This window comes from Bos mutus, chromosome 15, assembly GCF_027580195.1.
Source record: "Bos mutus isolate GX-2022 chromosome 15, NWIPB_WYAK_1.1, whole genome shotgun sequence".
In the NCBI taxonomy this organism is placed as follows: Eukaryota; Metazoa; Chordata; class Mammalia; order Artiodactyla; family Bovidae; genus Bos; species Bos mutus.
The window spans coordinates 18,992,976-19,137,154 of NC_091631.1; the positions used below are offsets into that span (position 1 = coordinate 18,992,976).

General features: G+C 44.4%; 1 protein-coding gene and 1 long non-coding RNA gene across 9 annotated transcripts; one reads left to right on the forward strand and one right to left on the reverse strand.

Moving 5' to 3' along the window:
* Positions 1–14,211: 14,211 nt before the first annotated feature.
* Positions 14,212–70,346, reverse strand: LOC138990989 (uncharacterized). 3 transcript variants are annotated; one of them, XR_011467018.1, is made up of 5 exons: positions 69,930–70,346; positions 37,052–37,161; positions 22,381–23,151; positions 15,249–15,435; positions 14,212–15,086 (listed from the first exon to the last, which is right to left on the reverse strand). It is a non-coding gene; the product is annotated as an uncharacterized lncRNA (long non-coding RNA). The 3 variants fall into 3 exon arrangements; XR_011467017.1 differs by lacking the exons at positions 14,212–15,086; positions 15,249–15,435 and adding an exon at positions 35,981–36,056 and having other exon boundaries at positions 15,452–23,151; XR_011467016.1 differs by lacking the exons at positions 14,212–15,086; positions 15,249–15,435 and having other exon boundaries at positions 15,453–23,151.
* Positions 70,293–120,772, forward strand: WT1 (WT1 transcription factor). Of its 6 annotated transcripts, none has more exons than XM_070383598.1 (10): positions 70,293–71,074; positions 76,708–76,830; positions 77,241–77,343; positions 87,183–87,260; positions 88,299–88,349; positions 107,497–107,593; positions 110,093–110,243; positions 116,628–116,717; positions 117,308–117,391; positions 120,049–120,772. In XM_070383598.1, the coding sequence occupies exons 1-10, from the start codon at positions 70,630–70,632 to the stop codon at positions 120,168–120,170; spliced, it is 1,344 nt and encodes a 447-aa protein (XP_070239699.1). In that variant the 5' UTR covers positions 70,293–70,629; the 3' UTR covers positions 120,171–120,772. The 6 variants fall into 6 exon arrangements, with proteins under 6 accessions (XP_070239699.1, XP_070239698.1, XP_070239702.1 ...); XM_070383597.1 differs by having other exon boundaries at positions 70,294–71,074; positions 117,308–117,400; XM_070383602.1 differs by lacking the exon at positions 70,293–71,074 and adding an exon at positions 75,691–75,793 and having other exon boundaries at positions 117,308–117,400.
* The last annotated feature ends 23,407 nt before the right edge of the window (positions 120,773–144,179 follow it).

The following is a 144,179-nucleotide window of genomic DNA, read 5'->3' on the forward strand; positions in this document are numbered from 1 at the left end:
GCCTAGCCACTTCTCCGAGGAGCCTTGGTTCCTCTTTCTGGAGGATGATGTTTAGAGATCAAATTGCCAACATCTGCCGGATTGTGGAAAAAGCAAGAGAGTTCCAGAAAAACATCTATTTCTGCTTTATTGACTATGCCAAAGCCTTTGACTGTGTGGATCACAATAAACTGTGGGAAAGTCTGAAAGAGATGGGAATACCAGACCACCTGACCTGCCTCTTGAGAAACCTATATGCAGATCAGGAAGCAACAGTTAGAACTGGACATGGAACAACAGACTGGTTCCAACTAGGAAAAGGAGTACATCAAGGCTGTATATTGTCACCCTGCTTATTTAACTTGTATGCAGAGTACATCATGAGAAACGCTGGGCTGGAGGAAGCACAAGCTGGAATCAAGATTGCCGGGAGAAATATCAAGAACCTCAGATATGCAGATGATACCACCCTTATGGCAGAAAGTGAAGAAGAACTAAAGAGCCTCTTGATGAAAGTGAAGGAGGAGAGTGAAAAAGTTGGCATAAAGCTCAACATTCAGAAAACTAAGATCATGGCATCTGGTCCCATCACTTCATGGGAAATAGATGGGGAAACAGTGGAAACAGTGTCAGACTATTTTTTGGGGTTCCAAAATCACTGCAGATGGTGATTGCAGCCATGAAATTAAAAGATGCTTACTCCTTGGAAGGAAAATTATGACCAACCTAGATAGCATATTAAAAAGCAGAGACATTACTTTGTCAACAAAGGTCCATCATGTCAAGGCTATGGTTTTTCCAGTGGTCATGTATGGATGTGAGAGTTGGACTGTGAAGAAAGCTGAGTGCAGAATTGATGCTTTTGAACTGTGGTGTTGGAGAAGACTCTTGAGAGTCCCTTGGACTGCAAGGAGATCCAACCAGTCCATCCTAAAGAAGATCAGTCCTGGGTGTTCTTTGGGAGGACTGATGTTGAAGCTGAAACTCCAATTCTTTGGCCACCTGATGCGAAGAGTTGACTCATTGCAAAAGACTGATGCTGGGAGGAATTGAGGGCAGGAGGAGAAGGGGACGACGGAGGATGAGATGGCTGGATGGCATCACCGACTTGATGGACACAAGTTTGAGTGAACTCCGGGAGTTGGTGATGGACAGGGAGGCCTGGTGTGCTGCAATTCATGGGGTCACAGAGTCGGACACGACTGAGTGACTGAACTGAACTGAACTAAACTGATGTTTAGAAACCAAGATCTAGGCACTGGATGTGAATGTTGAGACTGGGTACCATCATTTCTAGGTCCTCTCACAGTTAACTAGGAAATTATGTAACTATAAACCATTCATATATACTCATCAGTACCATTTATACCCACCTATATTTCTGTACGTATCTTTCATCAGGTTTTGATTTGTATATATATACATATATGAAAAAAAGTAAATGTTAGTAGCTCAGTGGTGTCTGACTCTTTGTGACCCCATGGACTGTAGCCTGCTAGGCTCCTCTGTCCATGGAATTCTCCAGACAAGAATACTAGAGTGGGTAGCCATTCCCTTCTCCAGGAGATCTTTCCCACCTAGGGATCAAACCCCAGTCTCTTGCACTGCAGGGAGATTCTTTACCGACTGAGCCACCAACATTGATATAAAATTATCAGTTTATACTGATAGCTTGGATTTCAATTCAACACCACAGGGTTCATGTTAACCTTTTCCTTTTCTTTATTTGCAACGGCTTTCACTAACAGTGAGAAATCAGGCCATGATTATCTATAACCTATTTATTTATTTGTCTCAGTAAACTTTTAATAAGACATCTTTACTAAATAGAAGACAATATTTACAGGTAGTTCTCTTTGTCTTTGGCCTGACAATATTCAGTCAAGATACTGTTTTCCATGGTTACTTAACTCAGCTCTTTTCATCCTCCTTCCTATAGTGTAGTTACACAACTCATTTGTAGTATTTGCAATCTACTTTTCCCTCTATATCCTGGTTAGTTTTTGTTTTATTTTTTAGGGCATATAAAAAAAGATATCTGAAATATTACTATGGTTTTAAAAACACGGCTATAGGAAAAGGTAGACTCAGTGACGCTATTCATCTTTTAAAATTCCTTTCTTGGTACCGTATTGGCAGTTCAATCAACATTTGCTGAATAAAAGAATTAATTTATAACGTCAGTGCAAAATGTTGATGTTCTGAAAGCACAGTTATGATAGTATTTGAAACTAAAATGATGGTATTGGAAAAACATGGCTGGGAAAGAAAAATTTAGAAGGAAAAAATATTAACAGAATCAAGCTAAATCAGAGGGTAAAATGGCTTAAGAGTCTCACTTTGGCTTTTATGATTTAATTCTGTAGCTTTTCAATCAAACACTTCTAAGGAGTCATACACGAATTTGAGATGTGCCAAATTTGTTAAAGACGTCTCAAAAACTGAATAACAATCATATCAGAGTTTAAGTTAGCCAGAAAGCAGTTACCTGCAATGCCATTTTTTAATCCATGTATATATATAGATTAAATTTCTACAGAATCTCAGATGTCTTCTTTCTGTTTTCTGTGTCTCATTGTAGAATTTAAAAAACTTTCAAACAAAAGAACACATTTAATTATTTAACATTATGAATCTGCATGCTTCCTCTAAGTAAATGTCATAACAGGCCACAAATAATTTAAATTACCAAATAATTTAAATTTCATTATTCAAAAAGTGGGGGGTTGGAGGACTGGGCAAAAGTTTTATTTCTTTTTGTTATCAGCGTTTGTGGGACATTTTCTATTGTCATTTGTTTTTCTAGGTCATGTTCAAAGAAAGTCAACATAGGATTCTTCATAAAGTCTGTAAGTGTGTTTTCTTTTTTTAGAGTGGGGAGATGAGGAACTAGATATAACAAATTACAATACATACTGTAGAATAGGTTTTCTGAGGATAGTCGAATTAGATCCCTATCAGCTAGACTTTTCTTGAATATGTTCATCCTGGCTTAAAAGCATCAAGTGGCTTTGAAGTTGCAGCCATTCATATGTGTACTTTTTTGCAGGCAAATTCACCAAAACAGAACCATTTCCCCAGCTCCTCACTAATGCTCTTCCTGGGCCCTCATCCCTCCTCCTCCTGCCAAATTGAGCTCTCAGAAAGAATCTGCATCAGTTTACTCCAACTTCCACGCATTAAAGTCCACAGGGTAGGGAAAAGGAGAAGGAAACCAGCCCTGGGGGTGGGGGATAGGTGAGGGTATTTGTATATACCAGGCACTGTGCTGGGGTATATTTACTCATATCTTAAGCCTCATGTCAAAAATGAAAAAAGAATAGAGATTTCATCATCACGTTAAAAGAGTGTAAATGGGAAAGTAAAAAAAATATATATATATATTTTAATAGAGTCATCTCTTTTGTGAAAACTGATCTACTCAATCTATTGTCAAGGTTGGAAACAGCATCTTCTTTAACTTCTGCTTGACTCTTTCTTGTGTCCTGGCTGGTCTTGTCCCTGAATAATATTCAGACTCGGAACAGTGTTAGCTGAAGATTAGGTTGTTTTCACTGACAATCAGAGAAGATTCCATTCTCTGAGATAGTTCACTTCACAGATATTTACTGAGCTCCTGCTTCATGAAGCTCGTTTCCTTTGAAGGGGTACATGGGAGAAGATGCACATGGAGTAAACCATCAGCCCTATTTTCAGTTAGCTCACAGTCCAGTGGTAAACATACACAGAGCATGCTTGGGGAGTGTGCATGTGTGTCTACCAGAGTGGGTCTCCACGCTGTGCGATGTTTTCTTTCTAGTCTCCATCAGCTCCAGGAGTCTCACAAACCCCATGTTCCAATTTCCCTTTAACCTGCCATAAACATGGTCACTTTCTCTATCTCTCAGACAATAATAAATACAGTGGGCCAGTGATAAGTAACTATGTGAGGGCTGCCTCTTTCTAGCTACAGGAAGCTTCCTTATCCTTGTTAGTGCTGGGCAGGATTTAGGGGCTTAAGCTTGGTGTCAGAGCACCTTTTTCTCTCCCTAGATACATTACTTTTTTCTCAGCTCTTATCTTGATTCACTCAGCTGTGTCTCTTTATCTATGCTCTTGTCCCAACGCAGGGTGGATATAAGACGTGTTGGTCTCTTGTCCCTAAGAGTTGAGAGAGAGAACCTAAGTCAGTCATCCTAAGAGCAGTCTCATCCCTTTAGATGGTTTTTTCCTGCCAGGATTGCTGGGGATGAATTCAGAGGAAGGGAAGACGACCACCGTGAACGTCTCCTCTTCCCTTCTGTGTCTCTCTGAAGTCCTTGGTATGGGGCAGGATTTGGCTTGATGCTCATTTTCTCAGAAACTGCCTAGGACTTGATGAGAAAGGTGACTCCTAACTACTCTTGGACTTGCCCAGCCAGTTTCACTAAAATGCCAGCTGTTTCAACAGCTGAATGTCTCGGTCACACCCTGTTTGTTGTGATGTGTTTTTCTGAAGGGCCCTGCGCTCCTGGCTGATGAGTTTGAGGGCTGGATCAGGGTAACCACAGAGTGGGCAAAACTTGTCTGCACACTCGTTTCCTCATTCTCAGGTAGGACCATGTGTTGGTAGTTGCAGAGATCTCTGAGAGGGAGATAGTGTCTTTTGCTGCGAGCTTTTCTTTGCACATGTCTCCAAGTCTACAAAAAAGTTGAAGACAAAGGGAATATCTGAGGACAGGGCTATAGTGAAGTCGCTCAGTTGTGTCCGACTCTTTGCGACCCCATGGACTGTAGCCTACCAGGCTCCTCTGTCCATGGGATTTTCCAGGCAATAGTCCTGGAGTGGATGCCATTTCCTTCTCCAGGGGATCTTCCCAATTCAGGGATCAAACCCCGGTCTTCCACATTGTAGACAGATGCTTTACCATCTGAGCCACCAGGGAAGTCCAGAAATGACTTTCAAACTTGCTACTAGAGTGACTCTCAGAGATAGTCCATGGATTTCTCCGGGCCAGAATACTGGAGTGGGTAGCCTTTCCCTTCTCCAGGGCATCTTCCCAACCCAGGGATTGAACCCAGGTCTCCCGCATTGCAGGCAGATTCTTTACCAGCTGAGCCACAAGAGAAACTCGAGGACAGGGAAATGGACCATAAATAGCCACAAATACTCTGGTTTTACAGAGAAATAAAAGTTATGACTCTTTGATTTACTTCCCCCATCTCACAGGTTTTTGGAACTTAAAGCCTTGGACAGAAGAGGTTGAAACCTAAGAGGTAGTCACCAGGAAGACAAAGCTGATATTTCTATTTACTTTTTGAATGTTCTGCAGAACTTGTGGGTAAAGAACTCACAGAGCTGTCTAGAGTTTCTAGGTATTAGTCACTCAGTCATGTCCGACTTTTTGTGACCCCATGGATTGTGGCCTGCCAGGCTCCTCTGTCTGTGGAATTCTCCAGGCAAGAATATTGGAGTGGGTAGCCACGCCTTCTTCCAGGGGATCTTCCAGACCCAGGGATCCTGTGTTGCAGGCAGATTCTTTACCATTTGAGCCACCAGGGAGGTAAAGATGTCCAAAATATTTTGGACAGTATGGGAAAAGAAAGCAATATTGCAGATGTAATACTTAATCATCAAACTATATGATTGCATGTGTTTGTATAAACACTTCAAAAGTATTTTTATGATATTTACAAGTCATGGGAGGACATTCACAGAATAATTTCCACTTGTTACCTTAGGATGGGGGTAGCAAGGAGAGAGATAAGGGGGTGGAGGTAGGGAGATTATTAATTTTTCTCTTATACCCTTCACATCTGTTCAAATTGTTATAATAAGCTTTTATGTTTATATTTATAATTAGAAAATAAAGCATTCTATTATAAAAAGGAGCTGGAAGGTTTGCTTGTGCATCTGAGGCTGGCTGAAGTGGGGATTAAATGAGAGGCTTGCTAATCAGGTGGAAGAGTTTTGAGCCTCACTGAGCCCCTCGGACAGAGCAGGGGCTGCCCAATGGGCTGAGCTACCCCAGGGAGGAGGCCAAGGAGGCTGTGGGCAACAGGGCTGTGGGAGCCTGCACTTCCTCAGGCCTAACCTCCAGTACGTGTCATTGCAGACCCCCCGGGTGATCAATCAAGAGTCTGGTTAGACCTGGAACTGGAGGGAGCATCTTGAAACCAAAGTGAGCTGATAAGCAGGGAGCACTATGGCAGGGCCTAGAGTCCGGTATTGTTCTTAGTTATATATAGCCAACACTGAGCAGGCGTCAGGGGCCAGAGAGCATGCTGCTGCTGCTGCTAAGTCGCTTCAGTCGTGTCCGACTCTGTGCGACCCCATAGACGGCAACCCACCAAGCTCCACCGTCCCTGGGATTCTCCAGGCAAGAACACTGGAGTGGGTTGCCGAGAGCATGTTAGTGCTTGGCAAAGCTCTCCTTTCATCTGGGTTTCCCTGTAGGGTCAGACGGTAAAGAATCTGCCTGCAATGCAGAAGACCTGTGTTCGATCCCTGGGTCGGGAAGATGCCCTGGAGAAGGGAATGGCTACCCACTCCAGTATTCTTGCCTGGAGAATCTCATGGACAGAGGAGCCTGGTGGGCTACAGTCCATGGGGTTGCACAGTCAGAGACAAGGGAAGCGACTTAGCACACACGCACGAGCACATATAGCCTCCTACTTTTTCCAGCACTTTCTCACACCTGGTTAATCCTCTTTGGTCTGAAGTTTCCTAAAAAGCAGCAAGCATACTGCATTTCCTTCAGTCCTCCACAGGGTCTGATGTATCACAGCCCCTCACTAAATGTAGTTAGCTGTATTTATTTGTCGGACACATTACTGACAGGACTCAGACCCCAAAGAGGGTGTAATAGAAGCTCCCCAGGTCAAGTAGGGGAAACCAGAAGCAGATCAAGCCTTGGGGAGAGCCCTGGGAACACTACTTTGTGTGGAGAAAGAGTTCTAAATTCTTCAGCCCACTCTTTCCTCATATCATTCTCCTCTTCCTCTTCCTTTCCTTATAAAAACATCTGAGTTTGTGTCCCAGGATAAGAGAAAAATGCGGGTCCTACCCAATTTAGTTCTTCCTCTACTGATCTGATTAGAATAAACAAGAGCCTCCTAGGACTTGTAAAAAAAAATCCTTACTCAGATCTTGGATGAATTATTGCTGAGAGGTTTTAATTGGCTGTGGTTGGCTTCTGACCTCTTGTACAGATTGATTTATGAGGTGAATTTGCAATCAACTGTTGGAAAAATTGATAGCTTGGTAACAGACAGAAGTTGCTATTTGAATAGGGCTTGGAAAATATTTATGCCATCTCAGCCCCACCACAAACACCCACTTTCATATCTGAAGACAGCACTCCCTAGGAAACTGATGCCCTAAGCTAGCCTTATGTGTTCTGTTTATAAAATCAGATACATGTTGCTATTTTCAAATCTGTAGGGAGGGAAATATTCAGTTAATATGTAGGATTATCTGTTTTGCTTTTCCTATAATTGTTTTTAAGCCTCCTACACAATTTTACATATAAAAGTTTCTCTTTCAACACAAAGTGCTTGCTCTTCCCCCCGCCCCCCACTATTTTAGTGTATTTCATGTGGTTCTTTAGGAGACACGACTTCTTGTGAATCACTCTCTCAGGATTTGGACAGATTTGGACACAGTCCCTCAGACTGCAGGACGGCAAGTCCTCTTTCTTTGCATAGAGGAGGAAGTCAGATTTTGAGGGACTGTGTGAGGCAAAAGAGGCTGTGAGTCCATGCAAAGTGGTGCAATGACTCTGCATCAGTCTATGTGCCTGGCCCTAGATTCTTTTAGAAAGTGGGAGATCTGTGCTCAGGGATATTGCTCTCCAGTTCACATTTCTTCTAGGATGCAGGACACAGTTCAGATCCAACGAGCCATTCTTTGAAAATGGTTTAGAAATAAGTGAAGCATTTCCTTGCATGACTTCCTATAGCCTGTGTGCTACACTGATTCACATTGATTATCAGCCACCTGTTACCTTGTCCCTATCTTCTTTAGCCAATAAGTTTCTATGTTCCCAGCACTTTGCTAGATACAGAATCAGAGGCTAATGACTTACTGTTAACTTTGTTCATTTATTCATTCATTCAGCAAGTCTTTGAGTGCCTACCATGAATAACCTCTGAGCAGGCATCTGGTATACAGTGGTGAACAAAACAGAGGTGGCTCTTAACTTCGCGGGGCATAGCTTCTTTGGGAAGGCAGACATGGAACAAATAAAACACATAAACACACCGTGACAGATTATTACACATGCTAAAAAAGAAAAAGAGCAGGAGGCTGTGGGGAACAATAGCAGAAGATGCTGACTCTACACTTCATAGTCAAAGAAAGACTCCCCGAAGAGGTGACGTTTAAGCTGAGACCTGAAGAAAAAAGCCAGCCATGAGAAGAAGGGGAAAATCATTCCAAGCAGAAGGGACAGCCTGTGCAAAGGCCCTGCATCAGAGTAGGACTGAGCAGGTACAACCAAAGAACGAAAAAGGACCTGTATGCATGGAGCATAGTGAGAAATGCAGAAAGATGGATGATAGATGATCAGAGACCAGTCATTTAAGGGCTATACAGCCCAAAAGTTAAGAAGTCTGGACTTTGTTCCCTGAGCAATGGGAAGATGTATTCATCCTTACAGAACCTCACAAAGACACTACATTGAATTTCTGGCTAAAATAGCCTCTTGCCAGACTTAAGCCAAATTAAATGAGGTCATGTCTTTTCAGGGAGAAGGCAATGGCACCTCACTCCAGTGTTCTTGCCTGGAGAATCCCAGGGATGGGGGAGCCTGGTGGGCTGCCGTCTATGGGGTCGCACAGAGTCGGACACGACTGAAGCGACTTAGCAGCAGCAGCAGCATGTCTTTTCAGAAAGTTTACTGTATTTCTTTTGGTGTGTGTTCAATCCCTATTATATACCATATATATATGCTAAGGTGCTAAGTCACTTCAGTCGTGTCCGACTCTGTGCGACCCCATAGACAGCAGCCCACCAGGCTCCCCTGTCTCTGGGATTCTCCAGGCAAGAACACTGGAGTGGGTTGCCATTTCCTTCTCCAATGCATGAAAGTGAAAAGTGAAAGTGAAGTCACTCAGTAGTGTCTGACCCTCAGCGACCCCATGGCCTGCAGCCTTCCAGGCTCCTCCATCCTTGGGATTTTCCAGGCAAGAGTACTGGAGTGGGGTGCCATTGCCTTCTCCGCCATATATATATGTATATATACATATATATATATTGCACAATTTAGATAGTACTTGCTTGTGTTCACAATGTATCTTGATTTTTAATGACTTCATATTATTTTAATTGGGATGTGCCATAATGGATCTAGCCTGGTTCCTGTTAGACATTTGAATCAAATAACACAGTAACAATATTAATAATTTAATGATAAATACATTACATACAGAACATAAATACATACAACATACAGAACTTACACATTAATATTGGCCCACAGACACCTTATTACTTTCTTGGGGAAAATTCCTAGGAATGAAATTGTTGGGCCAAAAGAATATGTTTACTTTTATGATTGAATCAAAAGCACCAGACTGGAAAATACCAATTTACATGCTCATGAGAGAAACTTGAGAGTAGCCATTTCAACAGTTTTCAAATGGTATGTATTGGGCTGTAGAGAAAATGAGGAGTACTCATGTTCACTAGGGTTGGAATCCTGGGTCTCATAAGCTTCGTGTAGTACAGGTAGGTACACAAACCTTACACTGAAAGACACTTTCTTCATCAGTAAAACAGGGGAGATAATAGTATTTGCTTCATAGGACTGATGCAAAGTTTAAGAGAAATCAAGTCTGGAAAATGCTTAACAAAGTACCTACCCAGAGTAAGCATTTATTACTCTCTCCCCCTCCTTTCCTCCCTCCCTCTCTCTCTTTCTCTCTCACACATAGATACACACACACACAATCTTATGTTATGTTGTGAATTTGGATACTCTTTTAAGCAAATAGTAAAAAGAAAATTCCAGTCTTTGTTATCACATCTTTTAGGCATGAATAAAGGGTTTTTCTACTTTCTCTTGCAAACGAGAGTGTAATTTCCATATTCAAAGGTGAAATTTCTCCCACATGGATATTTCCTTTCTAAAGAGAAGACAAATCATCTTTGCCTACCACTGTGCTTAGAGACTCTGAGAAGGCAATGGCACCCCACTCCAGTACTCTTGCCTGGAAAATCCCACGGACGGAGGAGCCTGGTAGGCTGCAGTCCATGGGGTCTCGAAGAGTCGGACACGACTGAGCGACTTCACTTTCAGTTTTCACTTCCATGCATTGGAGAAGGAAATGGCAACCCACTCCAGTGGTCTTGCCTGGAGAATCCCAGGGACGGCGGAGCCTGGTGGGCTGCCGTCTGTGGGGTCGCACAGAGTCGGACACGACTGAAGCGACTTAGCAGCAGCAGCAGCAGTGCTTACAGACTATCTGTTTTGGGTTTGAACCTTTCACTATTTGCTCACGTTAAAAGGCAAAAAATGTGGCACAGAGTTAAGAGCCCCTAAAGACCTGGGTGGGAAGGCTAGTTCTTGTCACTTCCAGGCCCAAGCGTGGCCTTGGGCTGGTTGCTCACCCTCTCTGAGCCTCATTTCTTCCCACTGTAATATAGGTAATGCCACCTCTCAGTGTTATGAGGATTAAATCAGAGTAACACAAAGAAGGCCTCTTAATCTCTGCTGTGTAGGAGATCAATAAATGTTGAATCCAAATCTCATATTTAGCTTCCAAGCAACAAGTACTGAAGATGTTAGGGGAAACTTCCTACGTTCATGAGAAAAGACATCTGCCCCTGAGTCTAGCTCAGTCTTTTATTCCTACGATGATCAACTGCTTCTTCCCTTTCATAGGCTGACTTATAACCAAGATAAGAAAACACAAGTGATAAGGACACCGATGAATCTCCTGACACATCGCGGAGTTACTTGAATGGTTGGGTTGACCTGCCATCTTCCTCTTTTGTCAACCTAGAAAAACTCTGAAATGGCCAAGAGGTCCAAGGCAGCCAGTAGCCCAATGAACTGAAGAGTGGAAGGAATGCCTGAGTTCCTGGTGGTCCTGAAAGAGTGTCAACAAGCAAAGAACCACCGTTTCTCTAAAGTTTACTGTGGAAACCTCCATTCCAATTGGGAGTGATGGCCAGAATCAACTTGGGCACATACAGAGTTAATTTGAGGTGGCAGGCTAGCAAAAGGCCTATAAGAAAAAGCTTGGATCAGGACTTTAAAAATCATAATTCAAACCATGACTTTTTTGGAGATTTTTCTAATTAGGTTTTTCATTCTTGTAACTTCTAGAAAGCTCTCCTTTCACACCCATAAACAGGTAGAAATTCTCAAATTCCAAGTTCTTAAGCTATTGGCTAGCGCATGGGCTTTGAGACCAATTTATACCTGCAGCCCAGGTTGCTCTACCTTTTCTTGAAGTGTAACAACCATTTTGAACCTCTCTATCCATCTCTATTAGTGACAATTCCATTCTTTTACTTGCTGGAGCAGAAAACTTCAGGGTTCCTCTTGTCTCCTGGCTTTTTGTCTTATATTTTTTTCTTATATCCCTGCTCAGTCTGCTTGGAAATCCTATTTGCTATACCTTGAAAATATATCCAAGCCAATAAGACCCTTTTAAATGAATTATTATCATTGCTACCCCTTGGCTATAACCATCTCCTTCCTGATTATTACCATATTCCCATCACTGTTCGCCCTTGTTTCATCCTGATTATTTCAGTCTATTTTCAACACATCAGGAAGATGAACCTGTTTATCTGTCCACGACAGAAAATGTCAGAAACCTCCAGGGGACTTCCCCAGTGGTCCAGTGGTTGAGAATCTGTCATGTAATGCAGGGAGCTGGTTTTGAGGGACTGGTTGGAGGGCTAAGATCACACATGTCTTGGGGCAACTAAGCTTCAGTGCAGCAACTACTGAGCCCACCTACACCCTCTGGAGAGAACTTAGACTTAATTTAGGTGTGGATTCCCATCCTGGCTCTGCCAGTTCAGGCATGGGTGGCCTGCCCATGTTCCCTCCATAACATCTGTCTCCTCATCAGAAGATGAGGGCTGTAAAAAGCGTTAGCCCAGAAAAATTTAAAACATCTTTAAGAAGATGTCTAGCACAGTTTTCAGTGAACCGTAACTATTATTTTTCTTGTCCCTAACCTTCGAAATTTCTATCAAAAAGGACAATGACCTTTTGGAATACGTTCCCTTGTGAGCTTGTCTGGGACTTCCTGGACCATGAACCTGTTCCACTACATCATGTCAAATGAAGCTGGATTGTGAGATTTATATGAAGCTGGATTGTGAGACTTTTGTCCTCTTGGAACTATGGAATACACATTCTTAAATATATTCAGGACCAAGGATTCTAGGGAGAGGCTATGAGATCGAATGGAAGGGATAAAGTGAAGGCTTCTGATTATTTCCCAATTGTTACTTTTCATCTGGCCTTCCTTTGTTTGTGTCCTCCCTCCCTACTCCTCAAAATTTGAAGGCTTATGAAAATGAGCTGAGAGATCAAGGAAAATATTTGATAGACTTAGATATATCATGTAGTATTTATAGATTCTTTCAAGTCTTCAACATTTAAAACTTGAGTTTACTGTTATTAGTAAAACATCCCTGGTTGATTCCTGTTGGCTCACTATATATATATATATATTACAGTTAGAACATGAGACAAAACCTTATATTAAAATGCTGACTATTCATTCAGCCTTTCAGATGTGGGTTCTTAGATGCTGATTTACAACTGCTTGATTTGTAAGTTGACTTTTTACTAGCAAGTTCACAGATCATCTCTCACTGCTTTTTTTTATTTCATTAATTTACAATTATGAAGATGGAAAAATCAATAAAATACGGGTCTGTCTCTCAAGAAACTTTCATCTACCTACAATATGTTCTGCTGAATCATAATAATCTATTGTTACAGATTGTCTTGATTTTTGTGATGTATTTGAATACTGTCCTCATTTAAGAATACTGGGAAACTTTTTATCTACCAAAGGAGCATGTGTGTGTGTTTGTGTGTGTGTGTGTGTGTGTGTATTCACTGCCCTCAAATCATTTTTTCGTGTTCTAGACAACCTTTTAAAAAAGTCCCTAAGTCCAGCTTAAGGTTTGGGAAGACATGTCCACTTCGGTTTCCTATGATGTTTTGTATTGCAGTATTATAGGCTAGATTATTAAAAATTTCTTAGTTGTTTCCATAGTTTTGAAATGCAAAAGTCTTCTTATACCTTATGAATATTCTTTTATAAACTAATCCTTTTGTTCTTGGAAAATGTTTATAGTATAGATAAATAGACCCATAGGAAAACTTAAAGACTCTTAGTCTCTCACATAATGGAAAATATTTTATCCAGCTATGTTATTTATTATTTTATGAATTTTAATACTGTGTGCTTATTGATTTTAATAGCTTTTCTAGGTGATACACATAATTTGCAATGAATAAAAATTAGTTATTTTCTAAACTTTATTTCTCTTATTTATGTTTTATGTTTTGCTGCATTGTACAGAACAAGGTTTTGCAAGCTCAGCACTGTTGATACTTTAGGCTGGAGAGTTCCCTGTTGTGGGGGCTGTCCTGTGCATTGTACGATGTTTACCAGCATCCCTGGCCTCTACCCACTAGACCAACAGTTTCCCCAAAGTTGTGACAACCAAAATTGGCTCCAGACATTGTCAAATGTCCCCTGGGAAGCAAAGTTACCACCAGTGGAGACCCACCGGTCTAGAATATCCAAAACATTCTGTAAAGGTAGCAGTGATATGGGTATCCCTAGCTTGCTTCTGATTTTACAGAAAATAATGCTTCCATTATAATGTTTTTCCATTAAATATATGTTTAACATAGGTAGTCTTTGTGAAGTGAAGGAAATAAAAATTTACCCTTAAAATAAATAAAATGTAAATTTGCGATGAGTATTGATTGTTAATAATGTAGGATAAATTCTTTGCAATCAAAAAGAATTAGTACACTTCAGTAGACCCCTAAGGACCCTGTCAGCTCAGATGGTAAAGAATCTGCCTGCAGTGCAGGAAACCTGGGTTCAATCCCTGGTTCGGATAGATCCTCTGGAGAAGGGAATGACAGCTCACTCCAGTATTCTTGCCTGGAGAATTCCATGGACAGAGGAGACTGGTGGGCTATAGTCCATGGGACTGCAAAGAGTTGAACACAACTGAGCGACTTAACATTTTAGGACCAAGGCTGGGTGGGGAGTATGGGTGTGTGTGTGTGTGTGTGTGTGAGTGTGAAGGAGTTGGATAGGGAGTGTTTGTTGTGTAACTCTTGATTCTAGACACTTGATCACAAAAGCAGAGAAGAATCTGTGCTAAGAGAACACAGCCAAGGCTCTTGCACAGTGAAGGGAAGGAAACCAAATACTGGATTATTGCTATAATTGAGAAATAGCCCCCAGGTATTTTGAGTAAAGGAGTTCTTTAGCCACTCCATTCAAATGATAATTTATGGCTCTTTTTGTTTTTCTGAACTTATTTTATTAGGCTTCTGCTTTCAACATTTCAAATATAATAATGAAGCTGACAGTCCCTGTTATTCACTTCCAATGGCCTTGAGAAGTCTGCTTCTGTGACTAAGGTGATGATGGCAGACTTGGCGAGGAGCTGGAAGGTTCTAATCAAACCTTCAAAAATCGCCTAGAGTCGGGGCCGCAGACAGACCGCACAGGTGAGAGGAAGCATAAATTCTGCGCCTTTGCTGCTCAGACTCCACTTGGCCTGAAGGGCCTCCCTCTGTGGGGGGCTTGGAGGCCCCCTGGGCTGGCGGATTTATGTCAGCAAGCGCAGCGCAGTAGAAAGAGATTAAGAACACTTTCAAAGGGTACGGGAGTGGGCTGCTCCTCCGGCTGAGCGATCTGGGACACAGAGCTCAGTCTGTGAGGACCTGGGCGGATGCCAGCGAAGGGAGTAGGGCAGGCCTGAGGAATGGAAGGCCACTGGCCAATTGGGTGTTGTGATAATTATATCCTTGTTTCCTTGAAGGTACCAGTGTCCTTGATTTTCCAGCTTCAAAGAGCGCTGCCTCTGAAGTGGGGGGACGTTCACACCTGCTTTGCCGCAGTGATTTCTGCCTTCCTGGCTGCAGACTCAACAAGACAACAATAGTTCAACAATAGGACATTTTCAAGGCCATATTCATGCACTAGGCAAAGCTTCTTTCCCACCCTTTCCTCCTAAATGGAAAGGAAAAGGTTAGTGTACTCGCGAGAATTCAGCAATGAATACAACAGAATAGTTTTACCTTAAATTTAGATACTTTGGAGGTTGTTGTAGTTGTTTAGTTGCTATGTCGTGTCTGACTGTGACCCCATGGACTGTAGCCTGCCAGGTTCCTCTGTCCGTGGAATTCTCCAGGCAAGAATACTGGAGTGGGTTGCCATTTCCTTCTCCAGGGGATCTCCCCGACCCAAGGGCTGGACCCATGTCTCCTGCATTGCAAGCAGATTCTTTACCGTCTGAGCCACTAGGGAAGCTAGGCACTCTAAATCATTGCACGCACCTTCTTTATCCTCCCACCCTCTGATTCTCACCCCTCACAAAGGGACTATCACAGGACCAGAAGTCTAGCAATAACTGGAGGTCTCAGTATACAATATACCTGGAATGTTTTGGTCTTTTCTTTTTCTCTATCTCATTCATCTTCAGAGAAGCTGTGCAAACGATATTTAAGAAGTATCAGCATAGTTCTACCTTCTATATTTTTCTTAAAGCATTTAGATTTCCAAGAGACCTTTCAAGAGGAAAGTGATGTATTTATTTAGTTTTAATGGGACCCTGTTTGTCTACCAGGTGCAATGAACGGGATCTAGAAGTGGGATTTCCACTAAATATACATTTACTGCCTCCCACCTAATCTTTCCACCCATCATCTGAACCCTCCCATCATTCAATGTACAAATTTAAAACCATATTCTGATTAATAAATTCCCTTTGTTAAAGATGAGATGACTGGTTTCTGGCATATAAAACTTTCCCAAGAAGTAGACTGGATATTACACATAACTCCCTAAATCCTGAGCTCTAATGTTTCTCTGCTGTTGCCATCAGTTCTGGAAACCAAACCTTCCTTCTCCATACAAAGGCGGGTGCTAGTCAAAACCTGGAAAGAAGAATGAAGGAAATACAGTCTATTTTTGAAAGTACTTCTTGTTCTGACCCTTGAGAGTGATAAACAGTGGTCCTGTATACAAAGTATTCCCGCTTTTTAACTTTTGCTCTGAGATGGTGCAAATAAATGCTGTTAAGTTGATGAGTTTACAACTTGGTGTTATGTAAGTAATTAGTCTTTCTTCGTTGAAACATGCAGTCAGTCAGTCTGTCTCTCTTCCTCCCTTCTTCTGCCCTACCCTTCCTTTATCTCCATTGTATTAAGAGTGTTTCACTTCCAAGGATCAGAAGTAATGACTGCTGTGATACCTGGGGGCAGCAAAAGCTCTGTCCTTCAGTCTGCTCCTACCCGTCACTTGGGACCCTGGGATCCTGAGCTCTTGCCTGTGATTTAATAATGAGACCCAATGGGGCAGCCCAGGTGCTGTATCTCATACCCTTGCCGATTGCCAAGGGAACATTTAATCTGTTGGCTTTATTCAGTTATGCTAGTCTGGCAAACATACCTGGAGCTATAAATTATTTAGATGTTTAATTTATTTGGTGTAGAAGGAACTCTCTTATACCTTAGTTATCTAATAGCAGATGAAAAAACACTTTGTTTGCAAATCATAAAAGCTTTAACAGACTTGTGCCTTAAAGAGTAAAAGAGACTTTCCTGACCTGAGAAGTGTAACAGGGATCCAAAAAGCATTGTTAACACATTATCCTCTAAGATAAAAATTATGGTATAAATTCCTCTGGATTAGAAGTGAAATGTGAAACAAATGCCTTCCATCAGATGCTAACAGACAACCAGTCTGAAGTGAATTCGAGTGTGAACTGCCAAGAGGGATCAGGAGGGGCACAGCAGGGTCCTTTGTCACAGTGCCCATCTCCTCTGTGACAATGTATATTCATTATAAGGACCCAAGGGAGGGGGATATTTTAAATTGTTGGAAATATGATATAACCTAAACCCTATTAGTATACAAAATTACCATCTAACAGTGAAACATATCATTGCTTTATTTATTCTTTGACTTTGCACCTAGCACATTTCATTAAATTAGAAACTCAGTACATGTTTCATTAAAATAGAAACAGATAGCACAAAGATATTATTTTATAGAGCAACCATTGTCACATCAGATAGGTCCCCCACCCTGTTTTACCCATTCTCTTGATGAAAAATGACTGATCTGAAGCAAAAATAAATTATCTATAGCAACACAGAAATATAAACAATACAATAATAAATAATTACAATTAATAATACTAAATATAATAATAATAAACAATGGGAGTACAGAAATTCTTTGTAAAATTTTTCTTTTATTATTGCTTTGTTTTCAAGTTACATCTTGAATCAGGGAGTATTATTGGGCTTTTGTTTACCATCATCCAAATATTTAAACAATTTTCCTTTCTCAGTAGGAAGCAGCAGAGTTTTTAGATAAGAATGTGGTTTCTGCAGTAGCCTGAGTCTGAATTCTTCACTTTATTAGACGTGACATTGGAGAAATTATTTAACTTCTCTATGTCTCCATTGTCTAATCTGTAAATCAGGGACATTATCTTTCTCATAGAGTTCTTATGTAGTAAAGTACATAAAACAGCATCTCACCTTTAATAAATGCTAAATTGCTGCTATTAGTCACTCACTAACGTGCTTTGGATTCATTTCTTCGTATTCATATAATAAACAATTCTATGAGGTAGTTATTATTCCGTTTTACTGGAAAAGACATTTACTCCTGGACCCACAGTTAAGCACATCCAATTCACGTCTTTAAGTCCCTGTGGCGTTTCTGATTTCTGGAGCCGATTCTGAGACACAGATCTTGGTAACCGGAAGTATAAGGGGCGTGCTCGGGGGCGACATCTGTTGGCCGAGGGAGCAGATGCACGATTATGCAGCACCTGTGGCCGCAGCCAAGGCCACCCTACAGGAGCCCCAGCACAGGCCTGGCCCACCAGCGTTAAACCTCAGTGGGGCAAGAGGTTGGCTGTTTGGCGGAATCTGCCGTCCTTGGATGTAGGCTGCCCCGAACAGGGGTGTGGGTTTGGGCAGAGCAGCTCTCTTCAGCCAAGGGCTATCTCCAGAGAGGGTCTCAGTTGAAGGGGCGAGCAGCAGCCAACACTTGCAGCAGCTGGGGGCGTAAGCACTTGGGTCTTCAGGGCAGGGATCTGAGCAGGGGGTCAGGAGGGCCACACCTCTTCCGTCTTTGGAGGGTGCCCAAGGTCGTCTCATTGCCCATGGCGGTTCTTTTGCCCAGAATCTCTCAGACCCCGTTGGTGTTGGGGGAGTCTAGGAAGCATGTGGATGGACTGTCTTTGTGAACTCCACCAGGTGCTTGGTGACTTGAGATAGCACAGCTGCTGCCAACCAGCATCAGACCTGAGTAAACCACCCATAGGCCCTGGCTGCCCAAGTTCATAGTCTCCTTACAGCTGGCTATAGGACTGCTCATTTAAAAATGCTTAAGTAAAACAAATTTTAAAAAATCCAGTCTTCGAGCAAGCACTTTTTATGGTGTTTATGTCATGATCCATAGGCTAGAACTACAGAATTTTAAAACCGGAAGGGGCCGGAGAGATCCCATTCCTCCATTTGGGTTGGGTTGGCGGGGAGTGATTTAGTCAAGGTCACACAGCAAGTTAACTGTTACACACAATGGGATTGGGACCATGAGCATGAAAATTGATATTCTCAAGTAGAGGTTAGCTGTTTGCCAAAGAAATTATAAAAACAAATTCTTGGCTGAAAACTTGAAAGGATAGGTTTGGAATGTTATCTTAATGCACACTACAATCTTGAAGTTTCTTGTCATATCCTAGATAAAGCACTGTGTTTATATTTTACCCATTTCCATGCAAAATGGCTTCTAAAACTAAATGCCAAGAATTCTCACTGACACTGTGTGGTTCACGTTTCATTGATTGTATTTTGTTATTTTACTATTTTACAATTAAAACCATCCTGTACTCCTAGCGCTATAGTTTTTCTCTATGTAATTGATACAATACCATAAATACTATGTGGTATTGGCAATCTTTGAAGAATGAATTTTAAGTTTGAGAGTGGAGTCTTATCTTAAAATTACTTTCAGAAAACGTATCAGACACACAGAGCTGTCAGGTTTAAAACTGTACCACCAACTTTATGTTAACTTATTATCTCAATATTCTCTGGCACATGGATACACTTACAATCACAAAGATTAGTGCTTAGCCAAAAAAAAAAAATTTTTTTTTAAGTTTTCATTACCTCCTCAGTACACTACCTGGTTGGAGTTAGACGTTTAAAAATCCCATATGATTGTTCAGCTCTTCAGCAATGTTAACCCTTAAATTTTCAGCAGAAAACCTACTGAACAGTATTTGATGACTAGGAATAGTAAGAGTTTAGAGTTGAGGTTCAGAGTACAGACTGCCAATCCATACTGCCTGAGGTCAAAGCCTAGTTCTACCAGCTGTGTAACTTTGGGCAGGTTATTTAACCTCTATAAAGTGGGAATAATATTGTACTTGGTTTTTGGGTTTCTTGTAAGGATTATATGAGATAATACATGTAAAGGGCCTAGAATGGTGCCTATACACAACAGTGCTCAGTTGATGCTCTGTCATTTAGAATTGCTTTTTAAACTATAGAGGATTAAGCCTTTTACAAGGAAGGTTAAAGATGCAGATTTGAAGACTAGATACATCTAAGTGATCCTATTCAGTTTTTGATGCTTACAATGGAGCTCCTAGGTGAAACAGAATTATAAGCCTCCTTAAGATTCTAAAGATTTATTCCACAGCCTGATGTACATAATTTATGAAGCAGTAAATTCCCAGCTTTTAACTGTAAGACATTTGATTCTGGAAATCCAAAAACCATGTTCTAATAGTGAGCTCTAAAAATCATTCTCAATGTAACTCCTTGAAAGCAGTGACTGCCAACCTTGTTCACCAGTGCATGCCCAGCCTTTTACATACTGGCATTAGTACGAATTTAGTATGTGTAGAATGACTGACCAATTGACTATAAAAGGTAATGCCCTTTAATTCATAGAATTTTAGAGTTAGAGGGGGTCACCTGCTAATGGAGTCATAAATAAGGAATCTGAGGATAAATGACTTAGAACTAATTAAACAATTAGCTGTGTAGAAGCAGGATCCAAGATGTTGACTCCAAGCCTTGGACACTCAAGTAATTTCCTTCTGCAGATTTTTGCTAAATGTATTCCTAGAAACACCAGTCTCTTGGGATAGTCACGGAGTAAAGAGTGGAAGGAGTTGTACTGTGGGCAAAACTTTGGGGAAGTGTGGGGTTAAACTAATTAAATTGTGAATTTCAGCATTCTGGAGAAGGTTTGGCTATAAAACCCCTTAGAAATGAGGATCTTTTGGAATTGATGGTCCATGAAACACATGGGAGAAGACTGGCCAGTAGGTTTCAATAAATACTGATCATGCCCTGACTACATGCATCATGATAGAAACTATACAAAAAGTTACGGCGAGTTAGACTCCAAAGAGGTCCTGGGGCATTTCTGGGAGTGGAGCAGGGTCAGAGAAGTGGCAAGGGCAAGAGAGAATTATAAAAAGGCATGCATAATTTCAGTCTATGTCTGAATTTGGGAACAACCATGAGAAAGGCTCAAATAAAAATGCTACAGGGATTCAAAGTTGAGAGTGCCATGGAAGAAACAGCATTTGAGATGAATCTTGAAAGATGGATGTGAGTTTCTTCAGTAAACGTGTGCTAGTTTTTGTTTATCTGAAACGAACTTTATTTTACTCTCATTATGAAATGTGGCTTTTCTGGATGTGCAATGGATAGTTATTTCTCTTCAACACTTTGAATAATTATTCCACAGACTCCCTGCATCCACTATAACTCTTGATAAGCCTGACAGTCTAATTGTTAGTCCTTTGCAGTCCTTTTCTCTGCAGGTTGCTTTTAAGATTTTCTCAGTGTCTCTGGAGTTCCCCAGTTGCCTTATAACACATCTAAGGCATAAATTTCCTTTTTAATTTATCTTTCTAGGGATGTACTGTATTTCGAAAGCCTAGGTCTTTCTATTGGTTCTGAAAAATTCTCAGCTATCTTTGTTTCAGATATTATTATATTATCCAGCCTCTCTACTCTCTACTTTCAAACCTGCAATTAAAATTTTAATTATTAGGTTATTAAATTATTAGAACATCTCATTCTATCTTCCATATCTTTAAATTTCTCTTTTTTTTAAAATTTTTTTGCCAAACATCAAAATGAATCAAAATAAATTTCTCTTTATTTTCCATTCCTTTTTTCCTGTGCTACATTTTGAATGTTTTCTTCAAATATTCTTGAATTCACCAATTATCTCTTCAGATATTTAACATGTTCATTAAATGTTTACTTTCAACCATTTTATTTTGTCTCTTTTTTATTCTTTTCCAAATCATCTTTTGTTGTTTTCTTATCTTTGGTTTTCCACTTCTTATTTATTTAAATTTGTCAAATGTAGACATTCTATGTTAGTAAGTCAACAGAATGTAGTGGGAAGAGTGCAGACTCTAGAACCAACTGTCTGAATCCAGATTGTAGCTCTACCACTAAAGCTACCCAGGTGGTGCTAGTGGTAAAGAACCCACCTGCCAATGCAGGAGACATAAGAGACATGAGTTCAATCCCTGGGTCAGAAAGATCACCTGGAGCAGGGCATGGCAACCCACTTCAATATTCTTGCCTGCAGAATCCCATGGACAGATGGGTGGGCTACAGTCTATGGGGTTGCAAAGAGTTGGCCATGACTGAAGCGACTTAGCATACACACACCATTTAAGAAAAGTTGACCCGGAATAAATTACTTAGTCTCTCTGTGCCTCAGTGTTTTCCTTTATAAAATGGGGATAACAGTAGTACTTGCTTCATAGTGTTGTTATGGGAATTAAATAAGTTAAAATTGGGAAAAAAACTTTACAACAGAGCTAGCACTTAACTGAAGAAGTGAAGTGAAGTTGCTCAGTCGTGTCCGACTCTTACCAACCCTATGGACTGTAGCCTACCAGGCTCCTCCATCTATGGGATTTTCCAGGCAAGAACACTGGAGTGGGGTGCCGTTTCCTTCTCCAGGGATCTTCCCAACCCAGGGATCGAACCTGGGCCTCCCGCATTGTAGACAGACGCTTTTACCATCTGAGCCACCAGGGAAGCCAGCACTTAATAATTGCTCTAAACACGTTCATAAATGAAAATATACATCCAAATTTCTCGGGGTCTAAACTAGATGCTTGTTTTTCCAGTGACTCACTCTCTCTTGGGGGTCTGCCTCCTTCTGTGCTTGGTGATCTTGGATTCAAACTCATACCTGGTGACTCTTGGCTTTCCCACTGAGTATTTGATTCTGTTGGGAACAGAAGGAAAACACCAACCTGAGAACATACTTCACCCTTTTTGGAGGGTCCTGGCCTAAGGAGGAAGTGTCAGGCTCTTGGCTTCCCGTTCTTCTGATGCTTTCGGGTTCATGCTGTGCCGCAATGGTTCCAGCCCTTAGGATAACCCAGTATTCTTATTTTCTTAGCCCTCTTGGTTCCCAGTTCTGGTTTCAGCTCATATTTGAGGATAAGAGCTGTCCCTGAACAATGACTTTACTACTTACAAGCCCAACAGTCCATTTAAAAAGTGATCCAGGAAATTCCCTGGTGGTCCAATAATTAGCACAGCACTTTCACTGCCATGGCCTGAGTTCATTCTCTGGTTGGGAAACTGAGATCCTGCAAGCCATGTAGCAAAGAAAAACAACAACAAAGAAACAAACAAAAAATCCAGTTCTTTTGTACTTGGAAGGGCTTCTGAGTATCTAGTTATCTATACTGCCAGAAATTACCTCCTGCTTCGAATCAGTCAGCATAGGTTACCTTATGCTGCAGCAAAAAACAATCTCCGGTGGCTTAGAAAAACAAAGGTTTGTTTCTTTTTATGCTACACATCCATCCCAAGTTCAGTCCCGTCTCTGCTCCATGTGATCCGTACTCAGGGATTCAGACTGATGGGGCTTTGATTCTCTGGAAGAACATCAATCCTGTAATGGGAGCGAGAAAATACGGTGACTCATACTCTGGTTGTTATGGGCTTCCATCTGGAAGTGACCCACATCATTCACTTTTAATTAGTCAAGGCAAGTTCCCCCCGGCCACACCTAACTCCAAGGAGGTGCCTAGGAAGGAGAACTGGAAGTATCAGTGAACATCACTCACAATTACTACACGCTTTTTACACCTAATATTATAAACATCCTTATCATACGGGCTGCCCTGGTGGCTTAGCGGTAAAGAATCCATCTGCAATGCAGGAGACGTGGGTTCAATCCCTGGGTCAGGAAGATCCCTTGGAGAAGGAAATGGCAACCCACTCCAGTATTCTTGCCTGGAAAATCCTGTGGAAGAGAAGCCTGGTGGGCTACAGTCCATGGGGTAGCAAAGAGTCAGGACACAACTTAGCAACTGGCCAACAAGAGTTCTTATATGGATCTGCTAACTAATCTTTAAAAATATTATTATGAAGCTCTGCAACTAAAGAATGTAAAAATATTATAATGTGTGTGTGCTCAGTCACTCAGTCCTGTCCAATTCTTTGCAACCCCATGGATTGTAGCCCACCAGGCTTCTCTATCCATGGGATTTCCCAGGCAAGAATACTGAAGTGGGTTGCCATGCCCTCTTCCAGGGGATCTTCCAGACCCAGAGATCGAACCCACGTCTTCTGCATTGGCAGGCAGATTCTTTACCACTGACCCACCAGGGAAGCCCCAAACATAACATTTATTTTAAAGAGATGATGAAGGATGTTCTGGAGAGAGAGGGCAGAGGGAGGATGTCTTTGAGAACTGATGAGTCTGCAAGAAGAAATTCCCTGTCAGGAAAAAGTGCAGAATCATCTAGAGGGGATTCATCCTCTGCCTCCTGGCAGGGTCTGGAAGGTCAGCATCTGGTGGGGAGGGGCTGCACATGTTCCCAGGGAGGCTGGACCCCAGCTTCCCTGGAGTCCCTCCTGAGCCCCAGGGGAAGTACAGAAGTACCTGGTCGGCCTGGATCAGAGGGCAGGGATTTGACTTATCAGCAATTAGAGCAGGTCTTAGCATGTGGTTAGGTGTTCAATAAATATTTGTTAAGTAAATGAATGATGATGATAAGGTCAGGCCTTGGTGTTGCATAAAAACCTGGACTTCTGCATGAGCCTGTGGATTGCAGAGAGGGAGGTGGCTACCTTTCTCATAGACTAGGCAGGATGGGGACTTGGAGTTAGAATTAGGCTGATCTGGCTTCCCCAGTGGGTTAGCCCTAAAGAATCTGCCTGCAATGCAGGAGATGTAGGAGACGTGGGTTTGATCCCTGGGTTGGGAAGATCCCCTGGAGGAGGAAATAGCAACCTACTCCAGTATTCTTGCCTGAAAAATTCCACGGACAGCAGAGCCTGGAGGGCTACAGTCCATGGGGTTGCAGAGTTGGACACGACTGAAGGACTGAGCACAAGCATGAAGGAAAATAATAGCAACATCTTGCACACTTGTTAGGCATTTTTTAAAACTATTTCCCTGAATCCTTTGTAATGTGTTATGTAATATATCATATTTGTAAATGTAACTTATTTGCAAATAAACAATAGATATTTATTGACTACTGGATAAAGAATTTTCAGCACATTACTCATGAACAGGGTGAAGTGAAGTGAAGTGAAAGTTGTTCAGTCATGTCTGACTCTTTGTGACCCCATGGACTATACAGTCCATGGAATTCACCAGGCCAGAATACTGGAGTGGGTAGCCGTTCCCTTCTCCAGGGGATCTTCCCAACCTAGGAATTGAACCCAGGTCTCCCACATTGCAGGTGGATTCTTTACCAGTTGAGCCACCAGGGAAGCCCCACTCATGAACAGGGTAAGAGCTGTAATTCTCAAAGTGAAGGTACAAAGCTTCAGACATGCTTCCCAAGGGCAGCCTTGGGTGTGAGTCTAGTCTGTGGTAAACCAACAGGCGCCCCGCTGGTCTTACCCAGGCTTTGAGGCCACAGGTCGCAGTAGAGAGGGTTAGGGGATGAATATAGCAAACCTGGGTTCTACTCTTAGCCCTGCCACTACATTGTCTCAGGTAAATCCTTCCATCTCTTCTGTAAAACAAGTGTTGGGTTCAATGGTCCCTAAGACAAGTTTGAAGTTCAGCCTATATGCACTGGGTCTGGCCATTCCAATCATCCCCAACTGGCTCAGGTATCTACTATCCGCTGCTTAAATGTTTTGAATGTCATCCCTACTCTCAAGTCTTTGCCATGTGAGGACAAGTTTCTCTCAGGTTTGCAGCAGACAGAGGTAACCTGGCTTGTCAGAAACAGAAGAATCGCAGGAACCCATCCAAAACATTAGCTTATCCTGATTATAAATATTACTCCTGATGATTCCAGGAGCAATTGCTACGTGTCATATAAAACTGACTTCTTATCGCTGACTCTGTGCTTCAATTTTCCATTCTCTAACCTCCTCTAAATTTTTTCTTTCTCCCTTTACTATAAAGTAATATTTTCCTTGGCTTCAAAATATGTGACACCTTCCCCATAGTTGTGGAAATAATGGGAGGCTTGAGCCCAGAGCATCTGAGGTTCTCTCATGGAGCCTCACTGTTGCCCCTTGGGAGAAATCAAAACACGAAAAGAAGGCGCTGCTGTAGCCAGACAGCCAAAGAGTAGTTTGCATTCTTTCATCTCCCCGTATCTTTGCCAATATTGTTTCCTCTGCCTGAAAAGTCCTCTCTACACCCTTTCTTCGGGTAAGTTTCTATCCACTCTTCAATGTCCTCAGTCTATGGTTATTTTTTCCATAACATTTGCATACCTTGATATTACAGAACTTAGCACTCTGTAGTATAAGTACTATTTGTAAGTCAACTTCCCAACTTGGAGAATCTACACCGTCTGGAAAACCTGTGTTCATTTTTTCTTTTTATTTTTTTTTTAATTGGAGGATAATTACTTTACAAGTTTTGTTGCTTTCTGCCATACAACAATGTGAATCAGCCATAAATATATATTTGTGTGTGTGTGTGTGTGTCTGTGTATCTCCTCCCTCTTGCGCCTCCCCCACCACCCAACCCATCCCTCTCTTCTTCACAGAGCTCTGGGCTGGGCTCCCTATGTTATATAGCAGCCATCTATTTTTTAAAAATTTACTTATTGTACATATTTTGGGCTGTGCTGGGTCCTCATTGCTGCGTGGGCTTTTCTGTGGCTGTGGTGAGAGTTCCTCTCTGGTTGCAGTGCGTGGGCTTCTCACTGTGGTGGTTGCTCTTGTGGAGCACGGGCTATAGGGTATGCGAGCTTAAGCAGTTGCTGCATGTGGACTCGGTAGCTGTGGCTCCCAGGCTCTAGCACACAGGCTCAATAGTTGTAGTGCTCAGGCCTAGTGCTCAGCAGCAGGTGAGGTCTTCCTGGATCAGGGATGAAACCCGAGTCTCCTGCACTGGCAAGCAGATTCTTTCCCACTGAGCCCCCAGGGAAGCTCCTGCTCTCTGTTTCACACATGGCAATGCTACTCTCACAATTTGTCCCATCCTCTCCTTCCCCCTCTGTGTTCACAAACTCATTCTCTACATCTGCATCTTTATTCCTCCCCTGAAAATAGGTTCATTGGTACCATTTTTCTAGATTCCATATATGTGCATTAATATGCAATATTTCAGAGAAGACAATGGCACCCCACTCCAGTACTCTTGCCTGGAAAATCCCATGGACGGAGAAGCCTGGTGGGCTGAAGTCCATGGGGCTGCTAAGAGTCAGACGTGACTGAGCGACTTCACTTTCACTTTTCACTTTCATGCATTGGAGAAGGAAATGGCAACCCACTCCTGTGTTCTTGCCTGGAGAATCCCAGGGATGGGGAGCCTGGTGGGCTGCTGTCTATGGGGTTGCACAGAGTCGGACACGACTGAAGAGACTTAGCAGCAGCAGCATGCAATATTTACTTTTCTCTTTCTGACTTCATTCTGTATAACAGGCTCCAGGTTTATCCACCTCAGTTCAACTGGCTCACATTCATTCCTTTTTATGATTGAATAATATTCCGTTGTATACATGTATCATAACTTCTCTATCCATTCATCTGTTGATGGACATCTAGTTTGTTTTCATGTTCTGGCTATTGTAAAGAGTGCTGTAATGAACATCGGGATACATGTGAAAATCTGTGTTCTAATATCTAGCATGATACTCTCCCTTTTATTTCTTTACAGTAGACACAGTCTTATCACCTATGCTCCTTTGGTCAGCCAGTCCGGGTCATAACATTGCCAGAATACAAAAGCAATGGCAGAAAGGGAGCCCAGAACAGAATACGCAACATACACTGCAGGACCCGTGCAACTCAGCTCACCAGCTGGAAGCAGCCACAGTACTGTGTTACGAACGCTCAGAAAAGCTCCTTTGCTCTAGATCTCATTGGCTGACAGCAACTGATGACCCTCAAAAACTGGGACACCCACTGCAATTTTATTTTGGAAAATATCTCAGATATAAGTAGTGTTATAATGAATTGGTTTTGAAGGGGGTACCACTAAATATTAAAATTATTTCCTGGTATTTGATTCTCAGAGGTTCTATACCTGTCAACAGTAAATCTCCTTTATTTAAATTACCTTGACAGGCTTTTTGTTCCTGTGCCACCAGGCAGTCCTGTGCAAACAGTATGCCACCTGTATTAGTGTTCTCCAGAGAGGACCAAAAAGATGTCCATGTATACACAGAAAGAGATTGTAATGAATAGGCTTACATGATTATGAAGACTGGCAAGTCCAAAGTCTGCAGGGGTGGTAGGCCATATGCTGGAGACCCAGGGAAGAACTGCAGTTTGAGTCCAAAGGCAGTCTGGTAGCAGAATTCCATCTTCCTTGGGCAAGGTCAGTCTTTTCTCTATTGAGACCTTCAACTCAGTGGTACAGACCCATGTAATCTTTTTTGAGACCTACCCACGTTATAAAGGGTTAGCTGCTTTATTCAAAGATTTAAATATTAATCTCAGTTCAGTTCAGGTCAGTCACTCAGTCGTGTCAGACTCTTTGCGACCCCATGAATTGCAGCACGCCAGGCCTCCCTGTCCATCACCAACTCCCGGAGTTCACTCAGACTCAAGTCCATTGAGTCAGTGATGCCATCCAGCCATCTCATTCTCTGGCTTCCCCTTCTCCTCCTGCCCCCAATCCCTCCCAGCATCAGTCTTTTCCAATGAGTCAGCTCTTCGCATGAGGTGGCCAAAGTACTGGAGTTTCAGCTTTAGCATCATTCCTTCCAAAGAAATCCCAGGGCTGAGCTCCTTCACAATGGACTGGTTGGATCTCCTTGCAGTCCAAGGGACTCTCAAGAGTCTTCTCCAACACCACAGTTCAAAAGCATCAATTCTTTGGCGCTCAGCCTTCTTCACAGTCCAACTCTCACATCCATACATGACCACAGGAAAAACCATAGCCTTGACTAGACGGACCTTTGTTGGCAAACTAATGTCTCTGCTTTTGAATATGCTATCTAGGCTGGTCATAACTTTCCTTCCAAGGAGTAAGCATCTTTTAATTTCATGGCTGCAATCACTATCTGCAGTGATTTTGGAGCCCAGAAAAATAAAGTCTGACACTGTTTCCACTGTTTCCCCATCTATTTCCCATGAAGTGATGGGACCGGATGCCATGATCTTCATTTTCTGAATGTTGAGCTTTAAGCCAACTTTTTCACTCTCCACTTTCACTTTCACAAGACACAAGGGCGGTGTCATCTGCATATCTGAGGTTATTGATATTTCTCCCGGCAATCTTGATTCCAGCTTGTGTTTCTTCCAGTCCAGCGTTTCTCATGATGTACTCTGCATATAAATTAAATAAGCAGGATGACAATATACAACCTTGACGTACTCCTTTTCCTATTTGGAACCAGTCTGTTGTTCCATGTCCAGTTCTAACTGTTGCTTCCTGACCTGCATACAGATTTCTCAAGAGGCAGATCAGGTGGTCTGGTATTCCCATCTCTTTCAGAATTGTCCACAGTTGATTGTGATCCACACAGTCAAAGGCTTTGGCATAGTCAATAAAGCAGAAGTAGATGTTTTTCTGGAACTCTCTTGCTTTTTCCATGTCACAGAAACATCTAGAATGATGTTGACCAAATATCTAGGTACTGTGGCCTAACCAAGTTGACACAGAAAATTAACCATCACACCCCCTCACATTCAATCGTTAGCAATGTGCCTTGAGGACCACATTGCCTATGACTGAAGCCACATCCAGGCTTAACAGGAAAGCACACTCTTATAAACTAGTGATGTCTGCTCTGAGCACAGAAGGGAAGAGAGGCAGCCTGGGTCATATATTTCCTATTCCTACAACAGAAGTTTGGTTTGTATTTACTGAATGAGCAAGTGACAAATCTTGTCCATTTTGCCATTCAACCTCAGACAAGCCTCGATTCAAGATGTGTTTAAATTGAATTGTTTGACATCAATCAGGCAAGCTGACCAAATTCTCATGCTCCCTGTGTATATGCACAAGAATGCTCCCAGCAGCTTCATTATCAACATCTCCAAACTAGAAATAACCCAGAGAGTTCATCAATGGTACATGGCTAAATGAAAAATATTGTGCTATAATAAACACGAACTATAACTACATACAACCTGGATGACTCTTACAAACACGAGGTTGAGCAAAAGAACAAAAAGAACAAGGCATTAATTCCATTTATCAAGTTCCAACACATAAAATTAAACTCTGTTCTATGTAGATGCATACTTAGGTGCTAAATAATTGTTTTAAAAAACAAAGCTATGATTCCCATAAAATGTGTGATAGTGGTTATCTCTAGGAGCATGAGAGATGCTGTGAGGAGAGAATTCACAATATTACACTTCTTGATTTGGGCTTTAACTTTAAAACTACACGTTAAAATGCTTTTTTGTATGAGTGTTAAACATTCAAAAAGTTTAATTCTTCCCCCTAGGGTTCCCTTATGCCAATTCCTAAAAAAAAAAAAAAAAAAAGAAGAAGAAGAAGAAGAAGAAGAAACAGGCTGGTGTAGAATTAAAAGAAAACTCAGCTACAATTAGCGGCAGTTCAGGCCTATAGGGGGCGCTCTCATGCCCTCCAGGGATCCTCAATTACCTCAAACAGGAAGAGACTACCCTTATAGCTCTCCTACATCTCCCACAGGCAAGTGTTGCCTACTTCACTGTCCAACGGGAAGGAAAAAACCTCTCTCCCTGAAAGATTGTGCAGCCAATCCCAGACTGGAGCAGTCCAACCAATGAGAAGCTTCCATGCTTTGACTCCCAGCTTCCTCCCTCCCAAGTCTCCCCTTTCCCCTATAAAAGCTAGTTTCCCTTCTTTGTTCCCTGGGTTTGCCTACAGTCTTCCATAATTTAATACTCTGAGTTGCAATTCCTCTGGCTATTACCGAAAAAACTCACTTTTGCTGATAAAATAACTGGTGAAAAGTGAAAGTCGCTCAGTCATGTCCGACTCTTTGTGACCCACGGACTATACAGTCCTTGGAATTCTCCAGGCCAGGATACTGGAGTGGGTAGCCTTTCCCTTCTCCAGGGGATCTTTCCAACCCAGGGATTGAACCCAGGTCTTCCGCATTGCAGGAGGATTCTCTACCAGCTAAACCACCAGGGAAGCCCCAAATAACTGGTGCTATTATATTATTAAAGCTGACACAGGGAACCCCAAGAAGCTGACCCAATCCCTGTTTAGCCCCTGGCCAAAGAGACCAGTGCATTCACTCTCCAAACTACTTCCCCACTGGTGTCTACTATAGAGCTTTTTCTGTTTTGCTTCTTTCCCCAGAACAAATGTCTCCATTTTAGTAATGATTAGATTTACAATATAACAAATTCAACAGTTGAAAGTCCTAAAATTCATCCTCAGTGAAACTTGCAAAGCAGCTGCAAAAAAGATGAATGTCACTCATGGGATCAAAAGCCTAGAAGGATTTCGTGGAAAAGTTTAGCAATATGTGCATGCATGGCCTATTCTAAGCTGAAGGCTCTGTCAAAGGATAGTGGCCCCCTATCTCACCATGAGCTGAAAGTGCCTGGGATAACTGCCCTTTGGAAAGCTGCTGGTTCCTATGCAGAAATCTTGCTACGAAGGACAGGTTCTCATGATCCACCTTCTAGGATCCTAGGCTGAAAATTCAGAGTTGAGCTTCCAGAAAGTTAGAGAAAAGGCAAGGTGATTTTAAGGGCAGGTGCTTGAGGTTTACTTTCTTCATAGCTTTCAGTACTTAGAAACTTGCCGTTAAATATGCTTTCTTCCCTCTGGAAAACAGATTTCCCCTCTCTCTCACCTCTGCCTGGGGAATAACAAATTTCATATGGAAACCTGAAAACCCAAAGAGAAATATGCAATGCTTCAGACACCTCGTGTCGGACTGGCTGTCACAGACCCTGGTTTGGGTCAGGCTGTTTAAGCTTCTTTGGAACAAGCATTTATCTACTGCGGGGTCATTTTATAGATCCATTAAATCTACATTTTCTCTTGGGCTCCTTTCCTCAGCTCCCCTCAACCCTGCTCTAGTCACACACTCTAAAAACCCCCTTAAGCCCCAGAAATAAATCTCTATAAACTGCCAAGCGTTCAATCAGGCTTTTACTGTATCTCTTTGCAATTAGAATAAATTTACTGCTTGGAGAGATGGGGGGAAATATGCAAGGTACTCCTTGGATAAATACACCGCAGTGAGAAAAGTAGAGACTCTGTGAAAGTTATCTCGGTGAATTCAACAAGAATCAAGGTCACTGGAGCTGCTACATACCAGGGAATGTTAATTAATGGGCCTGCAGCTGGTGGTACCACTTGGCTGCTCTGCTCCAGCTGCTTGCTCCATATTTCTCTCGTTTGTAGGACCATTCTTGGATCAAATCCCATCTCTTTTTTTCCTCCAAGTACAAAAAGTACATAAGTCTATCCTGGAAGGATGCCAGCCTTTCAGAGAACTGAGTAAAGTGTTGTTTCTTGGCTATTTTTATCTCCTTTTTAAAGAGAGGTCATGCTATCACCTCTGGAGCTGGATTACTTGTAATCGGGCGTTCAAGCTGTGGTCTGAGGTCACCACTCTGGCACCATCCACGCGGAGGTGTCCTGAAGTCGGAGAGCAACGACCGGCACTTGTAACTTCCCCTCAAACAAAAGCGGAAAGCACCTGAAAAGATGCACCTATCTCCTTCACTGCACAGTCTGCATTTTAAGCCAGGCTGAAGGCAAGGTGAAAATACAACCCAAGGCACTCGATGTTTCTGGGATGAAGAGGGAGAGAGAAAGAAACAGGAGAAAAAGAAGAGAGTGACAGAAGAGGCAGAAAGTATTTCCAGGGTAGTTAATATCATTTGAATCTGCTGGGAAGCCTTAAATGAGACCAGGCATGTAAACCACTTAGCTGGACACAGGCAGCTATTGTTAATTAAAATAACAGTTCAGATTTGAGGTAGAACAGACGTGTTCAACACGAACTTGGGGCTGCACTGGCTTGGGACTGTATTTAGGCAGTGCGTTATTCTGGTTAAACCTGGACTTTGGAGTCAGAAAGATCTGGTTTGGAGTCCCTGCTCAACCATTTAAGCCTCTGCGTGTCACTTGAGTGCTTAGTTATTTCTTTAGACCTCAACTTTCTCATCTGTATAATGGGGCTAATAATAGTATCTGCCTCAAGGCTGCTGAGCAGATCTCATGAAATACAGCATGTGGGACCTTTGGCACAGTGCTTGGTACGTGTTAATCTCAATGAATACTCATTGTGGTAATTGGGGCGTTTATGACTGTTTTCATAGGTCAGAAAGGGAAGAATTACAAAAAGTGTTTCAGGAAAACAGTTTGCCTCTCCTGGCAGGTGAAGATGGCTTAAGAAGAGCAGTTTTTCCAAAGCAGTGAAAATGGTCCTGCTAGCCTCTATTGCAGCCCGGCTTGTTTTTCTTCTCATTTGGAAACTTTCTTTCCTTCAGTGTTACACAGTGAGGAGACTGGGCGTTCTTCCCACAATGACAGACATGCAAATCTCGCCCAGAAATAACAGGGAAAATGCCTGACTCTGCTTCTTGAAGGAATTCTCCAGGTAGCCATTAGCCATAAACTCCAGGCTCAGGGCCCTGGAGATGGCTGCGCCCACTCCCCCCAAGCCAGGCGGGCTGTCTTCAACTTGGGCCGGCTCCTTTATGAGAAAGACCAGCTTTACTGAGCTTTACTTTTTAAAGGGAGGAAAGAAAGAACATTCTAAAAAATTAGGAACTGTTCTCCATTACTACTTCCAAACTGTAAAATGATATTTGGGTCTTTTAAAAGACTTGGGAAATTTACTGAAATTAAGGAATATGGATTTAAAGGGAACCTTGGGGGATTAGATTTTTTTCTTCTCTTTGAAGCATTTGAAACAACTTTAATCTGCTTTCAGAGTGCTATGCAATTTGGCATGGCATTCTGGGAGAGTGTTGTTGCGTTCTTCCTGGAACTGATACTTTTGTGCCCCTTTTAAAACCCATTTAGAGAAATATTTAGAGTATAAAAAAACACTTGAATTTAAAGAACAAGACTATTCAAAGTAAAGGAATGGCTTCTAAGATGCTTCAAAGAAAATTTTAAATTTCTATTTTGGGCAAAAGAAAATCCGACAGAAACCTAGGTGGATATGCAGCCACGAAGATATAACTAATTCATATAGAATTTCCTGGTTGTTGGTCCTCTTATGTAATTATATAATAAATTATACGTACTTTACAAAATGCAGAACATTGTATACACACTCATGTAACAGCAGTGCTATAGAAGGCAAGTTTTATAATTTTTATTTTATTGACAAGGAAACTGGGGCTCAGGGAGTTCAAATTTTGCTTAAAGAAAATGTTGGGTTGGCCAGTAAGTTCATTCAGGTTTTTCATAAGTTATTACAGAATCCAAATGAATTTTTTGGCCAACCCAATATATTAATAGTATGCCGAGAACTTCAACTTGGGACTCTAGGTTTTAATCCCAATATTTTTTCCACCACCCTGCCATGTGGTCTAGGCAGCCCCAGTCAACTTTTGGATGGCTGTTTCCTGGTCTGTGAGATGAGAATAATCCCTCTTTAGCTTGCTTTCAGGGACTGGTGGATAGATTTTCCAGGGCCAAGTCCACCTATGATGTGACCAAGAAACAGTGAATGATACACCTGAACAAAATACAATTGGCCTTCGTTATCCATGGGGATTTGGTGCCAGGAGCCTCTGCAGAAGCCAAAATCGGCGGATGCTCAAGCCCCTTATATTAAACAGTGTAATAACTCAGGCAGAGTTATTGAGAGGTTTCCCATTCACGGACTTGAAGGGCAGACTGCTGAGCCCAGAGAAATATTGCTAGCACCCTGTTACCCCAGGAATGTTCCAGAGCTCTGCAGAAGATAGACTCTGAAGCTTTAAAATGACACTGGTTGCAAAGGACAAGCGCAGAATGGCTACAAATCTCGTAGGGGACCTGGAAGCTGTGAGTAATTGTGAATCGCTCATGATCCCAGGGGCTGGAGAACCCGCAGAAGGGGCAAATAGGAAAGTGAGGGCACAGACTTGTCCGTCTGGGGCCTTAATTCCCTGAAGCCATAAAAGAGATAAGTGTATTATCAAAAGGAGTGGAAACTCAACAGCTATGCGATCCTAGAAGAATGTACGGTTTTAAAATGTCTAGGAAAATAAGACATTTCTATTTATTCAGTTATTGCAAAAGTATATCTATTGTCAACATAATTGATAAGAGAAGTGTAGCATGAGAAAGTGACATTTCTCCTTTCATCTGCTCCTCCCCTAACTCACCCACTAAACATCACCAGCTCCCAGTCACGTACTCTGGGTCTCCTATAGTTTTTCCATTTAATACTGTGTTTCTGTGTGTATTCAGGCGCATGTTATACAGATTCACATATGTGTTTTCAAGCCCAGTCTCATGGCACCTAGTTTTGCAACTTGCCTTTTTCTAACTTTACAATGTATCATAGATACTTGCTCCAACAGACCTCTCATTCCCTCCCCCCAGCTTTACTGAGATACACTTGACAAATCAGAGTGGTATGTATCTGAGGGGCTCAATATGATGATTTGGTGTTTATATATACATTGTGAAATGGTTACCATAACTGAGCTAGTTAACATGTCCATTACCTTACATAGTTAGCATATTTTTCTATGTGGTGGAAAGCTCTATTCTCTCAGCAAACTTCAAGAACACAATACAGTAACTAGAGTCACCATGCTGTCCGTTAGATCTCCAGGACTTATGCATCATGCAGGACTGAATCTTTGTGCATTTTGATGACTATCTCCCCATTTCCTTCAAACTCCAACCTTAGGCAACCACCACTTTAAAATTTCTGCTTTTATGAGTTCAGCTTTTTTAGAGGCCTCCCTCTATTCTTTTTAAAGCCTGGAGAGGGTTCTATCATATGGCTATTCCATAGTTTACTTAACCCCCTTTCCATGGATGGAGATATAGGTAACTGCTGTGCTTTTTTTCCCGTTAACTATTACAAATAATGCTTCAGCATATAACAATGAGGGGTTCCCCGGTGGCTCAGGGGTAAAGAAACCTCCTGCAATGCAGGAGCCGCAGGAGCCATGGGTTTGATCGCTGGGTCAGGAAGATCCCCTGGAGGAGGGCATGGCAACTTATTCCAATATTCCTGCCTGGAGAATCCCATGGACAGAGGAGCCTGGCAAACTATAGTCCATAAGGTCACAAAGAGTCGGACACAACTGAAACAACTTAGCATGCACACATAAAATGATGGTTTATTAACATAAAAGAAAACAATCTAGGGATAAATGGGCTAGGGCAAATTTGGGAAGATAGTTCATAACAAAACTCTTACTGTTTGAGCCCAGTGTGGGAAATCAGAGGTGAGCAGAACCTTCTCAGTTTAGCTCTTCATCGTGTCACAGTGACAGCTGGCATGGAAGAACGAACCCAGGGGGAAAAAAAGAAGTTAAAGAAAGGAAAAAATAAAGCATGGCAAGATTTTGAGAGATCAGGTGAATTGAATTAAGGATCATTATCAAGTGTACAGAAACTGTACAGAGAAACTATCTATAAAGCTCAGATTGGTGGCATTGTAAGATGGAAAATGATGGCAAGGCGGGAAAATGTTTGAGCATATAGTCTCCATGACAATCCCTCCCCACCCCACCAGGATAGGGGCTGTGTCTAGTCCTTCATAGCCTTGATACTGGGCATAATTCCTGACAAGTAAAAAGTGTTAATAAGTGCTTTAAAAGCAAGGAATACTTCTCTCCAGAGAGCAAAGCCTTTTGGACATAAGCCAGCAGAACCTATCTGAACATAGATAAATCTTGATTTGTGATGTAAAAATTAACTTGAAAATATAAAAATATTATCTTGAGTTGAATTGCAGTAAGTTAAAAAATAGTTTCACTAAAAAGTCTCTGTTTGTAATTTACCTGACATATGTTTCTCTGCTTACTGTTCTTTGTGTTTTAATTCATTGCCTGCTCAAAAATATATTCAGTTGTAACTGAAGAATAAATTTAAAAAATTTTAAATTGACCCCATCTTCTTGAACCCATCATTAAGTTGTTTTGTGTCTAATTGCCACTTCTGTCAGTTGGCTGATTTCTGCTTCTTGGCTTCAGCATCCATGCTCCTAAATGAAGTAAAAAGAATCAAGTGCCCCATGGCACATCTTCAGCCTTGTTAACCAGGAATTCAAGAGAAAAGTTTAAGACATAATCCTGTGTGTGATGGTCCTATTGATTAGGTAACTATGTTCCAGTCAACAGGAGATCAGATAACTTGACTTGGGTGTGTGTGTACATTCCCGAAGATATTTTTATGAGAAAAGGATAAGTGAAAGATAAGCAAACTGATGTGAGGGATTTACTTTTAAAGGAGAGAGAGAGAGAAGAGTCAGCTTGATCATCCTCACCTTCTGCATCAGAGTCAGCAATTTACCAAAAATACACCAACGGGAAGATTGCCAACCCCTGTTCTTCATCAGTTGACTTCTCCAGAGTGGAAATCCATACTCATTATGACCTTAACATACCAGGGGAAGAAAGATGGAATTAAATTCAGTAGAATGGCTGGTATTACATTTCAAAGCTCCATATATTCATTCATTCCATAAATATGAGCAAAACCACTGGATAATCAGAAAGACCATTCTTTCGTCATCCTGAATCAGCAGGATTGTTCTGCAGTGTCTTTTAATGAGTTCAGTACCCCCTCAACCCCGCACCCCCCAAAACTCGCTGAATCCTCTTTCTCCATTTGAACCGAAGTCCTGGTTCATGATGAGACATGCTTCAGAGTGCTCTTGTCTCACTGGCAGGGCAGGCAGGGCGGAGCTCAGGAAGAAGATGTGAGGAGCCGAGGAACTGCAGAAATTCTTAAGTCACCTTGGCAAAGCAGACGTGCTTTACCCTCTAATGGCTGACACAGCAGCAGCAACGACTACTATGAGACTCGACTCAACACAACTTGACTACAAGAGCATTTCAGGTGGTGCTTATATAGGTTATGAGACGGCACAGTGCTATACAAATGATCTCAGCTCTTACACAATCATTGTTTGCAAAACGTGGGCCAAGAGTGAGAGGCCGTGGGGGTGAGAGAGCCTGACTACTGCTGTCTTGGCTAATTTGCTCTTTCCCTACAGCTCTGAGTTGGCTTATGGAGTGAATTATCTGCAGTGTGGTGACCCAGTGGCCTTGTAAAAGAGAGAAGGAGTGATCAGGAAGTCATCCTTTAAATTGTCATTTTGGCAGGGTGGCTCAGAGGGTAGAGAACTAGGCTGGGGTCAGAAGTCTTGGGTTCCAGGCCCTTATAGCGCTGTGTGACTCTGGGCTTCAGTTTCTTCATCATAAAATGAAGAGTTCAAAGAGGTGACTGGGATATGGAGTTTAGTGCCTTCTATTAGTGTATTGTTGTTTTCCAGTCGCTAAGTCATGTCTGACTCTCCAAACCCAGGGACTGTAGCCCAGCAGGCTCCTCTGTCTGTGGAATTTTCCAGGCAAGAATACTGGAGTGGGTTGCCATTTCCTTCTCCAGGGGAATCTTCCCAATCCATATCTCCAATCAAATCCGTATCTCTTGTATCTCCTGCATTGGCAGGCAGATTCTTTACCACTGTACCACCTATAGGATAAAGGATGCTGATAAAATCATATCCAGGTAAGTTTCCAAATCCTAAAGACTTATGAGTCTTTATAGAAATGAAAACAAAACTCTAGAGATTCTAAGGGGACTTTTCAAGGACACCAGCCCTGGGGTGGGTTTTTCACCCCAAATCAGGTGTTCTTTGTACTCAGGGATCCTGGTGAGAGAGCTCCTTCCTAAACTAGATCAGCTGTAAGCCCTGTTCTTCCTGAAGGCCAAGATAACCTGGAGTTTGCATCAAGATATACATCTGGCATAGGGTGCTATGCCAGCAGTTCCATTTCCAGTGTTCTGCCCAGAAAGGGCTCTACTGGTATCCCCCTGAGCTCTATGAGACCCACCCAGGGCACTTAAGCTGGGCTCCATCTTCCCTCAGCTCCCATCTCAAAAGGAAACCTGAGTCTCTCAAAGAGAAGTCTTTCATAGGACTGTTGATTGGGGTTGAAACTGAACTCCCTGGCCCTGACTGAAGACATCATTTGTCTCATAATTGTGACCCATTTGGAGGAGTTAAGAAAGCCTCAGCTCTTGGACTCTTTACTTCTATAACCACGGTCAGGCAGGTGATGTCTCTTGTTATCTTTTGGTAATTTTAGGTACCTGAGTTGTTCTAGAAGAAGAGAATCATAAAGATGAGTTTTCTGAATTGTTTCTCTAATCTGATTAGATTGAAAGGCACTAAGGACTGTATTTTCTGTAATAAAGGGGATACTGACAGTCCATGGTATGTTGCGGCAACAGAGATATACAAAATAAGATCACTGAATACTCCGAAACAAATACTTGTAAAAGGCAAGTTTCTTCAAAGGAAATCCATTGCTGGCTCTTACATAAAAGAGTTGTCCTCTCCTACCCTCAGCCCTTTCCCGATAAGACAAAGACTTAATGCTGCCCTGAAGAATTTGACTTTGGAAATGGCCGGTTTCACTTTGCTGAAAGCCCTGGGGCTGGGAGCAGCAGCCTGGAGGCAGCCTGTCTTGTGTTACTTGGCCAGGAGAAATCTCTTGAGACAACATGAAATTATGTCTCTTTGGGTCATTTACTTTTCTCCTAAGAGTCAGTAAAATAATAACACCAGCATAACAATAGTGATCACTCACATGGCCCTTGCTATGTGCCAAGCACATAGCTCTTAGCCACAGACAGATTCATGTTTTTAATTTTTACAACAACCTTATGAGGTAGGTATTATTATTAACCCCATTATACAGTTGGGGAAATGGAGGCAAAGTCAAATAGCTACCAAGGAGGTATGTAGGATTTGAACCCAGGAAGTCTGGCTCCAGAAGGCAGGCTCTTAGCACACTTGGGTGATGAACAGGTTTGGACTGAATCCTGGCCCCAGGGATAGGGTCTTGGACTAGACCCTGAAACTTCCAGCCTCTGCCTCTAAATTTTAACATAGGAATGGTAACAGCTCCTGCCTGATAGAAATGCTGTGAGATTGAAACGGGTTGATAAATGTAAAGGCTTTGGTCCAGGGCCTGCCACATCGTAAGGGCTCAATAAATGGGCTTCCCATCCTCTGAGATGCTAATGTGCAGTTGTTGCAAATAATATTTTCTCCCAGTTTGGAGCCTGTCTTTTCATCTTCTTAACAATATCTTTTACAGAGCAAAAGCTTTTAATTTTAGCAAAGTATAATTTATAGATTTCTTTCCTTTTATCAACTGTGCCTTTGGTGTCATATCTAAGAACCCTTTATCAAGTCCTAGGTCCTGCAGATTTTCTCTTAAAATTTTTATAGTTGTGAATGACTTTTTGAAAGGGCATTTTTTTTCAAAAAAAAAAAAGAAAGACCTGCCTATTGTAGACCATTTGGAATATAAGGAAAAACTCAATGAGGAAAGCTAAAACCACCAGTCAAACCAACATACAGAAATACATTTGGTATTAGATTTAAGGTCTTTCAACTTTAATAAAAATGTCACGTCTTTTATAATGGGGAAACAGAATCCTCCAACAGTAAACTGCATTATTGAGTACCAACCGGAGTGCGGATGGTAGGTGCTTCTCTTAACGCCAAGATCAGCTGGGGGAGTTGCCATTCAGAAAACACTAAGAACTACTGACCCAAACAGTGAAACTCATGTTTATGAACTGCAGCTGTTAGTCACAGGCTGTAATTGCCCCACCAGATAAAGAAGCTATTTAAGAGAGCAAGTTGCTATAGCTGAAAAGAAACAGAAAATAATCTTTTTGGAAATCACAGGATTGTAACTAAGGGGAATGTCAGGTTTGAGTGTGGAATGGATCTTTGTGTATTTGCTGACTTGGAGACGGACAGGCTGATCTGGCATGAAGACAGTCCAGCCCTGGCTGCTGTTCTGTTTTGCTGGAGAGTAATAGATTGAGGAAGGCTTCCCTGGTGGCTCAGCGGTCAAGAATTCGCCTGCCTGTGCAGGTGATGCGGGTTCGAGCCCTGGGTCGGCAAGATGCTCTGGCAAAAGAAATGGCTACCCACTCTGGTATTCTTACCTGGGAGATCCCATGGACAGAGGAGCCTGGCAGGCTACAGTCCATGGGGTCGCAGGAGACATGACTGAGCAGACACACACACATACACACAGTTGGCTGAGGATCCCTTTTCCAAGTCCAAGTATGTGGGGGCTTCCACAGCTAGAATCCCTCCAGCCTACCCACGTCTGATTCTGATACCCGGAATTCTGCCTCTTGTCCCACCCCCATCACCTGTCTGACTTGTCAAGTCAGCTGGTAACACCTGTGATCAGAGCACTGGCCTTTATCAGTGCACTCTCGCCCCCTGCCCCTCCCATCCCACCTCTGCACAGAATACCTGAGGTGGTCTTAAAATAAACCATTAGACATTTCACCAGACATCCCTCCCTACCTTCATTGCCAAACTTCTGAAAAGCTGATACATTTCGAAAGGGCATTTTGAGTGAAAGAAGTGAGATTTGCTATTTAAATTGCTTAGTGAAGTTAAGGAATAATTTTGAAGTTTAGATTTTCATGTATCAAGTTTGCACCCAGTGGAACATATACCTGCAAAGAAAATTCTGTTTCTTGATTACCAAGTAAGTATCAAGTTGGATGAATTTTGAGGAATCAAGTATAATCCTAGGATGGTGGCTGATACAAAAAATTTCATGAAAACTCAGATTAAAAGTTAATTATGTGCTGAAAATTGAAATCTAAATGCTCATCCAAATATATATAATTATAAATTATTATATATCCATTCAGAAGCTTGAGATTTATTGCCATAGAAAGGTGCCTACATATACCAAGTTTTAAAAAATTGGTTATAAATGAACAAGTAGAATCGGATCCTATTTTTTAAGAGGCATTGGGAAAGACATACGGTTGTCTCCCTTTATCCAAGGCGGTTACAGTTTAGGACTCCCAGTTGGATACCTGAAACTGTGGATAGTACTGGATCCCAGATATACTTTTTTTTTCTGTACATACAAACCAGTGGTAAAGTTTAATTTATAAATATATAAGGTACAGTAATACATTAAGGACAATAATAATAAAATACAATAATTATAACAATGCATCCATGCTAAGTCACTTCAATCGTGTCCAACTCTTTGCAACACTATGGACTATAACCCGCCAGGTTCCTCTGTCCATGAGATTCTCCAGGCAGGAATACTGGAGTGGATTGCCGTGCCGTCCTTCAGGGGATCTTCCCAACCCAGGGATCCAGCCCTTGATACATCTCCTGCATTGGCAGGAGGGTTCTTTACCACTAGAGCCATCTGGGAAGCCCCAATTATAAGAACACACTGTAAAAAAAAAAAAATACGTGAATGGTCTCTCTCTCTCAAAATATCCTAGTGTACAAATTTAATGCTTTTTCCATCTTAACTCAGCACTCTCACTCACTATGGCCCTAAGTTTTTCAGTTAGAGGTGCAACAGCAAAACTAACATAAATTTCTTTTTCCTTCGTCACAATTCCATGGATAGAAAACTTGTTCTTACCATTGATCTGAGCAACTTCAGCATGGTAAAGATTTTTTTCCATTACTTATTAAATCTAGAACTTTCACCTTTTCACTTTGAAGGAAGCACTTTATCACTTTACTCTGGCATGTCCAAATTGCCAGCATCACTACACTAATGAGCTTTGAGGTCATTATTAACTAGTAGGGGTTCCTTGAACACAAGCAGTGATGCCTGACTGTTGGACTGATAACCAAGATGCCTACTATGTGACTAAAGAGCAAGATTTCATGGACAAAGAGATAATTCACATCCAGGGCATGTCCGAGCTCTGGGCCCAGTTTTATCAGGCTACACAGAGTTTAAGACTTATAAATTGTTTATTTCTGGAATTTCCCACTAATATTTTTGGTATGTGGTTGACTATGAGTAACATAAATTGTGGGAAGTGAAATCTTGACTAAGCAGGGACTTCTGTATACCAAGAGAATATTAGTAGTAATCTCTAGGTCATTCAGTTATGACAAATTTTATTTTTTATTTTTTCCTGAGTTTTCCCAAACTAATTGCATTGCGCTTATACTGCCTTAATAATCAGAAAACAAGAAAGAAAACTAATTCCCAGCAATGGTCATAAGGTGGCGTGTTAAACAGAACTGTATCTGTAGTGTACAATTTTAATAGTTTTGTAAGTTATAAAAAACTCATAGTTAAAAATATTCAAAAGGGAGAATAAGATGAAAAATAAGACTCTTCTCCTTGCAAATCCTCAGACCCCACCCCCCACATGTAACTACTGTCAGCAAAAAAATATATATATATAAAAGAGAAATTGAATAGACAGAGCAGATCTGAAATATGGATGCTAATGGGAAGAGGCCCCAGACAATCTTGAAGAGAAGCGAATAAAACTCACCAGCCGCCAACTAGCCCACTCTCAGGACATTCCTTCATGATCATATGCCACGTCACATAAAGGAAATCACCCTCTTTACACTTTGAACACATGGGTTCCTATAGACACTGACACCTAGCCAAGCATGCAAATTAGCATGGATTCTAAATTCCAAATGAATCAAATCAAGTTTGAATGTTGTAGCACATTGGGTAGAGAGTCACAGAAGCAGCAGACCCTGCCCGGGGTGTGGGGAAGGCTCTTCCTTCTCTCCCACACCCACCACCCACCCCATCCCCCGCCTTGCCCAAATATGCTTATTTACTAGCTTAATATTTGACACTTTCTCATCCCTGTGTGTGTGTGTGTGTGTGTGTGTGCTCAGTCGTGTCCCACTCTTTGCCACTCCATGGCCTATAGCTGACCAGGGTATTCTGTCCATGGGATTATCCCGGCAAGAATACTGAAAAGTGAAAGTGAAGTCACTCAGTCGTGTCCAACTCTTTTCGACCCCATGGACTGTAGCCTACCATGCTCCTCCATCCATGGGATTTTCCAGGCAAGAGTACTGGAGTGGGATCTTCCCAACCCAGGGATCGAACCTGGATCTCCTGCATTACAGATAGACGCTTTACTGTGGGTTGCCATTTCCTCCTCCAGAACATCTTTAGATGCAGGGACCAAACTCAAGTCTCTTGCACTGGCAGGCAGATTTTTTACCACTGAGCCACCTGGGAAGTCCCACTCTCATTCCCCATGCTTTAGCTTAAATGTCAGTTACCCAGAGAAGAGACAAATGGACTTGGCTAAATTGGTGTCACTCCCCCATACCCTTTATCCTCTCACCATTCCTGATAGTATCCTTGGGAACACCTATCACCATTTGTACTTTGTGACTTTATGTATTTATGCCGGACCCCTATCTCTCCCCTCTCCCCAGGTTGTAAACTTCACAAAAGCAGGGACCCTGTGTGTGTGTTTATGTGTGTTTAACAGCTGACTTTGTTTAGTCAGCTTTCAGTCTATAATAGGCATTTAATAAAACAATGTCAAAAAGATGGAAAATTTTTACAAGTCCATTTTCGAGCTGATATTCTAATTTTATAAATGTTTTAGATAATGGCTGACCCTTAAATGCTAGGTCCATTCATTTCTTCCTTCAGTCAAGCAACAGATTTCTGTTAAGAGCCTGGTATTTGCCAGGCCTTGTGCTAGGTGTTGGAGATAGAGGTGCCCAGCAAGGAAGACAAATCAAAACAGGCAAATACGTCCTAGGGAGACATGAGCTGTAATACAGGTTTTAGGGAAGCACTGAGTTAGCAATTTCCTGAGCTTTATGAGAACCACAGCTGATTTTTTTCTTCACTCACGTCACCCTGTGGCATCCATTTAAACTCAACAACTTCATATCCAAAACGTTGATTGGGGTTATCTGTGTATCTGTAAGTTTGTATAGAAAAGATGATAATCAATTTTTTTTAACAGAGACTAAATAGCGTAAGAGAGTGACACCATAGCAGACAAGTGAGAAACCAGATGAATAGTTAAATGACCTCTGCAAAGTAAGGCTCTATAAAATGCATTCTCTCTCTTTCCTCCATCCTTTCCTCGCTCCCTCCTACTTCCTCTCTCACACACAGTTCAGACACAAGACATGGAGAAGCAAATGTTTTCTGACTCGATGACTTCAGCGGATTAACGCTCCTTTGAAAGTGATATTGCTACAGCCATAACGTGTTTATGTGTAACACAGACATCTTTATGTATAATGCAGACGTGTCTGCGCGGGGAACATTAACATCCTGGCCTTGTCATTTAGTGAGGTAGGAAGTTCAGCCTAGAACTCGAGATCCCCAAAGCCTTGGGAAATCTTGATACGGGAGGAGGCAGCGGGAGAGAAGAAGGGAGATTATTTTAAGGGTTATTTCTCTTTTTTTTCTAACCCTCCTGGGCTTAACTCCTACTCTCAAGAAACAATCCTTTGCCAGCACAGCTGGGATGGTTGTCAGGCAGAGGTATCCTGGCTGAGGATAGCAGTCATCCAGAAAGAGAGTCAATTAGAAGATGCTGGTAAATCACAGAGACACTGAAGTGAAAGTTCCATTTTCTAAGAACTTGATGGCAAAATATTTATTTGAGACCTTGACACTCCATCCCCAAAGAAACAAATTAAGAGTATGTTCTCAAGAATGTTCTTTACATATCAAAATATATCCTGGAAATTATCTTTTTACTTTAATACTTTAAAACTATCTTTCTTTGTAAATCATGAAAGTTACCCAGGCTTACTATAGCAAAATCAAACAATTCAAAAGTATATCAAGTAAAAAGTTAAAGTCTAGCCCTCTCCTCTCTCCCAGTACCCAAAGCAGCCCTGTCCCACAGAAATGTAATGTGAGCCACACGTGCAATTTAAAATTCTGTAGCAGTCACAATGAAAAAGTGAAAAGGAACAGGTGAAATTAGTTTTATATATTTTATTTAACCTAATTATCCAAATATTATTGCTTCAACATGTAATCAGCAATATCAAATTATTCATGAGCTAAAAATGATTGAGATATTTTCCGTTATTTTTTGTACCAAGTTTTCTTGGTACAAATCTGGTATATGTTTTATACTTATGACTCAATTTGGATACTAAATTTTCATTGAAAAACGACCTAGGATTGAGGTGTCTTAAAATATACAGCTGAAAAAGATTCACGTATCCAAGTTGTTGCAAACACTACAAAGTTTTCCAATAACTGAAGTACCAGATTTTAAGTTAAATCTGAATTAAAATAAAATAAAACTTAAAAATGCGATCCCTCTATTTCACTAGCCACATTTCAAGTACGCAGTAGCCATATGTGTTTGTAACTACCATATTGTAGCACATAGTCCTGCGGGAAACGCTGTGAGTTTGGTGTGGAACCTTCTTCACTTTGTCTCCATTCACATATACATAAATGTATAATTTAACACACATATGTATGTTACACATATCTGTATTTAATTTCAGAAAATTGTGCTATATATTTTATTCAATCTATTTTTTCAATTAAAGTTGTATTTTGGATATTTTTCCTTTTCATTACATGAGGATCTGTATTTTTTAAATAATGCTTGTGTAGTAGGTTTACTGAATCACTTCCCTATAAAGGGCACATAAGTTGTTTCTGATGTTTTTTTACATTTATAAATATCTGTGCTTGCCTATTATGCTACTATTTCCACAGGATACATCCCAAGAATTGACTCTTCTGAGCCAAAGGGTATATACATCAAAAAATCTGAACGCTAAAGCCAAATTATCCTCCCAAATGGTTACGCCAAATTTTATCCTACATTTTTGACTGTCATTTCTTGTCAGCACCTGTAAATACTTGAAATGCCAGAATCATAAAACATGAAAAAGATCTTAGGGATCATCTATTCCAGTCCCTTTATTTTATGTACCAAGACGATCAAGCCAAAGCTATGGGAAGAGGCCATGTAGCTTATTTGTGGCCAGGCTGGGACCTGAGAAGCTCCCGGGCTCTTGCCTTCTGTCCTGGTCCCAGGGAGCACGGAGAAGCTGGGCAGCACCTTTCCAGGCATCCTCAGGAAGGTCATCTTTCTCCGGCTCCCCGTGCTGTATCATCATCAAACCCACGCTGGCCAGCTCAGCAGGCTTTTCAGTGGAGCGTTGCATTGCGCCTCAGTAAACAAGGAGCAGGAGTCAAAGGAGCCTTTCCTTGACATTTGTATCCAAAATTGAATTCAGTCTGCTCAAATGCTCGCTACAATTTCAAGTGTGCCTTTCCTGCCTCCCTTCTGCTAAGCACAGCCAAGTCATGGACTCAGGCAGAAGGAAAGAAAGTGATGGGTGGGGGTGGGGCATGTTTTGTTTCATGCAGAAATAAACTCCACTGGTCAGCAGTTCCTGGCTGGCCAGCTCAGAAACGCTGTCTTTAATAGGAATCACTTTGGGAGGCCAAGGCAGAAGGGTGTGAAGGTCTTTTGCAGGGGAAGGTGTTTCCCTCTAGCCACCCTTAAGCTGGTGGGGCCCTTGAGATGCCTGAGGCATCTTACATGTCAGTAAGATGGGCTTCTCCCGGGGAATCCTACCCTACAGTTCCCTACAACTTTACAGAGCCCATGAACACAGGTGCTGGCCCACAGAATCCTTGCAGAGTAGGCGCCATGCTCGAATGTGCATTGGTGGCAAAGGGCTGGAAAGGATTTCTATTGACTCCAGCTCCAGGATACCTCCCTCTTCCTCATCATTCAGCCCCCAGCCCCATCCCACACCCTGCTCAGCCACCAGGCCCCCTCTCTCCTCTGTCTGTTGCCTACACCCTCAGCTCAACTTCATTACAGACATTAAAAATAAAAAACCCATTTGCTTATGCTAACTCATTTATTTAAAAATCAACTCAGACATCTTAATTCTATTTAATTTTTCTTTCTTTCCTGTCTTATACCCCCACTTCCTACCCAAATATGATGCTTTCTTGACATATGGACACCAAAGAGCCAAAATCCAGATTGAATGCTCCTACTTTTATTATATATGGGCCAAGTAGTTCATACTCCTGCTAAACTTGGAGATGCCTTTTGGTCCTAGTTTTTCTTTTTCTGATGTTTCTTTATTGGAAGAAAGGAAAGAGGCATCACAGTAGGAAAAGATGGAGGGTGGGGAGAGCAGAAAGCAAAATAAGGATTTATTTCATGCTGTTTTAGCAGGCCATTGTAAGGCTTCTAACTTTGTCATGCTTGGCACATCCTTAGCCCCTAAATGCAGTTCATCAACTGACCTTGCTGCTACAATATCTTGACCTCTGCAATATCTCCAAGTCTACACAGTTCTCTTCCTTTTGACCATCTTCACTCTAATTCAGTCTTCCCTCAGTTAGCTCCTATGATATTGTACCCACCCTGGGCTGTTAAGTGTTATGTCTCACACTGTAGGCAGAATGACTGCAAAGGACTTTTAAGCCTCATGTTAACCCCTGTAGGGAATAACGATAACAATCACGAGCAGCATTGTTAAAATTTGTTGAACACTTACTTTGTGTCAGGCACAATTTTTAAAAAATTTTTATTGGGGTATAGTTGGTTCACGATGTTGTGTTTCAGGCATACAGCAAATGAATCTATTTATACACACACACACACACTCTATTTTAGATTCTTTTCCCATATAGGTCATTACAGAATATAGAGTAGAGTTCTCTGCTATCCAGAAGTTCCTTTGTTGCTTGCTAAGTCACTTCAGTCGTGTCTGACTCTGTGCGACCCCATAGACGGCAGCCCACCAGGCTCCCCGGTCCCTGGGATTCTCCAGGCAAGAACACTGGAGTGGGTTGCCATTTCCTTCTCCAATGCATGAAAGTGAAAAGTGAAAGTGAAGTCGCTCAGTCATGTCTGACTCTTAGCAAACCCATGGACTGCAGCCTAATGGGCTCCTCCATCCATGGGATTTTCCAAGCAAGCGTACTGGAGTGGGGTGCCATTGCCTTCTCCGCCAGAAGTTCCTTATTAGTTATCTATTTCAGGTACTTTTTTTTAATGCTTAAATATCTGAGTCATTTAATCTTCATAACCTTAGAGGTAAATATGATTATTCTCACTTTAGAGATGAAGAAATTGAAGCACAGAGATGTATGTAATTTGCCCAAGGACAAAACAGTTAAGTGGTGGAACTAGTTTAGGAATCCAATCTGAAAGAATTATCAAGAAATACCCAAAAAAGAGATGCAGATGTATAGAACAGTCTTTTGGGCTCTGTGGGAGAAGGCAAGGGAGGGATGATTTGAGAGAATGGCATTGAAACATGTATATTATCATATGTGAAACAGATCGCCAGTCCAGGTTTGATGCATGAGACAGGGTGCTCAGGGCTGGTGAACTGGGATGACCTAGAGGGAGGGGATGAGGAGAGAGGTGGGAGGCGGGTTCAGGATGGGGAACACATGTGCACCCATGGCTGATTCATGTCAATGTATGGCAAAACAGTTACAATATTGTAAAATAATTAGCCTCTAATTAAAATAAATAAATTAAAAAATATACATATTTCCCCCCCAAAAAAAGAAATACCCAGTGATTAATATTTACGTACGTGACAATGACAGAAGGGTCACAGGCAGGTGTAAATTTTTATACAGACCCCACAGGATGGCAAGTGAGTTGCATCTCACTGATTGATTGGGAGGAACTGCCTGGGCCGCTGGGTTGAGAAAGATCACAAGGCTACATCTGGACCCAGTGGGAAACTATGAGGGATTAGAGATGTCTGTCCTGGGCCAAGTCATGGCTGGAGTGGGGAGTGCGTTTGTTTCTTTGTGCAAGAAATTACCACAAATTAGTGCCCTAAAACAACACACATTTATTATCTAATAGTCACAGCCATCAGAAATCCCAAGTGTGTTTCCTTAGGCTAAACTCAAGGCATGAGCTGGGCTGTACTCCTTCTGGGGGTTCTTCCCTAGTTGAGAATCTGTTCCTTGCCTTTTTCAGCTTCCAGAGGCTGCCTACATTTCCAGGTTTGTGGTCCAAATCCAAGAACTGCATCACTCTCAGTCTGCTTCTATCCTTACTTCTCTGTGACTCTGCCCTTCTCGTCTGCCTCTGTCGCTTAAAATTTTTTTTTTATTAGTTTATTTGGCTGCGTGAAGTCTTGGTTCCAACACATCAGGATCTTCATTCTTCCTTGTGGCATAGAGGATCTAGTTCCCTGACCTGGGATCAAACACAGGCCCCCTGAATTGAGAGCATGGATTCTTAGCCACTGGACCATTAGGGAAGTCCCCCTCTTTCACTTTTAAAAGGACCCTTGTGATTACATAGGGCTGATCTGGATGATCTGAGATAATCTCCTCATATCAAGATCTTTAATTTCATCATTCTACAAGTCTCTTTTGTCATGTAGGGTAATAGTCAAAGGTGCCAGGCATTAAGCAGTGGCCTTCTTTGGGATGCCATTATCCTGCCTGCAATGGGGAATGATGGCATCTTGTGGTGTGAGTGCTCCCCTGAAACCAGACTCTAGCAGTGTGGGCACAGGAACTTCAGTCTTCTTTGCTTTTATATCTTTCACTTCTATCACAAATATGCAAATCTTTGATGAATGAATGAATGAGCTGATTAAAAAAAATACATAGAATAATAGAGTATCTGTCTTAAGAGTGTGAGGAAATTCTGTTGTTAACATGGAAATTTGGAGGGAACCTTTAAAAAACTTGTATGGGGTCCCACACTTTGGGCAATGCCAAAATTTATGGTGGTAAACTGAGGTTAATATGAAGCAGAGCTCAGTGCTGAATGAATTTCTGGATTTACCAGTTGTCTTAATTAGTTGGGCTTGTTGTTGTTCAGTCACTAAATCATGTCCGACTCTTTGAGACCCCATGGACTGCAGCACACCATGCGTCCCTGTCCTTTACTACCTCCCAGAGTTTGCTCAAACTCACATCCATTGAGTCAATGATACCATCCAACCATCTCATCCTCTGCTTCCCCCTTCTTCTTTTGCCTTCAGTCTTTCCCAGCACCAGAGTCTTTTCCAACGAGTCAGCTCTACGCGTTAGGTGGCCAAAGTATTAGAGCTTCAACTTCAGCATCAGTCCTTCCAAAGAATACTCAGGGCTGATTTCCTTTAGGACTGACTGGTTTGACCTCCTTGCAGTCCAAGGGACTCGCAAGAGTCTTTTCCAGTTTGGGCTGCTATAACAAGTTACCATAGATTGTGGCTTATAAACAACAGAAACACATGGCTCACAGTGGTGGAGGCTGGAAGACGGAGATCAGGGTCCGGTTCTGGTGAGAGCCTTCTTCCAGAATGCTGACTTCTCATCATGTCCTCACATAATGAAAAGACAGCAAGCCAGCTCTCTGGCCTCTCGCTAATCACATCTGTGTGGGCTCTGCCCTCATGACCTACTTACCTCCCAAAGGGTCCACCTCCGAATACCATCACGTTGGGGATTAGGATTTCAACAAAGGAAATTTGGGAGTAGGGGTGGGAACACAAACATTAAGTCCAGAGTGCGAGTCTTTTCTTGACATCGCTATCTTTTAACTGCACCAGGGGACAGAGGTCTGATAAGAACACAAGTGTGCTGCATCCGTTTACTCCTACAGAAGACAGTGGGAAGGAGGGGTGAGTTGCTAGCCTTGCAACAGCTTCATTCTTCCACGAGGAGAATACCTGTCCTTTCCCAGCAGTAGCAGCTGGGATTAGAACAATACCAGCCTGAGTCCCAGATAAAGTCAGGTCTTTCAGGAGCTCTCACTCTGCTCAGGATATAGTTCTAGATTCTCAGCAAAGGTGCCCTGTGCTCTAAGCCTTGCCCTCTTCTCCAGTCTTGCCTCTTATCCCACTCCCCCTACCAGAAATCCAGCCTCCAAGTCCAACTCCTTCTGCCTCAAGGCCTTTTGATATGCCATTCCCCAATTCTTGAATACTCTTGTTACCTCCTTGTGTCCAATTAATTCCTACATATTCTTAGGCTCAGCCTAAAATTATATCCTGGAAGAAACTTTCTTTAACCCATAAATCTAAATCAGCACCCCTTCCCCACTCAGGTCATAAAACATGGGGTAGTGTCAGGAACTTGGGGCCTGGACTTAACTGCTGTGACCTACTATCCTAGGCCCATCTCTCATTAGCTTGGGCAGGACATGCAGACCTCCATACCTCTGAGAGCTTCTACTGCAGAGTATCACCATGAGGATTAAATGAGATAATTCATGCAGAAGGTTTGGAAGACTGTACTATGAGTATAAGCTATTGTCTTCCTTTATAGCAGTTATCCAAATTGTAATTATAAAATTGCTTGTGTTATTATTTGTTTTATATCTGTTTTCCAACATGTAGCAGGTTCTGCAATGGCAAGGTAGTGTCTCTCTTGTCCTCCACTGTACTGGCGGTACCCAGCATGCTGCCTTCCATGCTGAAGGCTCTCAGTAGGTATTTCCTGGATGGATGGGTGCATGGCTGGATGAATGGGTGGATGGGTAGATGGATGGATAGATGGGCGGAAGAACATATTACCTAGTCCTGGAGTAGGTCCCATGAAAAAGTATCACTCCGTCAGAAAATAATCAATATAATTAAAGAGCAGATTCTAGGCTGATTAGTAGCTTAAAGTTAGATGCAACACTCACCGTCTCTCCCTTTCTGGGGCCTGTTCTCACCCAGGGCCTTGTGATGCCCATTGCTGGGCAGATTTATGAAACATCTCAACCGACGCTTACATTCCATATGTCACCATTTACACATTCCTGCTGGGGTCAAGGTGGGGAATGGCATGCGTGCTAATAGCTGCATTTCTCACGTGAACTTTCTCATAAACCCTCTTCTCAGCTCATTTTACTGGTACATTATAATATGCTTTTATAAACAAGTTTTCAAAGTCATGAATGAATGCTTCCTAATTTCCATTTTTTTTGAGGACTACAAATCTTGCAAGGACATCTAGAGGTTTCTTAGCTTCACCCTTCCACAGGCCAGAATTCCATCCGAACCATTCTAGAGGCTCTCTAAGGAAATAGGACAACATTTTCCAGTGATTCTAAGCTCTCGCCAGATCCTCCTTCCTTAAGTCTCAAGGATATTACATCTATATGTGTTAATTGTGCACTTCTTACTCTCATTCTGTTTGAAGTCCTAGAAAAAGTGCTCTTTTGCCAGAAAATAGCCAACAAAATCGCCAGATCCAAATAGCCACCACTGAGCTTGTTGGTCAAGTCGGTGGAAACCTCCCCCGGAATGTTTGCTTCTTGGCAAGGAGGCCAACCAACATCAGTCTTCCTGTGCCTTCATTTTCTTTCGGACCTGAATGGTCAGCCAAGCCCTATCTTTGTTCCACTTGTCAAAACACCATTGTTCTTTCTCCTCCCTGTGGCAGTTTCATTTCTATTGTTAAAAAAAAATCAGAAGTCAGAGCAGCCTTGGGTTGACAGACACAGGTCTTGTTGACTGTGCAGTCTGATTTGTGGCCGAGAGCCAGTCTCATCTTTGGTGCTCAACTGACCGTGGAAATCGTCTCATGCTAACCAACTCTGGCTCCATCAGGAGACTACAACCCACAGAAGAATTTCCATCACCAATTGTTCTATGCTAGGGGGTCACGATTTATCAGGCGGTGCTTTCTACAACAGGGCAATCTCTTCTTCCAGCTATAATATCCTCATGTAAAACAATAAGATCCTTAAGAATAAAACAGATCATTTTTCTAAGAGAAATGCCTGATAAATCTGCATTTTGGAGAGTAGGTGGCCTCAGGTTATTACTGAAGAAACGCACACAGTTCAGTGCTAGCTTCAGCCTTTTTTATTCAACAGCAGTTCTCATGTGAGGCTAGGGCGACTGAGGCCTTTTTAGATGTTGAATAGAAACACTATGATTTTGGATGCTCCCACTACTATGAATTTTTTCTCCTCTTCTCTGAACATTATTTGCCCAGAATATGTATTTTAAAACAGAATTTATAATTCAGTACCTATGTTAGATTGGGTTTTAGATGCTACTTAAGGGGAAAGGGATTTCTATGAAAAAGGGTAAGACAGTTCTTCTGTCTTTATAAATTCTCTTTAAATTGTCATTCTAAAATAATTGTTGGGACAATTTATTTAATAGATAGATTCTTTTAAACAAAGATTATTGGGAATTGAACCGGGAAGCTTGGGGGGTTTCTGAAGAGAAGATCCTACCATCCACCAGAGAGAAAAAGCATATTTCATACATGGGCTCAAGAATCAGATGACTTTGGATTCCCCAAAGACAACTTCTAGAAGCTAAAAAGCAAAGAGCAAGGCCTTCAAAATCCCAAGGGAAAATGATTTCCAACCTATCATTATTTACCTAGCCAAATATCAGTCAAGAAAAAGCTAGATTAAAATTATTTGCAGACATTCAAGCCCCGTCCAAGTCCATCTCCACCTTTCTTCCCCCTACCCTGGGCCCCTGGAGGCTAACCTGAATTGACTGCATCCACGGGTGGAAAATTCTTCAAGAGATGGGAATACCAGACCACCTGACCTGCCTCTTGAGAAACCTATATGCAGGTCAGGAAGCAACAGTTAGAACTGGACGTGAAACAACAGACTGATTCCAAATAGGAAAAGGAGTACGTCAAGGCTGTATATTGTCACCCTGCTTATTTAACTTCTATGCAGAGTACATCATGAGAAATGCTGGGCTGGAAGAAACACAAGCTGGAATCAAGATTGCCAGGAGAAATATCAATAACCTCAGATATGCAGATGACACCACCCTTATGGCAGAAAGTGAAGAGGAACTAAAAAACCTCTTGATGAAAGTGAAAGAGGAGAGTGAAAAAGTTGGCTTAAAGCTCAACATTCAGAAAATGAAGATCATGGCATTTGGTTCCATCACTTCATGGGAAATAGATGGGGAAACAGTGGAAACAGTGGCAGACTTTATTCTTTTGAGCTCCAAAATCACCGCAGATGGTGATTGCAGCCATGAAATTCAAAGACGCTCACTCCTCGGAAGGAAAGTTATGACCAACCTAGATAGCATGTTAAAAAGCAGAGACATTAGTTTGCCAACAAAGGTCCGTCTAGTCAAAGCTATGGTTTTTCCAGTGGTCATGTATGGATGTGAGAGTTGGACTGTGAAGAAAGCTGAGCACAGAAGAATTGATGCTTTTGAATTGTGGTGTTGGAGAAGACTCCTGAGAGTTGCTTGGACTGCAAGGAGATCCAACCAGTCCATTCTAAAGGAGATCAGTCCTGGGTGTTCTTTGGAAGGAATGATGCTAAAGCTGAAACTCCAGTACTTTGGCCACCTCATGGGAAGAGTTGACTCATTGGAAAAGACTCTGATGCTGGGAGGGATTGGGGGCAGGAGGAGAAGGGGACGACAGAGGATGAGATGGCTGGATGGCATCACCGACTTGATGGACGTGAGTTTGAGTGAACTCCGGGAGTTGGTGATGGATAGGGAGGCATGGCATGCTGAGATTCATGGGGTCGCAAAGAGTCGGACACAACTGAGCGACTGAACTGAATTGAACGGGCTCTCTTACCTTCCATTTCTCATAGGATTTGGTCAATCGAAAGTCCTCGCAGAGCTTGGAGGGAGAAAGATGAGATCAGGTTTTTTGTCCCCGGCTCCTTCCCGGCCAAGTCAGCTCAGGTTGGCTTCCTTACCCAAGGCCAGGGTTCATGAAAGGTGGGCCTCTCCACTCTTTCCAACAACTTCAGTTTCTCTGGGTTCGAGGAACCACTCTCTTTGCTTGCCCCCGTCCTCAGCCCCAGGGATGGGAACAGGATCCCTGCAGTGACTACGGCTGGGATGTTTCCCTGCCCCTGTTGGTTTGCCTTTAACCCTGCCCATACCTTCTTAAATAGACTCTTCATTAGACATTCCTCAATTACCCCATGGGAGTGTGCCCTGTTTCCTGAAGGACCCCAACCTACGCAGTTGCCTGGATGACAGTAGATGGTTTCCCTCACTGCTTGAAGGCAGTATATTTGCAATGAAAGGCTTCAGCATCATGTCAACCTGGATATGTATTCCAGCTCTGCCATCCTGTACCTGTGGGACTTTGGACAAGTGACAAGCTCTCCATGCCTCATAGATAAAATGGGGATGTTTATGTGACTTTCCTCCCAGTTTCTATAAGGATCGAATGAAACAACCTAGGAAAAAATGTATTGCAGTGCCAGTCATTTAATGAGGACTTCCCAGGTGGCACTAGGGTAAGGAGCCCACCTGCCAATACAGGAGACATAAGAGAAGTGGGTTTGACCCCTGGGATGGGAAGATTGCCCAGAGGAGGGCATGGCACCCCACTCCAGGATGCTTGCCTGGAGAATCCTATGGACAGAGGAGCCTGGCGGGCTACAGCCCATGGGGTCGCAGAGTCAGAGACAACTGAAGCGACTTAGCATGCATGCAGGCACAGTAAAAGTAGTTATTATTAATTATTAGCCATGTGCCATGTCTAGCCTGCCAAAGGTTGCCCATACTTCTAAGGGCCAAGTGACCCAAAGGGCAGAGATACCACCCTCATAAGCCTCAAAACCTCCCTTGTGAATCCTGAAGGGATGCCAAAGGAAATGGAACCACACAGGGACCGACATACCCAACCCTGAAGTGTGGTTTGGGTTGAGAGGGCTGCTCTTGCTTTTGGTGGGAGGTGGACTCTTTGACGGGCAGGGTGGGGCATCCTCTGGCACCTGGCTCCAAGTTCTGCCCACTGTTCCCAGGTCATGACCACAGTGTTCTTTGCCAGAGGTAAAGGGGAAACTGAAATCACGATGTATTTCTCAGCAGAGTTGTGATCTCGAATACCTGGATGAGGGTTCTGGTTGTCTTCCTTTTGAGGGCTTGACTCCCTGCCTGGGATACTTAACCCCTCTCTTCTACCAACGTATGATAACCTCCAGAAAGTCAGTTTTGATGCAGTTCTGTCTTTTAGTGTAATTGCAAGTTCCCAATTTGCCCCTGTGAAGTCATCTTCTTTTTTTAAATTTGTAATATTCCTTTAGTTCAAGACTTGAGGATTGTTTGTGTGAAGGGGAGTGTGGAACGGAGATGAGGTATAAACAGAAGTTGCTTTTTCAGGGGAGGTAAAAATGAGAAAGCCCAGGTCTGTAAATGTCAGAAACGTGCATACGTTTGTGTGCCTGTGTGTAAGCATGCTCGTGTGAATAGCTAAATGTACGTATGAGCTTCTGGGTTTCTATAGGTGCATTTTCTTCTTCCTGTGATCACCAGAAATAGCCTAGCTCTGAGATCTTTTGAGAGTCTTCTTGCTAAAAACTTAGGTAGATTCTTCAGTATAGCTGCCGCCTGCCTTATTTAGACAGTATTGGTGTGCGCCCACATTTCGCCTCTGCTCCCCAACCATCCTGGCATATGAAAAGTCAAGTCTGGAGACAGGGAGAGAAACAAAGAGGAAGACAGGAGTGATTCAGGAGAGAAAAAAAATCAACTTGAGACTCCTTGAAATAGCACATTTCTTGAAATAGCACATCCCTCACAGTACACTGACACTAATTCACGTATGTAACAAAAAGAATTAATTTCAGGGACACAGCCATTGTATGAAGCAGGGTATGCCAGAGTCTGACATAAACAGGAAGTGGGTGGGTCAGACTTTAGTTGACACTGTGTGGTGGAAACAGATTCTGTGGCAAAAATATTTATTTTTACGTTGGCCCATGGATCTTGTCATGATTGGTTAGGACATGAAGTCTGATTCTGCGGATAAACTCTGTGCCAAGCGCTGGTGCTGAAGTGGATCCCTGAGGTTTAACCACTTTACTTCCTTCCAGTATTCAGAAGTTAGACTGTACAGAACGATGACCGTTGCCCTGGTTATACAGCCTTCTGGACGGGCAACCGTGGACAACCCAAACTTCCTGGTGTCTATTTCCTCATCTTGGGCATGGTGATAATAACTGCTAATTAAAATGGGTGTTATGAGAAAATACAGAGAAGCATGAGAGAGCCTACGCACTTCATAAATGATGGCAGATAATAACTATTATACAAAGGAGAGGAGGAGGAGGGAAGGAGGAGGGATGGAGAGGGGAAGGAGGTGGAGAACTAATTAAATAAAAAAATCACCCAGAGGGCCATCTGGGGAGCATAAGAGTCATTTTATAGTACCCTTTAAAGAAATCATGTTCCACATTCTCTTAAATAAGCTTGCTAATTTCCCTGATGGAGCTATTTCTTTGTTTCTAAGCTTCAGCATTTTATTCTGTTGTAATTATACAATATTTCAGGTCTGACATCAAAAAGTGCATCATCTGTTTTTATCTTTCTCAGCCTCATCCACATCCTTAGTGACGGTTGCCAGGTATCCTGGGGTCACCCAAAGTACTTTTATTCCAGAGACCTTGCAAAGTAAGCCAATGCAGCAATTTAGAAAACTCTTGCTTGTGGACAAAAATACATTAAAACAACCAAGGGAGTGATTACTCTTCGGGATAATTATTTTTAATGCCTTACTAAACACGTTTGCAATGCTTTTCAGGTCCTTTGGGATTCAAATTAGAAGAAAATCTTTTTTGTTTGTTTGTTTTATTTTGTTGTGTATCTTGGAACTTGATCTTCGATCAACGGTAAATGTCTGTGATGTTTGCATATTGTGTAACAATCAACCCTCCCACCGCCGCTCCTTGCTTCCAAATGCTATCAGGATTTCATCAGCTTTGAATAGGCAACAATATCAAAATACACGGTGGAGAGACTTAATGGTTTCTTTGTGGCTTCCTGGTTATCTTCCTTTGACTATGCTACCAAATGCAACTCTGAAAGAGGCTTGTTGTGCTTTGGCATTTGATCAGCCACTCACTTCAATTCAGTTCCAAACCAGAAGAGCTCCCCCTTGGGGTATCTTTGTTTCTAAACCTGTATGAGGCATCATTGACTACTTTTAAGTGAAAAGATGCTGTCAGCATATTAGGTATCTTGTCAAGTCCTCCTTAAAGTACAATGATGCTTTCCTAATTTTAATAATATTGTGGTTTGCTAATTATGTCACAGGCCACTAGAGGCCCTCTCTCTAAAACCCAACAAAGTGCCCTTTAGTCTCCCTGATCACCATACTGAGGAGTTTAACAGAATTCTTGGACTTGATCTAAGTGAGACCTGTTACAAGGAGACTTCTTATAGTACAAATTCCACATCCTGCCTCCACTGTGATTGAGTCCTACAGCATAGCCAGTGAGCAAGTTGAGAGCAAGAACTGTGTCTTGCCAGTTCAGTTGCTGGGCCCATAACAGGCACACAGTAAGTGTGGATGAGCGGATAATAAATAATACGTGTTAATCGCTCACTTGGGGCCAACTCCTTGTGACCCTATGGACTGTAGCCTGCCAGTCCCCTCTGTCCATGGAATTTTCCAGGCAAGCATACTGGAGTGGATTGTCATTTCCTACTGTGAGGGATCTTCCTGACCCAGGGATTGAACCCATGTCTCTTGGGTCTCCTGCACTGGCAGACAGATTATTTACCACCGCAACACCTGGGAAGCCCTGGATGAGTGAATGCTATTATACAAAGATGGTTCTCATCCACCACCAGCTTGGCCTTGGGGACAGCTCTACCACTACTTAGCTGTGTAATCTTGGGTTAATTATGTAATGTCTTATCTGAAAAATAAGGGGTAGGGCTAGAAGCTTTTTAAAGTTCCTTGCAGCTGGAACCTGCTGCAAACTGCTGCTTTACCACAGAGAGAATTTATCTTCCATATCCTGTATGCAATGAGTGGTACCTGGTAAGGCACCATATTGAGTTAGGAAAAGGACATGGTGAAAAACTTCTTAGTAGGTGATATTTAGATTCCTCTTGCCCCAAATGATTACTTAAAGCACGTGCAACATGAAAAAGTCCAGCTGTCTCAAATATTCTCATCTTTTGAAAACGGTTCTGTTAATAGACTCCACAAGGTAACTGAAGTCTCTACGGAGTTCTCCATGCACGTAACCTATCTGAGAGGAGCAGGTGAATTTTTTTTTTCTTTTTTAAATCCAGCCTCAAACAGAGATGATCAAGGAGCAGTTATGGCATTAATAGATCCACTTTAGATCTATCTGTGATAGACATAATTAGAACTGTGTTTAGCAAATACAACTGCCTTGAGGAGATGGGGCTAAATTGACCTAACAGATGTTCATGCTTCTCCAATAATAATAATGATACACTGTGTTTATTTGGACGACGATGAAACTGTTCCTGCTGACTTCAAGGTCCCAGTGCAAAATCCTGGATTCAGACCCTGTGGATTTATCACACCCACCGGAGGACGCTGGCTCTCTAAACCTCTGAATGGATTATCCTCTTCCATAGAGTGGGCTCATCCTTTCCAAAAGATAACACCTTGTTTCTCTGGCCTGAATTTCCCTTGACTTCTTTCAAAATACAATTTGTGAAAACAATGTGTGAGAACACATGACAATGGGAAGTACTCAGTGGGAATACTGCAATAAACATGTCAGGTGTATAAACTAGCTGATACTATTTATTTGGTCCTTAAGAAGAAAGTACTGGGATAGGATAAACTGCAATCATTTTTCAACATCTTAGATTTCTCCAATAACGCATATATGTTGGCAGACCTTAGCAGATCATGTTAATTTATTTGCAAGTCACCAAAGGAAAGAATAAAATATATGACTTCAGGCAAATGAATGGACTGGAAAACCAAATTTGGGGAACATCTATATTTTCTTACGCCAGAAATAAACATGTCGACACGGTAAGGAGGGTTTTGTCCCACTCCTGGCTGAACTTTTGAGGGCTGAGATGGCTAATATCGAGGGGCCCAGCTTTGTGGTCTTTTCTCACAAATTGTTCCACGATTTAAGAAAAGGACAATCTGCAGCGTGACACAGCAAACGAGGTCAGAATAATATTTCTTAATGGCGATTCCTGCAGTGTTCTATTAATTACAGCAGCGGTTCAGAATTCTCTGTGCCTTGATGGGTTGTATTTTTAATAAACAGGCACCCATTTTAAAAAATTTAATGTGATATAAAACTGAGTTCCAAGGAATCTCTAATATGTAAATGATGAAAAACGATGTGGGGGAGAAGCAGCAGACATGTGTCTATCTATATATACACCATACACCCGTGTCCAAAAGATGATCTTCGTGAACATAAAAGTTTATGCTGCCTCTGATTTGTGTGGCTTTTAAAATGCACTCGCAATATTTAGGGATCTTGGAGAATAACATTAGAATAGAAACTCTTTGCCCTAAATTTGCATGTACTCTCTGGCTTTCTCTTACTTGCTCCACATGGATTCTCTCTCTTTTCTAGCCAAATCAGTGTACCCACAGTTCCCTTTGTAGATGGCATCTCTACAACTTGGCTCAACTCACAACATTCTTACCTGCCTATTTCTATTGCCACCATTTCCTGAATCTGGGGACAGGGATCCTCCAGCTCCTCTGGGGTAGGGTGGGGTGGGGTACTCTAGTTCAAGGCCCGCTCCTCTACGAAGAATTTTCCTTTCTATCCCAGCTAGAAATAACGATCTCTTCTACTGATAATATTCTAGGGCAGGATTTCTCAACCTCAGCACTTACTATTTCAGGCTAAATAATTTTTTGTCGCGGGGGGAATGCTCTGTGCATTTAAGAATGTTCACTAGCATCCCTGGCAGCTACCCACTAGATGCCAGTGGCATCCACCTTCCTACTCCCACAGAGTTGTAACAATCACAGATGTCTCTAGACACTGCCAACTGTCCTTTCCCCTCACCCCAACCCCCGGCGGCGGGGGGCAAATTACCTCAGTTAATCACTGCCCTACAGTTCTTCCCAAATCAGATCACTGATTCTGGAGAACAATGATCAGGTCCTTAGCAGTACTTTGGTTCATGTTCTAAGTTATGTGATGATTAATGAATAAAAGATGTTTTTAAAAATTATCAGTGGGAGTTTCTAAAAATTAACACTAGGTTAATTTGAATCAAGTTAGATATCAGAAAATTTTAATAGGAGTATATATTATTGCCTTGTCCCTCTTAAAAAAAGCTTTATAGAACTATAATTTTAATACCACACTATTGAGTTGAAATGAGAAGCCACAAGTTAGAGACTGTCTCTGCAACTTTAGAAACATTATTGTTGAAATTGTTAACCATTGCTGATGACTCTTACAGAAAATTCAGTGATATAAGTTCCTCTTAAATAATAAGCTCCTTTTGTTGCTAGAAAAGTTGGTCTCTTCTGAAAAACTGGGTTTCTTCCTTCTATTGCATTAAGAGAGATATGTAACTAGTTTTATTTTCCCTTTTTGAGTTGGCTGTCAGGAAGCTCAGAGCTAAGATTTATGTTCAATTACAGTAGCTATTCTCATTCTTTCATTTCTAACATCAATCCAGTCTTTCCTTCTCACTAGCTCCACTTAACTCCTATCTTTCACCTTTGCTCTGACAGCTTTCTTAAGTCCATCTTTATTATAAAATAAAATTTTAAGCAAGTGGAGTCCTTATCACTTACCATCAAAACCAGGATGCTTTTGGAAGTAAAGGGAAAATAATAACTAAGCTGGGACAACAGCTTAAACTGAAGCTGCCCTGGGCAAAATCAAAATGTGATGTCACTCTAGAAACACATAATAAATAGATAACAGCAATTACTCCATTCCCAGATTGGGGATAATTAAAGATAAACATGTGCCCTAAATAGAAAGTCAAAGCTATGTGCTTCTTTCTTATTTATCATGTGTCAATCTGTTGATTAGAGTTTAACATTTATTATCCCTTGGGAAATGTTGTAATTAGCCTCTATATTAGTAGAGGGAAAAAAATTTAGGCATTCTTAATCTATTTAATGTCTACAAAAGGGAAGAGGGGGATCCTTCAGATCTGGAACAGTGATCACAATAGAAGTTTCATCTGTTCGTGACTTATGGAGACTTGGAATTAAATGCACTATTGACCAGTATCAGATTTCTAATGACTCTATCTTGTTTTTCCTAAGCAACTTCTCATAAACTTTTATAATATCTTGAGCAGCCCAGCTAATACTATGTTCAAGCCTGTTTATAGAACTATTAATAAATGCTGTGTGGTAACTCCAGGAAGACAGTCAAACTGCTTTTTCTCTCCACTGGCTGAAAACAGTTTCCTGCTTATTTTGAAAAAGCATGGGATGATCAACATCTTTGATATATGTTAGATATTCTGCAAAGATCCCAGTGGAACCAAATAAAATTCTAATTTTTACCCTAAAGAGCTCATAGTCAAAAAGGAAACACTGTCAATGCCTTGACTGCAAAGTCTTTCACAAATGAAAGAGTGAGATATCTATGCAGCCCCAGGTAGTTTAAAAGAAGATAGGAATTTGTTTCTGTGTGAATGCTCATAGAGAAGACGAAAGTCACCCAAAGTCTACAGAAAACAAGTAGCAGAGGAGGACTTAAGCCCCAGCCATCTTATCCGTAAGCCAGATTCTTTATACTAGTTTGTGCTTCCAGAGGAAGAAGCTACTGCTGTGAAAGCATAAGGCTCACCTCTGAGCCTGTGAAAATGACCAGAGAAGGGTAACAATAACAGTACCAGCAGCATCCGCATAGCACACACTCTCTGCCAAGTATTGTGTACACGTATCTCATTGAGTTCTCACAACAAACACAAGAGAAAGGCTCACTTTACAAATGAAGAAAAACATGAGAGCAAATGATGGGCCCCAGTGCTTCCAAGAGTATTCCTTTCCCTGTTAGTTCTCATGTTACAGATCACCCTGATAGTTCTGTGCATTGCCTAGCACTTCACGGTTTTCAGATCACTCTGCATACTTTATTTCATTGTTTTCACCATCCTCCTTTTCCAGATAAGGGTACTGAAAAATCAAGAGCCTAAGTTATTTCTCCAAGGCCATGGTCATTGGCAGAGACAGGATTTGAGTCCAGGTTTTCTTGTAGCTAGCCTGGGATTCTTTATTCTGGACCTGGCTACATACCTGAAATGTGACTACAAGAAGGCAATCCTAAACTTTTCAAGCTGACTTTAGCCTTAAGCCTTCTGTACTGAAAGGAGAGAAGTTGATTTTGAAGGAAAGTTACATATTTCTCGTTTCAGGGCCCAGGTGTAGGGCACAATGATTTCAATTTACTTTAAGGTGGCAACATCCTTGCTTGAGATCAGACTCTTAAGCAAAGGGCTTCCCTTCCTGGCCTTCTCCCTGATCCAACAAGACCAAAAATTGCTACCTTTTCTTAACTCACACCAATACCAGCTCTAAGTCTAGAACTCATTAGTTCTTCATAGTTAGAAGCAAAAGGCAAAGCAAAAGAAAACCAGACTGTATGTTAATATAGATAACAGCCACCATTTATGGAGTGCTTCCTATGGGCTAAAAAGTTTACACGCCTTATCTCATCTGGTTCTCACAACTTGAATAGGTATTGTTATTTTTACCTTTGAAAAGGAGAAAGTCAAGTTTTTCAGAGTTTCAGTACCTTTCAGTCCCTCAGCTAGCGCTGACAATTTTAATGCAGCTCCACCTAAACAGCTACCTGACTGATTCCGCAAAGTCCAGCCGCCTGGTAGGCAGAAACTTATCTAGACCAAGTATTCCAAATCCTTCAGAATCTCCCTGTGTCTTGGCAATAGGGTGGGATACTTACTAAGCACATTAAAATACGGCAGTGTGGGTAGAGGGCAGAATGAAGGGAGAGTGATTTGGTGCTGCCATCCCCAGGCCTCCTCGTTCCTCATAGCAGTTATCACGATATGAAAGCACGTGACTTGCAGCTTGGCTGTCATTCCTACTGGAATGTAAGATCCATGGGAGCAAGGCAGACCTTGTCCCCACATTGCTTTAGTCTCAGTCCCTGCTACAATGCCTGTCATATAAGATGTGCCAATGAATAGCTGCTGTGTGGTGAAAAAATGAATAGAAATGAAAGGATAAGGATGCCCCTGCTGGAGATAAAGGGGAGATTATTCCTTTTTTCTGGTTGACTCCATGATTTTAAAAAAAAGCTTCAGAGTAATCATTCTGAAAACAAAACAACAACAAAATGCCCTGCTTTGCCAAGATTTACAGAGAGCCTTGGTTATGGGTTTTTCAAGCCACTGCTCCTTAAACATTTTATCGATTTTTGTCTTGGGTATACCTCTGCTAGGAATTCTGGCAATTCCCTTCCCTCGCTCCCCCACACCTCTTCTCCCAGTCGACCTCTAGTGAACACACATCCTTCTCCTGCTGACCAGCTGCATATCCGGGTTTGCAGACGAAGGCCCAGGTGGCTCTGCACTAATGGCTCATCCGTTATCTGTATGAAGAGCCAGTGCCTTTCTGAGCAGTTTTTTTTTTTTTTTTTGAAGCTAAACATTCTATAGAAAGCAACGTCTTTTGTTCTTTATCTCTTCTTTCCTTACTCCTGTGCTTCTGATCAAATATATCCTTAAAAAGAAAAAACGTCTTTTCTGAATATTCCAAATGCAAACTGTTCAGATTTTTCCTTCCTGTCACACATCTTGAGCACCACAGTGCTAACAGGCTTCTCTAAAGAATATTCCCTTCGTGCCCTGCCATGGCCCCCATATTCCTTGCTTAACATTTGGATATTTTTACAACGTATTCAGTTTGAAAGATAATACTGATACCTTGTTTTATATGAACATTTATACACCAGGACCCTGGCGAGGGACTGAGTTCATTGGGATATTTTATGGCTTAATTCATCTGAATGATTTATATCTCGTTTTGTCTAAGTATTTGTGCTAATAAATTTAACAGATTCCCCCTTACTGCCTGATCCTTCGTTTTCTTCAGGGGGTCAAAGTGAGAGGAAAATAAAGCAGCGTGTTACTAAAGAAAGAAGGAAGAAATTGGCACAACTGATTTAGAACACAAATAAAATTACAACACAAATAACATCTCTGATTACAGTTAAGGTGGGGCAACTAAAAAAAGAATCCTAGATTCAGATAGATTTCCGTAATTAAGCTATTTCTCAAAGGCAGAATCACAAAAGTGACAGAATATTTAGCAAGCTAATTTACTGAGGAAAGTTTTGTTCCTATATAATTAAATCCAACATTGAGGGAAAACTGACAACTATTAAATCGAGTGCAGCCTGGAGATGGAAAGGGGATAAGATAAAATCCAATCTATAAAATATATTCCATTATCTTTTATAGGTTAAAAGAAATTCTTGGAAAGAATCTTCTAAGATGAGAAGATTTTAAGATTGTGTGAGGATTTTTTTTTTTTTACAGGTGCAGAGTAAGTTTGGGTTTTTTTTTTTTTTTTCCTCTTGGTCTTTTTTCTTTTCCCCATTTTTTTTTTTTTTTTTCTCCTGTTGTTTGCAAAGTTGAATCTGGGGTCAGGAGTTCTAATTGTAACCTCAGACTGGAATTCCAGATGGTGCGCTCAGGACTAGAAGCAACTCTCAGCTCATCAATTTCATAGGCCTGCGTATCTGCTCTGGCCACGGCCCGGCCTCCATCCCCACTGTGGCATTAATGCAGAACAAATTGAGACATATCCTCTATATAATTAGTTCCAGAATTTAAAAAGATTTACGGTATAATAATAGAGGCAGCGCTGCGGAATCCTCTCATTGGGGACCCTCTCGCGGTGGCATCAGAACAGACGGGTAACCCTGACCGCTTTAGACACTGCGAGCCGGGGGTGGAGGAAAGGGGAGTTTGCTCTGCGTACCCGGTAGCGCGCACCGGTCCTGGGACCCCAAACCAACTGAGTCTGAACTGGAGATGGTGGATTGGCCAAAAAGTCCAGTTAATTTTCAAATGAACGGAGGAAGCCGGGGGGTAGACAATAACAAAAGCCCTTCTCTTTTTTCTTTTTTTCAATTTAGATAAATGAATCTGGGATTTCCACCGCCGGCGCGGGGATGGAAACCAGCCTAAGCGCCTGCCGCGGCCTGGGGTAGGCAGACTGCTAAGAGCTGGAGTCGGCGGGGAGGAGAGGAGCAGCGGTCAGACGCGTGGAGCTCTGGCACTGGCCTCTGCGCGAGGCGCTAAAATCGAGCGCTGGTTCCTCCCGCGCAGCCCACCACTCATTTTTGCTGTTTGCTGCCCCGGGCGAGGGCAGGCGGCCCCAGCCCTTGACAGATCGCAGCGACTCGGTGTGTTTATTCAGTTGTCGGCGGCCGCGGGGGTGACGCCCGGAGCGCGGCTCCGGAGTACGGTCTGGTCCCTGGGGCCGCGGCTGCAGGGCCAGGCTGGGCGCTTGGTCAGATCCAGTTGACAGCGCCGGGGTCAGAGTGGGGGTGGGGGTAGGGATGGGAGTTAGAAGACCTCCCTGCCCCTCCCACTCAGCCTCGATTTTAAAATCTTGGAATAATTAAACCCCTTCCAGGCCAGGATGAACTTTACCAATGACACCAAAGCCACGTAGGTTTCCAGCATCTCCTTTCCTTTACTCCCCATTCCATTAGCTCTAAAGAGGCAGAGGGTGGTGGGTTAAGTTCTGAGAGGAACCTGGGTTCCAGCTCGGTTTTGCCACTAATTTGTTCAATGTCCTTGGACAATAATAACAAGAAACTGTAATGTTCATCGAGGACGTAGGCCAACACTGTTTTCTGTCTACTCCTGAAGACCCCTTGACGGTGGGTACTGATAACTCATTATTCCATGTGACCACTAAGGAAACTGAGGCTCCCAGCGGCTACAGACCGCGTCTATAATCCTCAAGCTGCTGGTTACCTGGTGGGGAGCTGCGATCCCTTTCTCTGTTCACCAATCCCTTGCTCTGCACGCCACTGCACGCCACAGCTGCCTCTCCTCCCTCTGCCTGGGCCTCAGTTTCCTTTTCTGTAGAACAGGAGTTGAATTTCTAGCTCTGCCAATCGGTGGTTCAGACCACATCCTCTGCCAGAGGTCTCCTCGCTATCTGGGGTTGGGAAGGTGTGTGAGAGAAAGAAGTGGCCAGGTCTCCGCAGCCCTCAGATCGCTGGGACCTTGGGCGGGTCTCGAGCTGCTGGAGATGCCGCCGATTGCCCTGCCTGCTGGGGAGGGCAGAGGCTGGACCTTCTTTCCCACTAGACTGCTTGCCCAGCTCAGGGCACAGAGGCTAGCCCAGCGGGCGCGTCCGCCTGGGGAACCGCCGAGCGCCCGCTGAGAACGTTGTCTAGCGGAGGGAGAAGTGGAGAGCGTAGGGCACCGGCTGAGCGCAATAGTTTGCGGGTTTCCCAGAGTTGGCTCTGGGGCGCCTGGGCTCAGGGCACGGACGCGGGCGAGGCCGAGGGACCTTCGAAGACCTCATCTCGGGGGAGGCTGCGGCTTCGGATGCACAGCACTTATTTCTCTGCGCTGTGGGTTGCAGGGGACTCCTCCCACCGCTTCGGACTACAAAGTCGGGGCGAGGGGGTACCCCAGAGTCGAAATGGGGATCGCATCACTGCTTTTCCCTCCCTCAAGAATTTTCAGGCAACAAGTAGAGTCCTAAATTTCCTAGCCCCCCTCCCCTTCCTTTCACCACACCCCCAGGCAAAAACTTTTTTTTTCCCCCTTAGAGAGTTAAGCGCCCTTGCTCTCTCTAGGATTCAAAACCACAAAAGGTCACAATCAAGCCACCTTTCTCCAAATACCCCCAACAAACTGCAAAGAAGGATAAAAAAGAAATAATCTCAAGCTTTCCCGTTTAGAAGTGGAAATCCCTGGCTTTTCATAAATGGCTCGCTTTCCCTCACAGCACTAGAGCGAGTCCTCCTGAAGAAAAAACGACTTCGAAGTATAAGAAAGAGCGAAGGGTGTGAGACAGAGGTTTGGGGCGTCCTAGGGGGCAACTTGGCCTGAGAAGTCTTATCGCGAGGGGCCTTTCTCCATCAAAAAGACAGAAAGCCCATGTCCTCTGCCCAGCGCTGGAGCCCCGCTCAGGTTTACAGATGCGGCGTGCGGGAGAGGAGTGGGCGGCCCACAACGAGTGTGGACGAGAAGGAGCTGGCCTCGAGAGCCTTTTCACTTCTTTAAAAAGAAAAGAAAAAGCTTCTGAGCGCAAACTTCGAAAAGTCAGGCACCAAAGTCGCGCAGAAAGGTGTCTATCACTGCGAACGTGGTCCGGCCATCAAATGGGTAGCGCCTGTTCCCGACCTTTGCCCTCAAGGTTTCCTGCGCCTCCAGGACAAGCGACCTCCAGAGGAAGGACCTGTACTTAGCGTGTAGGTGCCACACACGCTGCGGGTCCGCACCCAGAACTCCTGGCTTTTACTTAGTGCGAATTAATTACAACCAAAGCTCCTTGTGAGTAAATCAAGGCTTTAAAAACGCCCAGGTTCTTTATAAAACTGCAACCACCTTGATTGTTGCAGAGAGCTTGGCTGAAAATGTTCGGGCCCCATCCGCGGCCAGTCTCACGTCAGAGGCCAAGCGGCACCCGGCTGCTTCGCGCCCGGCGCTCCTGGCAGTCCCAGGCTGCGCCGTCGCCGCTGCCTCCTGGGCGTTTCCACGCGCCCCTGAAGCGCACTCCAATCCAGGTTCCCGGCGCTTCTAGCCTAGGGTCTCTTTTCCGATAGAAGCCGGCTATTTTAGAAAAACCAACAAAACTAAACAAAACCTCAAACACCTGTTCTGGGGCGCGGGACTCCCAAAGAATGACTAGGTAGAGCCAGGAACCTGATTTGGCTGCGCCAGGCTCTGGGAGCTCCCAACGGTAAGAACCCTGCCTTGGGCCGCTTGAGGTTCTCCGTCCCCTTAACCTGGCTTGTGCCTCTTGGGCAGTCACCGCGCATCCAGAGTGGTACTCCCGACTGGAATGAGCGGAGGCAGAGCTCAGCAGGAGCCGCTCCGGGAGCCAATCTCACCTCCAAGGACTTGTATCCAAACCTTCCTCACCCCCTACCCTCCACATTCGGCGCCAGGATTCTCCAACCGGAATCTGGGCATTTCCCTAAGGGTTTTCTTTCCTCCCAAACTAGCCGCCATTCTGTTTTCCCGGCGTCACCGTCGAAGAGTTAGATACTCCTCACTAGAAAGGGAGACGAAGTGTCGTTGGCACCGATTTCAGGTACGTGGAAACCGCCCTTCTCTGGGCGCAAACCTCACCATGTCACCAGTCAATGGAATTACGCTCCGTTTATTAAATTGATGCAACCTCCAGGTCACCCACCTACGCCTGAGTCTGGCCTCTGGAATCCACAAAAAGCCACCCCACTCCCCAGTGACTCTGAGATTATGACCACCAGTCCAGTCTGACGGCTCTAGAAGCAAGAGCCGGACTCGCGGGCGCAAAGCAAGGAATTCTCCTTTTTGAAGTCCAGGAAAAGTTCTCTGCAGCTATTCCCAAGTTCCGCCCTCGTGGAGCCCCCTGCCCCTCCCTCCAACCCGCCCTCCCCGATTAACAACCCCATCCCCACCCTCACCACACAGGGATGCAGGGGGGACATTCCCTGCTCACCTGGAGCGGCTCGCCAGTGCCCCGAGGCGCCCACACTCGCGAAGGCCGAGAAGGGGAGGTGGGGGGGAGGCCTGTGTCCCACAGGCCAGCGAAGAGCGCGTGGCGGGTAGGAGAGGAGGGTGTCTCTGAGAGGGACGCTCCCTCTGGCCCGCCCCCCACCCGCACTGCGAGGACGCCCCCAAGGAGTCGCGCGCCCTGCCTGGATCCGCTAGGGCTGCGGTGTGAATGGAGCCGCCGAGACTCCTGACTCCTCCTCCTCCCCCGCCGCCGGCCCCTCTTATTTGAGCTTTGAGAAGCTGGGGGCAGCCAGGCAGCTGGGGTAAGGAGTTCAAGGCAGCGCCCACACTCGGGGGCTCTCGCAACTCGACCGCCTATCCGCTCCCCCCTTCCCTCCCTCCCTCCCACTCATTCACTCACCCACCCACCCAGAGCCCGGACGGCAGCCCAGGAGCCGGGGCCCCGCCGCCTCCTCGCCGCGATCCTGGACTTCCTCCTGCGGCAAGAGCCGGCGTCCACGTGTGCCCCGGAGCCGGCGTCTTCGCACACGCTCCGGCCCGGGCCTGGGTGCCTTCAGCAGCCCCAGCTGCCGGGGATCCGGGGTCCGGAAGGCATCTGGGCCAAGTTAGGCGAGGCGGAGTCGAGCGCCGAGCGTCTGCAAAGCCGGAGGGCCCGCGGAACGTCCGGGGTTGAGTCACAGCAGATGGGCTCCGACGTGCGGGACCTGAACGCGCTGCTGCCGGCCGTACCCTCGCTGGGCGGCGGCGGCGGTTGCGCCCTGCCCGTGAGCGGCGCGGCGCAGTGGGCGCCAGTGCTGGACTTTGCGCCCCCGGGCGCCTCGGCTTACGGGTCCTTGGGCGGCCCTGCGCCGCCGCCGGCTCCGCCGCCACCCCCACCGCCGCCGCCGCCTCACTCCTTCATCAAACAGGAGCCGAGCTGGGGAGGCGCGGAGCCGCACGAGGAGCAGTGCTTGAGCGCCTTCACCGTCCACTTCTCTGGCCAGTTTACCGGCACGGCTGGAGCCTGTCGCTACGGGCCCTTCGGTCCTCCTCCGCCCAGCCAGGCGTCGTCCGGCCAGGCCAGGATGTTCCCCAACGCGCCCTACCTGCCCAGCTGCCTCGAGAGCCAGCCCGCTATTCGCAACCAGGGTAAGCGGGCTGGGGAGCGCCCCCTACACGCGGGGCGGTGGCGGCTGGGCTAGGGGTAGGACAGGGGAGTGCCCTGTCCTACCCCTTCCCTGACCACAGCTCTTACCCGGTCACCTCCCCAAGGACTGTGAGGGTAGAGGAAGCCGCAGCTGGGGGAGACAGGAGGCCCGGGGAGAGGAGGAAGTCCACGGCGTGGGTTCCCGACATCCTCCAGGGCGGGGAACCTGACCCTTCGCTTGAGCCGGGAGGTCATCTGGGGGCCCTTGGACCCCAGGAAATTCTCAGATCCCCGTGGGGATGGGAAGCGGGAACCTGTTCAATGCCTGGCTCTACCTCGGGAAGAAGTTTTGTCGCCTAAGGCACCACCAAACTGTCGGCAAGCATTTGCGTTTTAAGACCCTGGATTCGGAGTGGGACCAGCGCGTGGTGAGCAGCCCTTGCTGCGTCTGCCCGCCAAAAATGCCAGGAGCCCCTCTGGCCCTAATGGAGGCACCATAAGTACCTTGGAGCCCTAGGATGAGTAAATGAATGAGCTGGGGACAAAATAGTGGCTTTCCTAGATCCATGTCCCTGTTTGCGTTTGGCTCCAGTGTATAGTAGTGTAGAAGTGGATAGCTCCTGGGTGCCAGGTCAGGTGCGGCCACGCGAGCTCCAGGGCTGGAGGAGAACCCCGTTTATCCGATTCCAAACCCTCCGCGACGGGATCCTACCACAGGCGATGAAATGAGGCCAGAGCGCCGGCTTCCTTCCAGCCCGCCTCAGGCGCCTCCTAGTCGTTGAACCCGGGTTGTAGCTGGAGAAAGGTTTTTGCGAGACTTGAAAGTTAAAACAAAGAAAGAGAGGTTTATGTTCCGTTTTCAGTCCTCATACAGCAAGGGACACAGCCGTAGGTTTCTCATCTTGAGCCGTCGCCGGCTTTTTCTCAGGGACCAAAGTAGAATCAATTACGCCGAACTTCTGCATTTTATTTTGTTTGTTAGACATATGCGCTGTTGTCAACCTAAACCAATTCTGGTTGATTCGATGTTTTAGAAAATGCTTTAAAAACGCAGGAGCGGATGCTTTTCCTAGAGCAAAAATTCGCTCGGGCCTAGGACTAGTCTGTTTCTGGAATGCTTCGGTTGGCAGCAGAAGAGTGCGTTCTGTTTGCAAGAGGTGCTGGGGCGCCCAAGGAGCGCGGAAGAAGGGCGATGTTCTTCTCGTCTTCCCTCGCAAGTTCTAAACGCGTATCTTCTTTCGCGCGACCCTATTCACACCCAGCCGAGAGCACCTGGCCCGCCAGAAGCCCTGGCGAAACCGAAACCACCCTCCTCTCTTCGTTCGGGGAATCTGGGATCCATGTCCTCAAACCTCAAACCCACCCATGAGGTCCCTCCACTCTAAGTCTTTCGTAAAGGAAAACTAGTGTTTGGAACTCATGGAGTATTGGAACAGTTCAGTGAGGATTGCAGTCTCTTGTTCTCTGATCGTACCACCTCTAATTAGCACGTTGGTGTAACCTTTGGTAAATCTCCAGATCTCAGTTTCTCTATCTTATAAGATGCCCAACCTGATGTCTGACTCTGGTTTGAAGTTCTATGCCACATAAGTCCGACCCCGCCCCCCGCCCCCGCAACCGGGATTCTAAACACAGAAGGCAGCAGCCGCTTAAACTTGGCTGGACCTAAAAGGGCAAGACTGGCAGGCAGGTGTATGAGATGAGTGAGTCTCTGGTTGTGAGCTATTTGAAGACACCTTAGAAACCATTTAAGTACCCCGTGTGCAAAATACCATTATCATTTTGAGTCCATCTAGGTTCTGTAGGGTTTTTGGAACCAGGACTCTTTGGCTTTGGTTGGGTCCTTGTGTCCAAGCTTCTACAGGGTCATCTGATGCCCAGAATTCCATCAACTCAAGTCTCAGGGTTGAGACTGTGGGCTTCCTAGCCAGCCAGCACTACACGTAAGGGGAATAAAATCTCAATTCCTCTCTAGAGGATAGGCCTGAGATGTCAAAGAGAAGGGGCTTGGGAGCTGGGGACAACGACTAATAGGTAAAGGAGCCTCCCCCGCCCCAACATCCTGGGAAATTGCTCAGTAGAGAGGCCACAGACCCAGGCCACAGCCTGTAAGCTGGTTCCTGTCTTTAGGCTTGGGTTTTCTCCTGTGATAAAAACATAAAGGGTCATGCTCGCCCAGTCTCTGTAAGTCACTTGGCAGCTGGGAGTTGGGGTGGAATGTCAGAAGCCACTCATGGCTCAGCCCTGGCGTTGTCAACAAGATTGGGCCCTGAGATTTCAGATTTATTCTCTTGATTTCTGGGCTTCCTGCAGCTCCCCTAGAAATGCAGAGTCTTGGCAGGAGGCGTGAGTTGGGGAAAGCAAGGGCAAGAGTTCCTTCCCCACAGCCCATCAGCTGGCCAAGGCCAGTTCCAGGGGAGAGGAGTCAAGATTCTGGATCCCAGTCTCTAGGCAGGGCAACCTTTAATGGCTCAGGGGAGTAGACAATTGCTGGCACTCTTGCATATCCCCCCACTCCAAGGTATCATACCTCAGTTGGGGTTTTTTCGAGTTTCTTAAATATAATACCTGGTATTCTAATCTTGCTTATAAATACTCATTCAGGAAACATTTATTGAGCACTTATTCTGTGCCAGGCACTGGAGACTGAATGTTAAGAGAGAATGTCTTAGCCTTTGCAAGAAGCTCACAGCCTGACACTGGAGGCAATCTAGACTCTAAGAGATAAGGTGTCCGGGAGATCTCTCTCTGGCAGAACCTGGACTCAAACCCAGACCATTCTAGGTTATTTCAACCTCCGTTTCTGGGGATCTTGGCCCCCCTGTTGAGATGGATTTCCTCTTCCCTCCTGGACGGGCACCGAACCCACTGTAGTCTGTGTGTGACCCTTGGGGAATTTGTCAGGAGGGTGAGGACTTGCATTCCCAAACTTAAGTGCGAAGTTTGGGAAGGGAAGAGGAAGACTGCCTGAGAGTCTTGGGAAGGGAAGAGGAAGACTGCCTGAGAGTCTTGAGCGATTTCCCCAGCCCCTCTGGCGCGCAGAACCCTGTCCCTGGAGGATACCTGGTTATTACTGGGCCACCTAGTGTCACACGGGGACACCAGCACAGCCCTAGGGCCAAGGGCGCCCCCCTCGGGTCGCTTTGGAGAGGGTATTTCGTTGCTAGATAGCCTTCCCCATACGCTGCCGCTGCCACAGCTGCGGAGTCATCATTTTCAGCCCTTGGGGACCACCTTCCTGATTGAGCCTGCTGTGCCCTCCACCCGTCAGCTCCCGCGGGGGCCTGGCCCAGCCAGGCTGTTCCCGGACTCCTCCGCTGCGGCGGGCGGGGGAGAGAAGCGCAGAGCCTGTGTCGCTGCTCCACGCGGTCAAGGTTGCGCTGCTTTGCCGGGCCGAGAGGAACCGTGGGAAAGGCGCTACCTTGGCCGCTCGAGCCTCTCCCTCTAAGGCCTGTAACAATACAAGGAATCTTTGAATAAGCTGTCCCCTTTGGCCGGCAGCTGTCTCTCCTCCGGCCCCTGGCCCCCGGCCCCCGCCTCCGGGCTCTCCGCGCTTGTCTCAGTGCAAGGCCCCGGGACCACGCGCTCTAATCAGTCCCGCATCCGATAAGCTTCTAATTTAAAGGGCCCTCTCCCCTCCTCTATGAGGGCGCTTTTACCGATGTGCACCCCCTCTCCGGAGGGGGGGGGGCTTGGGAGCCTCGCGGGGCGCGGAGTCGAGGCGATCCATGCAGGAGCGGCCTCCCAAAACCCCTTGCCCCTCGCCACGCACCGATGGTGGCGGGGGGCCGCCTCCGGGGACAGCACGGTGCTCCGGCCACCGGCTAAGGAATGGAGAAGGGTTCATCTAGAGACAACTTCTTTGTCGCTCCTGTTTCTCCTCTTTATTTAAAAAACAGTTCTTTCAAAATTCGGCCTTCCCCCTGTAAAACTGGGCGCTCCGAGCCAAATTTCCCTTGTCAGCTGATTGGTAGGCCTCAAACAGCGCGGCCTCCGTTCCCAAAAGGAAGTGCCTGGAAGCGCCAGCGTGCTCACCCACTCCTGACAGCTAGCGGGCCGGGGGTTATCTTTGCCCACTTAGCAGGCCAGAAATAGAGGCCTCTGGGGTCATGCAAATTGCTAAAGCTGGTGGCTTCTTAAGTTGTCAACCTGTGGCGCCAATTGGTGCGAGAGACTTGTACAATTCGTTTAATAAGACCTGCTCCAACCTTCCCTCCGACTCTTTAACACATCACATTCCCCGAAGTGGACTGTAGAAGCTTGTTTATGGTTTTTTTTTTTTTTTTTTTTGCGGGGTGGTAGGGGGGCGTTTAAAAGACGTGGGTATTACCTTTCACTGTTCAATCTAAGTCTTCAGGGACGTTTGTTGTAGAGCCCTGATTATGCCTGGGCCAAGAGTTGGAGAATGGGGGTTGTTTGACTCACCCCACTCCCAAGAATTGAGGAGGGGGCTGGTTGGAGGCTCAGCCCAGTGCAGGAGGCGGGGCCCAGCGAGGGCGGGGTGGGGGGACTAGGTTCAGCCCAGTGGCCCTGCAGGGAGCCGATGTGAGCTTCTGGACTAATATGATTCCTCACTTGGCCAGGACCTCAGTTCAGAGACTACGGAGCCTGCGCACAGGAAAGGACCCCACCATTGGGTTCAGGACTCAGAACTGATCCTGATCTTAGCTGGACGATGCTTTTCCCCCAGAGGCAGCTACAGTTTTGCAGAAGCCAGTGGGGTAAATGTTTCAAGTACTTTGGTGACAGTAATCACAGGAGACTACGTTTTTTTCAACCACCAACACGTGTTCTCCCCGCCCCCGCCCCCCCCCCCCACCTTCGGAAAGCTGGGGAAGAATGCCGCGACATTGCCTTCGGTTTCTCGGCAGGGAAACTGAGGCATTGGACCCCGTGCGTACCATGTAGGGAAAGGGAGGTACACTGTCAGACACACTCTGAAACAAACAGGTTTCCCGGCCTGGGACGCGAGGAAGTCGGCCCCTGCAATGATGGTCACAGTCCGATCCTCAGGGCGCGAGCTGGGTCCGAGGAAGGCGCAGGGTCGAGGCCCGCAGGCCCAACTTGAAAGGCCACTTCTTTTTTGCCCCTCACCAGCTTTCCCGAGGGCTTTGGGTGTCAGTGGTGTCGGGTCGCGCAGCCTCAGACAGATAACATTACTCAGTAATTACTCTCCCCCATTTAAAGCCCAGGCCGTTTAACTGGCCCCGAGTAATTAATGAAAGTTGGTGCGCGGGCCTCTGATTTACGGCTCCGAGTCAGCGCCGGGTCAGCCGAGCAGATCCATTTTGGTCGCCCGCCGCTGCCCCTGCGGGAGAACCGAGCTGTTTTGTTTTGGGGGGAGAACGACTTTCTCCGCCGAGCGGCTGAAAGTTTTCATACTGGCGAGGTTCGGTGCAGAAGCCGCGGACGTCGTGAAAGACAAGGGCGTAAATAAATTGGGAAACTCTGGGGAGGTCTGGATTTTACTCGGGAAAGGGCGGGGAGCACGTCCCGAGGTCACAGTGGGCCTGGCTTCCCTGGGGCTGATTGACTCGGGATCCGAATGCGGGGCTGGGTGCTCCTCGCCCGGTTTCTGGTTCACAGGGTCCCTGACTCCCCGCTGACGCTGTTTCTCTCTCGGCCTTGTCCGCAGGATACAGTACGGTGACCTTCGACGGGACGCCCAGCTACGGTCACACGCCCTCGCACCACGCGGCGCAGTTCCCCAACCACTCCTTCAAGCACGAGGACCCCATGGGCCAGCAGGGCTCTCTGGGTAAGCCGGGGTGGGGGTGGGGGTGGGGGCCTTCTCCCCTTCTTCCATGCCACCCCTGCCTCCCCAGGACTTTCCAACTCACAGCAAATTGGGGAAGGGAGAAGAGGACAGCTAGAATAGCCTAATCTCAAAAGAAAAGATTGTTTTCTCCCACTCCCTAGTATGTTAGCCCCATTCCGCCGACACTGCGAATGTCCAGAGGGTCTTTTTCCGTGTTCTGTGCGGTGACTGCTTAAAAAAGAAGGTAAAGGGAGAAGCTTAGCTGGTTGTGATCTGGACACCCGTCTCTCGGCACGGCCCCGGCATCCAGGCCCCCGTGCGCCCTGCACAGCCTGGGGGCCCAGCCCCCGCCCGCGGCCCCGCACCCCCAGCCCTCCGCGCGCTCACCCGGCTCTCCTGGCTCTCTGCAGGGGAGCAGCAGTACTCCGTGCCGCCCCCAGTCTACGGCTGCCACACGCCCACCGACAGCTGCACAGGCAGCCAGGCCCTGCTGCTGAGGACGCCCTACAGCAGGTAGGAAGGCGCTCCGCACCGGGTCTGGGTCCCCGCGACCCCGGAGGGGGCGCTCGAGCTGGAGGGCGGTGTCCGCCGCCGGGCGGCCCCGCCTGCGAGTCCTGGAGGCCACGGGCGCCTCGAACCCACTGGGCTTCCTGAAGCAAATTAAAGCCCATCTCTTGGTTCCTATCTGAAAGACGTAGGTTTCCCGGTCTCCTGGTGGTCTTTGAATATCAATGAGGGCGGTTACCGTTTGGAGCTGAAGAGCAGAACTTTGAGGATTTTATTTTTATTTTTTGGTAAGGGCTCTTTGCTAGGAGGACTTCAGCCTCCTCGGGATCAAGGATTAAACACGGGGTCCACTCCCACCCAGTCAGCCAGTTTGTCTCCCTTTTCTAGCCCCCTCCTCGCGCGCTGGACACACTCGCCAGCCTTCTCTGGGACCATTTCCAGGGCGCGTACACTCGGGCCACCACCTTCTCCCCACCCCAGTCCCCCAGAGTCTCGGGTGCGGCAGCGCCCTGGGGGCGTCTTCCCCAGAGCCCCGCTGCCCCAGACTGGATGCGGGATTGCAGGCGGGCGGCTGCGGTGCCTCCGGGGAGACAGCTCCAGTCCGCGCCCGCCCTTCTTCCTGATCCCGGGAGGCGGAAAACCAGCTTCTTCTCCCTCCAAGCTCTTTTCCTGCCCCTCGTGCCTCCTCTGCTTTTGCTCCACCCTCCACCTTCTCTTCCCCCAAATTTATTCTTCAACTTTGGGTGAACTTGGCCGGCATCCCGCGTCGCCGATAGGGTTGCCTAGTAACTACACCCGCCGGAGCCGGGAGGGAAGTGGCCGCTAGCGGCCTTTTGAGGCCGGGGATTGGGCGCGCATTACCTCATTTTCCACCCCTACCCCCGACCCGGTGCTGCGGGGATCCTGATACCGACTGCCCCAGACTCATCTCCATCTTCCCTCCCCTCCTTTGGAAGACCCGGGGCTGACGTCAAGGGAAGGAGGTAGTGAGGTAATGAAGGAAGGAAAAGCGCCTGCCCTGGGAGATTGGTGGAAGGAATGGCCGCGCCTGGGGGCCCTCCAGTCCCACAGGTGGAGGAGGGGAAGGGGTCTTCGTTTCCGAGCTCGCAGCGGCTCATCCCAAACCCAACGCCCCGGAGTATTTAGGAAACCGAGCCTAGAACACTGGTCTGATTCTCCCATTCTGGGGAAGGACTGGGTCCAGCCCACCTACTTCTCTAGGCCTAGAGTACACAGACTTCGGAAACCTTTCCTTTTGACTGGGGAAATCCGGCATATCTAATCTGATCTTGGATTCAAGATCACGTTTTGTTATTTATTTTTTTCTTTTTTTACGCCCGACCTCCACTAGATTTTTTTTTTTTTTAAGAGGGAGAGGGCAGAAAAAAAAAAAAAAAAGCATGCAGTTTGCCCAGGTTCAGGAAGATTTCCTGGAGAAGGGCATGGCAACCCACTCCACTATTCTTGCCTGGAGAATCCCATGGACCTAGGAGTCTTGTGGGTTACAGTTCATCGGGTAGCAAAGAGTCAGGACACGACTGAGCTACTAACACTTGCCCAGGTAGAGATTGAATGATCACACCTTCTCACCCTCCTGTCTCCCTCCCTAGCTGGCAGAACCCAGTTCTGTTCTTGGTACAGCAGGCTCAGGGATCTGCTCCTGGCAGACATCTCTGCACTTGCCCTTGGTGGTTCAGCTCACTGGAATGGGTACAGAATCTGAAATCTCTGTTGTAAAGCACCTCCCCAAGCAAAACTGAGATGGTAGGATCATTGCCATCTTTTTTAAGGAGCTGCTTCTGCCTGTTTCCAGATTGGCATTGCTCTTATTCTAGCCTTGGGGTGGGATGGGCTTTGGAATGGTTCCTGGTGGGATGACTTTGGCCCAGTCCTTCCTCCTTGGCTCCTGGTTGATGCCTCACCCCACGCAGAGAGGAAGACCTTGATGCTGGAATGGGTGCTGTTTAAATGGGCTGGGATACCTCCTTGGAGGTTGGGGACTGGGGGGCTTTGGAGTCTGATTCAGTAGTGACACAGCTACACACGTTTCTTACTCCCCCCTCTTTCAAGCCTAAGTCCACCCTGTGGGTCTTTAAGAAGGGGCTGAACAGCCTAGAAAGGAGTCAGGGATAAAGTGATCACAACCTCTGGCTTAACAGCAGTTCTCCAAACTGAGTCCCTGTGGTGGATTTTGACTTGCGTCTGAATTTGTGGTTGCTATGAAAGTAGGAAAAGTCACTCGGATTGCATTTTATACATAAAAATTTCACATTTTCGAATCCATCTTCTAACTGGCTGCTGTATAAAGCACTTTTGTCAGGTTCATCTTTCAGAGTTATTTGCTTATTCCTTTCTTCTTTCTACATAATTGGAACTTTTTTGCTCACTTTTGTATGAATGTCATCAAAATACCATTTTCTCTTGTTATAGAAAAATTTCTAAGTAGTAACATCTCCTGAAAAAAAAATTTGTGACCCCTGTAGGAAAACTTTGCTCCCTTGAAGTTGTGCTGCCTGAGTCTTTGAGGCTCCCTTGAAGTTGGTGCTGCCTGAGTCTTTGAAGCTCCATCCACCCTAAATTCACAACGTTTCTAATCACCTTTCAAAATCAGATACTTCTCCTGCATTAATGATGGATGTACAGGTGTAGGGATGTTTTAGAATATGTGCATCCACATTACTGCTGTTGTGTCATTTCCTTCTTTCCTACTTCTAAAAAAGTTTGAAAGGTTATTTAAATGCTTTTGTGAACACAGTTTTTGAAAAACATAGGAAATACAACTAAACTTTAATCACTTAGATATTCAGTGGTTCTTCTACTGGTCCCTGGCTCTGTTCCCTTTTCTGTCTAAAATTGGGACCTCCTAGGAAAGGCTTGCTTGTATTTTTTGAATTTGTATTTTGTTTGCCTTGTTGCACTTGCTAAGGCAGCCTGCCAGGACTCTGTCCTGCCCTTCCAAAGCTCCTTCTGTCTCCCCAGTCTTGGATTTAGCCTGGGGTTAGTGTATTTGGTATATACACTGACATTAAATAAGCACCACACAATGTGAATTTGCTATGAGAAAATTCTCAAAATTCTCTATTTGGAGAGAACTGTAAAGTGACTCCTCTCTTTCAGGTAACAGATCTGAGGATGTACAGCTATATACAGATGTGATGAGTAGTGTATAAAAAATGACCCCAGTCTACTTATGGAAAGTGTTAAGAGATCATTTTCTCCATCCTTCTCTGCCCCCCTCATCCCTCATATTGAGGGTGGGCAGAGCTTATTCTGAAGGTCACTAAGGATTCTGGAGCCAGATTTCAGCCCTTCTGGAGCCCAAAGATCATGCAAGCCCCGATTACATAATCGCTAGGCTTTATTGCATATTTTATGCTGTGGCATACTGTGCTACAGCTTCATTCAACTGACTCATTTAATTCTTCTGATTACCTTTGAGGTCGATACTCCCATCCCCACTCTGCTAAAGAAGAGATAGGTTCAGAGACTCAAAGTAACTTGCCCAAGTTACCTAGCAGTGAGAATCAGAACTAGGATTTGATTCTCAGTCTCTCTTGTCTTTAAAGCCCACAGGGATTCCAGGTCACTCACTGTCCTCCACCTGAAACATTCCCCTTGTATAGCACCTTTGCTAATAATTGATAAAAGCAAATGCTTATATAAGCTTACTACCTCCCAAAACCATTCTAAGCACTTAATCTTACATTTAATCTGTAATTAAATGTAAGACTTACATTTAATCTGAAACTTTTTGAGAGTTTCAGTAGGTTATCACCCCCATTTTGCAGGGGGGTAAACTGAGGCCTTTGGAGGTGAATTTGCTTGGTGAGACGCAGTATGGGACAGAACAGGTGTGAGGCTCTGCATCCATCCTCTCTCCTGGCACCCGCCTGCCTGTCCTGATGCTTAAGGGCGCTTTCCTTTCCAAAGGTGCTGTCTGCCCTAGGTCTTGCTCGAGGAAGGTCTTTATTCCTCACATCTGTGAAAGAAACCCCATTATCCTTTGGTTTTACCCATAGTTTTCAATCAGAATCGCTCTGTGGATCAGAGGCAGTATTTTCATCAGTCAGTATTGTAAGAGCTAACTTGAGCTTTCACTCCAAAAAGTCTTTAACTTACCAAGCCTCCGTCTTTCAAACTCCCGACTCCTCCAGCTTTGCCTTTACCAGTAGTGAGAACTACTGAAGTTCAGTGCAGGCGCCTAAAGAAACACGCTGAAAGGGCAGAGACCTTTCTCTTCATCCATCCAGACCCAGGGGGAGCAACAGCTTCCAGGGCCACCCTGATTTGTGCTTGCCCAGAACAAGGTCTCAGGGAAGGTGGGACCTTCATGCTCCTATGAGGGGAAGAAGTAGTGAAGTCCAACTGCACTAAGCACAGTTTTCTCCTGATGTTGACCTATAACAGGCAGCTAGCAGGGCTTTCCCTACTCACTTCCCTTGAATCCTCTTCCACAAGTCCCCTCTCTCCTGCTGCTTGCTGAGCCCCTTAAAGCCAGCAGTCCTTGACCATGCCCATTTCATGGGTTGATTCTCACAGCTACTTTGAAAAGGAGTTCTGGGCCTGAAAAATATTCCCACACGCACTAATCTTTTTAGACATTATAGTTTCCTTTTCATTTTGTTCTTTTACTAGGTTTGTGTATACATTTTTAGTAACTGTGCTACCAATTTAAACGAGAATGCTTATTTCCTTTGGCCCCTTGTCAGGTAAAACTTCAAATGCAGAAGCAGTAGTTGCTGATTTGAATACTTTTGATTGAATGGTGACGATTCACCAGTGATGAAGTTGACAGTGGAGTCTATTACCATACAGATTGTCTTTCATGTGAGAGAAGCTTCTAGCAGCTTATAGAGCTTCTGGGGAATCCAGTCAGTGGGAAGTACATGATCTGCCATTTAGGTTGGCCTTCAATGTAGAATTAAATCAGAGAAGAGCGCTCACCTGAAGAAATAAAATCATAATTAATAATGTCTCTTTTTACATGTACGTCTAAAAATACTTGATATGCTGTACAAGCTTCACTTAAGACAATACTTGTTTCCCATATAGGTAGACATGAAGGCAGAAAGTCTGAAGTGGTTTCCAGGGTGGTGGGCAGTGTTATCAAAGAAAGGTTTGACTTGAACTTGTCTCCAGGGAGCGGGAAAAACCTAGTTTCAAATATTCCTGCAACTTTTGTGCTGATCAAGTGTTTATGAATAGAAGTTAAAGTCCCGGTGGGTTTTTCTTTGGTTCACTGGTGAGCTAGAGAGAAATGACAATACCAAGAGATTGACTGTAAAATGATTATTCACCATAGCCTGCTGGGCAGAAATTATTGAACAGGCCGCCTCCATGGCGCCTCGGAGGGAAGAACGCAGGAAAAGGTCTGCGTGGAAATTTGGCTGCAGCCTCTGTGCATGGGCCTTGGTTATCAGGTAGAAGTTTGGGGCAAAGCTATTACAGAAAACTCTGGGAACATGAATTCTGAGCACAGATGCCACTTACATGTGCCTTTTTCTCATTGGGAATTTTTTTTTTCACCCCGGGAAACACTTTTCTTCCACCAAGATGCTGGTTTGCCAGCTGATAACCATCTGGCAGGGGGCTTCCTTGGTGGCTCAGTGGTAAAGAACCCGCCTACAGTGCAGGAGACGTGAGTTTGATCCCTGGATCAGGAAGATCCCCTGGAAAAGGAAATGACAACCCACTGCAGTACTCTTGCCTGGGAAATCCCATGGACAGAGGAATCTGGTGGGCTACAGCCCGAGGGGTCACAAAGAGTCAGACACGACTCAGTGACTAAACAACAACCGCCGTCTGGCAGAGGCAACTCCGGTCGTAATCAGTCTTCGGCAGCCCTATTCCAGTGGCAAAAAGAATGTTTCTACCTCATTCTTCTGAATATACTTAAACACACTTAAAGATGAAAATGTACTTGAATTACACATGCATTTGAAGAGTGAGGGAGTTCTGGTCCAGATAATAGCAGAGAGCTTTTCTCTTCCTTTCTCTTTGTGCAGAGGTCGAGAACTCAGTAATCCTGGAGTCCAGGCCAAAACAAACTCTATATGATCTACTACTGATTTCCTTTTAAGTTCCCCTTTTTGCTAGGACTGACTTCCTTTTATTTTACTCCAACTTGCATTAATCCCAGTTATAGAAGTTTCTTTCCTCTTTCCCTTGCTTTCAACTTCAAACATTTCTTACATAGGAAACCAGTAACTTTTTTTTTTTTAATTTCAAGATCTACTTGAAAGAAAATATAAAAGACACCATGACCATATATTTTGGAATATATTTTGGCAGCCGGCAATTTCAGCGTTCCTTTCCGAGCAGACAGAGTTAGATGGGGAGCTGAAATGCCTACGTGACCACTGTGGTCGCTGTGAGCCAAACCACCTGCTTATCTGATCTCCTCTGGGAACGAGGTGGTCGACACCTCCAGTGGTTATTTAGTAATTAGATGCTTTGTTTGCCAGGGGTCATATATTCCTTAACTGGTGCTGCCTCTTTCTGTGGGTTTTCATGATGAGAGCTGGGTGTTGACCGATCGCCTGAAGAGATCAGAGCTTGGGCCTGGTATTTTTAGCTCAGATTCACATTTTGTCCTCTCCCAGCAGCAGCTATTGTCATTACTGTCATTGACTTCCAGTTGGAAGATGGTGCCAACCAAGCTGACTGACTGAGCCACTGAGGAGCCCCAGCCAGCAGAAGGCAGGATGTGGTTAAAATTGTGCTCTGATTCTATGGCCAGCCTCAGGAAATCTATTTGTTTTTTTTTTTTTTTTGGTTTTGGCTTGGGAATTTTCTGAAAGCCCTTCTCCTTGGGCCCTTTCTACCTTCTGTCCTCTTAAGAGGATTTGCAGGCTGAACTGTCAGGACTACTGAAATCCAGCAGTGGGGGTCCTCCTGGGACCTTGGCACACTATCCTCTTTCACCTCCAGACTCCTGTCTGCACTATTATCATATTGTTTCTACTGTTGTTTAAATAGCAGTGAGAGAACAAGGCTCAGAGCTCAAATAATGCCAAGAAGCCATTAAAGGGGCAGGGCAGAGTAGAGGTGGGGGCATCAGGCAGGTCAGCACTAGGCAAGTCTCTGAGCCTCTGTCCTCCTCTGATAAATGACGACCATAAGGCAGTCACAGTTATGCCTGCCTCACAGAGTTGTTGTGATGAATATCGGTGATGTGTGAGTGGACTGTACAAAATCTGATGGATTAGAAAAAGTGAAATATGTTATCTGTGTAGTCTTGAAAGAGTTATTGTCAGAGCTTCACAACATCCCTGTAAAGTTAGACTGATTGAGATTAAAATTCCCATTTAACAGATGAGAAAACTGAGGTGCAGAGACTTGAACTGATTTGCTCAAGGTCCTAAAACCTTCAGAGGAACCCTGTTCAATAGAAACATAATGCAAGTCATCTACTTAATTTGAAGTTTACCAGTAGCCACATTTAAAAAATTAGAAACAGAAAATTTAAAAATATTCTATTTAACCCCAAAAGCCCAACTCTTATTTCAGCCTGTGGCACTCTCCATATTTCAGGTTCTAAACAGCCAGAAGATACATATATGAGGCATAGATTCTGTATTTAAGAAGGTTTGCTTTCTGGGGGCCAAGAAAATGTACTTAAAAACTTATTTTCTCTTTAGGAATCTGTTGGACTTATTTTTTAAGTCTGTGAGAAAATTCCAGAATCATAAAGTTAGATATTTGGGACTCATTGACCCATATGTGTAAACTCCTGTCACCCATCTTGCTTCTCAGACCTCTTGAAAATTACAGTGTTGTTAGTCTTATGCAAGGATGAAATAATTTCAGAAAGATCCCAATCCCAGTAGGACCTAGGAAAATTGTCATCTGGGGCTGAGTGATTTTAGTTGGTGAACAATTTTTAAAAAATCAGTGACAAAAACAGAGAGCTGCCTGGGGAATACAATACCGGTTGGCTGAGATTAATGGCAAGATTAATAAATGGATTGCTTGATGAAAAGGCACAGGAGAACAAAAACCAGTAGAGATTGTGGAGGAGGCCGCTTATTAATGAACTGTCAGCCCAAAGAAAGTTCAAGAAACTCCTGTGTTAAATGCAGCAGGCTGGCACTTCTAATAAAAATTGGGGTCCTTCAGGAATTAATTACACTGGCCTTACAGCAAGAATTCGTGGAATTGCGAAATGTAGTGGCACAGACCAGCACCGGCCGCTGCTGCGAACAGAGAAGCTGCTAGAGAAACTAATCTTTTTTTTTTTTTTTTTCATTGATATGTAGTATATTGTAGTAGCATAATAGCCAGTTGGACATGGGGATGAATGATGGGGTCCAGATAGGCACTGACTAATGAAATTGCACATACTTGGAGTTTGAAGTCACTTCACATTTCATATGTAAAATTCCCTCCTGGAATCTGACTTCCTCCTTATTCTGTGTGCCCGCCACTAAGGAGTTCCAAATAATTTTCAGAGTCATTCTATGAGAGGCAGATGGACTCTACCGTGATTTATCAAGCGATGTTGAGAGAGAGCACAGGGTTCATTTATTCCAAGGGATACATGCTGTTACTTCCCTCACCCCTCCACAGGTTCCCTGTTTGGCTGGCCTGACAAAACCTTCTCTTAATTAAACTTGGTGTTGCCTCTGCCCGCTGGATGAAGCAGCCCAAAGGAATGCGGTGACAAGGTGGAGATTGTCCAGAATTTGCGATCTGGTATCACACACATTAGATACTGAAAGTTTCTTACCTTCTTTCCCTTCTGCCATGAAGGTGGAATGGAAATGGTCTGTAATGTGTTTAGACCAAAGGTTCCCAGACAAAACCATTCATCTCTTGGGCCTCAAATTTCATAATTAACCATTTTACTTCAGGACTAAATGTATCCCTAATAGAACTTGGCTATGTAGGAGATTTCTGGTGATCGGTTGGTATGTTAATTTTCTAGGAAGGAGATAAATATGAAATTAATGAATTAGTAAAAATAAAAGCATGTAATAAAGATGTTGAGTTATACCATGCAGGATACTTTTGAGAAGAGTGTTATTTTAGGAAATAAATACGCTTTTCTATAATGCATTTAGAGAAGTGTTTTAAGACGTATGCAATAAACATGGTTTTAAAAGTTGTATGTGAAAAAAAGAGAATAAGTTTTGGTTGGTTTATATGGTGATACAGTTTTCCTTTGGGATCTTAATGTAAATGATCAGCCATTGTTTTCCCTTATATAATAAAGGTCTGGGTTGGGGCCTTTGAAAAAAAACTCCGTTTGACTTATACCATGACCATAAAATTTATAGAGAATGATTCCTTGAGTTGTATCTAGAGTTTATCATCCTCTTCCTTCTGCTTGTCACATCCTTGAGTATTAGACCATCCATCACCCATCACTCTTTGACTTTTCAGGCCCTCATAATCCACATGATACTTATCCTTTTGATTAAAACAAGTTAATGGCCTTTTCACGAATAATTAATCTGCTGTCTTTCTACTTTCAGCTCCAGGCTTTTAACTTTAATGTTGAGCTATCCAGCCTGTGTTGCCTTTCAAAGTTTCACTCCCTTTAGCCTCTTCCCTTCAGAGGTTTAATACCTCTTTAGAAACTTCAGTGTTTGCTCTACTAAGGTTTTTTAAAGGCTTCCAAATTGTTCTCACATCCTTTCTTGCTGTGTGTGAAGTGAATGACATGGAGATCAGTGGGATGAAATGAAAATCATTTTAGACTCATGTATTCTGCCCATTCTGGAAAATATGGAGGCTTTCACTGTAAAGAAAAGTTAAAAGTCTATTGCTTTTTGGAAAAAAAAATTGCACATATATATATGTTGTATACTATGAATTTCTAACTCTGGACGTTTTTCTGACAGTGACAATTTATACCAGATGACCTCCCAACTTGAATGCATGACCTGGAATCAGATGAACTTAGGAGCCACATTGAAGGGGTAAGTTCTCTACTCTGTTTCCCTTCAACAGTAACTTACACCTGTTTGAACCATTTTCAAGGTCCTTATTCCATGGGAAGACAGCACAGTTGTAGAATAGGCGTGGCTCTCTACAGAATTAGGATGCTTGCCTCCTTCTCCCAGTTGGTCAGTTTTGTTCAGTATTAAATTTTTAGGAATATGGTTAGGGGATGTTTTTGTCTAGAATGTGTGGGTTGAGAATACTGGGAAAACTCCATATGGCCTTTCCTTATTGAATGTTTTAGAGTTCCTCAAAGTTGTGTCCATTCAACCTTGTTTAATATTTATGTTTGGCTTGTGATATCACCGAGGTTAATCATTACATCATCTTCCCGAGAAATGCTTTGAGTTTACAAAGTCCAAGATCTAAGCTTGTATCTGAAGGTGATTTGGACCATCCAAAGTCAGATGTGGTCACACCTTGTTGCCTCAGGAGGCTTTTATCACATTTGATACACAACCAGAATACAGAGAACACAGCAGTCAAACATAGGTAGCGGCAATGCTTTGCACCTGGAAATGAAAAAATCAAGGTGGGACTTAACAGTGAAAGAAGTCACTTTCAGTTTTGAATCTGAGTGGATAGGCCGTCAGATACGACAGTCACGAAGCCCCTGTTGTGTAACAGGTACTCATCTGGGTCCCCTCATCCTGTCTTCCCAATGGCATTATCATGCCTCCTAGGCACTGTTATCCTGTTTTTCAAAGAAGTTCATCAAGCTCAGAGATTTAAGTAATTTCCCAAGCTCACATCATACCATGTGTGCGATAGAGCTGAGATTCCAAGTCCACTTCTGATTCCAAAGCAAAGGCTCTTTCCAGTCTCCCTGTGGGGCCTTCTACTCCCCACCCCCACCATCAGCCCGGGTGGGATCAGGGTCACAGTTCAGCACTCTTGACTAGACAGCTGGCACCTCGTCTCCGTGTATTTAGTGGCTTCTCATTGGATTGTGGGATCTGGGCTTGCTAGAGCCATGCATGCTCCAGTCCCCATTCCCACCTCTTCTTCTTTTCTAGAGTTGCTGCTGGGAGCTCCAGCTCAGTGAAATGGACAGAAGGGCAGAGCAAGTGAGTGGACAATGCGATGCTGGCAAAGCAAACCATGTAGGCCTTGTTGACTGGCAGCTGGGGTGATGTAGGAGTTAGGACTGACGGCGGGAAATCAGGGCAGCCGCTGGTGCACAGGGATGGGAAGAAGTGATCCATTTTTTTCCCCTCTCTCTCTCTCTGCCTCTTATTTACTGTAGATATGTATGTGGGTAAAAATGGAGGTGGTGACATTTCTCATCAGCATACCCCTGGAAAACAACTTAAGAAATGATGCCTTAGGAACCCTGCTCATTTCCTGGCAAATGTTTCAAAAAAAATATTTAATTTGTGGTATTACACATATTCTTGTTACATCGGTCAAATCTTTCAGCCATACTTAACTTGCCTTTTCTCTATTTACCTTTAAATCTCTCAGGGAGAACTTAATTTTTACCCCAAATCTATGGTCAGACTTTTCTGCAAAGACTTTTTAGAATTCCTAAACATCTGTGTTTTCCAGAGCCTTACAGCCTGCACCCTGGGACATTTTTGTAACTGTTTCTTTTGATTTTGTTTTCTCTGCTTAAACACCAGAACCAGCCTCCCTCTTCTGGCCCTTCTTTCTTTTGTTGGTTCTGTGCTGTTTTTTGGATCATCCTTTGGTGATCAGCAAAGTTGTTTTTCATCTTCTAAAACTATTAAAGCCTTCTTTCCACACTCCAATTTTTCAACTATTTTAACCAAATCTCCACTTCCTTTCTCTAGACCTGAAGTATAAAAGTCTGCTGTTTATTGGGAATTTTTCTCTCCCCACTTCCATCCAAGGGTTGATGACAATTTCAGCATTGTATCTTTCCACCTACTTGCAACTTATGTTATCTTTCCTGGTCCCAGCCTTTCTTTCTGAATCCCTTACTTTTCTTCTCCTCCTCTCAGAATTCAGTAACTCTCCCCAAACTACATGCCAAGAATAGATAGAACATGATTGCGAAGTGAGGAGTATGTTTCAGTTTTTTTAATTTCTTCATGATGGAATATAGGCTTGGTTTGTTTACTTAATTACAAGAATTATGTATAAGGAATCTTGGCATATATTTTAATCTGGGTCTTTCCATTGGTGAGATAATCTTGGTATCTTTTAAAATCTTCAGGCACATGGTATTAGTCACTTGCTAGAGAGTCAGAAGCTATAAGGATGAAGTTCAAAGTGAGAATAAATTTGTTCAATCCTGTATAAGAAACAAAAACTAGAAGAGTTTTCATTGATCTGGTGTTTACATTTTGGAAAAGGATTCTTGAAATCAAGTGACTCCAATAGATAGTCTTATAAGAGTACTGTAACTCTTTGGAGAACAAAAAGTTTCAATTGTCTAGTTTATCTTCTCTCACATTGGGTTTTTGATCTCTTTGGCACATACTGTAAGTCAGCTAAATGTTTGCTTCTGTGTGGGAATTGAATATTTATCTAAAGATGGGTGTGAACCTTATTGGGCCAGATGTGAAGGGCTTTATGTACTTCTCTTTTGTTTTCACGACAATCCTGTAGTCACACACATCTTTCAGATGAGGGCTTGAGAGGTTACGCTACCTAACCAAGTTCACTTAGCGAGTGAGTGTCAGAGCCATGTTGGAACCCACTTCTGTCTGACTGCAGGATCTGGGCTCTAGCTTAAGAGTTTCTTAAACTTTTTAGACTGTGACCACAGTTTAAAATACCTTTACACTGAGACTGAATGTACACAACACACACATACACACACATTTTCACAAAACAATACTACATGCTTTACTTACTGATGTTTTCTACTTTATTGCACATCATCTTAAAAAATGCTGGTTGTGATTTTACAACTCACTAATGTATCATGACCCACAATTTGCCTCTCTTTTAGCTCTGAAAATAGCAACTCCTTAGCTCTTTCCTTCAAGCCCATGAACAGCTGAGAACTGGATACAATCGAAACTAATATCCCAGTAGAAAGTGGTTTTCCCCAGGGGGTACATAATCTGAGTAGGTGTCTTTATTCTCTGTACCAAATTTGTTTCCCTTTGTCATGGTATGAAAAGGCTGTTCATGGAAAATTTGGGAAAAGATACTCTGCAAAGAAAGACAAAGAGAACTAACTGTATTTTTGCATTAATCCATAACTAGTGTCTGGACACTATCTGAAATCAGTGGTGTGAAAAGTCAAGGTGACAGCGTAGATCTGTAACAGGGAAACTGGACGTCTGAGTCATGTTTTTGGGGGAAAAAGATATAATTTCTAAATCGCTCATAAAAAAGAAGCATTATCACATTTTTATTAAAAGATTGTGTACCTGAGACTAATACCCACTAAATATTTGTTCACATCTTCTTTCTTTGAAAATCATACTTTTTTAAAAAGAATAAGCTTGTTTCCTTGTGTCCTAAGCAAGTCCACAGAGACATCTTTCATCAGATGTTGGGAAGCAGTGTTATACTGGGTGGGGATAGAATTTTAGGGATAGCAAGGGCAAGATAAAAAGAAAACATGAAACATGGGCGAGGAGGGGCTTCCCGATCGCTCAGCCAGTAAAAAATCTGCCTGCAGTGTGGGAGACACAGGAGATGTGAGTTGGAGCCCTGGGTTGGGAAGATTCCCCTGGAGGAGGAAATAGCAACCACTCCAGTATTCTTGCCTGAAAAATCCTATGGACAGAGGAGCCTGGCATGCTACAGTTGATGAGGTCGCAAAGAATCGGACACAACTGAACAACTAAGCACCCACACAAGGGGGAGGAAAGAATCTTGCCACTGATTTACTCCTCTCTCTCCTTCTCCCTTTACTCACGTTCATCTCTGCACGCCCGTAAGGATCAGAGCTGCTTTCATGACGTCAAGTGGGAGAATGTTGTATTTCAGTTTAAGTCAAAGAGAAGATACCTTATGAAGCTACTTTGCTCACTCTGACCGCTTTCCTTACCTACAAACAATGAGATTAAATTTTCTAAGTGGGTCATTGGGAGAAAAAATTGCAGGGAACTCTTTCTCAGCGCTAGTCCACTTTTCTGAACAATTCTGTGTGTGGCACCTTGCAATGTTGTCTGCTTTGTATTTCTTTCGAAGCATTTTTTGTGCGTTCATAATGCCTGCTGATTTCCTAACTCTGCTCCCAAGCCCAGCTCCTCTGTCAGCCTCTGTTTTGTCTCTTCTGAAGAAAATATCCTGCAAAATGGAGAAACACATCAACCTTGACCGTGGTCCAAGTTGTTAAAACAAGGAAGAAGTTATTCTCTGGGGACTTGGGTAGGGGGAGTGGGAAATTGAAGACAATAGCAATGTGAAAGGAGTGCTGAGCAAAATGAATGTCCCCTTGGCTGGTCCAAGAAGTTCAGACTGTTGGGAACACACAGTATTTGACCTGTGGATGCTTGAAAGGAAAAATGAAAGATCTCAGGATGAGTGATGTATGGTGAAAACAAAGCTGCGTGTTTGGGTAGGGCCAAGGCTGTCGAATCTGGAGAAAATCCCCACTAGACATGGTCTCATCCCTGAGAACCTGTGCCAGAAGAGATAGCTGTCTCCTCTGGCTGGGAGTTCCAACACATAGCCCAGCACCTTCCCTCTCCAGCCCGTGAACAGAAGGTATCCGTCCAAGAGATTTACTTCTTGAAAATGGATAGCTTGCTTTTCAGGGGCTCCTGGAGCTTGTGATGCAAACACAAAGGTGGAGAGAAGCGGCTCTAGGAATATCAGCATTCCTGAGGGCACTCCTCCACCTCCACTCCCAGGATAAAGCTGTTAATTTCTTCTTTTATATGGTTACACTTATGCATTTCAACTGTGCTGGACTTGGCTAGAGTCCGTTAGCTGGACTTCCCAGAACAAAGCAGGGGACTCTCTTGGGTTTGCAGGATAGAGATGAGGACTGATTTAGTCCCGTCTCTCCTGTTCCTTTCAGCGTGGACTGGTGCAGTGGTTTCTTTGTCTTCACTTCACTTCCCTGCTGCTTCTTTCCCTCCTCTAGCTTTTCATCTTTTCCCCCTTTTCTCTTGGGGCATATATTCCATTCATGTATAAATTTATAGAACAGAAAATCCAATTTTATAGGAAAGGAGATTAACACTTCCTGCAGCAGCCCCGATGAAACTACTGTTAATATCATGTCGCATACCCTTCAGACCTTTTCCCATTTGTGTCCTTTTCTTTTTTATAACAAATGATTGGCTTCGACTTAGATCTGATTCAGCAAAGGTAGTTCTGTAGGCCATTGCTGAGTTCTGTGTTTTGACCTTCATGAGAGCGCTTTTGAAAATATTCTCAACCTCTTAAAAATACTTGGCTTTAAAAAGCATTTGGGGCTTTATAGACTTAGCGCCTCCATACTGTGTTTCTAACTATTCTGTTTTAAAGCAGGGAATGAGTTTTATCTTGTAAACAGAAGGATAAATAACAGATCTGTTCAGGTCAGGAGAAGAAAGAAACTGAGCAGGAATCATACAAAAGGAAGGTGGTGATGAAGGGGGTCCAGCTGGGAATGAGGAGCATGGTGGACTCGGTGCAGGAAGGGGTTAATGAGGGTCCCAGTCTGTTGATAAAGGTGTGTGTTGGAGTTTCACAAGGTATATAAGGTGAATGGAGGATCTCTTTCATGACCTCAAGGAGTCTTTTGGACCTCTCATGTCTATGGTTCCATCATGGGCCTTTTTGAGACCCTCTGCTTTACCGTTTATTATTCTCCCTGTCATCAACCCCCATCCCCCATTATAATCTCTAACTAGAAAAACATCAGTATAGAAGCTGCACTCATGAAATGTCATCCAAATAAATACACCTCTGGAATGAGGGGCTGCTGCCTATGTTAGTAGGGTTTTTTCCTATTGAAAGTGAACACGTTCATTTATTCTAGTTTTATTTCTAACTCTTCACTTTAAAAGCAAAGCTACAGATGTAGTGTTCTTAAGGCTAAGATAGTAACTTTATCAAAATGAAAACAGCTTTTCCCCCCTTTATTATAAAAGTAACACAGGCTTATTATATAATGAAAAAATTCAGACAGTACCAAAACATTATAAAGGAAAAAAGAAAAGTCATGTGTTATCTCACCACACAGAGATAACTAGTTTTTAAACATATTAGGGTATATTTGTATCTGCAGAGAAAAAAATTCTGGAAACATTTACTGAACTATTAACTGTAGTTGCCTCTAAAAAGATTAGAGGGAAAGGGCAGAAGCCTGATAGAGATGAGTTTAAGAGATCCCTGGCGGCTCAGCAGGTGAAGAATCCCCTGCAATGCTGGAGATGTGACTTTGATCCCTGGGTTGAGAAGAGCCCCTGGAGAAGGAAATGGCAACGTTCTCCAGTAATCTTGCCTGGGAAATTCCATGGACAGAGGAGCCTGGTGAACTACTGCCCATGGGGTCGCAAAGAGGTGAACAAGCCTGAGCATGCGTGCACTAGAACTAGGAGGAGACATGCTGGAGACATTGTATTAAAACAACACACTTCCCTGGAGTTTTGCAGCAAAAGGAAGCAAAGAAGTGGGGTTCTAGCTCAGTAGGGAGAGAGGGTCAGGAAAAGTTGGGTTTTTAAAAATTGTTTTATTTATATTTAGATGGAAGCACTTGCCTGTTTGCTATTGAGACATGATCAGGAAGGGTGAAATTAATGATGGGAGGGGATAGAATTGCTAGAACAGGGTCCTTGAAAGAGAAGAGGCTTCATGGGCACCTAGGAGCTGAGATAGTTCATCTAGTGGTAATATTGGTTACCAAGAGCTCTTTGTTTCTAAGGATATTAACCCTTTGCTTGTCATATATACGGCAAATATTTCCTCTGTTTTGTATTACATTTTAACATTATTAATGTTTTTCTGTTAAAATTTTTATTGTCATAGTAAAAATGATCAGCTTATGTTTCATAGTTTCAACTTTTGGCTTTTATATTATGCCTAGGAAGATTTTTCCAATTCCAAGTTGTTTTTTTTTTTTAATTTACTTTCTATCTTTTGGTATATTTTTTTGATTGACTTCTTAACATTTAATTTATTCTGAACTTACTTGACAACTGGATTCCACCTTAATTTATTTCTAAATTTATTTCTAACTAGTCCTATCCCCAAACTGCTTTGAATAATCCATCCTTATTACCTTTATCAATTCTTGTCTCATTCTATGTATGTCAGATGTCCCTATTTTGAATTTCCTCCTTTTCAAGATTTTTTAATCTTGAAAAGATTCATGATCTTAATGCTTCTGGCTTCAAACATTTGTTTGAGAACGAGTGTGATTCCTTTTAACGTATTACAAGGTTTTTCTTCTGTTTCTTCACCTTGAAATACTTTATGTTACTAATGTCAGCTGAAAAAGTGAAAGTTGCTCAGTCGTGTCCAGCTCTTTGTGACCCCATGGACTACACAGTCCATGGAATTCTCCAGGCCAGAATACTAGAGTGGGTAGCCTTTCCCTTCTCCAAGGGATCTTCCCAACTCAGGGATCAAAGCCAAGTCTCCCACATTGCAGGTGGATTCTTTACCAGCTGAGCCACCAGGGAAGCTCAAGAATAATGGAGTGGGTAGCCTATCTCTTCTCCAGGTGAATCTTACTGACCCAGGAATCAGACCAGGGTCTCCTGCATTGCAGATGGATTCTTTACCATCTGAGCTACCAGGGAAGCCCTAATGTCAGCTGTAATGTGGTGCCTTTGAAAGAGATAATTATGTACACTGGCCTTCACATGTACCAATCTCCATTTCAACTGGAGAAGCAGGAAAGGGCTTAGTCTTAACACCCCTGAGCTTGATTCTGAGGTTTTAGAGAGGATTTTTTTTTTTTTTGGTAATTGAGAGTACTTGAATAAAAATTTTCAGATTTAATTTAAGAGTGTATGAGCAAGCTGGGTGGGAGCCTTTGAGAACTCAGGCTGAAAAAGATCCTGCTAATTTTCCCCACATAGAATTTGTCTATCATGTGAATTTGGGAGGCCTGTTCTTAGGGTGAAGCTAGGAGCAGTCTCTGGCCATAGAGCCAAAGCACTGAGAATATAGAACCCAGTGAGTTAGATGAAATTGGGACTCTGATGAACTAGCACTTCAATACCAGACACATGTAAGGGGAGACCCAGCTCTTTCTTTTATGGTCTGGTGAGGTCATCTGGGAGAACATGAGTTCCTGTGTTTGTATGTGTTGAAGTAGGAAGCATGCCTAAAAATATTCTTCCCAGCAGTAGCAGTCAGTAAGTAGAGTGGGATTTCTTTTGAAGGGGAGCTGTATTCTCCCCAAACTGTTGTGGGAAACTAGATTTTAAATTGCTTTTAGCTCTGCTCTGAGTGTAAAGTAAGAGAGAAAAGGCAGTTGGAGGAGGTTTGTATACCATTTCAAATGGTGAGGAAAGCTTGATGGTTCATAATGGCTGATTTATACAAACGTTGTTATCAGGCTATTAACCACTCAGCCTATATTCCCTATTAAATCGTGGCCAACGACTAGACTGCATGAAAGTGAAAACATGAACTGTGACTGTAATGAAGCTCTTGAAACAGGAATCCAAACAAGTTTCAGTAGTAATAGCTAACATGGTTGGAACAAGTGGTCATTCTCCAGAAGGTAATACTTTGAAGAACCTTTCTCAGTACTCACTTATAGGTATCGTGTTTTGGTATGTTTGTTGAAAAATAAATCCGGTTACTTTTAGATAACTGTTATATATTAGCAGGGCTTTTTCTATAGCAAGTGGCACAACTTCAGTTGTAACTGGCCTAGGTCAAAGAGGGAATTTAAATTTAGTGGCTTACTGTATTTTAAATCCCCGCGTATGGATTCAGGAGCTGAGACAGTGTCTTTAGGACACTTTCATTGTCCTTTGCCTCTGCTCTCCTTTGTGTTGGCTCTCTTCTCAGACAGGCTCTCTTTGTTGTGACAAAAATAGCTGTTTTTGGCACCTACAGTTTCATAAGAAGACTGCCTCCCTTTTGGTCTTTCTCCACCAAAGGACCCAGGGAAGGCTCTGATTGGCCAGGATTGGGTCGTGTAGCTAGAGAATACGGTGATCTGATTGGCCAAGTCCTAGGCATGTACTCACTCCTGGAGCCTGAGGGTGGATTCGAGAGGGGTAACTCCCTGAATGGAGAAGAGGTCTATTTTTCCAGAGGAAGGTGGGCAAAAAGATAAAGGGACACTCGAGGGATTTGAAAAGTCAGACTTAGTGAAAGCGGAGTGGGTCCTCTTCCCCTCCAGATATGATGTGGAGCGGGATGGTGCAGGGATGTACAAGACCTGGATAGAAAATAAGGATGGAGTTGGGATGGGGAGCCTACTTTCTAATGCTCATGAAAAAATGTTCATTAAAAAGCATAATAGTAAGAATTATTAGTATAGTATAAATTTTAATGGAAAATGATATACAAATATTTTAATTACACATAAAAAATAATAGGTCTTTTTCTTGAGGTCTGAACTGAAATGAAACACCTGAAGGCAGGAAGAAAATAAATTTTTCAAGTAAAAATATGGCTGATTGTTTTTTGCAGACTACTGAGGAAATCTGATACTCGTAAATTATCAGTTACTTATTTTTTTTAAACTCAGTCAAGTTTAACTTGATTGTTTCATTTTTATATTCTGCTTTTTATGTTGGATTAGTTAAAGAAACTGCATCTTTCAGTCTTTGTTTTCAGTATGCTTGTTCCAGCTATAGGGAAATTATATTTTCATTCAGTAAAGCTTTAAACCCAAGCATTCTGTTGTGACCACGGAGGCTTCCCAGGGGACTTCTTGACCCTAAGCCTCTAGGACTCATCAGTTCAAGTCCGACTGCCTCTGGCTGGTCTGTGTATATGGTGAGCATTTGTGCATAGGGTTATTGTTTTGTTGGTTTTTTTGTTAATAATTGTTCTCTCTTGTCTCTTTTGGAGAAGGCAATGGCACCCCACTCCAGTACTCTTGCCTGGAAAATCCCATGGGCGGAGGAGCCTGGTGGGCTGCAGTCCATGGGATCGCTAAGAGTCGGACCTGACTGAGCGACTTCACTTTCACTTTTCACTTTCATGCATTGGAGAAGGAAATGGCAGCCCACTCCAGTGTTCTTGCCTGGAGAATCCCAGAGATGGGGAACCCGGTGGGCTGCTTTGGGGTCGCACAGAGTCAGACACGACTGAAGCGACTTAGCAGCAGCAGCAGCAGCAGCTTGTCTCTTTTATGCTGTAACTGCCCTCCCTGCCCCCACCTCCTCTCTTTTCTCATACTCTGATTTGTTGAAGATAGCAGGTCAATTGGTCAGTAGAATATTTCACAATCAGGCTTGGCAGATTGCTTCCTCTTAAAGTCTTTTAACTTGGGATGTCCATGCCCTGTTTTTCCTATAAATAAGTAGTTAGATCTGAAGCCTTGATTAGATTTGGGTTCCTCTTTTTTTGGCAAGAATAATTGAGGAATGGTGGTATGTTCAGTTTCATCTCTTATGTTTAAACTTTCAGGAAGTGAACTTTTAAAACGTGATTCCATTGCTCTTTTCCCTCAAAACTGGCACACTAGACAAGGGTGATGGTTCTCAAGGCTTGCAACAAAGTATATTTTCTTTTTGCACAGTGTATTTTCAACACCAAAAAAAAAAAAAAAAACCAGGCATCTAAGCATCTCATATATAAGCCTAAGTAGCAAAGATGGAGCCAGAAGGGTTGATGAGTAAATTTCATTTTCTAGATACACAGGAGTATGAGTTTTTCCCAGGTGTTTCCCTTTAAATCTGATTAATTCTGCAGAGACAAGAAGAAGGAGGTGAAGAATGGGGGGTTATTCACCTGGCCAAAGATTAGAGGTGGGAGAGAGAAATCACAGGTGGAGGTTTCCCCTTTTTGAATATGCATATCAAATGCTAGTTGCCCTCAAAAGGCTCTCTCTTTTTTTTAAAACTTCTTCTGTTGATAAGGGATTTCAGGGCAGCTCTGGTTTTCCTCATCTGTAAAACCTCAATTCCTTTTTATTAATCTTCTTGTGCCTGTGAAATATCAAAATTAATCATTTCTAAAGAAGCTGCTCTTAAAACATTAAGTTTTTTCTGGGTCGAACCTCAGTGTACAAGTTTTTAGCAGGAAGAGGGCTCATAACTTGTGTTATATGAGGGACATTTTCCTGTTTTTACAAACTTTCTAAGGTCACATGATTATGTATTTTAAAGCTGTCTAGGAAAAGCAAACTTTCTTAGGATACATTTTAATGCATTTTAAAGCTGTTTAGGAAAAGGTACAGTGCGTGTCACAGCCAAAAGTGGAGTCATGAGATGTATGCTCTGCTGGTAATTTCTTCTGCTTAGTTTATTTTCCCAGTTAGGTAGAAAGAAATTTTCTTGTAAAAATTTTGTTCACCGTCAACTGCTCTGTTGCACACAAGCAGACTGTTTCCTTCAGTGTACTTTGCCCTTTCTTATACCAAATAAATATTGTGCCTCCAAGCAGAAGCTCAGGTGTGCTAAGAGTACATATTTCAACTTGCCCCTCACAGCCCCCATTCTCCTATCCCACTCCCACTGCATTTTTCAAACCTTCAGACATGGATAATTTCATTCATACTCCAGGAGAAAGGAGCTAGGGATTATTCAGGTGTCATGACGATAGAAGTGAACCCAGGTTGGGCTTGCACCACCAGAATTGTCCAGCTGGCTTTGAAGGAAGACGAGCTACACTGACCTGGATGCAAACGCCCTGTCTGCTGCTTGCCATCTATCTGACTTTAGGCACATAATTCGATCTTTCCTTAAACCTCAGTATTCTTTGCTTTAAAACGGGGATCGCACTGTTAAATGCCATTTGTTGAGGGCATATCATGCACCAAGCAGTGCTTTACTTACCTAATCTCATTTGTAACAGTTTGATGGGGAGTACTGTTTTTCTCATTGTGCACGAAGCTGAGGCCAGAAAGGCTAAGTCATTTGCCTCAAGTGATGCCCTTAGTGACTCCTAGCATTGTGCTAAGGATAAAAAGTGTTTTATAGATCTTAATCGGGCTTCCCTGGTGGCTCAGATGGTAAAGAATCTGCCTACAATGTGGAAGACCTGGGTTCAGTCCCAGGATTGGGAAGATCCCCTGGAGGAGGGCATGACAACCCACTCCAGTATTCTTGCCTGGAGAATCCCCATGGACAGAGGAGCCTGGTGGGCTATAGTCCATGGGGCCGCAAAGAGTCGGACACGATTGAGTGACTGAGCACAAACACAGATGATCTTCCCGACCCAGGGATTGAACCCGGGTCTCCCGCATTGTAAGTAGACACTTTACTGTCTGAGCCACCAGGGAAGTCCAGATCTCAATTACCAGGCTTAAAAGAAGCATATGAGAAATAATTTCTGGGGTTGTTAGTAACCTCATGCATATAACTGTAGACCTGAACATTTTGTTAGGATAAAGTTACTGAGTGATTTTTTACTTTTGCTCCTCATATAGCTTAGCTCTTTGGTTTTCAAGCAAGTATATAAAATTGGTTATTGCTTCATTTTACAGAGGAGGAATCTGAGTCAGAGTTTAGATGATTCACCCATGACCACAGAGTAAATAAATGATAGACGTGGGCTGGAACACAGGCATTCAGATGCAAAACCCATGTTTTTTCAGACTGATCTTTTGGGTTAATCTAAAGAATCTAGGTTAATTTAGCTCTGTCAAATATATCTGAAAGAAACCAACAAATCCAGTTCCTTTGGTATGGTAGCCTGAATAATGACTCCCAAGGATATCCAAGTCTTCATCCTTGGAGGCTGTGAATGTTGCTTCCTGTGGCAAAAAGGGACTTTGCCTACGTGACTAAGTTAGGGATCTGGAGATGGGGAGACTGTCCTGAATACCTGAGTGGGCCCTCACTGTAATGAGTGTCCTCATAAAAGGGAGGCAGAGGGAGATTGGACTACAGAAGAGTGACTGGGGATGTGGTGAAGGCGGCAGGAGGTCAGAGTGATGTAGAGATGTGAAGGAGGGGCCGAGGAATGCGGGTGAGTTCTGGAAGCTCAAAAAGACAAGGAAAGCGATTCTCCCTGAACTCTCCAGAAGAAAATAACCCTGCCAACACATAAACTTTAGTGCAGTGAAGCTTATTTTAGACTTCTGGTCTCCAGAATTGTAAGAGCACAAATTTGTGTCCTTTCAAGCCACCAAATTTGTGGTAATTTGTTACAGCATCTGTGGAAAACAGATACACTTCAACTTGTGTGTATGTGCGTGTATGTGTGTTAGTCAACTCTGTTGTTCCAGATCTGCTACCCTAAGGACTGTAGCCCGCCAGGCTCCTCTGTCTGTGGAATTTTCCAGGCAAGAATATTAGATTGGGTTGCCATTCCTTTCTCCAGGGAATCTTCCCGACTCAGGGATCGAACCTGGGTCTTCTGCATTGCAGGCAGATTCTTTATTGTCTGAGCCACCAGGGAAGCCCCATACTTCAACTTACTGCACAAGAACTGCAGTTTTCTGTCTGTAAGTCAGTGCTTAAGCCTACTTTGAAATGGGCCAGTGATGTTTAGAGGTAAACCGCTGACCCCTATAGATGATAACTTCTGGATTTTGGTCTAGGAGCACTGACCATTCCTGCTGTTCAAGTATGCATCCTTTCAAACTTTCAAGGGTTTGGAAGATTCTAATGACTCAGTACTTAAAGAATCAGACACATCGCCAGCTCCATTCTGTTGCCAGGTAGGAGGAGGCAACAGAATCCAGAGGGAGTTTTCCAGCTTGCAGTTTAAACTTCACTGCTCAACCTTTAAAGCAGAGGTTACAAATTGATTGCCCTTAGGCCAGAGATAGATTTTGTTTGACCTGACAGTGATTCTTTACAATTTCAGTTATTTCCCAGAATTTAAAACTCAAGTGATCTCACATAAAAGCTGTGATTTCTGACTTTTCTGGAGAATGGAAATATCTGGCAACATTGGGGTTATGTTATCAATAGTACTTGGCTGGTAGATCGGGTTCCTCGCTGCCTCCTTTGGGCAGGGGTGGGGTGGTTGGGCTGGCTGTCCCTGTCAGTTTGATGCCATCTTTCTTTCCAGGACCTTCGTCATTTATTTTTCTCACTTGCTTGGCCCCTGTAGGTACCTGAGTTTGTGGCTTTGCTTTAAGGGAAAAAGACCAAATCCATATTCTGAACAGTTTAGCGAAATCATTGACCGTTGGCTGATAATCATGGAAATTCATGGAGAGAGGTGACTGAAGAGTTGAGACTTTGCCTTAGTTTTTGCTTAACTGAGGCAAATATCTTAGTTTTTAAATAGGAAGAAACCCCCCCCCCCGCCCCCGCAGTAGATGCTGGAAACCATAGAGCAGTGAGATTAGCATGAGTTGTTGGTAAAGCTATTAAGCTGGATTTTGGAAAGCACATAGGGAAGAAAACAAGGGTTTAGAACAAAGATGTGTTAATCATGCACAAGGCAACGCTCAAGTCTGTTTCTAGAATTACTAGTCTCTGTGGAAGGTCACTAATGTAGTTGATCTTTATTGCAAAAAGACACAATAGTTATTTTTTGATGACTTGGTGGATAGTTATAAGCTAAGTACTTAAGTGAGTGATTTGTGCCTAGTTGAACAACAAAACCTGAGGAGCGGAGTTAAGTGTCTTTATCAGCCTGATGAGTGATTTCTCGTGTAGTGCTCCAGGGTGGGAAGAAAGCAGCAGTTGCGTTACTCTCAGCTTCCTTTTCCGTATGGTCCCCTGCCTGCACCAGACCCACCGACTCTTCTCACCTGCTGGCCCCATGGCTGCCCTCGTGACACCTCACTGTCCATCCCTGTGCGTCCCCTGCTCATCTTGGCCAAAGAGTCATCAAATCCTTTTTCTCTGCCATTCAGCCGAGTCCAGTATTTTATCTATCAAAGAGTATTTCGCGAGGCAACAAAGCATGAAAACATTTTATGCACCATTTTTTTTTCCTAAGAAAGTCCAGCCTCTCTCAGGCTTGGGTCACGTGCCACGCTGTACGTAGTGCCAGGGCTCCTTTACCTTCCTCTCATTATTTGGTTTGCAAGGAATCACTGTGTGTGCATTTCGACCCCAAGGGAGATGTGGGACTGGTGCAATTCATGCTGTCTCTAGAACCTGCCTTCTGATACCGATTGTCTCCATGAATAATAATACCCTTGTCTCTGGGTCATGACAAGTTTTTACCCCACCTCTGGGGCTCTGTGATTCCTTTCTTGAAAGGAGCATCTTTGGCCCCAGAAATCTCTTCTCTAGGCTGGTAACTCCTTGCCCTTCTTGAAAGGCTTAATGGTTTCAGACCTCCAGGAGTCCTACTCTCATTCCTGTTTGGTTCATCCACAACATACTTACTATAACTTGTACTGGCTGATCTCTTTGGGGATAAAGCTTGGTTTCACTTGACTATCTAAATTAGCAGCTGGTTCTTAACAATGGCTATTGATGCAGCGGCAGCTGCTGTCTTCCTGAGCCCTTTCTCAGATTGATTCCTGCTGATGACTTTTGCGCTCTTGGACTTAACCCCATCTAAATGACTAGATTCTTTATGATAGCTTCCCTCAGGTCGTCTCATGGAGAGGCCTTTTAGAATCTTTTCACTGCCTGAATATCAGAGACCAGTTTTACATACTGTAAATATATGCAGCAACAAGGAAGAGCCTTTCTTCTTATGAAAACACTGAAAAGGTACTTTTAAAATATTGAAATAACGTGTAACAAGATGGAAAGCAAATGCTTTGGAAGCCAAAGCAAAAAGATTTCAACAGTTGAGGATGACTCTCTAAAGGAAATAGAATGGAATTTGAAGGATAAATGTGTGGTCCTGAATTGCAATAAAAGACAAAAATCATGCCTTCAGGTTCAAAGTTGGACTACCTGGCTTAACTGTGGTACATGCTAGGATGGGAGTTGGAGATTTCATTTGACTAAGAAGATCACCGTGACCTGAGTGCTAAGAGAGAATGTGCTCTTACGTGTGTTAGCAGCAATGCTTTGTCCAGGTTGAGAAGGGAAGCCCCAGACCCTCTACCCAGGGATTGAGCCCTGGCAGCTGGTGGTCATAATGCATCATATTGACTAGCATATTGACTTAAACAATTTTGGAATGAAATTTCTTTGGGTGAGGCATTGCTCTCCAGTGTTAGGTGTTTGTCACTTCGGTGATTCTCAAGACTTCTGTCATCCTCCCTTCTCAGTCCCTTATATAAATACAGTTCTCCGGGACTAAGGTCCACCCTAAGCCTACTCTTTGAGAGGGACTTAATAAAATGAAGGGGATGAAGAAGAGGACGTTCTGGATGGCATGGAAATTAGATGCCAGTTCGTGTTGTTATAGTTGAGAGAGCCCCAGGTCTGTAGTCTGGAGAGCTGTCTTCAGATGCCTGAAGGATTGTCATGTGGAAGAGGAGTTAGATTCGGCCCATCTTAAGGAACTGTTTTAGACTGTGCACCTTACTTGAGTTAAAGTTGAGAGGTGCAGAAAGGAGCAGCTTGGTCTCTGTTTTCAAGGCTGTGTTTATGGTACAGTGGAGGAGACACACACAGATGGCTGTAAAATAGTGATACTCTGGGTCTCTAGGAGACATAAATGAAGAGGCAGATTTCTGCCCAGTTTAGAAAGGCCTTTCCCAACAGTTAGACTTCCCTGGTGGCTCAGACAGTAAAGAATCGGCCTGCAACGCATGATACCCAGGTTCCGTCCCTGGGTCGGGAAGAACACAAGTGGAGTGGGCTGCCTTGAAAACTAGTCACCAGTCATGTTGTCCTCCTGGTAAAGAGGAGCTGGAGGAAGTCAGAGTAGATGACTTTTCTGCCTCTATTAATCTATGGTTCAAGCCCCTCAATTGGCTTTGCTTTTCTTAACCAGAGAGAGTTGTTGCCAAGTTGAATGCCCACGGGTTGAACTCAGTGTTCTGGGTGGGCCGTGCTGGAAAGAGTGTGAGGTGGCATAGTTTCCACCAGGTGGAATTGCATTGGTGTGTGTGTTTTATGGGGCCAATGAGAACGGACCTGGCTGTTTTTCTCGTTCACGGACCTGCTAGAAGAATCTAGTGGCACATTTGGCGGGTACAGTCTTGCTGCTTTTGTTTGTTGGTTGCATCTGGTTGTGAGGATCATGGCATCCCATTTGAGTGGGGCAACATTTCATTTCCTGGGACAAGTAGGCTGAGAAAAGTCGGTTTCCCGTATTTCTCACCTCCAGGAATCCAGGTGACATCCAGAGATGAGCTGCTGAGACTGGAGGTTCCAGGTTCTTCCCGTTTGATTTGTTATTGTTGTTTAGCTGCTCAGTCGTATCCGACTCTTTTGCGACCCCTCGGACTGTGGCCTGCCAGGCTCCTCTGTCCATGGGATTTCCCAGGCAAGAACACTGGAGTGGGTTGCCATTTCCTCCTCCAGGGGGATCTTTCCAACCCAGGGATCAAACCCAGGTCTTCTGCATTGGCAAGTGGGTTCTTCACCACTGAGCCACCAGAGAAGACCTTCCCTTTTGATACTGGAACTTGAAAATAATTCAGACTTCTATTGTTGGGTCCCTGAGCCCTAAAAAACATGTATGTCACATTTGGGCTCCGTGCAGAAGGCTGAACCAAGCAAAGGCAGCCTGGGCGGCAGAATGTTCTGGTAGCACCATTCTCGTTCTGTCTTCTTTTTGCTGCCGAGCCACCATTCTCATCAGCTCTCCCTTCCCCACCATCGATAGAATGCAGTTGTAAGGAGGCCAGACGGGACCTTTTTCTTTTGGCAAACGCGTTCTAAAGTTCCAAAAGGCAGACATTACCTGAGTTTGGCATTTCCTCCCAGTTTTGTGTGTCGTCTGACCCTGGGTCAGCTCTTTGGGACATTTCCCCCCAGATATGTCAAAAATCACCTGAAGGATGTGGAGATGAGGTGTAGGAGGTTAGAGGGAGCAGAACTGCCACCCACCGCCCCCAACTGCTCTCATCGCTTTGTAGGAAGGAGACAGGCAGTTCTTTCTTGAAAGCCTGGAGCCAGAACCAGAGGTGAAATGCCACAGCTGCTGTGGCCGCAGGGTGTGTGGACGTGTGCGTCGTCCTGACACTCTTCCCTTCCAGGAATTCTCTCCCCTGGGTGAGTGAGAGTTGAGCCAGCCTTGGATGGAGTGGGCTACCTGCCTCCTATATCGGGCCCCTGGGACTCTCTAGAGTAACAGAGGCAGAGCGTGGGAGTTCTCAGTTCTGACAGTTAACTTTCACCCAGAGGCTTAAAAAAATGCATGGACCCCAGTCCCCAGAGGTAATTTTTTAAAAAAATAAATACTTGCGATTTAATTTTTTGGCACACTTTAATTTTTATTAAGCGTATGGTTGATTTACAATGTTATGTTACTTTCTGCTGTATAGCAGTGTATCAGTTATACATACACATGTATCTACTCTTTTTAGATTCTTTTCCCATTAGGCCATTACAGAATATAGAGCTCCTAGTAGGTCTTATTAATTATCTATTTTATATTTGGTAATGTGTGTATGTCAGTCCATCTCCCAGTTTAGCCTTTCCCCCACCTTAATTTTTTAAGAGCTTTATGTATTTCCACAGTGTACCTTTCACCCATTTGCAGTGTACAATTCAGGGGGTTTTAGTGTATTCACAGACTTGTATGAGCAGTACCACAATTGGAGGACATTTTTAACAATCACGGGCTTCCCTGATAGCTTAGTTGGTAAACAATCTGCCTGCAATGCAGGAGACCTGGGTTTGATCCCTGGCTTTGGGAAGATCCCCTGGAGAAGGGAAAGGCTACCCACTCCAGTGTTGTGGCCTGGAGAATTCTGTGGACTATAAGAGTTAGACACCACTGAGTGACTTTCAGTTTCACGTTACCAGTCACCCTCCATTTCCCTTCAGAATCCTCAGTCCTCAGCAATCAACCACCTATCTACTTTCTATCTCTAATTTGCCTCTTCTGGACGTTTCTTGTAAAGAGAACCATATAGCAAGCGGTCCTCTGTGACTGACTTTTCTCTTAGCGTAATGTTTTCAAGGTTTGTCGCGTACTTCATCACGTATTTCATTCCTTTTATCCTCAAATAATATTCCACTTTAGGAATATGCCATATTTTGTTTATCCACCATCAGATGACAGGCGTTTGGGCTGATTCTCATTTTTGGCTATTACGAGTAATGCTGCTAATGGCTACAAATTTCTGTGGGGAAATATATTTTCATTTCTCCTGGGAATACACCTGGACACGGAATTTCTGGGTCACATGGTAACTTTACATCTAAGCTTTTGAGGAACTGCCAGACATGGTTCAAAGCAGCTTCACCATTTTACAGAGGCATTTCATAAAAGCTCCCCATGGTGAGTCTAGCTGCGATTATAATGTGCTGCCCTGTGGGTTGCAGTTCTCACCCTGCCTCATTTGGTGGTGGTGGTTGTAGTTTTCGTAATCTTTGACCGCACCCTGCAGCCATGCGGGGGCTTAGATCCCCAACCAGGGATCAAACCCACTCCTCCTTCATCTTAAGCACTGGACTCCTGGGGAAGTCCACTTGGCCTCATTTGAAAGTAAAACAACTGAAGAACAGAGATCAGCTTTTACGCAAAGGAGAGAATATTTTTAGAGCAGAGCATCCACCCCTTGCAAGGTGTTCTTTCCAACCTTCTCCATCCCTCAGCTCTCGCTAGTAGTCCAAGGCTAACTGAGCTCTGGCTCGGGGACTGGTCAGTCTAATGCTGGAGGAAGTGTCCACCTAGGATCTGGCTTGGCTGTAAAGAGTTAAGTTGGTCTGGAAACCTGATCTGCAGTTGAAGTGGAGCAGAGCCCCAGATGTGTAATCCCCGCTTCTAAGGATGCGACATCTCTTCTTGTAAGCGTCATCGCTTTCTTGGTGCTATCTGGTAAAAACTGAGTCATGAGGTGCCGACAAAAAATCCCTTGCATTCAATGTGAAATTTGAGGCATCTGCTCATTCCTGAGATATTCACAGCTGTCAGCCCTGCTGTCTTGATGGTAAACAACTTGCTGGGAATGAACTCCTGCCACTGTGACTTTTCCCTGGCTTGTCTGAGAGAGGCATGGACCCAGATGGTGTGCCCTGGAGAGTGCGGGGGTAAGGGACTGCCTGGGGGTCACCCAAGGATCGGGCGGCTCTGCCTTTCACAAAGCACTGCTTCCAGGGCAGCCCCAGTGGAGGGAGGCAGAAGCCAAGGGCTCTGAAAGGACATTCGTCTCACTGCAGAGGTGCGTTGCCCTGATGCCTGTGAAGCAGCCTGAGTCGTGTTCTCCCTTCTCTGTGTTTGCAGCCACGGCACGGGGTACGAGAGTGACAACCACACCACACCCATCCTCTGTGGCGCCCAGTACCGGATACACACCCACGGCGTCTTCAGGGGCATTCAGGTGAGTACACGGGACCCCGGCTGCCTCTTTCCTTCCCAACAGCCTCTCATGTCCTCGCTGCTGGCCGCTTGGCCCTGGCAAGTCTGTCCCTAACCATAGGCTCCTGTGTCAGCAGGGATCCCCCTCTTCCACTGGGGCAGGCGGGGGGGTCTTCTCCTTTCCAGAGGCCGGTGTGCATGCAGCCGCCTCACTCAGACCAGGGTGCTTTCTGCAGAATTCCCTTCTTTCCTCCTTCACTGTTTAATTCGCCTTCTCTAGGGTAGGCTATGCACATCTTACGTTGGGGCTAAATGAGCTTGAATTAATGACCTGGACTGTGGACTTCTAAGACTTGTTCTGCACGGTCAAGTGCCCAAAGGTAGACTCCGTCTTTGCTAAGGGAGAGTGAGGAAAGGAAAGTAAAATGGAAATTGGACGGAAGGCCATCTCCCGGAGCCTCTTTTGGGCATTCAGAACCACGCACAGTTACCAAGGGTTTGTGTTTGTGCCTTTTGGCGTGTGACTCTGTGGTTGCAACAACATGAGTAACGGCTGAGATACTTTCTCCAGAGTAGTCAGCACATTAGAAATAAGTTGTGTGTGGGCCAAGTTCCCACGTGATGTGTGGAGCAAGTGCTCTGAGATGTTCTGAAGAATGTTTCCAGAGGCATCATGGGGATAGAACAGCGTGTTCCCTCATCCCCAAGCCTTCCAGTGGTGAGAATAAAAGTGAGGGTGACAGAAACATGGACATCTGATGGAAGTCAGACAAGTAATGTCAGCCTTCTCCACCAGGACTGGCTGACACTGACAACTCTGTTTTATTTCCTGTTGCACGGTGCGCTGCCTCTGGGGTGAATTAAAGGACCTGTACGAAACTCCTTTTCCCTTCCTTTTCACCAAGCCCAGTTTATCAGACTTACTGTCGTGGTCTGTGTTAATTTTCCTCCAGAGCGGACCAATCAGACACAGCTGCCTCCTCATTTAAACTTATTCCATCTTTTGCCTTAAGACACTGTGGCCCGTCAGTAGTAGAGCCGTATGGTATTGCTGCTGCTGCTGCTGCTGCTAAGTCGCTTCAGTCGTGTCCGACTCTGTGCGACCCCATAGACGGCAGCCCACCAGGCTCCCCCGTCCCTGGGATTCTCCAGGCAAGAACACTGGAGTGGGTTGCCATTTCCTTCTCCAATGCACGAAAGTGAAAAGTGAAAGGGAAGTCGCTCAGTCGTGTCTGACTCTTAGCAACCTCATGGACTGCAGCCCACCAGGCTCCCTCGTCCCTGGGATTCTCCAGGCAAGAACACTGGAGTGGGTTGCCATTTCCTTCTCCAATGAATGAAAGTGAAAACTGAAAGTGAAGTCGCTCAGTCGTGTCCGACTCTGTGCGACCCCATGGACTGCAGCCCACCAGGCCCTCCGTCCATGGGATTCTCCAGGAAGGAACACTGGAGTGGGCGCCATCGCCTTCTCCTGGAGTGGGGTGCCATCGCCTTCTCCAGCCGTATGGTACTACTGTATGTTTACTTCAAAAAAGATCGCGCAGCAAGAGGTGAAATAGGAACTTGAACGTATGCTTGTGGGTGGTGGGGGAAGTGCCCAGGGCAGGAGTGTGTAAGCTTAGAAGTGGTCCCGGGTCTTAAGACAAACTATGGATGTGCTCTAGGGGCCCTGACCTGCACATCTGTGTGAGGACGAGGAGGGTTCAGTGGCCCCTCAGGCACTTGCGTTGCTTTTGCTTATGACTCACTGGTCCCCGGAGCCTAAGGGGCATTTGCCTCACTGTTTCCCTCTAGCTTCTTCTCATGGAGGACCAAACCATGCACACACACTCCTACAGGATAAAGGTGATCCACAGAATGCCCTGTGATGGACATAGAGTGGGCAGAAGGCACACACACGGTGCTTCCTGGTGTCTCTAGTAAAGTATCGTGCTGGCAACGCTGTGGGCTTCCTGTGGTTTCAGCTCCCTTCACAGACAGAACCCTCACCTCCCAGGATGTATTCTTCTTCCTTGTCATTGACTCACACGTGGAAGGTTGCTCAGTTGGGGGCTCATTTTTCTCTAATAAGGACTTCCCAACCCATTGCAGATAGGGCCCGAGGTCATGTGGCCTGGTGTCCGAGTGGGAGGGAATAGAGTAGAACCTGGGGCTTTGACTTCCAGACCTCTCTGCTTCAAGATTGAGAAGCTGAGAGACAGGAAAGATTGGGAACTCTCCCAGTGTGCAGCATTTCTTTTCCAGATGCTCTGGATCAGCAGCCCTAAGACTGACTTCATCTCAGGTCCCGGTTCTGGTTGATCAGCAGTGATGATCTTAGGGCAATGCACTGTTGAATGTGCTGCTCTGTCATCCACTAGCGATGTCTGCTTTGGGCACCTCAGATGTTGGGGGGAGTGGTTTCAGGCATCACATCCACTATCCCTCCTTTGGGAATACTTCAAAGCTCACTTTCCTTGGGACCAATGTGAATGTTCACATGTGGCTTAAAGCCTCTGTTCATCTTACACTCTGCTTGCAGGATGTGCGGCGTGTGCCTGGAGTGGCCCCGACTCTTGTCCGGTCGGCATCTGAGACCAGTGAGAAGCGCCCCTTCATGTGTGCTTACCCAGGCTGCAATAAGAGATATTTTAAGCTGTCCCACTTACAGATGCACAGCCGGAAGCACACTGGTAAGTGCATTCACCGTCCAGTCTTGGTTCTGGTGGCTCAGGGGCGGCTTGGCAGCCCCTGCTTCCTGCTGTCACTGCCAGGACACAGGTGATTTCTGGAATGCAAAGTAGACACTACTTTCAGGGGATGGAAAAAGGCTGCCAGACCATTATGTATCCTGAAGTTCTATCCTTTATTTAAAAAGGGAAGAGCAGAGTAGGTAGAGAGAGAATTTCACAGAATTAAAGAGACCTGGCTTGAAGTCTGGTTTCACCACCAGGTGGTGTGACCTTGAGCAAGTTACTAACCACGCTTCAAACTTCATCTGCCTTACATGGAAAATGGAGATGATAGCCTCCCTTATACAATTGTTGAGACTAGATTAACTTCTAAAATCAAATTGAATGAAAGGAATTAGAGATATGAACCATCTCTTCCAGTTCCCTGTGTCAGTAAGTCTGAATAAACGCTCTAACTTTTATAATAGTATTAGCATCTCTTACGGGAGAGGAGCTAGCCTTGGGGCTTGGTAGTTAGATAATTCTAGGAACTTGATGTGCAAGATTATTCTGGAGACTTAGAATGAGATGGTCCAAAGAAGAACTTAACTGCTTGGGTTAGTAATAACCAACCAGGTAGGAGTGGGGAAATGGCTTCTAGGTTTAATTTTTGTTTTCAACCCCCCTGAAAAAGATGATTTTTGATGATGTTTTAAAGAAAACTGGATTTTCCCACAGGTTACAGGGTCTGCCTCTGGGAAAGAACTGGCCACGTTTGGTTGTTGGCCACAGGGAATGTGAACATCGGTTTCACAAATGTCTGTTCTTGGTTGGCCTTGTGCGCACTAGATGGGAATGTGACTGAGTTTTCCTACAGGAAATCAGGGCAAAGCGCAGGCTTTCCTACTGGGGAGCTGGTACCATTTTTTCCCACGATTTAAAGTAGCTTCTTCGTTTTAAGTACCATTATTGTTTATTATTGCTTCCCTCATAGCTCAGTTGGTAAAGAATCCGCTTGCAATGCAGGAGACCCTGGTTTGACTCCTGGCTTGGGAAGATCCGGTGGAGAAGGGATAGGCTACCCACTCCAGTATTCTTGGGCTTCCCTTGTGGCTCAGCTGGTAAAGAATCCACCTGCAATGTGGGAGACCTGGGTTCAATCCCTGGCTTGGGAAGATCCCCTGGAGAAGAATAGTGGCTACCCACTCCAGTATTCTGGCCTGGAGAATTCTGTGGACTGTATAGTCCATGGGGTCACAAAGAGTCAGACACAACTGAATGACTTTCACTTTCATTGTTTTATTGTTACTGCAGACTTTTCTTTGGGGAAGCTGAAGAAGAAAATGAGCTGGGTTCAGATCTCTTTAGACCATTGGTCTTTGCTAAGCCATTGTGTCTGAAGGCTACAGTGAAGGCTACAGTTCTGGCATAGACCTGAGTTTATACTCAGTAGACCGCCTGCTTTAAGCTGAAAATGAGAAGTTGCATGTTGTGTTGTTATGTATTTCCCGAAATGAGATCATTTGAAAAGTATCTGATTATCGGAGAAGACAGTGGCACCCCACTCCAGTACTCTTGCCTGGAAAATCCCATGGATGGAGGAGCCTGGGAGGCTGCAGTCCATGGGGTCGCTAAGAGTCAGACACGACTGAGAGACCTCACTTTCACTTTTATGCATTGGAGAAGGAAATGGCAACCCACTCCAGTGTTCTTGCCTGGAGAATCCCAGGGACGGCGGAGCCTGGTGGGCTGCCGTCTATGAGGTCACACAGAGTCGGACACGACTGAAGTGACTTTAGCAGCAGCAGCAGCAGCAGACCACCTGCTTTAAGCTGAAGATGAGAAGTTGCATGTTGTGTTGTTATGTATTTCCCCAAATGAGATCATTTGCAACGTATCTGATTATAAGGAAAATGATAAAGTAAAATTCTGCCTAGATAAATACAAGAGAATACACTGAAGTCAATATGGTTGTAGAAATTATAATGGAAAAGAGGCACTTAGAAAACAGTAAGGGTTAGATGTCTGTGGGAAGGGAAGGCAGTAAGAAAGATAGCCATGACCTTCAGACCTGCCGGAGCCTTTAAGAAACTCTTCCGTGCAGAAGACGAGGAGGGAAGGGTATTTAACATCACTGAAGTCCCCTTCTTGAAAGAGTGCCATCTTTTTGTATCTATTCCCAATAATAGTTCAGTTCAGTCGCTCAGTCATGTCCAACTCTTTGCGACCCCATGAATCGCAGCATGCCAGGCCTCCCTGTCCATCACCAACTCCCGGAGTTCACTCAGACTCATGTCCATCGAGTCAATGATGCCATCCAGCCATCTCATCCTCTGTCATTCCCTTCTCCTCCTGCCCCCAATCCCTCCCAGCATCAGAGTCTTTTCCAATGAGTCAACTCTTTGCATGAGGTGGCCAAAGTACTGGAGTTTCAGCTTTAGCATCATTCCCTCCAAAGAACACCCAGGGCTGATCTCCTTCAGAATGGACTGGTTGGATCTCCTTGCGGTCCAGGGGACTCTCAAGAGTCTTCTCCAACACCACAGTTCAAAAGCATCAATTCTTTGGCACTCAGCCTTCTTCACAGTCCAACTCTCACATCCATACGTGACCACAGGAAAAACCATAGCCTTGACTAGATGGACCTTTGTTGGCAAAGTAATGTCTCTGCTTTTGAATATGCTATCTAGGTTGGTCATAACTTTTCTTCCAAGGAGTAAGCATCTTTTAATTTCATGGCTGCAGTCACCATCTGCAGTGATTTTGGAGCCCAAAAAAATAAAGTCTGACACTGTTTCCATTATTTCCCATCTATTTCCCATGAAGTGATGGGACCGGATGCCATGATCTTCGTTTTCTGAATGTTGAGCTCTAAGCCAACTTTTTCACTCTCCTCTTTCACTTTCATCAAGAGGCTTTTTAGTTCCTCTTCACTTTCTGCCATAAGGGTGGTGTCATCTGTATATCTGAGGTGATTGATATTTCTCCCAGCAATCTTGATTCCAGCTTGTGTTTCTTCCAGTCCAGCGTTTCTCATGATGTCCTCTGCATATAAGTTAAATAAGCAGGGTGACAATATACAGCCTTGACGTACTCCTTTTCCTATTTGGAACCAATCTGTTGTTCCATGTTCAGTTCTAACTGTTGCTTCCTGACCTGCATACAAATTTCTCAAGAGGCAGATCAGGTGGTCTGGTATTCCCATCTCTTTCAGAATTTCCCACAGTTTATTGTGATCCACACAGTCAAAGGCTTTGGCATAGTCAATAAAACAGAAATAGATGTTTTTCTGAAACTTTCTTGCTTTTTCCATGATCCAGCGGATGTTGGCAATTTGATCTCTGGTTCCTCTGCCTTTTCTAAAACCAGCTTGAACATTAGTAAGTTCACGGTTCACATATTGCTGAAGCCTGGCTTGGAGAATTTTGAGCATTACTTTACTAGCATGTGAGATGAGTGCAATTGTGCAGTCATTTGAGCATTCTTTGGCATTGCCTTTCTTTGGGATTGGAATGAAAACTGCCCTTTTCCAGTCCTGTGGCCACTGCTGAGTTTTCCAAATTTGCTGGCATATTGGATGCAGCACTTTCACAGCATCATCTTTCAGGATTTGAAATAGCTCAACTGGAATTCCATCACCTCCACTAGCTTTATTCGTAGTGATGCTTTCTAAGGCCCACTTGACTTCACATTCCAGGATGTCTGGCTCTAGGTGAGTGATCACACCATCGTGATTATCTGGGTCATGAAGATCTTTTTTGTACAATTCTTCTGTGTATTCTTGCCATCTCTTCTTAATATCTTCTGCTTCTGTTAGGTCCATACCATTTCTGTCCTTTATCGAGCCCATCTTTGCATGAAATGTTCCCTTGGTATCTCTAATTTTCTTGAAGAGATCTCTAGTCTTTCCCATTCTGTTGTTTTCCTCTGTTTCTTTGCATTGATCGCTGAAGAAGGCTTTCTTATCTCTTCTTGCTATTCTTTGGAACTTTGCATTCAGATGCTTATATCTTTCCTTTTCTCCTTTGCTTTTCGCTTCTCTTCTTTTCACAGCTATTTGTAAGGCCTCCCCAGACAGCCATTTTGCCTTTTTGCATTTCTTTTCCATGGGTATGGTCTTGATCCCTGTCTCCTGTACAATGTCACAAACCTCATTCCATAGTTCATCAGGCACTCTATCTATCAGATCTAGGCCCTTAAATCTATTTCTCACTTTGACTGTATAATGATAAGGGATTTGATTTAGGTCATACCTGAATGATCTAGTGGTTTTCCCTGCTTTCTTCAATTTAAGTCTGAATTTGGCAATAAGAAGTTCATGATCTGAGCCACAGTCAGCTCCTGGCCTTGTTTTTGCTGACTGTATAGAGCTTCTCCGTCTTTGGCTACAAAGAATATAATCAGTCTGATTTTGGTGATGACCATCAGGTGATGTCCATGTATATAGTCTTCTCTACTATTATGTTAAGAACCTTTTATTAAATACTTTCCATGGGCCAAATTCTCTACATTCATTATTTCATTTTATTATCACAAACAAAACAATTATCCGGTGGGTAGGATATAGGGAAGACTCAAACTCATGCCTTTTAACTCCAAGTCACAAGCCCCTTGCTCAAAGAGTCGATGGTCTGTTTTGGAGGCAAGACATACAAAAGTGAAAAGGGAGAAGAGACTGTGTGATGATTGAGTGAATCTGGAGGCTCTGTAAAGATTCATTCAGAGGGTATTTTTCTGAGTGAGCATCGTTTGTTTCTTGAAGAAGGAAGGGCTTGGATTAACCAGTAAAGGGTAGGCAGGGTCAGGCAGAGAAAGTAAAGGATGAGCATAAGCAGAAAGGCAGAAAAAAGACATGAGACTGGAGAGAAGTGTTGCTTTTTCCAGCTTGAAGAGCTGAAGTTAAGGCACTAGGCTGGATATCAATAGAAAGTTGAGCAAAGTTTCCTGCTCTCAGGATTTTCCAGTCGGTGGCAGACGGTGGATCTGACAAGGCCCCATGTCAGCCATTCTGTAATGAGGGAAGGAAAGGCTTTCTATGTGAACAGGAAGCTTCCAAGAAGGCATCACAGAGGAAACAGCATTTGAGAGGGACGTGCCATAGAGTTTATGATGGGTTAGGAATCTGGAGATGGGGATGGAGGATGTTTAGTGTGAGCGAAGTATAAGGCAGGGTTCAGGAATGGTGAGCTCTATAGAGCAGGAGTATGGATGAATCAGGGAAGCAGAGGAGGTCTTGAGGCTGGAAAGGAACCAAGAACTGCCCAACAACAGAAAGAACCGGCTGATCCTGGGATCGCTTGCTCTCCATCCCAGAATGCTGGTGACTCAGAATTCTCATAAGAAGGTGGGACGGTCCAGGGTTGCTCAGTGCACTCAGGGGGCGCAGTTCCTGGGATTTGGCTGAACTTTTCCTGCAAAGACAGGGGCAGGGCTTCACTGTGAGGCAGGAGGTTGTGTAATCCCATTCCTGTCTTCTCTCGAGTAAAGGGATACCCAGAACTCTAAGGCTCTGGCTCCTGGTTTAATTTGAACATCTTACAACCCTGGAGTTGTTTATACCTAACTCAGGGTTGGGAAGTCAGTAGCAGAGAATACCAGAGCTTTAGGCCATAAAACATAAAGTACTTACTCCACGGGGCCAGCTCTAGGGGACATCCATCCCAGAATTCTGCCACAAACTCAAGTCTTGGACTTAAGACCGCTTTGGTTTATTATTTGTTTAAATATTAGCTGCCAGTATTTTTTGAGCACTGCCTCTGTGCTAGGCTCTAGGCTAAGCCCTTCTGTGGATGGTCTGTTGTAATCTGTTTACAAGTCCTTGGAAGCTGTCAGGTTATTGGCCCCGTTGCACAGTGAGGAAACGACACCTCACCCAGCAGATTGAAAGAGCTGGATATTCCCCACCATGTCAAACTCCAGAACCCGAGTTCCCTTCACTTCCAACTCAGCCTTATTCACCCAGCCCCTAATTCCATGCCTCCTGCCCATGAATATATATATGTAGGTGGGACTTCCTCCTAACCCTGTGGTTTGGCATGCATGCATGCTAAGTCACTTCAGTCGTGTCTGACTCTGTGACCCTAAGGAAAATAGCCCGCCAAGCTCCTCTGTCCTTGGGAATTCCCCAGGCAAGATATTGGAGTGGGTTGCCATGCCCTTCTCCAGAGCGTCTTCCTGACCCAGGGTTGAACCTGTGTCTCTTACCATCTCCTGCATTGGCAGGCCAGTTTCTTACTGCTAGAGCAACCTGGGAAGCCCCCTAAGGTTGACAGCATATCCCTGAAACCTTCCACCCAAATGCCTTTCAGCATTTTGGGATCCTTTCAGTCCCAATAAGAGAAGTTGCCTCTAATGAGATCTTTATTTCCAATATCATTTTCCAATGGAATACGTATCTTCCCCAAGGTGAGAAACCATACCAGTGTGACTTCAAGGACTGTGAACGAAGGTTTTCTCGTTCAGACCAGCTCAAAAGACACCAAAGGAGACACACAGGTTTGTAGGCTCCCTTCTCGTTGCTGGCAGTGTGTTCCCTTGGGTCATTGTTGATTTTGTGATTCTTTTTATTGTTCAATATGGGTGTGAGAGGGTCAGCCATTTTTTAAGTTTCTCCAATAATTTTCCCTCCTAATTGCTGGGGATTTACCTTCTCTTAAAAAAAAAGAAAAGAAAAGGAAACATCCCACATTTCCCCTGAAAACCACAGAATCATGATATTCCCACTAGCAATTTGCTGATGATACACTGAGTGTCAGTAAAGAACACGGGTGGGGGGAGAGCAAAGTCCCATCTGTAGTGTGTGATTCACTTTTTCAGTCTCAGACACAGCTGAAACTTCTCTGAGAAGCTGGACACTTGTGGTTAAGCAATAGTTGTTCCCAAGACAACAGGTCTTCAAGGATTACTGTGCGGTATTAGGTGGCTCCTGCTGGGCCTGGGGTGTTGGGGAAATCTGAGGGCGAGCCAGACACTGCAGGTATGGCTGGAAATGCCCAACTCCTCAGGCCACCGGGAAGCGGGCCTTGTGGGCCTTGCTATGCCCCCACACGGTTAGGGCCGCGGCTAGACCTTCTCTGTCCGTTTAGGTGTGAAACCATTCCAGTGTAAAACTTGTCAGCGAAAGTTCTCCCGTTCCGACCACCTGAAGACCCACACCAGGACTCATACAGGTAAAACAAGTGCGTAAACTTTTCTTCACATTTATTTTTCTTTATTTTTTTAAACTACTGTTGAATGGGGTTGCTTGTGATGCGAGAGATTGGAAAAGATGAGTGGAAAAGTTCTAAACAGCTTTAGATTCAGGAGAAAGAACAGTGCATGGATGTCTTTAAATAATAACATTGTTTAAGAAGGAATGGGGGTGGGAGGTATGGAGCAGAAGAGATGTGAAAAGAACTGCTTTCAGGAGTGTCCAGAATGAAGTGAAGAGATAAGCTAAGTCCCTGCTGTTCCCAGTTTGTTGCATCACATCTTTATCGCTCAGTTTGATAGGATAATCAGCCTTGGAGGAAAATAGCAGAAATTCTAGCAAGCCAATCACTTGTACTCCTGAAAGTTTGCATTTTATAACACTGTTTTCAGAGACCTGAATCTTTGCTCTGCTAAAAGTTAATGCCCCAGGAGCAGGCATGGTTTCTGCCAGACTCATATTGGTGTGTGGGTATTATTTCCTTCATAGTAGAATAGAGGGAGGCACTTCCCCTCCTTCCCTCTGGCCCAGTGGTTAAGACTCAGCATTTTCAATGCAGGGAGCACAGGTTCAGTCCCTGGTCAGGGGACTAAGATCCCACAAGCTGCATGGCCAAAAAGTAAAAATAAACAAACAAAAGGAGTAGAGAGAGAAAAGACATTTATTCACAGCTGCTGAAAGTTTTTGCTTCTCCACAAGGCTGGTATGATTCAGAATGAAAATAGCACCATCTTCGTTGTGTATTTTCTAGCTTCAGAGGGAGGACCAATGCTTAGTTTATCTCATTTTATCTTCACAACATCCTCAGAAGATAAGTAGGATAGGTAACATTTCATCCCCATTTTACAGATGAGGAGACTGAGGCACAGAATGATGAAATAACTTTGTTTAAAATCCCAAAGCTAGTAAGTAGCAACCCCAGATCTGTCTCTTCCCAGCCCACCTGCCCACTGCTTCTTTACTGGGGAAAGAGTCTGTGTTCACCTTGTGGCCCAGGGAGGAGAGAGAATCAGGAGGAGACCCCCTGGTCAGCAGAGTTGAGTTCCCTCGAGAGTTTGAGGAGGATGATGACCGACAGGAGAAGCGGTTAGGATTTGTCCATTAGGAGGTGACCTTTGACAGCACGGTTGGCCGTGGGAGCAGGGGACAGGAGCCAGATCAGGAAGGGCCGAGGGACAGTGAGTGGGAGGCGAGGGAAGTATAAGGCGTGATCCGCCGTGCAGTCCTGGATTCTCAGCCCCAGCAGGCTGTACTTGTAGGCAGTCAGAGTACCTGTGGCCCAGAGTCAGTGGGATGGACAGCTCATTTCCTGACTCGAGTACCTTTAATGTCACTTCTTTGCCTTAGTCCTGAGCTCATAATTTGGTGGGGAAGAGGTACCCTGCGCCCCACCTCATGCGTATCTGTCGATGTACAAAATGACCTATGTCACTCGTAGACTGTTGAATATCTAACTGGGAGCTATAGTTGATTAGCCTCCAGTTCTGACCCGGGGACAGTGCCTCCCCTGGGATATTTCTCAGTGCTTATCCCTTTCAGTATTTCTCAGAGAAGGACTAGCTATATCTTGAGAACCTCCCCAGGTGGAGGAATTGGCTCCTGTGATGTTTTTACTTAGGATAAAGCCACAGCTGTATTTCCATTATGCCGAGGCCCAGGAAGTGTGTCCTACAGACAGACCTGGATTTGGAATCAGACAGACCCAGGTTTAAGAAGTCTTGCCTGTGTCTGCACTCACCTGAGGTTCCAGCCTCATCTGTAGAATGCGGATAATAATGCTTACCTTACAGGTTGTTGGAAAGAGTACATGAAATTATATATATTATGTATAATTTATATATATATATATATATGATAACCCAGCACAGAGCTTAGTACATAGATAAGCATTCAGAAATGCTAATTATCTTTCCCATCCAAAATGAGACTTGGAAGAAACTTCTGAGGCCTCCTTAGATGGAGAAGCCTCGATTTTTTGGCAAGCTTTGAAAAAATCTTGAAACCATGCCTCACCTCCAATCTTCTATATAATGGGTATTACTCTCTAAATAACCCTTTAAGGTAAAAGAAGCAAATACCATGTGTACTGAGGTCAGTGATTTATTTAACACGCCCAGCCCGTCCAGAATATGTATACAGACAGAGATGTTAAAGCTCTAGTTGCAGCTGTGCTACTGGGTGGCGGTCCATTAACAGTATCCTGCGTGATGATCCTAAGGCCCTTGCCTTCCAGTTAAGCTCAGTGCCCTCCTTAAACAGCAAACGGGAAGCGTTTGCACAATTCACAAAACCGTCTAATGACAGGGGTTGTGTTTTACCAAGTGTTTTCCCCCCTTGATTAAATATGAAGCGCCCAGACATTTCCGTTACCTTGATTCGCTCCGTCTCTCCCATTTCCCAAGTCTTCTGACTCAGTGACATTTCGTAATTGTCACAGCATTTTAATCCTTGAGGCCCCAGAGGTGCTGCCACGTCAAGGCCGCCTCGTGAGATGAACTAGATGTGTGAGCTTAGGGAAAAAGCTAGAGGGAATGTGGAGTGGGTGCCTTGTGATGATTTAACTCAGGCCTCTGGTAGTTGAACTTGCAGCTCCATCTCTCCACGGCAAGTGTCTCTGACTGGCCATTGTGTCAACAGGTGAGAAGCCCTTCAGCTGTCGGTGGCCCAGTTGTCAGAAAAAGTTTGCCCGGTCAGACGAATTGGTCCGCCATCACAACATGCACCAGAGAAATATGAGCAAGCTGCAGCTGGCGCTCTGAGGGGTCCCCACCGGCCGCCGTCCCGCGCCCCAGGCAGGCCCGAGTGCGCGCTCCTCTCAAAGCTGACTTTCAGATTCCTCCTCACTCGCCTGTCGGAGAAGGAAATGGCGGTTGATCTTTCTTCATCCAACGTCTGAGACAAGATGCCTGTACTACTGGATTCTACCAGGTTTGCCCAAAGGAGTTGGTCTCTGCTTAGCCAACTTTGAGTTGACTCGTAAGGCCCTGGAGAAGTGGCTCTCAGTGTCCGGTTAGTTAAAAGCCCGTCACCATTTGGTCTGGATTTTCCACTGTAAGCAGAGCCACTGTTGGTGATGTTCCCCTGCCCCTTCTCACTTTACACTCATTTTCAAGAGGAATGGAGTCATTGTACCATTTTCCATCATAGAATATTTATGGGCCCAGGCATGTGGATGTGTCTGCTAATGTAAACTTTGTCATGGTTTCCATTTACTAACAGCAACAGCGAGAAATAAATCAGAGAGCAAGGCACTGGGGGTGAGTCCTGTCCGACATTCCGGAGGTTAGGCAGGCTGCTAACCTGGACCAGGCAACTTTTAAAACTCAAGCATTTCAAGCAGCTGAAAAAAAAAAAAAAAGAATCAGAACTAACCAGTACCTCTGCAGAGATATCTAAAAGAATCTTAGCATTCAGTTAATTCATTGTTAATGTTAGCACAATGCTCTTAAGAAATCGTGCTTGAGGATCTGAGATTTTGTTTTTGTGTTTCTGTTTGACTTTTGAGTTGTAATCATATACATCTTCAGAGATGTACATATCTCCTCACACAAAGGAAGTGGAATTCATTTTTATCATTTGGGGTGTCCTTAGAGTATACAGACCATGCTGGTTATGTGGCTTCAAGTTGTAAAAATTAAAATGACTCTAAAAGAACATAAGGGCTGGTCCAGAATTTCCACTGATAAGACTGTTCTTAAGTAACTTAAATAACTTTGGGTCTCCAAGTATATGTGAAAAAAAAAAAAATGAGACTTAATGGTGTGAGGAAATCCATTGTTTAAAGGTGGTTGGGTGTATGTGTGTGTGTTTTGTTTTTATTTGTTAAGGGAGGGAGTTTATTATTTACTGTTGCTTGAAATTATTGTGTAAATATATATATCTGATAATGATTTGCTCTTTGACAGCTAAAGTTAGGATATGTATAAATGTTAGATGTATCACTGTTTTGGTGTTGATCTTCCAACATATTGATGATAACACTAAAAATGTAACCTGCATTTTTCACTTTGCTCTCAATTAAAGTCTATTCAAAAGGAAAGTGGTAAGATTCTATCAGCTGTATTATGTTCACATCTTGGGGAGAGTTGAGCCTCTTTTCCACAGGTAAGGTGCTGACACTGACATCAGTGACCACTTAAGACTAATCAGGTCCTGACCATTCTTTGTTTCTCTCTGTTGAAACTCAGGAGGCAATTACTGACCCTAGAAGCAGCCAGAGAGCACTGCCCCCTCCTCTCATCATAAAGTAATTGTGATCACAAGGGCTCATGGCTGGATGGGGGGACTTGTGTGTTCCGAGTCATTTTCATCAGGCTATCATTGCATCACTTCTTATTCCATGTCAGCAAAAAAAAGCCTAGAGAGATGCAAATAACTGTTCTTTTTTTTTTTTTTTTAAGTTCACAGGTACACACTGCAATTAGGAGGGTATAAACTGAACACCTAGTACAACTGAACTTGCAATTGTAGTTGCTATGAAGTAGCTCAGCAGGTTGGAGACAGCTCAGGCTTTCCAGGGCAGCCGAGTGTGAAAGCAAAGATCTACATTATCTATAAACTATAAACTCTCTTCCTGGTTCTGGTGGATAGTTTTTCAGTTGTAAATAAGGAGATTAATTTGGTGCCGCTCCTCTCCACTCCATTATCTGGGAACTTGCATGCATTCCAGGCTTCATTTCTTCATTTAAAATGTATCTTGAACAGACAGCAGCTCACCGCAGGGATTTTTCTGTGTTGAAGAGCAGCTCAAAGTTTGGGGCCGCCTGAAAGTCAGGTCCTGAGGCCCCACTTGGTTTGCATCTGGCTCTTGCATCACTGTTAATTATAGCAAATGTGGTGACTCATTTGTATCAGCAGTTTTTATCTTTTCCTGCCAGAAGACAGCATTTCTCTGGAGAAGCTCAGGACAAGCATGGCAAACGTCAGCGAGTCGGAACGAGCCAGGTTTCACAACAAGAGCGGCCACATTGTTTCAGCTGCTCGAGGAAGCCCAGAGATTCTCACACCACTTCAGCAGGTTAGCTTGCAGTTAAGGTCATGGGCTTTGGAAAGCCGACCAACCTGGGTTCAGATTGTCAGTCCTTGTTTTCCTCATCTGTGTCTGACAGGTAGTCGTAGTGAGGATTAAATAGGGGGAAAAGCATTAAAACTTCAACCACATAGCAAAGGCTTCATAAACATCATCTAGGAAAATGATTACCCAAGAACTCATGCTAATTTCCTTTCCACTCCCCTCTCCCACCTCCCCGCCCCAAACACTACCACCACCTCCAGCGTCCTTTTGGGGTATCCAGATATCTTCACAGGTCAAGTCCACCAAACGACAAACAAATCCATTTCCATGTACCACAAACCAGAGTTAAGGTTTACAGCAACAGAGCTCTTGTCAACCTCCCCACAGAGAGCACATCTGTTGGTTTTGTGTTTGGTAATGTACCCGGTGGCATTGAGTATGTGTTCTGAGACCTGCGGTGTTGACCATGAGCAGAATGTCAGGAAGAATGTTGGTCACAGGGAGCTCTCTGTAGTTCAGGCTAGAGGCTATATATAGGTGCAGGTGTCAAAATGTACATTCTCCCATCTCACTTTAGTAAAGTGTCTGGTCCAGTATCTTTAAAAGGCCACCTCCAGTCCTTCAATGGTTCTTCCCAGACTCTCTCATCCTGGACCCTCTGTAGCACTTGGAGTACATAACATTCAGTAGCATCTTAATATGGGTGTTGTGCTTTCGCATCTAGGACCGTCTGTCAGTAAGGTTGACAGGGTAAGTATTTTTCCCACTTTACAGATGAGGAAGCTAAGGCTCAGTGACAGTAGTGGCTGAGGCTGGTCTTGGTATTCCATATCCAGTTTTCCTTCCAAAATGTGTTTGACGATGTAGACATGCACTCTGCTCCATGGTTTTATATCTGCAAGTTATACCTTCCTAACCATGTGTGCAGAGAAGGCAATGGCACCCCACTCCAGTACTCTTGCCTGGAAAATCCCATGGACGGAGGAGCCTGGTGGGCTGCAGTCCATGGGATCGCTAAGAGTCGGACACAACTGAGCGACTTCACTTTCACTTTTCACTTTCCTGCATTGGAGAAGGAAATGGCAACCCACTCCAGTGTTCTTGCCTGGAGAATCCCAGGGACGGGAGAGCCTGGTGGGCTGCCGTCTGTGGGGTAGCACAGAGTCGGACACGACTGAAGCGACTTAGCAGCAGCAGCAGCAGCAACCATGTGTGAACTCCTAGAGGAGTGGATCATCTCCCTTCCTGTGTTACTTTCTCAAGGACTTCTCAGCTTTTACTAACCATGCTGCTGCTAAGTCACTTCAGTCGTGTCCCACTCTGTGCGACCCCATAGACGGCAGCCCACCAGGCTCCCCGTCCCTGGGATTCTCCAGGCAAGAACACTGGAGTGGGTTGCCATTTCCTTCTCCAATGCATGAAAGTGAAAAGTGAAAGTGAAGTCACTCAGTCGCTCAGCAACCCCATGGACTGCAGCCTTCCAGGCTCCTCCATCCATGGGATTTTCCAGGCAAGAGTACTGGAGTAGGGTGCCATTGCCTTCTCCATAGACATTCCCTATGGAATGGAATTTGTTCAAGTACAGTCTCCCATTCGGAAGTTCTGGGGCGGGGCCTGAGACCACATTCCTGACACGTTCCCAGGAGATGCCAACCCTGCTGGGCTGTGGACCACACTTCGTGTTAGCTGCTCAGTCATGTCTGACTCTTCACAACCCCATGGACTGCAGCTGGCCAGGCTTCTCTGTCCATGGAATTCTTATATTTCTGGTGGCTCAGATGGACCACACTTTTTGCAAAAACCTAAAGGCTGGGCTCCATAAATACTTTCTGCTGAGTTGTGCACCTGACAGTCCTAGGAATACCCTGAACCTTCTTAGCCTGTAGACAGTGACCATGAAGATGGCCTGAGGCTCTGCTGTAATGGGCCCTGGGGCTGAGGGCAGGGCACTGGTGTTGAATGTGGTCAGAAGTGCTGCGTGCAGGCGAGTCCATCTCTGCAGAGGTTTGTTTTCAAACACAGCCTGCCCATCCTCTGTCAGTGACGTTCCACAGGCAGGGGAGACACCCTCTCCCCCAACACAAGTCCAGGTAAGGAGAAGCACGGTGCATGGTCCACCTGCATATCCAGTCCTCACTCCCCACTGGGCTCACATTTCCACCGCAGGCCTGATGCCATCCTTGCCAGTGTCCGTAGACCAAAACCTTCCAGTTTTTTGGAGAGGATTTATTTCCCACGAACCAGGCAGGAATCCCCCATGTCTCGTCCCTACTAGGGGCCAGTGTTTAGCTCTTCAGATACCAAAGGGAAAAGGGAGAAGGCAATGTCTTCCAGAGCCCTGTGCCCCCTGCGGGGTGTTTACACCACTGACTTTGGACTAACCAGGTCAGGCGTGTCAGGAACAGGTGTGTGTGTGTGAGTATAAGTAGAAGAGTGGTTCCCAACTAGACACATTTTTCTTCAGAGCCTTGCAGCCAGCAGAGTGGCTCAGGAATTGCTCACAGGTAAATGTGTAAGAACCACAGTGAACAAAGGAATCCCCCAAGAGAATGTGAAAGGCTTGGCCCTTTTTATTCAGGTCTTTGCTTCTGCTATGCTAAGTCACTTCAGTCGTGTCTGACTCTGTGTGACCCCATAGACGGCAGCCCACCAGGCTCTCCCGTCTCTGGGATTCTCCAGGCAAGAACACTGGAGTACTGGAGTGGGGTTTGCTTCTAGTGATTATTTAATTGTATTTCAAATGATTGAAATCTGTGCAGAACTTAGTAAGTGATCACAATGATGACCACATGGCCTGATTTTTTACACTGAGAAAGTAGCTGCCTCAGTGGAGGGTTCTAGGTTCTTCTCCATTTTTCAAGCAAAATCCTGATTTTGTGAATTCTCAGACTCATCTTAAGAAGGAAAGAGATCCAGGCAGCATAAGAAGGGTCACCTTTCAGAGGGCCAGAAACCCAGCAGACCACACAGCCATACTCAGTGAGGTGCTACTGAGCAAAGTTTTGTTTCAGAGACTGGTGAGGAGACGAGGACAAACTCCTGAGGACTCCGAGAAATCCGCACCTTTAAGCGCAGATTGAAAAGCAGCCTGCTGTGAGTGGGAGCCTCAGACAGAAGGATGTCAGATGTAAACAGCTAAGGCAGGGAAATGAGCAAATGTAATTTTAGGAGCTCACAAGGCATTTTTATGGAGCACAGAAGGATTGAGAGATGGTCCATGAGGGTGGGGCTGAGATCAATGTAGAGGGTGGGTTGGTTGAAATGAATGGCATCTCTTCCTCTTGGCATCCTAGGAGGATTGATGTTGACACTGGGCAATTGCTTGACATGGTAGGGACTCTGAGGAGGCATTTGGAGTCCAGGAGAAAGAGGAAGGAGGCATGGAAAGAGGGGACAACTCTGGGAAGAAAGACAAGGGATGGAGTGTGGATGTTAGGGAAATCTGACAGGAAGAGGGGGCTTCTGTCTGACAGGGCCCGACACCCATGGGAACCCATCCCAACTCTGTTAACAAGCACCCAGGGCCTTTCCAAATGGGAGGTGCTCGGTGATAATAATGGGGCCATTTACTACATCTTTATGTGCAGACCACTGCCATGGTACATGCATTCTCTTACTGAGAATGTGCCCAGTTTACAGATAAAGAAACCGAGGCTCTATGAAACACCTCACACAGGGTCTCACAGCTCTTGTACGGCAGAGATTCAAAGCCAACTCTGACTCGGAGCCCACACTCTTAACCCCTTCATTTTACAATACTTATCCCCCTTGTCCCAGAGCATGTTGGCCCCACAAACCAGAGGACAGAAATGCTGAGAGAACACAGCAGTGATATCTTCTTGCCCACCGGCTTATTCAGATACTAGGAATGTTTGCCCAGTGCCCGGAGGAAGGGTAGGTGTGATTGGTAAAATGTTCCTCCCATATCCAGTGATAGAGGCTGTTTGTGAAGTATGTTTTTATTCAATATTTTATATTAAATACCAGAACTTAATGACATAGCATAATGTTAGGCGGACAGTGATAAAAGGGCAAAATTGAGAAACACATTTAAGAGTTCAAGGTCAATGAGTACTTTTAAAAAGCAGCATCCTGCTTTCCCAAGCAGCTCTACGTCAGAGGGAGGGGGTGGGGGAGGAAGCTGCTGGTCTCTGGTGATGGTGGGGGTGGGGAGAAATCTTGGGAGTGTCCCATGGACAGGTTTGCCCCTTAGTCTCAGCAGGCAGCCTTCATGTTTCAAAGACGTCTTTGGGCCCTTAGCATCCAAAGGAGGAAGTTCCAGGGAGACAGACTCACAGCTGTCTCTTGTCCTAATTTTTCTGAGGTCTCCAAATACAATGATCCATGTCAGTGGGCTTTATCACTCAATGCGGGCATAGCCTTCCTTCCAGCCGCCACTGCAACAGAGCTGGCCCCTGGCAGGGGAGGAGGGGCACGCTCTGCTTGGAAGGGTTTGTGGAGGTCTCATGGGGGAAGAAGTCCACTGAGCCACACCTGCCCTCCTGGCAGCAGCAGGCTGAGTGAGGCTGAGTTGACCCCCTCTCGTAGGCTCCGCCTGATAAAGATGTCTGAAATCTCTGGGTGGACACCATAAAGTTTGTTTGAGGAAGACTCCCGATGCTGTCGTGTGGAGATAAGCTGCCGCTGTTTTTAGACGGGGACTCCTGGGCCCCGGGAGAAGCAGCTAAGGTGCTATGAACCATGCAAGATGCATCCTCCACCTGTGTCTAGTAAATTCTAACTGCTAGTGGCAAGACACGATGGTTCTGCTTGCTGATCCAGCCTCTGGCCAGTCCCTCCGTTCTCCTCTGACAGGAGGGGTCTAGAAAGGTCCAGAGCAAAGGATGAGGATTGTTGAAAGAGGCCTTGGGGTCGGCTTGTCCTCCAGGAGCATCCCAGCAATGAGATACAGGCTGTGTAGCTCAAACCACGAGATCCAAGACTCCTGAATCTCAGCTTCTGCTCAGATAACAACACTGTTCTCCTCCAGAGTGTTCCAGAAGCCTGAAGGGAATGCTCAGCTGGCATGCTCAGGCAGGGTAGCCAGGTCTCTAGCTGTGCAATGATCAGAGCAAGGCCTTTCAAGAAGGACTTAGGCAGCGCCTGTCCCCAGTTTTCCCCCGCACTGGCCCCAGGTCATCCTGCCAGCAAGCCATGGCCCATTGCACTGCAGAGGGGAGATGTGGGCAGCGCTGGGCAAAGCCGGGAGGGGCAGGGTGTCAGTCACTGCCAAACCTCACTTATCCCACAGTCATCTGTGTGACCCTCTGGGAGACCGAAGGGGCTGGGACACAGGTCGCCCTGGAGAGAGAGTGGCTGTCAGTGGGACTGGCTGGGACCCACCTTCATCAGATGTCAGGTCCACGCCCTGGTGTCCCGAGGCCTCTTTCGTATAAAGGTCCTCGCTGAACCCATCAGAATGCCTCCTGCTGGTTTCAGCGTCCCAAGTAAGAGGAGAGGAAAAAAGTTTTCAGAAGCCTTGGCTCAGGCACAAAATGTGGGACGTGTCAGCAAGAGGGACAGGACCAAGGAGTCTGGAGAGCTGTGGGGCTCAGTTTTGGGGTCTGTTTGGGTCTTTGGAAACACCTTGGTTGGTTACTGAACGAGAGGAACAATGGCTCCAATAGTCAAAAGCAGCCACGATGAAAAATTCCTGGTTCTGGGTTCTGAGATGAATTTATAGTATGTGGGTTTTAAAAAACCACAATGATAGATTCAGAATTTATCAATATTTTACTACAGTCATCTCCATGGTACTACTAAACTGGGATGAAAATGGAAAAGTCTGTCTATCTACTGTAGAGCCTCCAGATACTTATTTCACTTTGCCTGTTTTCTTCCACACCAGTCCTTCTAGGATAACAGGTTGTATGGATGGAGGTCACACCAGTATCATGCCCCAGCGCCGGCATTTCCCAGCCCCATGACCCTGGATGTGCATGCTGTCTCTTCAGTCATGACCCCATGGACTATAGCCCCGCAGGCTCCTCTGTCCATGGGATTCTCCAGGCAAGAGTACTAGAGTGGGTTGCCATGCCCTCCTCCAGGGGATCTTCCCCACCCAGGGATCGAACCCACATCTCTTTCATCTCCTGAATTGGGAGGCGGGTTCTTGATTACTAGTGCCGCCTGGGAAGCCCTATGACTGGACAGCTGGACTGAACTCTGAATTTGCTCATCTCTAAGGTGGGAAGGTAACACTGACCTCAGGGACCATCATATGGGGGTAAACCTGATGCAGTGCCTGGCATGGGGCTTGGCACGTAATAGGGAGTTAGTTAATAAACAGCAGTTTGTGCTTGTAATTTTGTCTTTGACATGGTGGACTCCCATGGGTGTTTGCCTTGGTGTGCCCTGGAGAACCTCTTGTCCTTTCCTGGGCACCCATTGCCTGCTGGTCAGGGAGGGGAGCCCAGGAGAGCCAGAGGATGGTCAGTGTGGACAGGGCATTCAGTCCTGGTGGATCTGACAGCCCCTTTCCCGCCACAAGCATTCCTTGCCGACTCTGAAGGCGGAATGCAGACTCCAGGCGAGTTTGGTACCATGCCCCAGCCTGCCAGCACGCACTCCTTGAAGCAGATACGTGCGGGCTCCAGCCCGTCAGAAGAATTCATTAGGACAGTCAGTGATATGGTGCTGAAACCGGAGGCTCATTCGGGCGGGCTGGGGATAGGGAAGTCTTGTCCCTGCTGAACCTCTCCAGCTGATAAAGGCAGCCTCCGCTGGCAGATTTCATTTTTCACTGGGCCATCTGCATCCAGTCAAGGATAACTTGTCTTTCTGAAAAAGCTCCTCGTCAGCATCAGCCCTGCAGAACGTCCCCCTCTGTGAGTCAGGCACTGCTCCTGCCGCCTGAGGTCATGGGGATGGGGTGGTGTCAACAAACCAGTGTCATCGTAATATACACGGAAGCATTGAAGTGACCGAGTGTTTATGTGGTTGATGCCCTGTGCTTTTTATCAGCCCGAGTTATTGCCGATTTAGCTCTGTGTTAGCTGGCCTATAAATCTTCAGAGCAGTGTTTTTATTTTCTTAATTTTGTCATTGCTGTTATCAGCTTTTATCACCTGTTTATGTAGAGAGCATTACTGCTCTCTGCAGTCATTCTTATTCTTTATCCTTTCTTTCTCACTCCTCCCACTGCCTTTCATTCCCTCCCTCTCCCTTGCAGGTTGGAAATTCCCGGTTTGAGAGAGTCAGTCTAGCCCTTCCTCTGATGCTATGGTTCTCTTGTCAGTCCTGAGGCGACATCTTAGAGGACACGGTCCATCCTTATGGAAGGCTCATAGGTTTGAGGGGAGCTTAAGAGAATAATCAGGTTCTGGCCTTCAGATCCACTCTGTCCTCTACCTTTGTGTGATTGCCAAAAAGTTTAAGACCAATTGTAGTGGTTGGGTCTCCCAAACATCCCTTTGGAGCCAAGGTTGACCAGAGATGCTCTTGCCCTACAGTGGGCACTTCCTGTCCACAGCTAGAGAAAAGACATACCCTGCTAGCCACTGTTGTCCAGCCACTACCATTAGAACCACTTTTATGGACCTTCTGGAAACAGGGACATTTAAACTAGGTTAAGGTGTGATGTCATTCACTGCCTGACTTAAGGTCAGAGATAAACTAATTACATCATTCATTTAGTAGTCACATATTGTGAGCCTTTTATGTGTCTGACCCCTAGTTCAGAGATGAAGCAAGCATGATCTTCTCCCCAGGGCCTCACAGTCTAGTAAGAGAAGCAGAAACTAAAGCAGATAATACAGGTGTGGGGGAAGGATCAAGAATGAATTTTGCCTGAAGAGGCTAGGGAAGGCTGAGCTGTCAGAAGAGTTTTCAGCCTGGACTTGAAGGATGCAAGAAGGGGAAGAACTTTCCAGGCAGAAGGATCTACAAGAATTAAAAGGACCAGGAGGACTTCCCTGGTGGTCTAGTCATTAAGACTGAGCTTCTAATGCAGTGGGCATGGGTTTGATCTCTGGTCTTGGAACTAAGATCCTACATGCCGAAAGTAAATAAATAAATAGGATATACATGTTGAGTCATGTCTGACTCTTTGTGAACCCATGGACTGCAGCCTGCCAGGCTCCTCTGTCCATGGAATTTCCCAGGCTAAGAATACTGGAATGGGTTGCCGTTTCCTCCACCAGGGGATCTTTCTGACCCAGGGACTGAACACACATCTCTTGTGTTTCCTGCATTGCAGGCAGATTCTTTACTGCTGAGCCACCGGGGAAGCCCGTGTCTGTACCCAGAGTCAACTACTCCCTTCTCCCAGAAGCCCTCACTGTGTGGTTCTTCAACAGCTGCTCCTTAAGAATGAGGTCAAAGAGAAACAGAACAACAATCTCTGATTCTTTCTGTTTTGAAGATGGCTTGGTTTGCCAGGGCCATGTCCCTGCCCATATTCTTGTACTTCCTCCCCCATGCCTGTTCTTTTAAAAAAAAAAAAATTATTTATTCATTTTTATTTATCTGGCTGTGCTGAGTCCTTGTTGCTGCACATGGGCTCTTTAGTTGCGGCATGTGGGATCTAGATCCCTGGCCAGAGATTGAACCCCAGGCCCTCTGCATTGGGAGCTCAGAGTCTTAGCCACTGGACCTCCAGGGAAGTCCCCAGGTGCCTATTCTAAAGCCTTCTTTGCTTTAGAACCTAGAGTCAGTCCCCACGGTGATCAGAACCATGCACTTGATTCCTCTCTCATGGGTGGGACAGCACTTGTCCAGAAAGAGATGCTGCAGGACAGGGACTGGGTCTCTGGCCCTGGATATCCCAGCATAGCCAATGGCAAGAAAGGAGTGATTTTTAAAGAAAATTTTTTTTCTACCTTTCACTGAGTTTACCAGTCATTTCCTTGCCAGCTGTCATAGCCTTGGCCTTGATAACAGTGTATACAGTTGCTCAGGCCCTGAAACCTCTGACCACAAATAGTTGTCCCAGTGCAGTGATAGGAGTGAAATGTAACATATTCAAACCACAGCTTTGCTGCTGACTGGTGGTGGTAAGTGTATATGAGTTATTTGGACTTCTCTGAACCCCATTTTCTTCATCTGTATAATGGGAATAGAGTAACAAGCTCACTTAGAGTTTCAGTAAGAATTAAGCTAGACTTTGTATACAAAGTGCCTGGCTTTGCTGGTAATCAGCTGGTTGCCCTCACTACTCCTACCCCCTGCCTTAGCCTCGTATAGTGATAAAGGTGATGATAACTTAAAAAAAAAATGATGCATCTACCTACAATTCTTCTGCTGGATCCCATTCATCAGGTTAGAGGAACAGTCAGTGACCCACCTGGAGAGAAGACTGTAGCTGTGGCTTATTATGACTATGCTCCATATGCTGTAACATTAAATAGCAATGGGTTTGCAGTGAGAATCCTAAGAGATAATGCATTTAAGGTGCTTAGCAATTTTCCCAGTACATTGAGAACCCTTGACAATGGAAGCTGCTCTGATTTAAATTGCTCTGATGAAATAAGGCTGAAAGGATTCTGAGTCAACGGACCATAGAACTGGAAAGAACTTAGAATCCAATCTTCTTGTTTCCATAAAAACAAAGGGCCACATAATGAGTGGCAAAGGCAGGACTCAAATCCAGGTAGCCTAACTTAGTCCAGAGTTCCCTACATCTAATCATCTAATCTTCAGCAGGAAATGGTTAATCCTTGCACAAGACTTTGTTTTTCCTACAAAGCTGGAAGACCAGAACAACCCTCAAGGAAGATAATTAATATTGGGATTTTGTTATTTTGAGGCTAATTAGGACTCACATTGCTGTGTTCCCCAAGGGAGAAGCTGTAAGAGGAGGCTGGAGCTTCGTTTCCAGGAATATGGAAGCTGTTCCATGCTGCCTTTAAGCACAGCCCCAGTGGGGATCAGATCCCTGCGAGCTAAAGGGACATACATCATCCAGAAATCTGGCTGCCTTGAGCCAAATATTAATACAAATACAAGCAAGACCCCAAATTGGGATTTCAGCTCTCTTTAGCAAAATGAGGCATTTTAGCAGATAAGACAAAGCTGGGGAAATTGGCAAAAATAAAATATCAGCCTCAAAACAATTGTATTTGGAGCAGAATATTGACCATATGTAGAGAGTGTAAAAGTGATTTTTCAGTAGAATTTTTGCTTTTTTCTTTTGCTGTGTGTTTACTTTGGCCATTAGCTCAAGATGACTATTGAAAATCTTCCTCTAGGAGCTGGCCTTGTTTTTACATTTTTATACCCTTGTTTTAAACTGAAACACCCAGGATCCATAAGCATGGGAAAGGAGTGGGTGAAGGGAGGTGAGCCCATTGCTCTGTGTCTCATGTGGTGTTTTTATGTAGACTCCTAGTTAGTGGAGCAGATGATGAAAGTCAAAGGTTTTAGAGCCCACAGTCCTGGGTTTGTATCCAACTCTGCCATACTCCTCATATGATCCTGAGCAAGCCATGCAGCCTTTCTCACTCTCACTCTCTTATCTTCCAAAAGGAAATAATAATAGTACTTGTATCCGTCTAGGTCCAATCAGGAGACAGAAACCACACAATGATTTGGACGGGGGTGGCTTGCTCTCAAAAAGTATTAAACTCAGATATTGGTGCATTCAAAGATATGAAGAGAATCCTAAAGGGTAATCCAAGGCTGAGGGAAACTGCTCAAGGAAGGACAAACATGGGATGGGAGGCCTTCCTGAGGCTGATGTGCAGACCTGGTGGGAGAGGTGTGGCTGGAGCCCACTGGGCAGCAAACAAGTCTGCGAGGTTGTTTGGTCCAGAGCTGGTCCACAGTGGCCAGGCAGTAGGAAACAGCCCAGGTACAGGTGAGCCAAGGTGGGTGGGCAAAGAGAAGTAAGGTGATGGGAGTCCACTTCCTGGCAGGTGTCACTTGGCCTGGAATCAGAGTGTTGGTATCAGGAGGCCTCGGGAAATGATTGTGCAGGGTGCAGGCAAGCAGAGGCTGGTGGGCAGATGTAAGGGGATTAGGGAGCCTGGGAGGGGCCTGGAATGTCTGTATGAGAAAGACCAGAGGGAAGTGGTCACTGGGCTCCGGGTGGGGCTCCAGACTGCTGAGGGACTAGGCACCCTAGGTGGGATGGAACACCAGTGGACATCTCCACACATGCATGAGCAGAGCAGCAGGAGCAAGCAAAAGCAAAACAAGCACAGGAAAATTTTTTCCCCAGTAGTGTCTCTCCGTTGCCCTCTGTTGACAAAGCTTAACAAGGTGCTCCGTGTGAAGAAGAAATACTTCAAGAATCCCATCTATCATTGCGAAGCAGGTACTGAAGGGTGAATTTGGAGTTGAGAGGCAATAAACTGATTAACTGGAACAAGACATCAAAGAGTTGTTTGAGAGATTCAATGAAAGAGATCATGGAAGGTCTTCGTCACAATGCCTGGTAACTTGCAGTAAATGGAATCTGTTCTTTTGATTGATGCTAGAGGGTATTCATCCACATTTTCCAAAATGTATATGGTCTTTAATTTATTTAGTAATAAACTCCACTGTTTAATGAGAAACCAGCACAGAAAGACAGCCTCAATATCCTATAAAAGCTCTAGATGAAAGCACTCCCATAAGCTACAGGCTTTGTATGGTGAAAATTAGCAAGTAACACCTTACGGATGCTTCCTGGGTGGCTGCCACCTGGCTACTCTGGAATAGGATTGCAATGCCCTGTCTCCCATCCACCAAGATTTACAGAGGTGCTGCTGCTGCTGCTGCTGCTGCTGCTAAGTCACTTCAGTCGTGTCCAACTCTGTGCGACCCCATAGACTGCAGCCCACCAGCCTCCCCTGTCCTTGGGATTCTCCAGGCAAGAACATTGGAGTGGGTTGCCATTTCCTTCTCCAATGCATAAAAGTGAAAACTGAAAGGAAGTCGCTCAGTTGTGTCCGACTTTTACCGACAGCATGGACTGCAGCCTACCAGGCTCCTCCGTCTATGGGATTTTCCAGGCAAGAGTCCTGGAGTGGGGAGCCATTGCCTTCTCCAACAAAGGTGCTGAGGTGTTCCCCAAAAATGACACTTGTTTGGCCCCATTTATACCCTTTCCCAGCCTGTGCCATGTCTCCTGATGGCTCATTTTCACATTTCCTTGCATGAAAGAAGCTTCATTGGCCCCCAGAATCTTGGGACTAAAGTGACTGGATCTTAGAGGTCACCTGTCTAGACTTCATTTTTCAGAGAAGCCTGGAAAGCTGAAGTGGATTTCCCAAGACCATCCAACTCTAGGCCAAACAGCGACTAGAATCCAGGCCTTCTGAGTACACCACGCCGTCTACAAAGGGCATGCAACAAATGAAGCACGTATTTTATAACCCGAAATTGAGTTCCCAAAAATGAGTGGATGGAAGTATGTGTATTTGTTTGTGTCCCTGGAACTCAGAATATGACTTTATTCAAAAATAGGGTCATTGCAGATGTAATTGGTTAAGATGAGGCCATACTGGAGCAGGATGCATCCTTACCAATGTGACTAGTTCCTTATAAGAAGAGGAGAAGAGAGACAGAGACACAGGGGAGAATGTCATGTGAGGATGGAGGCAGAGAGACTGGGGTGATCACAAGTCAAGGGACATCAGGGTTGCTGGCAACCTCCAGAAACCAAGAGGCGTGCATGAACAAATATTCCCTCTGGGCCCTCAAGAAGAGCCCAATCATGCTGACACCTTTATTTCAGACTTCCGTCCTCCAGAACTGTGGGAGGATAGATTTCTGTTGTTTTAAGCCACCCAGCTGTGGGAAACTGAATAGTGTGCAAAGACGAATGTCCAGTGATGCTATGTGGCAGGAGGTCTTGTGCCTAATGTAACTCCACCATTGCTTGTCTCATTTCACCGAGATTTTAATCTCAGTTCCTCAGTCTGACCATCAAGATTCACCAGGTGTCCATCTTCTAGCGTTATTTGTTCTGTCCTGTGGGAGATGCTGAAGCTTAGAGAGATGGAGTAATTTGCCAGGTTGGAAGGCTGGTGAGGAGCTGATTGATATTTGGAGCAGTTCTGTTTTCTTCCCAAGTCAATGTTTATTCTACTGCACCATAAATCATCTCTTTATAACATAAATATCAGTGGTGGGGGGGATGACCTGGTAACTGAGATTATTGTATGAATTGAATTCGGGTTTCTCCTTAAATCTGACAAGGATGCAGCACCACCTTTACCATGATGCCCTCACCACCAAATAATTTGAACTTATTACACTTGGGAAAAGATGCAAAACCTGTGTAACAAATGTATCAATTAGAATAAAGCAACACCTATTTAAAGAACTGTCCAGCATGGTTCAGTTCAGTACAGTTCAGTCACTCAGTTGTGTCTGACTCTTGGCGACCCCATGAATCGCAGCATGCCAGGCCTCACTGTCCATCACCAATGCTCAGACTCACGTCCATCGAGTCAGTGATGCCATCCAGCCATCTCATCCTCTGTCATCCCCTTCTCCTCCTGCCCCCAATCCCTCCCAGCATCAGAGTCTTTTCCAATGAGTCAACTCTTCGAATGAGGTGGCCAAAGTACTGGAGTTTCAGCTTTAGCATCATTCCTTCTAAAGAACACCCAGGGCTGATCGCCTTCAGAATGGACTGGTTGGATCTCCTTGCAGTCCAAGGGACTCTCAAGAGTCTTCTCCAACACCACAGTTCAAAAGCATCAATTCTTCGGTGCTCAACCTTCTTTATAGTCCAACTCTCACATCCATACATGACCACAGGAAAAACCATGGCCTTGACTAGACAAACCTTTGTTGGCAAAGTAATGTCTCTGCTTTTGAATATGCTATCTAGATTGGTCATAACTTTTCTTCCAAGGAGTAAGCGTCTTTTTATTTCATGGCTGCAGTCACCATCTGCAGTGATTTTGGAGCCCAGAAAAATAAAGTCTGACACTGTTTCCACTGTTTCCCCATCTATTTCCCATGAAGTAATGGGACTGGATGCCATGATCTTTGTCTTCTGAATGTTGAGCTTTAAGCCAACTTTTTCACTCTCCACTTTCACTTTCATCAAGAGGCTTTTTAGTCCCTCTTCACTTTCTGTCATAAGGGTGGTGTCATCTGCATATCTGAAGTTATTGATATTTCTCCCGGCAATCTTGATTCCAGCTTGTGCTTCTTCCAGTCCAGCGTTTCTCATTATGTCCTCTGCATAGAAGTTAAATAAGCAGGGTGACAACATACAGCCTTAACGTACTCCTTTTCCTATTTGGAACCAGTCTGTTGTTCCATGTCCAGTTCTAACTGTTGCTTCTGACCTGCATACAAATTTCTCAAGAGGCAAGTCAGGTGGTCTGGTATTCCCATCTCTTTCAGGATTTTCCACAGTTTATTGTGATCCACACAGTCAAAGGCTTTGGCATAGTCAATAAAGCAGAAATAGATGTTTTTCTGGAACTCTCTTGCTTTTTCCATGATCCAGCGGATGTTGGCAATTTGATCTCTGGTTCCTCTGCCTTTATATAAGTCTTATTCTGAGAATGGAAGATGTAATTTGTAGAAATTAATTGTTGTTGTTCAGTTGCTAAATTGTCTTGTTGTTCAGTCTCTAAGTTGTGCCCGACTCTTTGTGACCCCATGGACTGCAGCACTGCAGACTTCCCTGTCCATCACTATCTCCCAGAGCTTACTCAAATTCATGTCCATTGAGTCAGTGATGCTGTCCAACCATCTCGTCCTTTCTCGTCCCCTCCTCCTCCTGCCTTCAGTCTTTCCCAGCATCAGGGTTTTTTCCAATGAGTCGGCTCTTCAAATCAGGTGGCCAAAGTATTGGAGCTTCAGCTTCAGCATCAGTCCTTCCAATGAGTATTCAGGGTTGATTTCCTTTAGGATTGACTGCTTTGATCTCCTTGCCATCCAAGGGACTCTTAAGAGTCTTCTCCAGCACCACAGTTCAAAAGCATCAATTCTTTGGCACTCAGCCTTCTTCATGGCCCTACTCTTGAATCTGTACATGACTACTGGAAAAACTGTAGCTTTGACTACATGGACTTTCACCACTAGCCCTGCCTGGGATGCTGGAAACTATTACTAGTTTCTTGTTTAACAGGAAAAAAACTTATTACTTACTTAATACTTATCTAGTAAATACAACAACCTTGAAAATTTGTTATTTTCCTTGGTCAAACTCTTAAAATTTTCATAGGAAGAATTTCTTCATACATCCACACACACCCACATACGTACACATGCAAATTAGTAAGACAATTGAGATACCATTTCACATTTACTAGAATAGAATAACACCAATTAATGGAGATGATGTGGAACATGGGAATTCTCATATACTGCTAATAAAAATGTAAAACAGTAAAGTCATTTGGAAAACTCTTTGTCCATTCCTTATAAAGTCAAATATACACCTACCCTATGACACAACAATTCCACTCCTTAGTGTCTGTTCAGAAGAAATAGAAGCATACATCCACAATAAAAGCTGTACAAGAATGTTTATATGATCTCTATTCACAACAGTGAAAAACTGGAAACAGCTTAAATATTTATCAGTAGGAGAAGGCATAAGTAAATTAATTATGACACATTCATACAATAGAATGTTATGTGGTAATAATAAAAGAATGAATGAATGATCACTGCAACAAAATGGATGAATTTCAAAAAATTTTGAATGAAAGAAGCCAGAAACAAAAGTGAATGTACTGTATGATTCCTTTCATATGAAGTTAAAGATAAGGAAAAATAACTCATAGATAGAAACCAGAATTGTTGTTGCCTATGGAGAGTGTCAGACTTTATTTTTCTGGGCTCCAAAATCACTGCAGATGGTGACTGCAGCCATGAAATTAAAAGATGCTTACTCCTTAGAAGGAAAGTTATGACCAATCTAGATAGCATATTCAAAAGCAGAGACATTACTTTGCCAACAAAGGTTCGTCTAGTCAAGGCTATGGTTTTTCCTGTGGTCATGTATGGATGTGAGAGTTGGACTATAAAGAAGGTTGAGCACCGAAGAATTGATGCTTTTGAACTGTGGTGTTGGAGAAGACTCTTGAGAGTCCCTTGGACTGCAAGGAGATCCAACCAGTCCATTCTGAAGGCGATCAGCCCTGGGTATTCTTTGGAAGGAATGATGCTAAAGCTGAAACTCCAGTACTTCGGCCATTTCATGCGAAGAGTTGACTCATTGGAAAAGACTCTGATGCTGGGAGGGATTGGGGGCAGGAGGAGAAGGGGATGACAGAGGATGAGATGGCTGGATGGCATCACTGACTCGATGGATGTGAGTCTGAGTGAACTCTGGGCGTTGGTGATGGACAGTGAGGCCTGGCGTGCTGTGATTCATGGGGTCACAAAGAGTCAGACATGACTGAGCGACTGAACTGAACTGAACTGTTGGAGAGTGGGAGAGAGGATCTCAGGGAATTTCTAGGGTGATAGAGATGTTCTATATCTTTTACTGATGTTTTGATTACTTGGGTATATACATTTATCAAAAGTCATCAAATTGTGTGCTTAAAATTGATGTGTTTTATAGATTTTACCTCATTTAAAAAATACTGCAGTCTACCCAACAATCTTTGAGGAGAATGAAGAGAAAAGAATATTTGGAGTAAGGTCAGTAAATAGAACAAGAATTTTTATTGTTTGTCGCTCAGTTTTACTAAGTCGTGTCCAACTCTTTACGACTCCATGGATTGTAGCATGCCAGGCTTCCCTGTCCTTCACTATCTCCCAGAGTTTTCTCAAACTCATGTCCATTGAGTCAGTGATGCTACCCAACCATCTCATCCTCTGTCACCCACCTCCCCTTCTCCTCCATCTTTCCCAGAACCAGAGTCTTTTCCAGCTTGTCGGCTCTTCGCATCAGGTGGCCAAAGTATTGGAGCTTCAGCTTCGGCATCAGTCTTTCCAATGAATGCTCTGGAAGTGTGTTAACGATCTCTGAGGCTGGGTGTTGAGTATATGGCAGTTTGGTGTACTTTTCTCTCTACTGTTATGCATGCTGAAAATTTCCATGATACTTTTTAAAAATTAAGTGCAAAAGCCAAGGCATCCTCAGTGTGGAAGAATCCAAGAAATTCTCTTTCACAAGGGAAGCAGACAAGAATGTCTCTCGTTACCACGATTATTTAACAGAAATTAGTAACACTGGCAAGAACTATTCAAGGAAAGATAGAGACAAGAGATATGAATAATAGAGACAAGACACAAAACACAAAGTGAAAAAGTTTTAAACAAACATTTCATCAAAGAAGATGTATAGGAAAATACATACAAACTATCACTTATTTGTATTAATAGATTATGTAATTATATATTTTGCTGATCTCAGGAAAGCATCCAAGAATGATTAGTGAGAGAAAATGAGTCCAGCAGCTGAAAATATAAGAAAATTCACTAGAATGGATTTTATTTGTGCATTGCATCTGAAATACGACTTTAATAGAACAAATGCTCTTCAACCTTACACTTTAAATATCAAGACATACAGTTGTCTTAACCCAAACATGGTGATATTTTTGTCTGATTCTCTTGCCTTTTCTAGACTTAAGTATATCAAGTCCTCCAGTTTTTGAATTAAGGAAGATTTTACCCTGCAAAGAAACAATTTCATTATCCATGTTTGTTCATAATAAGTTTGTTCACAACATACATTTGTTCGTAACAAATGTTTGTTCATAACGAACACTTCCGGGGTTACCTTTGGTGTGATTGAGTCTGACTACAAGACTTTCCACGAGACTGATGAGACCCAGTGAGCTTTATTTATGTCCCTGTATCTCAGGGTCCCCTGAATTCAGGTTGCACAATTCCTAGCTTGTCTCTACTCACAGAAGTCTGTATCCCTCACACTCTGCTACTTCACTTGACTGGCTTTTGCATTTCTTTGATTCTTAAGATATTTAAATGTCTCTGGTCTAGTTTTAAAAACCTCTAAACTGGGTAGAATCCTGCATTCTTTTAATATTTTTCCAGTGTTGGAGTCCAGCAACACAGAAGAGATATTGAAGCAACATCCAACCCAACTGGATTCTGGATGTTTCTCATTGCATTGTCTGACCTTGTGCTCACAACTTCCAAAGTTATCCTATTGATGATGAACACGGGACAGGAAATTTGAAATGTTGTAACTCTTTAGAGGGAAATGTTCCTTGAATTCCATTTTTCTCTTACGAAGTTGCTGTGCTTATAATGATAATATTTAAAGGAAATAAACTGCCTCTGTTACCTCATAAATCAAAACTTTCCCTTGTAGCAAATGGTACTTTTGCCCAGGAAAATTAATTCCTCTCTCTGAGGGGCAAGTACTAATTAATTCCTCTCTCTGAGGGGAAAATATTAATATTAAAACCCTAGGAGAATTTGCCCCAGACTTCTTATACGTACTTGTGTGCCCAGATATGTAGATGGAGAACTCTCTTTGATGACAGTACAAGATTGAAATCAGAGTGAAGAAAAGAATCAACTCATTGCTTTTGTCACTGCTGTTGATATTGCTGAGAAAGGGCTGCCCCCCACCTCTGACGCCCACCCAGCTTCCCATCAAAAACAAACCAGCCTAGACTTAATCCTAGCAATCGACCCAAGTTTCCCTCCTGGCTTCTCCTGGGGATACTGGCAAATTCCTGAAAGTGCACTCAGGGTACTTTTCTTTTCTCTCTATTTGCTTAATGCTAATTGATGCCTCCACTTCAGCAAATGGCCATCCTTCCTCTGTTAAGGGACTTGGAATAAAAGCATGAACATGGATAAGCCACAGGATCACTCTTTTCCTTGCTCTCCTCTCACTTATTTGCCTTTTTTGTCCCCCTTTACCGACCCTCCAATGACTCTCAGAGCATGGTTTATTGAAGCATAGCCCAGACCTGAATATAAAACTAAATAAAAAACTAAATAATAATAATAACACCTCATTTATTAAGCACATAACTATGTGCCAGTTACTGGGCTAACTGCTTTCCATGGACCGTTTAATCCTCACAAGCTATTGACAGGCTGCTTCCCAGGCATCTCCACTTGGGTCTTCCATAGGAATCAGCAAATCAATATGCTCACAATGGAACCCATCACCTTCTTTCCCAAGCTCCCTCCATCTCCTCCTCAGTGGCTCCAACCAGAAATCTGGGAGTCATCCTGGACTCCTCTTTCCTTATGCCCCTACCTGACATTCAATCAAATATGGAGCCCTAAATCTGAGTCTAACCCTCTCTCCACTGCCTTCACCTGTCTCCAGCCCCCACCCCTATGGTCTATCTCTGGATTATCATTACAACCTGATAACTGCACTCTACATCTCCAGTCTTGCCCTTCTACAATCTACACTGGATCAGCAGTCAAGAGGGACTTGTCTAAAACTACAAGTCATCTCACCTCATCTCCTGTTTCCCTTAGGATAAAGCCTAAACTTCCCAGGGGTTTAACAGGCCTTTGAACACCTGGCCCTTTCCTTGCCCTCAAAGTCATAGCTCCATGAATCTACCTTATCCTCTATCATCTTTGAGCTTTTGTTCTAAAGTGAAAGTGAAAGTCGCTCAATAGTGTCCGACTCTTTGTGACTCCATAGACTATATAGTCCATGGAATTCTCCAGGACAGAATATTGGAGTGGGGAGCCTTTCCCTTCTCCAGGGGATCTTCCCAACCCAGGGATAGAGCCCAGGTCTCCCGCATTGCAGGTGGATTCTTTATCAGTTGAGCCACAAGGGAAGTTTTTGTTCTAAACTTTGTCTGAATCCTGAATTCCTCTCTCTATAGTTTCCTCTTCCCATTTCTCCCAAATCCCATAACTCTTATTCACCCTCCAGGTCTCAGCCTAGAGAGGCACTTCCTGATTTCCAGCCTTCTATCTCTGTGACCCTGCACAAATACTGCTTTCCTCCTATGATTGCACCTACCATGCTGCTCTAGACTTTAATGATGGCTCCCCAAAGATGTCTCTCAATCCCTAGAACCTGTGAATATGTTACTCTACGAGGTGAAGGAACTTGGCTGATGTGATTAAGTTAAAGATTTTTCAATGGGGAGATGATCTTGGAATGGGCTTCCCTGATGGCTCATAGGGTAAAGAATCTCCCTACAATGCAGGAGACCTGGGTTTGATGCCTGGGTCAGGAAGATCCCCTGGAGAAGGGAATAGCAACCCACTCCAGCATTCTTGCCTGGAGAATTCCATGGACAGAAGAGCCTGGTGGGCTACATACAGTCCATGGGGTCGCAAAGAGTCAGACATGACCGAGCGACTAACACTTTCAATTTCTTCATCTTGGATTATTGAGGTGGGCCCTACATATAAACAGGAAAAGAGACAGGAGAATGGAATCAGAGAAGGAGATGTAGTAAAAGAACCAGAGCTCAGAGTGATGTGGAGCCATGAGCTGAGGAATGTGGGCAGCCTCTTTCTTCCTTCTTTCAGTTGCTCAGTAGTGTCTGACTCTTTGCGACCCCATGGATTGTAGCCCACCAGGCTCCTCTGTCCATGGCATTTCCCAGGCAAGAATTCTGAAGTGGGTTGCCATTTCCTCCTCCAGGGGACCTTCTCGACCCAGGAATCAAACCCGCATCTCCTGCATCTCCAGTATTGCAGGTGGGTCCTTTATCTCCTGAGCCATCAGGGAAGCCCACATGGGCAGCCTCTCGAAGCTGGAAAAGGCGTGGAAACAGATTTCCCTCAGAGCTCCCAGAAGGAAGGCAGTCCTGATGATATCTTTATTTTAGTCCAGTGAGAACCATTTTTGACTACTGATCTTCAAAAGGGTAATATAAAAAAATTTATGTTGCTTTAAGCCACTAAGTTTGTGGCAATTTGCTATAGCAACACCAGAGAAAGAACACATCCTCTGTGCAGATTTTTTCCCCTCTATTATCAATAACATGTTCAGTTCAGTCCCTCAGTCATGTCTGACTCTATGTGACCCCATGGACTGCAGCACGCCAGGCTTCAATATGCCATGTGGCGGGATGCTATTTGGGGGCAATTTATCCTCATTTTTCTCCTAGCATTCTGCTCTCCCTCTTTCTACTCTAGCATCTAGTCCTTGAGTTCATTTCTTCAGGATAGTATGACTGTAATAGGAAAGAAATTTGGTATTCTATTACAAGTTAATCATTAGAGGGGTGTTGCCTATAAGCTTCAATTATACATAATGGCCTATCTCTGGGAACCCTGCTTTCCAGGTAATGAGCATTAAGCTAAAATACTTTTTAAAATATTTAAATGTTTATTTATGTATTGCTGTGTTGGGTCTTCATTGCTGCACGGGCTTTTCTCTAGTTATGGTGTGTGGGCTTCTCCTTGTAGTGGCTTCTCTTGTTGCCCCATGGAATGTGGAATCCTTCTGGACCAGGAATCAAACCAGTGTCCCCTGCATTGCAATTCCTAACCAGTGGACCACGAGGGAAGCCCCCTAAAATACTTTTGTTTATCTCACAGGAAACATCCTGACCAGCCCCACCAGTGAGGGACCGCAGGGAAGAAGGAATGAACACATCGCCATTGGTGGCTGATGGGAATCAAGAAGTGTGTTTGACTTTACTCTCTCTCCTTTTAATGAAAAAGAGCCTGAATTCTAACCCAGGCAAGAAGGTTCTTTGGGGCATGAGCCCACCATCTTCTCGGTTTGCTGGCTTTTCCAAATAAGGTCATTATTCCTTGCCCCAACAGCTCATCTCTTAGTTACTGGCCTGTTGTGCAGCAAGCAGTATGAGTTAGACTCAGTAACATGACGAGAGGAAATGGCCAGCTGGTCCCCCTTTTGAATCTTTAGGTATTTTTAGAAGGGGACGACAGAGGATGAGATGGCTGGATGGCATCACTGACTTGATGG

Coding starts and splice junctions, on each gene's coding strand:
- WT1 (XM_070383597.1), top strand. CDS start 70,630: ATGGGCTCCGACGTGCGGGACCTGAACGCGCTGCTGCCGGCCGTACCC. Junction 76,831..77,240: donor GGGCCAGCAGGGCTCTCTGG/GTAAGCCGGGGT, acceptor GGCTCTCTGCAG/GGGAGCAGCAGTACTCCGTG. Junction 117,401..120,048: donor GACTCATACAGGTAAAACAA/GTGCGTAAACTT, acceptor TTGTGTCAACAG/GTGAGAAGCCCTTCAGCTGT.